At 37.8% G+C, this 143371-nt stretch overlaps 10 protein-coding genes and 1 long non-coding RNA gene across 22 annotated transcripts in view; 7 read left to right on the forward strand and 4 right to left on the reverse strand.

Annotated features, from left to right (window-relative positions):
• The first annotated feature begins 6294 nt into the window (after positions 1 to 6294).
• LOC120470419 (uncharacterized) lies at positions 6295 to 7519 on the forward strand. Its single transcript, XR_005620515.2, has 2 exons — positions 6295 to 6453; positions 6852 to 7519. It is a non-coding gene; the product is annotated as an uncharacterized LOC120470419 (long non-coding RNA).
• fdx1b (ferredoxin 1b) lies at positions 7154 to 18006 on the reverse strand. 3 transcript variants are annotated; one of them, XM_089130462.1, is made up of 6 exons: positions 17896 to 18006; positions 13967 to 14048; positions 12272 to 12516; positions 10953 to 11080; positions 10171 to 10300; positions 7154 to 9341 (listed from the first exon to the last, which is right to left on the reverse strand). In XM_089130462.1, the coding sequence occupies exons 3-6, from the start codon at positions 12403 to 12405 to the stop codon at positions 9227 to 9229; spliced, it is 507 nt and encodes a 168-aa protein (XP_088986588.1). In that variant the 5' UTR covers positions 12406 to 12516; positions 13967 to 14048; positions 17896 to 18006; the 3' UTR covers positions 7154 to 9226. The 3 variants fall into 3 exon arrangements, with proteins under 3 accessions (XP_088986588.1, XP_088986589.1, XP_088986590.1); XM_089130463.1 differs by having other exon boundaries at positions 17763 to 17897; XM_089130464.1 differs by lacking the exon at positions 17896 to 18006 and adding an exon at positions 17470 to 17525.
• Positions 18007 to 19540: 1534 nt separating this feature from the next.
• Positions 19541 to 46253, reverse strand: msna (moesin a). Its single transcript, XM_039658712.2, has 14 exons — positions 45871 to 46253; positions 34935 to 35018; positions 32180 to 32275; positions 30858 to 30980; positions 29287 to 29438; positions 28660 to 28743; positions 28401 to 28547; positions 26946 to 27042; positions 26422 to 26585; positions 25049 to 25179; positions 24808 to 24968; positions 22825 to 22917; positions 21185 to 21412; positions 19541 to 21019 (listed from the first exon to the last, which is right to left on the reverse strand). Exons 1-14 carry the CDS (start codon positions 45880 to 45882, stop codon positions 20855 to 20857), a joined length of 1737 nt encoding a protein of 578 aa, XP_039514646.2. The 5' UTR covers positions 45883 to 46253; the 3' UTR covers positions 19541 to 20854.
• A 1279-nt stretch (positions 46254 to 47532) lies between these two features.
• las1l (LAS1 like ribosome biogenesis factor) lies at positions 47533 to 57151 on the forward strand. Its single transcript, XM_039660029.2, has 13 exons — positions 47533 to 47858; positions 48825 to 48950; positions 49045 to 49114; positions 49194 to 49275; positions 49392 to 49559; positions 50755 to 50801; positions 51943 to 52052; positions 52141 to 52226; positions 52307 to 52510; positions 53280 to 53418; positions 53502 to 53815; positions 55403 to 55553; positions 56623 to 57151. The coding sequence occupies exons 1-13, from the start codon at positions 47713 to 47715 to the stop codon at positions 56717 to 56719; spliced, it is 1740 nt and encodes a 579-aa protein (XP_039515963.2). The 5' UTR covers positions 47533 to 47712; the 3' UTR covers positions 56720 to 57151.
• Positions 57152 to 58086: 935 nt separating this feature from the next.
• On the reverse strand, positions 58087 to 74303 carry zc3h12b (zinc finger CCCH-type containing 12B). Of its 5 annotated transcripts, none has more exons than XM_039660025.2 (6): positions 73385 to 74303; positions 66582 to 67471; positions 65441 to 65580; positions 64801 to 65035; positions 63688 to 63809; positions 58087 to 63493 (listed from the first exon to the last, which is right to left on the reverse strand). In XM_039660025.2, the coding sequence occupies exons 1-6, from the start codon at positions 73574 to 73576 to the stop codon at positions 62013 to 62015; spliced, it is 3060 nt and encodes a 1019-aa protein (XP_039515959.2). In that variant the 5' UTR covers positions 73577 to 74303; the 3' UTR covers positions 58087 to 62012. The 5 variants fall into 5 exon arrangements, with proteins under 5 accessions (XP_039515959.2, XP_039515960.2, XP_039515962.2 ...); XM_039660026.2 differs by having other exon boundaries at positions 63703 to 63809; positions 73385 to 74302; XM_039660028.2 differs by lacking the exon at positions 73385 to 74303 and adding an exon at positions 68447 to 68649.
• Positions 74304 to 75142: 839 nt separating this feature from the next.
• Positions 75143 to 79325, forward strand: zc4h2 (zinc finger, C4H2 domain containing). Its single transcript, XM_039659783.2, has 5 exons — positions 75143 to 75340; positions 75951 to 76122; positions 77029 to 77201; positions 77748 to 77910; positions 79038 to 79325. Exons 1-5 carry the CDS (start codon positions 75288 to 75290, stop codon positions 79149 to 79151), a joined length of 675 nt encoding a protein of 224 aa, XP_039515717.1. The 5' UTR covers positions 75143 to 75287; the 3' UTR covers positions 79152 to 79325.
• Positions 79326 to 82387: 3062 nt separating this feature from the next.
• On the reverse strand, positions 82388 to 84468 carry shisa2a (shisa family member 2a). The gene is made up of 2 exons (XM_039659856.2): positions 83933 to 84468; positions 82388 to 83230 (listed from the first exon to the last, which is right to left on the reverse strand). Exons 1-2 carry the CDS (start codon positions 84219 to 84221, stop codon positions 82707 to 82709), a joined length of 813 nt encoding a protein of 270 aa, XP_039515790.2. The 5' UTR covers positions 84222 to 84468; the 3' UTR covers positions 82388 to 82706.
• A 3747-nt stretch (positions 84469 to 88215) lies between these two features.
• On the forward strand, positions 88216 to 96671 carry mtmr8 (myotubularin related protein 8). The gene is made up of 14 exons (XM_039659343.2): positions 88216 to 88383; positions 89762 to 89884; positions 90358 to 90520; positions 90978 to 91138; positions 91789 to 91917; positions 93005 to 93139; positions 93557 to 93689; positions 93822 to 93931; positions 94029 to 94154; positions 94771 to 94820; positions 95063 to 95263; positions 95459 to 95587; positions 95811 to 95937; positions 96021 to 96671. The coding sequence occupies exons 1-14, from the start codon at positions 88360 to 88362 to the stop codon at positions 96312 to 96314; spliced, it is 1905 nt and encodes a 634-aa protein (XP_039515277.2). The 5' UTR covers positions 88216 to 88359; the 3' UTR covers positions 96315 to 96671.
• A 927-nt stretch (positions 96672 to 97598) lies between these two features.
• On the forward strand, positions 97599 to 101106 carry asb12a (ankyrin repeat and SOCS box containing 12a). Of its 5 annotated transcripts, none has more exons than XM_039659813.2 (4): positions 97599 to 97705; positions 98571 to 98769; positions 98855 to 99427; positions 100124 to 101106. In XM_039659813.2, the coding sequence occupies exons 2-4, from the start codon at positions 98580 to 98582 to the stop codon at positions 100276 to 100278; spliced, it is 918 nt and encodes a 305-aa protein (XP_039515747.2). In that variant the 5' UTR covers positions 97599 to 97705; positions 98571 to 98579; the 3' UTR covers positions 100279 to 101106. The 5 variants fall into 5 exon arrangements, with proteins under 5 accessions (XP_039515747.2, XP_088986594.1, XP_088986595.1 ...); XM_039659814.2 differs by lacking the exon at positions 97599 to 97705 and adding an exon at positions 97864 to 98059; XM_039659816.2 differs by lacking the exon at positions 97599 to 97705 and adding an exon at positions 98284 to 98471.
• Positions 101107 to 102853: 1747 nt separating this feature from the next.
• amer1 (APC membrane recruitment protein 1) lies at positions 102854 to 111708 on the forward strand. The gene is made up of 2 exons (XM_089130470.1): positions 102854 to 102993; positions 106679 to 111708. The coding sequence occupies exon 2, from the start codon at positions 106782 to 106784 to the stop codon at positions 109632 to 109634; it is 2853 nt and encodes a 950-aa protein (XP_088986596.1). The 5' UTR covers positions 102854 to 102993; positions 106679 to 106781; the 3' UTR covers positions 109635 to 111708.
• Positions 111709 to 117253: 5545 nt separating this feature from the next.
• arhgef9a (Cdc42 guanine nucleotide exchange factor 9a) overlaps positions 117254 to 143371 on the forward strand; it is a 30260-nt gene continuing 4142 nt past the window's right edge. Inside the window, exons 1-8 of one of the 2 annotated variants that reach the window (XM_039658545.2) lie at positions 117254 to 117451; positions 127830 to 128009; positions 128350 to 128433; positions 139047 to 139262; positions 140397 to 140576; positions 140669 to 140901; positions 141079 to 141208; positions 143030 to 143161. In XM_039658545.2, the coding sequence (XP_039514479.1) occupies positions 117443 to 117451; positions 127830 to 128009; positions 128350 to 128433; positions 139047 to 139262; positions 140397 to 140576; positions 140669 to 140901; positions 141079 to 141208; positions 143030 to 143161 (1164 nt within the window). In that variant the 5' untranslated portion in view covers positions 117254 to 117442. The remainder of the gene's footprint in view (positions 117452 to 127829; positions 128010 to 128349; positions 128434 to 139046; positions 139263 to 140396; positions 140577 to 140668; positions 140902 to 141078; positions 141209 to 143029; positions 143162 to 143371) is intronic. The other variant, XM_039658546.2, reaches the window with a different exon arrangement.

Below are 143371 nucleotides of genomic sequence, written 5' to 3' on the forward strand. Positions count from 1 at the left end.
TGCTGCTGTCAGCCGCAGTGTGGAGGGTGTAGGCTGTTGAGCGGCCATCTTTGTGAGTCAGAGATCACTGAACAGAACACAGGCTTCATGAGGAACAGAAAAATGTTCCAATCCATATTTTGATCCATCTTCTGCATATAAAATTTCACGCTGATATAGCTGCACACATTTGCATGGTAGTTTCTCCTGCTGCTTTTCTTAGCGGTTGTTTTTTTTTTGTGCTCACAATATGAACGTACTGCACATTAACATGATTGTCTTCATCCTTCTAGCACACACTTTTGATTTACACGCATGCCCTCAATAACACACTTCTTCCCAGGTCTCCATTATCATAATTACAATCCTTTGTTTAGTCTCATCAATTGCAAATGACCCTGAGCAACTAGATTGCAAGATATTCATATCCACTGGCACATATATTCATGTAAATGTAAAAGAATAATTGGTGGATCCTTATAGGACCACCTCATCAATACGAGACAGTGGCTTCAGCAACTAGAAAGTAGATCTAAAAATAATTTGCTCAACATTCCTAAATGAAACCATTTTAAACATAAGCACGCATTATAATCACAATAATGTTGTTTAACACCATCACTCCAGCACTTCATAATCTGACAGTCTTTACAGTCTTGTACTTTACAGCCACAAAATGAGGAAAATCTCATCGTGTTTGCACGTCTTTATCTTTATATGGTAAGTCGCACAACAAATATAATTGTAATTGTGCTAATGTAAAGCAAAAACACTTTGTTCACAATAAAACCTCATTTGGAGTGTTGTTTTCTCCAACAAGGCAGAACCTCAAGCTGTCGGACCACAGATGCTGAATGCTGTGCCGTGAGTCATCTACATATTGAAAACATTTCAAAATACTAAACAACGACGTCACATAATGCCCAAAGAGTGGGCTGTCAACTCATCACTGAGGTAGTACTTTCAAAAGTATGATTTTTGTGTCTTATCTAAAGGGTGCATATCAGTACATTAAAGCATTTATATCCACCCATAAAGTACTAGTATGCATGCTTAATGTACTCATTTGCATATATACATATATTACTCAACCTCCAGTTAAGTTCCTTTCTCAAGGACACAACCATGGTTATAAATCAGCTTCTTCACTCACTTGCCAATTTGACTACTACATTTTTAATTTACACATCATTCAGAACTTTTTCTAGCCAAAACCAAAATACAAGATATAAAACAGATTCAGATATATTATAAAATTTGATTATGATTAACTGAATTTCTTTCAATTATTTTTTAATTTTTACGGAAATAAATAAATGAGCCATAAAGTGAATATTACTTGTTGCAAAATTCTGTGGCTTCTCTTTTAAAACAGAATTTATTCTGTTGTAAACTCCAAAAACATAACTTACTACAAAATAAATGCTTAATGATAAGCACTCTGTGGATGAGTGTACCGGCTCACAATTCATAAAATAATCAGCCGTTTTTCTTTTCTGAGTACTGATCTCAGCTTACTGAAGAATAATTGACATCCATTTGAAAAAAAGTCATCCAGTTCTAACATAGCCATGTAAAAATAGCCATGACATACAAAGTGACAGAACATAATAACCCGACAAATAGGCTAGTAAGTTGATAGTATTACCCACCCTAGTCGATAGTTGATTTTCATCCACATTTGTCAGGCTGACAGGTGTTAATTTCAGTCCCAGGACACAACACTGATAAGATATTTATCTATGTCTGTACCAGTCCCCCTATGTTTTATTAACCTTGAGCACAAGAGACAGTATAAAGCATTCGGGTTAGCCAAACACTCAAGTTTGATTATATTGAACAAGCACACAGTCGGCAGGCTAATTGACCTTTCTGCATTATTCAGAATCTTCCCAATCTTCCTCAATCTCTCTAATTATTCAATCATTCTTAATAAGGCAAAAGATTCATCATCAGCCATAAAATGATCTGCTTTCTCTCCTTGCATATAGCCAGAAATCAGATCATCAGTATTAAAAAGTTAGTTACTCACCCTCATGTTGTTGCAACCCCGTAAGACTTTCATTCATCTTCGGAACATTTTTGATGAAATCTGACAGCTGTCTTACTCCTCCATTAGGCTTCTATTATAATTGAAACTTGCCGACCCAGAAAGTTAGTACAAACATTGTTAAAGGGTTAGTTCACCCAAAAATGAAAATTAAGTCATTAATTACTCACCCCCATGCTGTACCAACCCCGTAAGACCTTCGTTCATCTTCGGAACACAAATAAAGATATTTTTGATTAAATTTGAGAGCTGTATAACTACCACATTGGCTCCTAAGGGACTGCCTCTTGACGGCCCAGAAAGTCAATGAAGAAAATGTTTAAATATCCCAAGTGACTACCGTGGCTCAACTATATGTTTATCAAGCGACGCGAATACTTTTTGTGCGAAAAAACAAACAAAAATAACGAGTTTATTCGACTATTTCTTTTCTTCCTTGTAGGCCAGAAACGAGATTTGCTTAGATTTCCACGACGCATGCGCGAGAATTGCGATCTGAAGTAGTGTAAGCAGATAGCAATTCTCGCGCATACGTCGTGGAAATCTAAGCAAATCTCGTTTCTGGCCTACAAGGAAGAAAAGAAATAGTCGAATAAACTCGTTATTTTTGTTTGTTTTTTCGCACAAAAAGTATTCGCGTCGCTTGATAAACATATAGTTGAGCCACGGTAGTCACTTGGGATATTTAAACATTTTCTTCATTGACTTTCTGGGCCGTCAAGAGGCAGTCCCTTAGGAGCCAATGTGGTAGTTATACAGCTCTCAAATTTAATCAAAAATATCTTCATTTGTGTTCCGAAGACGAACGAAGGTCTTACGGGGTTGGTACAGCATGGGGGTGAGTAATTAATGACTTAATTTTCATTTTTGGGTGAACTAACCCTTTAATATAGTCTACAAATACACTGTAATAGTCTTAAGTGCGACTATGGCTCAACCACTATCAAGTGACCAGAATACTTTTTGTGTGCAACAAAACACTCATACAGAAGAAAATTAAGTTGAATAAAAGTCATTATTTTTGTTGTGTTTTTGTTATTTATGTATTGTGTTCCGAATATGAACGAAAGTCTTACGGGTTGGGACCACATGAGGGTGAGTAATTACTGACAGAATTTTTGGGTGAACTAACCCTTTTAACAACATGAATGTCTTTTCAGTATTTTTAGTACATTTATATTATTTCTGGTGAAATTTTAAAAATATATATATTTAATAGGCTACCAATTAATTTAGTTGTGTGAATTGATCAGGGCTGCATTTCCCAAAAGCATCATAAGCCTATAGTAGATCACAGAGACGTGGGTGCCAGTTGGCTTAAATTTATATTACTTAAATTACATAATTCAAATCCTGATTCCTGGATTTTATGGATTATAAGATTTCAAGATGTTTCAGTATCACTGGATCGTCATGCCTGACTAGGTCGTCTGCCTGATGAGAAGGTCTAAGGTTGGAACTGAGCTCCGTCACACATTAGTAATCATCAGCAGTCAGGAGAAAGAGCGTAAAAACCCAGTAGACCAGAGGATCCAACATCCCCCACCAGATATTCACACATTACCACATGACAGCTGAGCACAAACCACCAATCAACCACAAGAAGAGTCTGTGAAGAGCTCGACCGTTGCAAGTGGACTCTAAAAAACACTCATTTGCTGCATGGCAGCACTACGGAAATGAACTTTTAAACGTTAACTTTTCCACCGTATGCTCAAATGGTTTAAAAGGCTGCAGACAGCCAAAGCTTTTTTAATCAAACAAGCAAGGACTTCACACCACAACTCAAATGTAGCTTTTTCTCCTTTTTTTGTCCACATATTGATTACAATTTTTCTATTAGTGAGGGAAACATTTCCATGAAAAAGGAGAGGGGGAAGCATGTTTAGGTGTTGTGTTTGTGCTATTAAGGGCTTTAAAGTCTAACTGAATACAGTACAAAGACTTGAAAAGAGTGCAGTGTTAATGCCATTAGAAGCTTTCAGACCAGGCTCTCTACACTCCACAGGAGCATTAGACATCACATCATTGTGTATACAGATTTTAATGGCATCTGTGTTTATTCATTCACATTCTTGGAGTGAGCTAAAACATGCATTAGTTACTATTCACCTGACCAGAATTCCTGGAGAGAGCTAAAACATGCCTTACCACTTTCCTCACCCAAAGAATGAGTCCTGAATGAGTCATGGATGCGTATACAATGCTCACGTTAATGTTAATGAAAGATGTCACTGTACACACACTCTGAATGTATCTCAATCATAGACACTTTGCCTTGGAGTCCAAATAGAGGCCTATTTCAATTCTGTTAGGCACATCTGAAGATTGTACACACTGTATGACAAGTCTTTAAAAATACAACCCAATATACAGTGTCAATAGGTTAATTAAAAAAAAGCACTTTGAATACCATTGTGTATGAAATGTGCCATATAAATAAACTTGCCTTGCTTTGCCTTGCCTAACAAGTACTTAAATATGTTACTATGAAACAAGCCTGCTATACACATGGTCATTTTGTACCTTCTAAAATAGTGTATCAAGATTGTACTTAAGTGTGCTTCATGTGTAAAAGGTATATAGATACACATGAAGTACACAATGTTGATACACTTCGTTTAACGTAGCTTATCCCTGTGTAATATAGAGGGTTTTCATCGACGTCACATTCTGAGCGGTACCCGGATGAGCGGCCATTATGGGGGCACTCGGATGTAAACAACAGCATGGACTGCACTGTTTATGTAGTACATAACATTGTTACACTAAAAAAACAGTGGTAGGTGCAAAAATTATATAGAGAAGGACTTATCAAGCAGGAGAGCGCAATATTTTGACAAACTTAAGTTAATATGTGGTAAAGGTCCAAACGAGCTAGCTAGCTCGTACTGCAATTCTTCCTTCTATTTCTTATTTCGACTTAGGCTACGTTCAGATTGTCAGCCCAAAAAAGCACATGAAATCCGTTTCAAGCTACATCCATAGGTGGGTTGAAATCCTATGCAAATACCAGGACATATGCCTCAGTCTGAACGATCGGATTTAGGGTGGTATGCGATTCTCACGCCACATAAAATGTAAACGTCAGTGGTTGTTAGAGGAGATGGAAGGAGAGGATGCGACCGATTAGTACGGACCAAAACTCGACCATTTTTCAGCAGAAATAATCAGCCAAATTTGCGAGTCCTTACAGATCAGTGGCATTGTTTATGTTCTGTGCCTCCAAAATGGCCGACTTCCAGATTGATGGCGAGTTGTGAAAACCCTCTATTAGGTAATTGCAATGTAATTAGGAAGCAACCGCATGTATTTATGCTGTGAACGAGGGAGTTAGGCCTAATTCGAACATAAGTATATATGGATAAGTTTTGTAGATACACATTTAGTACACTTAAGTACAATATAGATACACTTTACCTCAAGTAAAGTATTCCTGTGTAATATTATGTAATTGCAATGTAATTAGTAAGCTACCGCACGCAGTTATGCTGTGAACGAGGGAGTTAGGCCTAATTCAAACAAAAGTACATATGTATAAGGTTTGTAGATACACATGAATTACACTTAAGTACTATCTTGATTCACTTTATTTCACGTAGCTTATACCTGTGTAATATTTTGTAAATTGAATGTAATTAGGAAGCTACTGCATGTATTTAAGCTGCAGGGTTAATTCAGATAGATAGGGTACGTAGATACACATGAAGTGCACTTAAGTACAACCTTGATCCACTTTATTGAAGGTACAAAATGGCCATGTGTAACTGCAGGCTTTTTACCTTAGTAACATATTTAAGAACTTTTTACATTGTACCAAGTTGGTAACATGTAACCGACTTGGCCGGTTACATTGTATAACAGTAGCTGCCTATTACACGAGTCTAATTACAAACTGTGAGTACAGGCTGTTCCATAACTTAGTTACATTTTGTTAAATGTTATTACAATGTCTACTATTAACTAATTACATTGTATCATGGACACCGTAAAATAAAGTGTTACCGAATTTTCTGTATTGTTGTACATTGCACTGTGTTGTGTTTTTGAAAATAAACGAAATGTAAAAGGTACTGATAATACAACACAATGCAACACATTCAGGACTACAGTTTGTGGAGTAATTTGGCGGGAGACTTTGTGGCTGGTATTGCAAACCCAGAACTTTTTTTTAACATTTCACAACTACTTTAACACACAGTTTTGTCTCTTAACCTCCAGATATTTCCTGCTCTAAAGCCTGCGTGTTATCTTCCCCCTTTTACTTCCTCCTCACGCTGGTGGCTTATTAGAGATCACACACATGCTGTCCGCTTCACTCAAACACTCATCGGCGCATGACACATACGTGCCACGGAGAGCACACGTCCCCATGGAAGCGGCACCAGGCCAACGCAGATCCAACCACTGCAGGATCGAGAAAGGTTTGAACATCTTCTCATCCAGACTAGAAAGATAAATCGAGAAAGTAGAATTAAAAATGGAAGAGAAGAGAAACATTTAAACTATTAAATAATCCAAAATGTGAAATTTTCTTAAGGTCTTTCATAGGATTTGGTTATTGTTTTCTATCCTATTTTATCATTTCATTGATAATTATACCTGATATTTTGAGCCGGATGCTGTTCTCCACTCAAGGACTCTCTTTTGATTGTTGATTCTGAAAAAGCTTTCTAAGAAATCAAGAATCATTGATCATTTACTTTGTTTGAGTACATCTGACAAACGGGTGGAGGAAAGAGAGAGGAGTGAGAGAAACAAAGGACAGATCTTCCTGTTTTAAACATGCTTTAAAATTGATTTTTTTCCCTCATCTCTCCAGGTCTATCCACTCATCTACCGTTCTCTCTCTGATCTAGACTCTTCTCTTAGAGTATTTGACAGACTGTGGTTGACACTCGATTTAAGGGGGTGTCAGTTTGTCAAATACCCCAAGAGAGGGGGCACGAGTCTACAGAGCTCAGCGACTCCATGTTTGACCTAAGCGATCCTGTTACACTCTCATGTTCAACCGTGTTTGCAGTACATGTGTAAGTTTTAACTACTTCTGGTTAAGCAAAATGTCTAAGGAAAACAAAAAAAATCAAATATGCAGGACCACAGGAAGAGTTTTCCACATAATAATTTATTCATTTATAATGTGCATTTTTGTTCATTATCACTGCAATCTTTCTGGGTGGGCGAGTGGGTATTAAATGCAAAGATTGAAAAACAAAGATGAGAACGTTCCATTAATGTAGTGTTGTCTGTATCAGGGATCATCATGTTATAAGTCTTCTTACACTCTCAACATAATTCAGATACCCAGCGTTCAGTGTTCTGAGGACACTGACAGCTGCTGATGACAGTTGGAGTGAAGTTGTGAAATGTGTTTGAGTCATTGTTATGTGTTGTAATGCGTGTTGGAGTGTTCTGTATTTCTGTTAATTGAATTGAATGTTTTGTTTATCTTTAGTAACTCAATTCTGTGTACAGTGGTTGTTTGGGAAACGCATGAAATAATAATTTCTCCTTTTAGACAGGACATTTAATCAGCATACGAAAAATACATTTGCTTTTCCTGACAGGAACACTGTTGCTTGCGAGGCTGCATAGGAATGGTTTGTTGAATTCTTGTTTTCTGTGGATCATAAATTGAACAGAGAATCCCAACTTTCAATTCTAATGCTGAATTTTAATTTATTTTGAATTAAGGTAGCAAATATGTTTTTGTTGAAGTGTAAAGGAAAGTTTGCATGTAATACAAATATATATTTGCCATGGTGAATTAACTGAACTACTGTGTTGAATTTCAGTAAATTCAGCAAATTTCACTTCCTGTCATTCCAATTCAGCTTCCTGTTGGGTGTGGCTTATTCAATACAAATTCAAATTCTAAGTCATGAATTGAAAGAAACCCAATTCTTCTCTTCTGAACTTTGAACTCAGATAATGACACTCTGGCCATACATTTTAAAACAAAAAGTATAAAGTTATACAAAACATATAAAATACAAAATATAGTACACCTAAGATGGAAATTATTAATAAAACACTACAAATGGAGTCTGTATGGCAAATAGTTTGAGCTAAATTAACTGCAGAAGTTTGTAGTGGTGGGGGGAAAGTATGCAAGAAAAAAAAAATGTCAAGAATACACTGATGCCCCTTGCATCCACTGCATTAAAAAGCATCCTTCTTCAAGCAAATCAGCTGTAAAGTCTGTTGTTTTATTACAATCCGAGGCATGTAGTGCCCCTATAGAGAAGCCTATGCTTAAGCATGGGTCTTAATGTCACCACCTGTCTATTGTTTTCTGCAATAAAGAGAAATGAGGAAACAGTGTGCAGTTTGTTTCTAGTGTGACTCTCACATACACACTGATCTAGGTGTAGTTTTAAACTACTTCCCTACATGCAGGTAAGATCAAGCCATTGAATGTCTGCTCTGCTCGACATGCATCTGTTCCTGTGTCATAGGCTTTGCCCTTCTTTAAAACCTCTGCTTAAACAAAACCACATTGGCTGCAGTAAGATAACTGATATAATTTCACTCAGAATCTTCACCATACTAGCCATAAAAAAAATCATGATTACATTAAGTATTATCCAAAGGCAAGCAATGTTGCCTTTGGATAATAGGGTGGTGATGGCACAGAGGATAAGGCACATGCCTTTGGTGTGAGAGACCCGGGTTTGAATCCACTGTGAGACACCAATGTGTCCCTGAGCAAGACACTTAACCCCTAGACCTCTGACATATAGCAATTGTAAGTTGCTTTGAATATGAATAAATGAATATATGAAATATGAAACGAATGTTCAGGCACAGGGCTCTGACACAGCTCATATGCAAGACAAACACTGTCAGTTCAGTGAGAAAGTTCTCTGTTATAGATGTAGAGTACATCTAACGATGAACATGCGAATATTGTAATACATTTTAAAAAGTTACTTCCAGCAGGCTTCAAAATCATGACATCACTTAAGGCTTAAGAAATATTTATCCTATTCGTTCTTGTGTTAAGATTAATTTTGTGATATACAGGGGCATAATGGTTGGTCACACTCATTTAATTATTTTGTGGAAGTGTAAAGTACAATGTTCAGATGCCATTAAAACAGAACAATTCAAAATCAGTTTTAGAAAGTAAAACCAGATCTGACCGTCTATTAAGTGTTAAATTAACATGGTAATGTACGTGTGAGTGCTTGTGTATCATTTGCTGCTCACTGCCTCTTGTTTTCCTCGTTGATCATTGATCTCATGCGGAACGTGAACAGTCATTCCATCCATCCAGGGCTCCACAATCACCTGACAGCCCAAACGAGATCTGAGCCAATGACAGAACAGCGACAAAAAAATATTGGCATAGTGAACATACAAAGTTTTTTTGTTTTTTTTTTACAGTATAGGTTTTGTTTAAGTAAATGTTAGCCGTATCACTCTGATTAGTGAACAAATTATGAATAATGTTACTGGATAGTAACATTTTAGAAATTAATAATACATTTTAGTAATTGATAATGTGTAAAGGGTCTCAAACTGTACCACTTGTCTAAAAACATATGAATTATTATATTATTGTTATTAGTATACACACACACACATATTCATCATTAATCATCATCAAAAAAGCAACATGTGAAAACTGTCCTTGTGAAACCTGAAATAATATAATTTAGACGGTTACTGTTTATTTGTAGGCCTATTTCAGAAACCATTTAGGAGAGTGCATAACATTGTTACATCAGAAGTGCATGCATTCAGAATAGCACATCGCTTTGTTCAAGCATTTTCTTCACTGTCTGTGCAAAAATAAGCTGTCATTTTATGTTTATGTTGTGAATATTGTTGATTAAACTATAGAATGCATTTGAATTTAATAACCAGCTAGCAACATGTTTCAGTGTTCTTGAGCAGGTCAATACTCAACATAATAAATTTGGATTATTTGAATCAACCATATTCTTTCTATATTTTACAAAACATTGTAGTGCATTGTTAGTATTATACAGTGCACTTTTTCTTATCCTAAGTAAAACCTTTTGATATATTATATAAGATATATTGATGTGATTAGCACTGGCCAAATCCTCATCATTCTAATTTACTGACTCAATCAGACACTCTGAGTCTTTAGAGCGAACGAAGTGTCTTACGTCTTGGTGAGCCCGTATGCCAAATCCAGCATGTCAGTCTCTTCATCCACTATTGGCTCCAGTTTGTCATACACACTCTCCTCAAATATCAGGTGACAGGTGGAACAGGCCAGAGTGCCCTCGCATGCTCCTAACACACACACACACACACACACACACACACAGTTTTATATATATATAAAATATTACCTAAAAACAAAGTATAAATAAAGATACATTTTTAATGTAAAAAATGGACAAAAATGTATTTTAAAGTCACCATGAAATCAAATCAAAATGGACTACTTTATTGTTTATGTAAAACTGCACTATTTATTATAGAAATAAAGATAAATAGCTTATCTATCGTGTTAAATGTGGATATTGTTCTTACACAAACACATCGCTTCGCTAACAGACGGCCTTTATTAACCCCCCGGAGCCATGTGGAGGACTTTTATGATGGATAGATGCACTTTTATGGACTTCAAAACGGAAACAGCACTTCACTACCATTATCAAACTTGGAAGAGCCAGTATTTTTTTAAAACATATATATATATATATATATATATATATATAACTCCGATTGTATTCGTCTGAAAGAAGAACGTCATATACATAGAATGACTTGAGGGTGAGTAAATCATGGGCTAATTTTAATTTTTAGGTGAACTATCCCTTTAAAGAAGTAGCATGAACATTGTTACAGATCAAAAGTTCCATAACACACACACACACACACACACACACACACACACACACACACTCACACCAATTAAAACTGATGGGAATGTCATTACCAAAGCCACTGATGTCGAGATTCTTCTTGATGACAACATCTAGAAGACTCTCTCCCTCTGTGACAAATACGCTGCTCTTCACCCCCGACTGATTTACAAAGTGCACCAGCACTTTAGAGTCAGAGGAACTGAGAACAAGCACACAGATACACACAAACTCATTTCATTAAATTGATCCTCTTGGGAAAGAGCCTTCTTAGTAAGAAGTAAGCAACGGGTTGAGTTGATAAATAAAGAGTGTCAAGCTGTTTTTAGTGATTGAAATATTGCAGAAGCTGCTATATAAGATGCCCAAAACACGCCTTTTGTTCAAATTTTATGTTTTTCTTGTTTTGAGTTGAAATGTAATGCAGTTATATGGATATTTTGCCCTCGAGATCTCTGTGCCAGTCACGTGACTGCAAACTATGAACACAGCCTATTGAATGAAGGTACTTCTGCCCCTCATACTTTATTTTTATATACCAATCTGTTGTTTGTATCCTGATAGAAGCCCTAAGGGATCGAAATGTTTAGATCACTTGATCATCCGGATACTAATTACTTTGTTAGTGGACAAGTTCATGGAATACATTAATTGTGGTATTTGCATTTTTGTGTGATGCTGCATGCACACCACTAGGTGAAAGAGAGACTGCTATAGTCCAAATGATATCCAGCACAATGTTACTGAGTGTCACTTTAGAAATCCTTTTAGAGCTCAAAAGAGGTTTTTGCAGGAAGGAAGAAGTCAGTCTTACTGAACTTGAGCTGAAAGAGTTGAATAGTCATCCAGTCTGCTATTTCAAGGAGATCTTTTCTTGGATTACAGATACAGAGGCATATGGGGGGATGTGTTTGTGTCATGAGCACTGACACAATAAGAAACTCCATTTGAATGGAGGCCATTCCAAGCAATCTGGTGTAGGAGGAGAAGAAAAGCACTTCTGATCTCTGTGGTACTCTGGTGGGTTAACAAGAGTGAGCCTTTTCATCTTATTTAGGATCTTAATGAAAACAAAATACTGAAGTGTTTATGGCATTCACTACAGAATGCAGAAGAAAGCGAGCAAAAAGCTCAGAATACAACTATCAAAGGATCCTTTAAATGTAAGAAGCCAAACAAACAGAGTGCAATGAATGATCCTTCAAAGAAATGCTACGGGCAAAATATTCCCAAAGCCAATAATATAATGAGATGATTTAAAAATGCATTACTATTGTATTGTACTAATTGTACACATGTTTGAGTGCACTTAATTATGTGGTCTTATATAATTAGAATGCACATAACACAAAGCATTATGTGAAACAACAAGCAAAATAAATTAAATCCTTACCTGTTTTGTTGGGATTGACTGCACAGTTTTGGAGCTGTGTGAAGAAATCTCAGGTGAGGTCTTGTGGCTCTTGGGTGGCACACTAGAGCCAAGCTGGAACGGCCCAAGACCTGCACACACATACGAGAGGCCATGCTGTTCTAGCGTGTGTCCAAGTTGGTCTATGAATGAGGAGGCTCTGCAGATAGTTTTGGGATGTTCTTTATTTCAAGGACAAACTGCAAGCTCCAAGGAGAAGGCCAACCCTGAGGTGGGCAAGGTTGAACACACAGAGAAAAGGAGAGAGAGAAGCCTTGGCATTAAAGGTCATGAAAAATAAACCCGCTTAGGGACAAACACAATACAAACACATATTTTCTAGGGTTTTTTTTTGTATTTTACTTTAACATGTAGTTTTTGACCTGCCATTGAATGTGTTTCTCTTCCTGTGTGACTTGCTGACAGAACAAGACTGTCTCCTGCTGGGTCAGGGTGAAGAATCAGATGTGTATCGAGAGATCAGGTTATCATGATCAGAGCTCAGACTTAAGGCCATGATATACCCTTTCTTGAGTCTTTTGTTTACTGTTTGTATACCAATGTTTGTTTGTATACCAATGTTTGTTTCAATACAACCCACGCTGGGTTCTCATATCTGACTTTGATAGTGAACAGAATAATTAGAAAATATTTCCACATCAAAGAAAATCCATCATCGTCAAGGATCAATGAATGAATGAATGAATTTGTTCTTCAATTTTACCTAAAATAAACTGGGGCCTTAAGAACAGAGATTTGAGATTTGGATCGAAATGTGGCCTTAAGTTTCTAATATACATCAGCCACCTATCACACACTATCAGAACTGGCTATTTAAAGGAACATTTCACCCATTTTAACATTAATCTTTATTGAAAGTGGATCATATATATAGTCGAAACGTAAACTAATTTTTGAATTTGGTGCCCTCTTGACCGAGAAAATAACCGAAGGGTGCATTTGTATGAAAGACTACAACACCCACAATGCACCACATTGCACAGCTCTGCAAGCCACACCCACTACTCCCAAATTGTGCGCACATCAGAGAAATCATTATTTTGTCAACAAGGCTAACGTTAGCTGCCACCAGAGTTTGACAAAATACAACAGAGACGCACAACATTCAACCCGAAAATAGTCATATAGAGCTGCTTTAACCCAACTTTATCTATCTATAGAAGATCATTATGTCATTATGTTTAGTGAGTTGCCTCATGGGATTCATGTTTCATGCTTCAGAACTTCCGTTATGGATCCTTGTTTTCTTTCCTTGCGTCTCAGCTCCACCCCACTTAGGATGCGAGGAAAGCCTGCAAGAAAATGAGGATGGAGGACTCGAAGCAAAGCTTATTTGTATTATTGGAATGTGTATTAATGTGACCGATGAAGACTTCAAAAAAAAAACTGCAACACCTGAAAATTTTTAGCCATATTGACCTCTCTGCAATCCAAACGACAGAAATCCATCATAGCAACAGATAACTCTCAGTTCTACCAGAAAGACTCAGAGGGCAGGTGAACATTTGCATGGTATTTATTCCATAAAGTATTGGAACAGATGGTAGTGAGATACAATAATTCATGTTTAATTAGTTTAGTATAGAAAAAAGTTATTTGGTGTAGTCTAAATGGCTTAGTCTAAATCCTGGGGGATACAGATTTGGCTAATCCTACCTGAAGACACAAGGCAGGGGCAGAGCCAAACTGCCAACCTGGTGGTGGTGAGCAGGATGGAGGGGAACGTCAGCATCATCAACTGCGAACATGAAACAGAGAGTTCAGTACTTATATACTCCAGAGCCCGTATTCATAAAGAATCTTAATGCAAAGAGTAGCTAGTGCCAAAACTCTAAGAAAATTCTTAGAAATGAAGGCGTTTACTCTTAAAATGAAAGAAAAAAAGTAAAGAAAAAAGAAATTCAGAGAGTATCCTAACCCTTAAAAGAGGTCTTAAGGTCAAAATTGTTAGGAGTATGAACGAGGACTTTTAAAAGGCTTAAGAGTTTCTTTAGCAAAGGGGAAAATGGCAGAAAGCTGAAGAGGCAGAAGAAATGTGTTGCAGACAATGGATGACAGTGAGTTAATAAGACGTTGTAGATTGACACCCGGCCCAAATTTTTTTTTTTTTTAAGGATGGCCTTCTGTTCATCCCCTAACTGGACTAATAGTAAACACTGTTCGTCTGTCCAGTCAGGCTTTCTAGTCCTTCTTGGTTTTGATTCCATGTTTGTTACATTAAAACCAACATTCAAACCACCACTTAAACAGACATGCCAGCAATTAGTGTAACTGGAAAGAGTGGAATCATTTTTATCATTCTTAGCCAATCGAATACCTTATAGGAAATTAACAGCATGGTAAATAAAATAAAAAGATTTATATACACATATATAATGTGTGTGTGTGTGTGTGTGTGTGTGTGTGAGAGAGAGAGAGAGAGAGAGAGAGAATGGTAAAATGGGAAAATGATGCATGTAATTTCAAAGTGAAGGCTTAAAATAGACCCTATAGTTAAAATCACTCTTTTTTCCCTTCTGGGACAACCAACCAATCACAGTCTTCAAAAGATTGAGTCATACATAGCAACAGGGTCAACCCCACCTCCTCACTAAGATAATTTTTTTTGTCTTTTCCTTACTCAGAGTTGCTCTCAGATCGGTCCAGAATCGTTCTTAAGCTAAGACTCCTACGTAAAAGTTTTTAAGCTTAATTAAGAGTTTTCTGAGAGGATTCTTAGAATCTTTATGAATACGGGCCCTGGTGTCAAGCAATGATTGGCGAGACCTAATGAATGATGTTTTCTGTTTGTTTCAATGCAACCCACGATGGGTTCTCATATCTGACCTTGATAGACTAAGTGAAGAGAATAACGAGAAAATATTTTCCAGCTCAAAGAAAATACATCATGGATCGGTGGCATTATGTCTTCCTGATAACATTTCCAAGCCTTGGTCTTATAAACCAACAATCTTTTTGGCTAGTTGATATGACAAGCCATATTGCTCAGGATACACAAGTTGAGCCTCAGGTCGGCTCATCAGCCTCCATTTCACCCTCAAGAAGTGACATCTTCTTGAGAAATCAATTAAAATATTATACATAGATACTTTTATTAAGTTTTTTTTTTTAATTATGATATTTAATGCTTTTCAAAGCAAAAAACTTGACTCTAAGAGAAAGAGAGATGAGTGGACTAGAAACTAACTACCACAGGATTTCCAAAAAAACCCTTATCTTTGATTCTATTGCAAGGCAGCTAAAACTTTTTAATGAGAATACGGAAGATAAAAGTGGATTATTATCAGACTTTTTGGGAGACATACTAACAAAAACATGTCAAGTTCTTAGCTCCAGAGGCTTTCTGAAGGCCAATGGGAAAGTTTTTAACCTTCAGCTGACAACAGTGTCCATTACCGTGTCCTTGATGGGCTAGAGAACCCTGAGAGCTGCAGCTGTTTACACAAACATGTGAAACTCACTGGACACAAATAAAACACAAGTCTCGTCATCCACACTTGTGAGAAGTGAAGCATTGAATAAGTTGATTGATCGGACAACAAAAATGTTGTCAGAAAAACATTAATTCAGAAAAACAGAGCAAAAATAATTTTTCTCATGAAAAATTAACTCATTAATTCAGAAAAACAGAGCAAAAACTTTTTTCTCATGAAAAATAAACTCATTCATCCAGAAAAACAGAGCAAAAAAAATTTTCTCATGAAAAATTAACTCGTCAATTTAAAAAAACGGAGTAGATTTTTTTTTTTCAAGTGAATGCAATACGCCTCCGTACAATACGCCTCCATACATTCTGAATAATAAATAGGATTAATATGTAATAACAGGTAGTTATCAAATAAAAGTATGTCTAACCGGAGCTAAATTATGCTAATAACACTTTAACTAAACTAATAATTAATATGAAATCAGAACACTCATGTCCCATACACCGCACGACCCAGAGTGTTTCCACAGGAAGAACATTGGTTGATTAAACCTAAAGGAAACAGTAACCCTAATATTTCCTCTATTAATTCAAATCCTAGAAACATTACTCAGGCAAGGGCCTATTTCCTTACACACCTCTCTCCATGACGGTGAGAGACACATTTTTACATTAGGCAGTAAATGAACCAAGAACATCTGATCTAACTTGAACATTAACACACATAACTTTACTATCACAAAAACTTAAAGATCTTACTGAAATAACACATAAATCAACTCTCAATAAACAATTACCCATAATGCACCCAGCAGCTACTGCCAGGTCATTTATCCACTAACCTTATGTTAGTCTTATGTCTTCTCAGTATTTTTGTCTTTGCCTACTTATATTCTATACTTGAGTTTACATTTTTTTAAATGAATTTGACTAATAAAAAGTGTGCATTGGTGCTTTATTCCTGTCTTTTTAAAACAGTTGAATGAATGAATAAATGAATGATCGCGAGGTGCGATCGTAGATCAGAACGCCCGCAGCATAGAGGAGAATGAGTCAACTTCTCTGAAAATTAATTAAGCATTTTGGTCATGAACATGTTAGTAAAACGATTGACCTTGAAAAATTACACTGAATGATTACAATATTTAATCCAAATAAATGTTCTTGTTTCGTACTGATGTTATTCATCTGTTCTCACCAACGTAGACGAACACTGACACCCTGTGGTGAAATAATGGCGTTTTTTTTACTGCCGCAGCTTTCTCGGATTGGCTTGGTTTGGATTTAAACTTCATGTTCCGATGAGTTTTGAAAATGCTGCACACAAAGTAAACATCAGAATATCCCTTCTTCTGTCAATAAATTTTCCAAGATATAAAACTTTATTACAGACACTCGTTTTAGGTGGTGTTTGTTCAACTCATTGACGATTGACCACTGTTGGAGTACATTGAAAGTAAACATAACCGGAAGTGAGTGATATGTTTCCAAACGGAAGTGCGTCGCGAAGCTCAGTGCAAGTAGTCCATTACATCATTACATGCTATCTTGGGGAGTTCCATTTTCAATAGAATATACTTGCAAATGTAGTACGAATTCGCACTGTAAGGCCCTATTCAATAATTTAAAAAAATCATCTCAGAAGTTTTCATATTTTCCTGGAGAAGTCTTTCTTACCCCGAGAGTGCTCTCTTCATTTCATGCAATGTAAACTATGTCTATTTTACAGTACCTCTTTTGCCCTCTTTTCAATTTCACTGCAGTCTCTTGATAAAGCCTGAAAAAATATCTGATAGGCTAATCATTGTTTCTCTCCCCCGAAACCAGGTGCAGCACTTTAAGGCAATAGAATAACAGTTAGTCAAACACAATTCCAAAAATATTCGTACAGTAAATATTTACAGCTCTTTTCTTCTAGTCTGGGTATTTTAGGAAAACTTGCAAAACTTTAGTCATTAGCATTCTGTAACCAGAAAACCCATCCAGTGCTGTGTGTCTCGATTCCTGCACTCAGAACTCACTCACCGCTGTGTGTCTCTCCACTGTCAGGTGTGTATTTCTACATTAGATTAAATTAGAAAGGAGCACATCATGTGTGAAATTTGTAGAAGCGCAAGTAACAGACATAGACTGTAAAAAAAACATAAACGCTGAATACCTTCACCCGCGTGATTGGATTCCCGCCATCGGTCTTTGTCAAACACCAACACGTGGGTTTGTTGTGTGTGACGTCACAGCGGCGCCATTTTTGAGGGATCGCTGTACTGACTGAGCACTGAAGAGATTACGAGAGTAGAGATAACAAGTAAATAACTCGCAAAACTGCAGAAGCACAAGAAAACTGAGAAAATGCCGTACTGAAATAAACTCGATAATATGGCAGGTACCGTTATTTGGAGAAATTGTCTTGTCATCCATTCATTCAAACATAGAACCATGAGCTCAGCTGACTGCAGGAAAGGAAGTTGGAGTGCTGATCCCGCATTGCTTTCTCATCCTCACACTTGGACATTGTCAACTATCTTGTTTATGGCATAAGCGCATATAACGTTACCAGTGAACAATTTAAAATCTATGCACCTCTTAAAGCCATTTCACCAAGTTACTGTATCCTTCGGTAGGAATAAATCCTGAAAAGTTAGTAACAGCAAAGATAAGTTTGCTGTATTGATGATGATAATAGTGTCATGTTAAGAATGGTTTATTTTGGAAAAAAAGAATATAAAAAAAAAAAATCATCAACAGAATGCCTCAGCATCGATACCTTACAAATGGCGGCTACGCCCATAATGCACTTCGTGAATCGCGAGTGTGACGTCACCTGACAAGTGTTCCTTACAGCGCTTTAGATTAAATTCACAGTTTCCACCTTTTAGCGGTAACCAAGTGTAATTACCACCAAAAGCACATCTTAATCGCTGGAGGACAAGTTTGCTGTCTTAAAGGAGTAGTTCACTTTTTAAAAAAAACCTGATTTTTTTTTTTTTAAATTGCTGATAATTTACTCACCCCTTGTGATCCAAGATGTCCTTGCCATTCTTTCTTCAGTCGAAAAGAAATTAAGGTTTTTGATGAAAACATTCCAGGATTTTCTCGATATAATTGACTTCATTGGGAACCAAACGGTTCAAGGCCCAAATGAGAGTTTAATTGCTGCTTCAACAGGCTTTAAGAGTATTCCTTTCACCAGACGATGAATAAGGGTCTTATCAAGCGAAACGATAGGTCATTTCAAAAATAAATAAAAAACCTATTCTGTGATTGTCTGTGATGAGCGTTCGTGACTCTCCTGTTCAAACTCGTTCATCGTTTTTCCGAGTCATGATTCAAAAGGTCCTAGATAAGACCCTTATTCGTCATCTGGTGTTGTTTAAAGACCTTTGAGGCTGCACTGAAACTCATTTGGACCTTGAACCGCTTGGTTCCCAATGAAGTCCATCCATTATATGGAGAAAATTCGGGAATGTTTTCCTCAAAAACCTTTATTTCTTTTCAACTGAAGAAAGAAAGACGTGGACATCTTGGATGCCGTGGGGGTGAGTAAATTATCAGCAAAATTTTTTTTAAAAAGTGAACTAATCCTTTAAATCTGTATCATTGATCCTTTCTAAGTATCCTGTTTCAGTCACTGCAAACACAGAGGATTAAGTTTGGCGATTAAGCTCACGTGTATTTTCTGAATATATTATCATTGTTTAAAAATGATATTCCTCTCCGACTGCGTCTATAACAATGTGCGCAGGCCATCACAAAACAAGTATACCAAATGAGGCAGAAGAATGCTGCAAGAACAGTCCATTGGCTATGTTTTTAATATTTTATTGACAGTTGCAATGGAAACATTTTAAGCAGCAAACTTTTCTGTGATTGGTTGACAAAAAAACAAACAAACAAACAAACAAAACACCTGCACCCTAAGGGTGAAAAAATCACCCAGGTAACAAGAGAGATGTATATGATAAGAACAAACTTTTATTGTATATCAAAACAATTTAGATGATCTAAGTGTAAGATCAGAATGAAGAATTCTTCCAAAGCATCTGGGGACATGTCATATTGCTTCAGTGCAGCATATTGCCACACGAATAAAACTAAAACTAATATAGACCTCAAAAACAACTAAGGCTCTGCCTACAAGTGCAGGGCTACTTAAAACGGTGTACACTCTGGGTAAATACTGTTCAGAAATAAAGGGGGAAAATAATCCCAGAAGATGCTTTAAGTGTCATTCTATTTAAGGATTCTTCAAAATAATACTGCCAAAAAATTCATATGCCTCAAACAACAAAACAGTCTCTTTTATTAAAAAAAAAAAAAAAAAAGAAGCTTAAAATAAGAATAGGATTAAAACCTAAACTAGAAATACAGTTTGATATTTTCTCTTTATTTTCTCTTCAGTGAAAAGGCACAAACAGGGAGCGGCCACAAACCTGCAGCAGTGAGAAACTATAACTAAAAGAATTATCAACAGGGATCTCTCTCACACTCTCGCTCTCACATACAAACATACACACACACACACACACACATTTTGCTCTTGTGGGCTGCCGGTATTGGCAGAGTGGTTGATGGGGTGCAGGTAGCCATGATCTTAGGCATGTGTTTTAATCTATACTGTAGTTGTTTTATTAGAAAGGCACATAGATACAATGTTATAGCAATAGCTGGGCTATTGCACCATCACAATGGCACTGTGCAGTTTGATATCAACTCTACTCATCTGTATTACAGTCTTGGCACACTGACATGTCTCTCTGGAGTGCTTCTGGAGTTTATCACATAAGACTAGAAAAAAACAATTCCTACTGAAATCCCGGTTTTACGGAATAAAAACCCTTTAGTTCGTTTATTCAGCAAACTGTAACTGTTTTCCAATATAAAAAAAGCTACATCTAGGTCAAAACACAAAGCAAAAAAAAAAAAAAAAATTCTCCCTTATCATAATGCAGTAACCCAAACAACACTCCTGAATTAAAGGGATTTTTGAATTGTGCAGCATTATTCTATATTTGGCATTATTTTCTCTTGGAGTGGTGAATTGTTGGTACTGTAGTTCCTCTGCAGGCATGATGCAAAAGGCAGGCTGTAGCTCCCCCTGTTGGCTGACTGTGGTACATTTACATGCACTCGAACTCGTCGATTCGCTGTTTGGTGTTTCCAGAGCGGATCTGACGAAGCGTCTTGTATTTGTCGCGTCCTGCTCGTACGTTCTCTGCATGGATCATGTCGTTCTGGGTCTTCTTGGTTTCATCACGAGCGTTAGCAAGCTCAGAAGAAAGAGCCTGTGGAAAAATTTCGTTTGAACATAAATTTACTCTGCTAAAGCCTTTATTGTATGCACTTCTTTTATGCTCCTCGCAAACACAAACCAGTTTGGAATGACATGCGGGTGAGTAGCTGATAAAAGAACTGTTATTTAAATGGTGTTTGTGAATTAGTTCTCTCACCAGCAGATGTTTCTGCACTCGTTCGTTCTTCTCAGCCTCCGTCATGCGCTCTTCCTCACTCCTGTCTTTGTAAGCTGCTGCGGAGGTGAGTTCGGCGGAGGCCTCTGCACTGCTGTCATCCTCATCGTTGTCGTTTTCGCTGTGCACTGGCTCTTGGACATGGGTTGATATGACTTTGTTCTTCAGCTCCTCTTTAGTCTTCTCAAGGTCCTCCTGCACCTGAGTGGCCTGGATAAGACACAACACTACATTCACTCGCAAAATTCAAACCATGATGTTATTTTGAAAATGATCAATTATATACAGAAAGTAGTGCTGTAGCGGCGCGTCGATGACGTCGATGTCAAAATTGCGTCGACGTCATATTTTTTGCGTCGACCCTTCTTTATTTATTCATTTTTTGCATGTTTTCGGCGGTACAGCTTGCCACACACACGTGGGAGACCGAAACATTGCAGAATAGAGGACGAAGACAACTAGAAGTGAATGTGCTATCCATTAAATGAATCACACACAGTAAACAAACCCTTAAGAAAAAAAATTTGCAATTTAGACGCGCAAACTGGGTGCCGGTGTGGTGAGACGTACAAGCTCGGGCAGATTTGGCTTGAAGTCGTTCCCGGACGCGGCGCTGGGCGCGTTGTTACAAAAAAAGGCATACACACAGCCAGCCACAGTCTTCCTGGTCTTGCGCACCCAACGGGTCATTTTTGCCATGCGCACATTCGCGCTCGTGCGGACGTGTCAAGTATAAACCAGGCTTTAACTCCGTGTCAGCACGCGCTCTGATCAGTAGGTGAACTCCGACTCCGTTTCCCTCCTCAGCTGATATTAATATTTAAACATTCTCTATGATAAAAAATGTTTGTAAAAAATATTTTCATAACACGGTTTTGGCTGTTGTAGAGTTATGATGGTGTTCAAATACATAATATTAGACTAACGTTAGCCAGCTTATAGTATCTTGATTCAGTATGCTAGTATTTATTTGAGATATTGTTTTTATATTAATTGAGCAGCAGAAAAAATATTCTTTATATTAGTCGTCCAATTAGTCATTAGATTAGTCGACTAATCGATAAAATAATCGCCCAACTAATCGTTTAGTTAATAATCGTTTACCCCAGCCCTAACAGAAAGCGATTACAATCGCTGAAGCTGTAAATCACAGAGCGCGAGTTTATCTGGACACTTGCCAAATCTTCCATTATGTAATCAATTATGCTTTTACACTGCACTACGAAGCTCCATCGTGTTTGCATTATTTCTGGTGAAAGCACTCGTCGATGCAACCTTTCATGTGATGGGAATAGACCTAAATATAAAGCTATAATCAACACTTTCCACGATTCGGTAATCTCGAACAGCTGTAATAGTAAAAACTTAAAGTATTCGAGAGGGTTCCACATGTAATACTTATTTCATATGCAAAAATGTCAGCCAATCACAGAAGTAGACGTTTACAATGAAGTCTCAAAGCAGACGCTCCCCTTCAAACAGAGTGTTTTAAAACAGAGGGCTAATCATGACCCCTTTAATTTTTGTCCTAACATCAATGACTGTTAGTCATTTTTCTGGATGGATGGATGGACAGTAAGCGCACCGCTGTAAGGCGCCTGCTGACAATTAAACATGTTTACCTTCATTTGCCACTCTGATGCTTCATCCTCTTTCTTCTTTTTGGCATCTTCAAGCAAGGAGATCTTAGAAGTCAACTCTGCCAGTTCAGTGGCCTGTACACACACACACACACATATATATATATATAAATGATCAGGCCCCGTTTACACTAGTGCATTTTCAATGATAACGATCCTTGTCTATACTGGCGTTTCCACTACATTTCAGACAAGGTCTCAGACCACACTATACAACTGAAAACTCATGTCACATGACCATTCATGTGCACTGGGCATGCGTGTGTACAAGTGTTGTCGATTGCTCTAATAATAGCTTGCCTCGTGCAAGTAGGCAGCTGCAGTATTATAAAATGCACAATCTAAAAAAGGACAACAGTCAGCAAAGCTGGTAGTTCCGTCTCCATGTTATTGTTTACATGGTCGTTGAGGCATGTCTGTTAGTCATCTTCCGCTAACGCAATGGTCATGATATGGGCTTGATGAATCAGGGAAGGATATGCAATGATCCAGAAGACCCAGTCAGTGAGCAAATGTGGGCAGCCACATCTTCGTTTTCAAAAGTCTCTGTTTTGGTCTGTCTACACAGAGTTTTTAAACTAAAACGAAGCATTTTCATAAGTCTCTGCTTTTAAGGGGACGAAAAATCCTGAGTAGTGTGGACGCCAGGCGTAACCTTAGCAAAAGTTATGCGTTTTAAGGCGAGACATGGCAGGCAAAAAGATTTTTCATGCAGAGATTAGTTTTGAGATTTTGGGCTATTTTGCTCCAATATGTGTTCTTTCAAGCTGCTATAAAGAAAATGTTGAAAATATACTTTAAAATGTTTATTTTTATTACATTTTGTTTACTTGCAGCAGTATGTTTCTCCCAAATTTACCAAGAAGTTAGCATTCCAACGCGTCATACAAGTCTGTCATGACCCGTATCGTTTTAAAGCTCTAATCTTCTGCACAATGCTATGTAACCCAAATATGGGCGTTTCCTTTCTATCAGTAACCACTCGTGAATGTCCAAAGGGTGATAAATCTCATTGGCTACTGCTGGTTTCTTCTAACGTGATTCGCTCAGACGCATCACGTGGTGTACTCTGCCAATGTTAACTCATTGAGTTACTGCAGTTGTAGAAGGCCTTATATGCCCGTCATGTTTTTAAATAATCAGTTTTCATGAGCTTGAAATATTACATATTATTATTATGAAGGGCCTGAGCATTTATTCTGTATTTGAGCTATTTTTTCCAATAGAAATGTATTAAATTCCCCACATAAATTTTTAAATGCCTTTTTCTTAAAATTAGTTTTTTTTGTCATTCCCCACAAATACCTCAGCCTATGTAGCACCTATGTACACCAAACTTTCCAGTTATACACTTAGCAGTATTCTGAAGATATTTTCAGAGGGATTTGTTAATAAATCATCCTGGCCTGATTTATGACATTTTAATCAAACAAATATGGCGAAAATCGATTTTTTTTAAGGTTATGGACAGTATATTTTGATTTCCTAGGTAAGGAAAGCATAATGTTCAGATCTATCTACCAAAAATATATGCAAAATTGCACGTATTTAATGAGATAATGCCTAATTTGCATAATTAAACAAACAATTCAAAAACCTGTAATACATTTTTTATATACTTGTGTAAGTAATCAACTGAGGAAGTTTCATGGTGATTTCTATTATTTAAAAATGTTACCCTATTCAACTGTAGTGTCTCGCCTTAAAATGAAAAAGCAGTAGTGACTAGAGTAAACAGGTCCTCAGAGTTGCATGAGAACAGATATAACTGTGGGTGTCCGGCACTCTGTGGTTGGATGAAGTTTGGTTCTCATGGAAACTTCAGAATTGTAGTTTGGTTACCGTGGTTACAACTGTAACCGACTGCATGGGTTGTGTAGGTGATATTGTGAGGTTGTCAAGGTAACTAGAATTGTGCTGCCATGGTGGCTGGCAGTGTGTAGCTTGGTTGACACGGTAACTGACCAGATGCTCCTGGTTCTTCATCTGACTCTCAGATTGCTGCAGCAGAGTGGTTTTGGCCTCCTCTGCCAGACGGCGCTCTCGTTCCAGGCGTTCGGCCTCCTCCTGAGCGCGTTTACGCTCCTGATCCAACTCCAGCGCCCTGCGGGTCTGCTCCTCTAGCTCTGCAAACACACAATAATGAGGGATTATTGATCAATGAATAAATTAAAGATTATAAACAGCAAATTTCACCCCATCTCACCTTGCTGAGCTTTTCTCGTCTGTTCCTCGATCACTTTGAGTCTCTCCATCAGCTCTTCTTTTTCTTTTTCAATCTTTTCTTTCTCCTTTTCAGCCTGCTCTCTCTTCTTACGTTCATCTTCCAACAAGGCCCTGCAACATTAGTGTGTGTGAGAGAGAGCGAGAGGGTGAAACACACAAACAGACATGCATTAGAAGACGAATGTGTCCTTCCTGTCATTGTGAACAATGAATTAATCTATACATACAACCAATTTATCAAATTAACACACATGCACATACACACACAAATATAAGCATGAACACTATAAATTATCTCAAGGTGTAGGCTAGCTCCTTGTCTGAAATAAATATTTCATACAATCATTATTAGTGGTGTTTCGATTGTGAAATTATGATTCAGTGTTTTGACTCTGAACAAGGACTAAACTGAACCTGCGTGAACAAACTAAAAAAAAAAAAAGTGTAATTTTTCAACAGAAGCCGGAACTATTTGAAACATGTTTGCTTTAAAGGCTATAGCTTTAATATATCTTAATGTAACGATGAACAATGTTGTGTATTCAAATGTAAGTGTACCCTATAAGTGTATTTAAATGTAAGTGTACCCGGTGCTTTTTTTAAAGCGATAGTTAACACAAAAATAAAAATTCTGTCATAACTGATACACCCTCATGTTGTTCCAAACCTGTACGAGTTTGTTTCTTCTGCTGAACACAAAAGAAGATATTTAGAAGAATGCTGGTAACCAAAGAGGTGACGGTTGGCATTGACTTTTATAGTAGGAAAAAAACATACTAATGGAAGTCAATGGCTACTAACATTCTTCTAAATTTCTCCTTTTGTAAGAAACTCATACAGGTTTGGATCAACATGGCATTTTAACTTTTCTGTGAACTATGCCTTTAAAAGACTGTCAGGGATTTATGTTTTTTTTTTCTCATTTATGTTTTATTTATTAATTAATTGATTTACTTTTTTATTACTATTCAAAACAAATGTTAACACCCTTTGATTTATAACAAAAAACTAAAAACTAAACTAAATAAATAGTTGGTGAACAAGTAAGTTGTGTTAATTTAGTTAAAATGAAGTCAATATTTTTGTGAATCAATCAGTTGAATCAATGATCTAGTTACTTATAGGAAAAAGCACATTAACTGGTTGCCACCTATTGGTGTAATAATGTAAATACAGAAAGAGTCACCGAAAGAATCAGTGGACACATCTGAAATTCTTTTGTTGAGCAGAATAAAAATATTTGAGTGACTGGAAAGAATCCGAATCATCCAAATCACACTAAAAATGATCACAATCCAGATCAACATTAGAGCCTCAGTGTGGTGTTACTCTGTCTCTCCTTTTTCCTCTCACCTTTCCATCTTCTTGTGGTTTTTCTCCTCCTTGGCCTGTGCCTTCATCTGCTGGACCTCGATGGTGTCAGGTTTACGGCGTCTCATATAAAGCTCATGGTTCCCCATGCACAGAGCAAGAATCCTCTTATTAATGCGTAAACGCTGGGCATAGAACACAAAGTCCTGTGGGGAAAAAGAGAAAACATTATATATACCTACTTCCTGTCTTAAGATGCTGCATACATAAAAAGCTCCCCAAGTTTAGGAACAGAGCCAAAGAAAGCCAGGGGGAGGGATCAGGAGCTACAGGAAATACTGAAGAATGATGTCCACATCTAATCTCTTTGGGTCTGTGATTGTGAAACAAAGAGAAACGTGCAGCTTCAATGGAAAGTCTTTGGTGTATACTGTGATTTCACCATCCTCAAATCTCTCATGAAACATTTCAACACTTCACTGCTTTGGAGCAGCAGCGTTGCTATTGTCTAAACCCTGTTTGCAGAAAAATTGAACAGAAACTGTGATAAATCAAGTTTGACATACCGGGGCTTTTTTATCAATGGGTTTGATGACAAATTTCTTATCGTTGAAAGAAATGTTCCTAATCTCACTCCAGGGGAAACCAATTTTTGGTGTCATCCTGAAAAGAGAGGAGGTGAGTCAGTTTTTTTTTTGGCAACAGTAATACATATCACTTTCCGTAAATAGGGAACAAGATGCCAGAAACATTAGTTTGTTTGTTCGTTCTTTTTTTTTTAAACAAATGGTCAGTGAAAGCAAGTGCTAAACTAAAACAATGAATGGATGTCAAGCTCATGAGGACAAAGTATACATTATGCGGCTCATTTTATTTGTTTTTGATCGTACTTTTTGCTGAACATGCCCATGTAAATAAAATTTGGAAAATATCTAATACAATGCAGTTTAAAACTGTAACTTGTGTGATTTTGTAATAAAAAAAATTATTCAAATTACATATAAAACTTTTTTTAAATTATTGGTGGTTTAGGAGATCCCCCTTTATACGTAAAGTGCTTTAGGTACCCAGAAAAGCGCTATATAAAATGTTACAAATTATTAAATCATTGATACTCTTGTTAAAGTTTTGCGGTATGTTAGATTTGTTGGTAACTTTACAATAAGGTCTCATTTGTTAACGTTAGTTAATGTATTAACTAACATGAACCATCAATGAGCAATCCATTTATTACAGTATACAATTTACTGTATTATTAATCTTTGTTATTGTTAGTTAATAAAAATGAACCCATCCATTGTTTTTTTATGTTAGTTCATAGTGCATTCATGTTGAATACAACTTTTTATTTAATAATGTATTAATAAATGTAAAATTAACAGCAACTAAGATTAATAAATGCTGTGGAGATATTGTTCATGTTAGCTAAAGTAGTTAACTAATGCTAAATAATAAAACCTTATTGTAAAGTGTTAACAATCTTTGAATATCTGCACAATTAAAAATATAATTATTGTGAAATATTTTTACAATTTAAAATAACTGTTCTATTTGAATATATTTTAAAACAACTTATTCCTGTAATCCAAGCTGAATTTTCAGCATCATTACTTCAGTTTTCAGTGACACATGATCCTTCAGAAATCATTATAATAAGCTTATTTGTTGCTCAAGAAACATTTATTATAATCTATGCATAAAATGGTTTTTCTGCTAAAAAATAGACAAATTAAATAAACTCAAATAACTCTTACTTTTGATCAATTTAATGCATTCTATTTTGAATAAAATTATTAATTTCTTTAGAAAAACTACACCAAAACTTTAACATACATATTTTCTGCAGTATTTATTTTAATATAATTTGTTACAATATGTCATTACTGTCACTTTAGTTCAAAATCGAATGCACCTTTGCTGAAAGAATTAATTTCTTTAAAAAAAAAAAAATTCTTACTAAACTTTTATATTGCAGTGCATTTTTTTTACCAAAAGTTCATGAATGTTAAATGTATCAGTACTTGTCGGTCTGCTCGTAGATGTTGAGTCCCAGGGCATCCACACCCAGCCACAGCTCTGATCCTTTCTTATTCTTAATACTGAAGTAATTCACGCCATACATCTCCAGATCCTGAGCTATCTTCAGATACTCCATCATCGAGTCCTCTCTGAAACACACACACACACATTATCACTCTGTCTGGTGTGTGTGATTGACAGGGTCACTGCAGTCAGCGATAAAACAGAAAAGAAAGCAAGAGTGCATTCCATTGGCTGTACCTCAACATGCCCTTGTGCTCCTCGTGCCAGACCTGAATTCTTTCCTCCCATTGCTCCTTATTCAGCTTGTGCTGTTCCAGAACTCTGTAGAGAAAAGATTATGCAAACATTTAGAAGCTCAAACATGTTCTTAACATGTTCTTTGGCTGATACTTTCTAAACAAAACATTAAGTACCGAGTACTGATATAGCTTATCAGGTTATATGCCATATTTAATTTAACACAAATGAAAACAAAGCTGTGAGGGATAGACGTACAGTCTTTACAATGGCAAACGCTGTATAAAGGTCCTAGATTTTCACAACTCTTAAAACTGTTTTGTGGAGTTTGTCAGCTGCTTTTCTCCAGAGCTGCTCATAAATGATAAACAGTTATTAAACAATGATGTCTACTGCCATTTGTAAATATTGTAGAGTTCACCATACTGTCAATAAAATACAGTTTAAAGCTTTACTGATTACTTTCCTTAAATAATTTCATGCTAAGTGATGCTTTGGAGAAACACTGATACACCACCTCATAAGAAAACAGATCAGAATAAGCCTTCTGTCAATCATCTGCATGTGCTTCGCCACTCAGGTCAAGCACCAGTCGCCATAGGTACTAAAATATCTGTGAATACACACCTCTGTGGGAGCAGTTTCTCACTGGACAGGTATCCAGGAGTGTGAAGATCTCTGTTGTAGTCAGCATATTTGGCCTGCACTGCATAAGACGCCAGCAACACTGCAGTCTCCGGGGGGCAATAGATATCATCGTTCAGGATCCCCTCTTTCACCTTAAACAAACCAACAACAGGAATGAATGCTTTAATGTTGGTAGATAAGATCAACCGGTACAATTCCTTCACTGACAGCCAGATCAGAGTAATATCACATTATCACTTTACAAGACCCAGCATTAATTTCCATCCACTCTAATTGACATGCATAAGCATTCATGTTTAACCTAGGGTGACCACCTGCTAATAAGCCCAAGGGGGGACAAGGGATAAGTTTCTGAGGGACAATGTGGGACACTGCTTGGCGCGGCGGTGCCCCCACCCCACGGGCAGACTCCGATAGTGGTTTACCCATATCTAGAATTGTTACTATTGCCTTACTGTTTGTACATGAATAATTATTAAAAAAAAATTAAAAAAGCACATGCCTTAGCACATACATTAATGATGCCATATTCCCTAAACATGTGTAATTGCTGATATATGCTCATGATAGGCCAACCAATGTGTATTTTTTTTCTAAATAAAGATGAATATTTTGAACATTCAATGAATTGACAGTTGCACTTCCATTTACGATTTACTTTAGCTATTTAATTTTATTTATTTTTCATTACAATTAATTCACTTTAAATAAATAAAAATGTAAAATTATAGGATTAACAGGAATTATAGTTGCTTAACACCACAGGAACAGTTTTAAAAAAAGTCGAAAAAAAGTCTAAACTCACAACTAGGTTCACGGAACGAGAAGGTGAGCTGTCATGACAACAATGAAAAAGTTGACATCAACCTAGTCAGCAGGTCACGTGGGAGTGGCAACCAGTTTTGGGGAAGTTCACTTTCTACATGAACTAGTTCAAAGTTCAGTTCACACATTTTAAAATGAACTAGTTCAGTTCAAAGTTTGCACAGAAATGTAAGATTTTTCCCATCTTCACCGTCCTCGTTATAAAATCCGTTTAAATTATCATACTACGCCTTTGTCGACGGCGGCTGCGGTGCGACACTGGTGCCTTGTGTTGCCAGATTGGGTGTTTTTTCGCTACATATTAAGCCCTGTTTAGGGTGAGTTTTAGCCGGGTTTTCGCCTGGAAGGCTCTATAGAAATCTGGCACCCCATTGAACGAAGTTAAACTGTGAGAGCGTGCGTTTACAGACACCAGAATGAACGAGTTCACACGTTCATCAGGACAGGCAGTAAAACAATACGTTCAGTTCACCCAAAATATGAACGAGTTCATGAACGTGAATGTGTTCAGGCACAACGTTTGGCTGCCTGGGTCTCGAGGATGTAAAGTGACCGACTTTTTTTTTTTTTTTTTTTTTGAGCAAGCATTGATTATGCGTGACACGGTCTCAATTTGCGGGACGCATGAATTGGGCTTCAAACGCTGTGTGGTCACCCTAGTTTAACCTTTCCATACACAGTACAGACATGTATAGAGAAACGCGTGTGCACACACACACACACACCTGAAGGAAGAAGAGTCTTTGAGTCGCCTCTTGAATCAGCTCCTCAGAAACGTCTTCAGGGTAAAACTTTCCTCTGAATTTAAACAGCAAAGGACTCTCCTTGCGGACGTCTTGAGCTGTAACCTAGACAACAAGGAATAAACCAGAATAACTTTTGGTTTAACAGCCATTTAATAAAAAATTACATTTAACAGGCAGGTGCGATGACGACAGTTTCTTTAATACACACAGGGTAAAATGATTCAGATTTCATTACTAAAAAACAGGATTTCTGAAAGGCTGACAACTGCAGGTTTCACTCGAAAGTAATAAGCAAAAATTACTAACATTACTGATGAAAGTGTTAGTTGACTTTTTTGTCAATGATAATGAAGATGAGAATTAAACTTTTTTTTAATTAAAATGTAATTACATTTTTAAGTATGCATTTGTGAATAACAATGGTCAACACGTAAGCCGTATATAAAACACTGAAGATTTCCAAAGGATGATGAATTCCCAACACATTAACATCTGTCAGTATGCCTATTATATACTAGCATGACTACGTCAGACTTCGTACTTCCGCTCAATTTCAGCTCACTTCTGTACTAAGTCTGAGATAGCGACCGTTCTCTCAGTTTTCCTCTGGCCTGAAAACAGCCGGCCAATCAATGAACAGAGGGCGGGCTGAGAGCCGTGACGTAGACGCTAAGAGCCCAGTTTAAGATTGTATTTTAAGTTAGGGAAATCGAAAACGACCGCGGATATGGAGATACGGGATGCAATTCGCTCTGTTGTGGAGAATTTTCCTGGCATTTGGAAACTGAAGCCCAAACAAGAAGAGTGTTTGTTAAACATTTTGAATGGAGGTGATGTCTAAGTTGGAGAGAGAGGTGATTGCGTTATGTGATTGGCTTACGGTAACCATATTATATTTCATACAAGCGCCCCCCGTGAGAAAGAAAACACTTTAATTCTGCCATTCCAGACTCCGTCTACGAAGCAAAGCGAAGTAGCAGAGTTTGGTATTAACAGGCTAATTTTATACTGCATTTTATGAGCTAATGTAGCAAGGATACATTTGTTAATGTTGATAAATGTTGAAGATGGTCAAAACATGTTTTTGAGAAAGTTTGGCCTGTTACACTGACACAGTTTCAAAAGGTATGCACATTATGATCAACAAATATTATTTTTGTTGACTAAACGTATAATCAAATCAGAGTAGAATGAACGAATGAAAATGAAATTGTGACATTTTCATGAGAAAAAAAAATACATAGATGTATAAAATGCACCCTGGTGCTAATGGGACACTAAAAAAGCAGTTAAACGCATACCTTCTTGTTGAGTTTAAGCCAGGTGGAAAAACCTTTGGTGTCCTGGTATTGGAGTCCAAAAAACCACACCTCCCTTAATCCGATGGTTTTCACAACCTATAAAACAGACAAATAGATAAAATGGCATTTTTGCACAACCATAGTATGTGCATCCACTCAAAGATTTTATCATAGGATGTGGAAAAGAGAAGACCGGTTTATCTTGCTTTCTGTAATAGAAAGACCTGTAAAAGGCTACATTGACACTGTCAGTTTTTGGGATTGACAACCGCATTTACTTACAGCTGCGAGTCTCGAAATGTCCCATTCAAACAGCAACTTGCAGTAGCATTTCAAATACTATCTGTATGAACGTGTAACGGGAATAAAGCCCACATTCTCTTGCCATTAACCATAGCGACAATGACCTCAGTAATAATAAAGATATAGTAACGTCCTTAAACTGAAAAGTCTTATCACTTTTGCAATTTCATACATCAAATCTTCATTGTCTGAAATATATCTGGCTAGAGAGTGGAACACAAAACTGGCAGGAGCACAACAGTGACTGGATCTAAAACTTTCAGATGTCACACAGCTCATTTCTCCATCTCTATAAGTTACCAAAAGCAAAACCACATAAGAAAACCAGCAACACACAGTACACACACGTTTGTGCAGCGCACGGCGTAGGTTTAACGAGAATGTGATTGTGAGTCCCGAAAACTTATGGATATGAGTTCAATTATAAAAAGCAGTTGTCAACCATGCAAATGAACTGAACCATTTATATACAGGACTCAAATACAGGACTGTCAACTGTATTCTGCTGATGAGTGAATCTGATGAGCAAATTCCCCTTCATGGACATGAAAAAAAAGGGGAAATACAGTTGAACTATTTGCAGAAAAACTATTTGCGGTGTGTGCACTTTTAATTAACCAGGTTTTATAAAATAAAAAATAATATTAAAACTATCAGTGGACCACTTTCACAATCCATATGTGACCTTATGTCAAGACATTAGTCTTGTGGTGAACAGTCTGCTTCCGCTGAGAGATGTAGAGGAGGCGCGCTACAATAAAACCCTGCCGTCTCTTCAATATTCCGTTTCACTTGTAAAGTAAAGTTGGGTGTGACTTCCAGTTCACATGGAGTTAAACTTCAATAACGTATCAGATTTCACCTTCAGTAAGAACCAGCAGCACCTCCAGGAGGCAAAATGTTCAGGAAGCCATATAATCACTGCCACGTGTATTAAGCTTTAAAGCAAGTCCTCAAGAGATGCTATGAATGTGATGACATGTGCAGAGAAGACACGGTTATTTCCGGTCAAGAGGGTGTGTGAGAGAGCAATGGAAAATGTGAGGTGCTGGCTCACTACTGGAAAAATGCTGGCTCACTACTGGACCAAACAAACCGTATTGTGTCTGAAAATGATGAAGTTAAACAGAGACAGAGAAAGAAAGAGAATGAGAGATGACTCGTGAGAGTAATGAGTAAATGTGGAGAAAGAGAAAATAATGGAGGAGGCAGCTGTGTTTATTTATGGTTCGTAAACAAAATGATGCTTCTTTCTGTCTCTTTTGATTATAACGTCATGCTGTCTGCACTGCTGGATGGTTGGTGGCAGAAAGTTGGATACACATTCATTTGTATTAAAAACAACACAAAGTACCACATAGATTAAAAAAATACCAGTAATTCGGCAAGTATTCTGCATTAAAAGTTTAATCTCAATTTCTTATCGCTGTTCTGACTGACCCGATACGTTGTTGATTTAAACACATTTACTTTTTGGATGAAATGGCGATTTTGGCAACATGATAATGTAAATAGACAATAACAGTATTAATTCCTTTAAATGAAAAACCTTACTGACCCCAAACTTTTGAATGGCAGCATACAGTCAGCCTTAAGAGAATGTAAACAGATGGGACAAATTGTTAGATGGTGTATTGAATTTGTGCACTAGGCAGTGTTCATGCAGCCTAATAGACTTTTATTGCTGACTGTTAATGATCCTGTCTTGATTAAATACTCGGTAGACCACTAAAATGTAATAAAATAATTGTAATACACTTGAAGGCCATTGCTGTAATTTTTATTTATCTTTATTTATTTCTCAACATTTGAATTAAATGCAATTTTTGTTGTTGTTGTTTTTGTGCTGTGGCGTGAAAGATAATTTTCAGTGGTACTGCTATTGATTTCTAAAGATCTGTTATCATTAACCTGAATCCTTCTTATGCCAAACCCTCTGCTTAAACTGAAGACTAAATCCTGCTAAAAAACCTACACAACTGCCTGAAGAATGAATGCTGTGTGAGTGTGTGTGAAAATACAGAGAGAGAGAGAGAGAGAGAGAAATTAAAGGTTGCTCAGGAACAAAGCTGCCCATTATCAAGTTTAAGAAAGAGTGACTTGTGAATGTGATGAATGTGATGCACAGAGTGACTAAGAGTGAGGAAAAAAGGATTGTACAGAATTACAGCCTGAGGAAGAAGCAGAGTCAGAAAGAGGAAGGGTGGAGGAAGGAAGAATTTGCTCACAAGATTTTTAGTTCACACACACAGCTGTCTTAACCTAGTTTCCACTGCCAGTAGATTTGTCTGTTCGCAACTGAAAGTGAAATATTCAAAAAGGCATTCAAATGGACAGTTATGATGAGCAGGCTTTTGAAACAATGAGATCTCAATGTGGACAGGGCTACCAAGAAGAAAGAAATTCTAAAAAGAAAAAGTACCAACAAGTTTACACACACACACACACACACCTGGTCAAATAACTGTTTCCCTGTAGTGCTGGGTTGGATGGCAAACTCCAGCTCGGCATCCATCGTAGTCACACGAACACTGATCTGAAAAAATATATATACATATTAATCAATTAATGAACGCAGACAGCAAGACGGATTGAAATGCCAACAGAAAGGCAGAGAATTGAGCATACCAACACATACTCCTCTTTATACTTTTAAATTTTAGCAAGGATGCATTACATTAATGTTACATGTCTATTGATCAATTATGTTACAACAGATTTTTATTTCAAATAAATGCTGTTCTTTTGAACTTTCTATTCATCAAAGAATCCTGAAAAGATATTAAACAGCACTCCATCTTTCAACTGTAATTCAGAAATGTTACATAGAATGATTTCTGAAGGATCACATGACACTGAAGACTGGAGTATGTGCCATCACAAAAAGAAACTGTAATTCAAAATATTAAAATAGAAAACAGTCATTCTAAATTGTAATATTCATTTACAATATTAATGTTTGCACTGTATTTTTATTGTGCATAAGAGAAGAGACTACTATTAAATGATGTTTCTAGATAAGACGTGTATAATACAATAAAAGTACATTCAATATGTTGAAACAAAAATATAAGTTTATCACGACAAAATTACAATCGTTAATTTGACTACTATTTAATGTGAAAGCATGAGCAATACAAATAATTACATCCCTCTTTTTGAAAGACAGCTCAAACATCTTTAATAGAAAAGAATTGAGCGCTTATCACGGAGATCTCTGAAAGAGGCATTATGCGTGTCCTTAAATATATGCGAGCGTGCATGTTTGTGTGTGTGTATAATGAGATGACTCGAGAGGACTCCAAATCCTGTGAGGACTTCAGATGATGCAAACTCTGAATCAACATGCACCAATTCTAAATGTTTCTGTACATCATGTATTCTTTACTTCAATGTTGTTTATTCTGTCTTGAATACCCTGTTTAAATGAATATATTGTTAGCTAACTATGTGATTTCTGTACTTTTCTGAAATAAATAACTTGGACATAGTCACCTCTGATAGCAGATAAAGCTGCTTTGAAACGATATCTATTGTGAAAAGAACTTTACAAATAAATGTGAATAATATAATGTGTGTGGGGGGGGGGGTGGGTGAGTGTTTTAAAGTGTGGCTTGCTATTTTAAAAAATGATTGACTGAGCTCTGGAAGTCTGGATAAGATAAAAACAATAGAAGGAAACAGCAAGAGGGACACATGGAAAAAGATATCCCTCCCTTTCTTCTCTCTCTCTCTCCCCCTTTCTTCGTCTCGCTCACCCCATCTCCACCTCACAGGATGCAGATGACCACACCTCCGGTAACCATGGACACGCATTAAGCAATGCACTCACTTCTCACTATACAATAACAACCAATCAGAGCACACCTCCTGTTAATAACATCAGTCAGAGGAATCATCCTCAGTACAATGCAGCTTCTGTCTAATTCACAATTATCCTAATATTTTTTATTACACTCTTGACTACTTTTCTGTGAAAATGTCTATGAAATATGGACACAAATAGGTCAATATACCTATATTTTTCAGTCTGATTGATGTGGTTCATATAAAGGTCCTCTACTGGACTAAAGACTTTTAACCGGCTTTGACTGTGTGTGCAAGGGATAAATAGCTTAATTTAGGCACAGCTCAGCCGTAATATCCTGCTTTATCTAGCAGCTGTCGGTGAGCCAGACCTCTGTTCATGTGCTGAGATTCTGAGCACAACATAAATTTGCACATCAATGAAGCCAAACGGCATTGATTCTTGTGCGTCCTGTATACGACCATGACAAAGAAAAGCTTAAATGAGATTTGATAGCTATGGCAGAGACCGGTATTTACAGTGAAAAGTGGCATAAATTAAAGGTCTGTTCTATATAACATCAAAAAGAATATTTCGGCGCATATGTCTTATCACAATCTTCACAGATAAAACTGAAGCATAATGCCAAATTCAATTTTGGCCTCTGCAAATTATAAAGACTGTCTTTCTTTATTTGATTCACAGAACTAATCAATTTGACATTCTCAATCACCGCTGAGGCTGACCAACCAAAATGTTACGTTTTCTAACTTTTTGTAATCCTAACAACATTTTGTGCAATGCATAATGAGGTGCAGCAGAGCAGCAATTTGGCCATATCTACAATTATATGGTCGCTCTCAATATCAATAGTGTTTATGGCCTGCTTTACACTAACATATTCCTTTACTAGCTTCCCAAATATCCAGAAAATCCCTAATTAATTTATATCCACACTATTCCTCATATCCTTAGCACACTAATCTTTGGAGTTGTATTTCTACACGTGACTTTATATTCACATTTCCTTATTTTGTCATCTTATCCACACACTAAGCTGTTATCGCTATTAAATGTCAGATGTTTTGGTGCTTCTGAATAATACTATAACTGACCATTAGACATTCAGAAAAGACTTGTGAAACAAGAGCAAGTTGTGAAACTACATGTTTGAAGCCCAGGTGTGTTAAGTTGTGCCCTGTCTTGAGTTTGCATTATCAGAATGGTAACTATGAAGAACTCTAGGAATTACTTTAGTCTGAGGTGACTCATTTGTGTGTGAGAATCCTAGTTCTGCTGTTTCACAGGCTTACATCAGCCAGTTGGAACAAAAAGAGAACAAGCAGAACTTTCCCAACGACTTTTCTGCTCTTTCCTTTTCTAGTCCTCTCTGGGTCTGGGAGAGTTCTGCTTATTTTTAATGAGGAGTTCATTTCATTAACACAAGCCTCTCTACATAACACATATCTTTCTCCCTCTATGTCGATCTCACTCTCTTGCTCTGTCATTAATGGTAGGTTTGTTTGTGTGTGTGACTGAGTTTGAAACAGTATATTGGTTAGTTAATCGACTCTCTTAATCATGAGTTGGATTCACAGGATAAAAATAGTTCATGGCTTCATTAAACGGGAACTAAAATACGTAGTTCTGCCTGGCCAGGGTGTGTGTGTGAGTGTGTGTGTGATGGGTGTGGTCTTCACAGTGGACCCGCCAGGGGTTCTATTCTTATCACACTGCCTTTACTCAGACGCCCTCATATTCAGAACAATAATACTCACACTAAAGAATAGGCTAAATATAGTATTTGCACTTGTAAAATAAAGTAAACATAACTCTGTTCCAAAAAAAGAAAAAAAGAAAAAAAAATTCAAGATGGTTAGCGATATGAGAGAAATGTAGATTAAAAAAACACTTCATTCATAAATACATTCATTGCTGAAAAATATAGAAGTTATTGCTAGAATTATTTTACCCAATATTTGTGTTGCGATGCATATTATTTATGCTTATTAGGGTATGACGTTATAAGGTTTAACAACCAGCTAAGTTAACTTTAAACAGTGTAGAGTGCAATAGTCAGGTTCCAAAAATAAAATCCCATTTATTTTCTCTAAAAGGGACTTAATTTTCAATGATAACAGTACATTTTTTTTAATCAGACCATTTATGCTTTAGTTAAAGCCATCAGCCTGCATTATTGCAAGTTATTTTTCAAATATTGTGTTTAACAGCGGAATTCCTAGTGAAAAACTACATTACCCATGATTCAGTGAAAAATGCTCTGCAATGACCATTCACTCCCATGAAGCAAACTGAATGATGTACAGTTAGGTTCCCATATTCTCCTTAACTAAATATTTGTATGCATATTTTGCAATAAACAGTCAACATATTAAATCAATAGTTTTATATTTATCCATTTATCTCTATTGTCAGTTGCAGTGTTTCCCGGGATTGTAGTTTTCGCTCTCATTAACAGCCTGAATTACATGTCAGATTTTTTTTGTTAGCGTACTTTAAATCAAAGTTTGTAATGCTTATAGTTGGTTAGTTCAGTTCATGGCTTATAGCTTTTTGCTGAAGACTTTTTAAAAATCCCTGAGGGAAAAATTAAATGGGTAAAATACTTCCAGAATCAAGACTGATGAAAACGTAGACAGGTCACAGGCACCGTTGCATTATTTTGAGCAGCGCATTTTCTGTGACATGCAGAGTTTTAACTAACAAATTAGAGTGTTTTAAAATGTGAGGATTCAACTCAGTTAGGATGCTGCTGTCTTAAGGTAGCACCCTATGCAGTCATCAGGATCAGCTAATGTGCATATTACTTTGGCAAGTAGGATAGCAAAAATGCATGCTAATCGTGAGCTATGTCTATGACGGAGCCAAGAATTGGCAAACAATGGCTCTTATTTCTCAAACAAACACCAATATCAATTAGCAAGCCCACACCCTGACTGAATCCAACAAAAACACTTGAAATCAGAACAAGCCAGGAAATCTAATTACTCCAATATATTTGAATATTTGAACTAACAAATTCATTGACACATCCAATATACAACAATCTGCAGTGTTTACAGAGTTTTTATCCCATTTTACAGTCTGTAGGCCTAAATATGCACTCATACAGGGACAAAATGGCTGCCGTTTCCATCAGGGAGATAAAAAGCTAAAAAAAAACTCGGTTGTGTGTTTATTCTACCATTACCGTTAACTAACACACCACTAACTAAAATGGTGGTGAAAGTCAAACTCTGTTTCTCTCCCTCCCTCCTTTGGTTATGCGATTTAAGATAATGACTCTACAATACTTCCCCCTCAAATAGCTGAGACCGCAGAATCTGAGTGCATCTTTGGTTAATCCTCATCTGACCTTGTAGTACATTTAATGCACATCTGCCCACACATTGGTCCGTGGTTAAAATGGAAAAGTGATCAATGAAGACATCAATAACAGACTGTCGATAATTAGCTTAACTGTCTTGTGTTCTCAAGACCTTTCTATGCTAAAGTCAGTCACAAACTATAAAATAGCACAGCATAAAAAACATTTATGCAAATAGAAAAAATTATAGAACAAAATAAAAAAGGAACTATTCAGAACTTCCATATTGCAGAGAACAGATATATTTACGTGAACTACCAGCATCTTGTTACTGCAGTGCAGGGTCAAATTTCCCTCTTGAAATCTGATTTACAGACACACTCCTATGCATTTACACAAACATATTATCAGGAACTTCCAATGCAGATGTTCCAATGTGGAAACAAAATAGAAACACACACACAGCCTTAGGTGCACTCTAAAAAAATGCTAGGTTGTTTCAACCCACATTTTGGTTATATAAGGGCGCAAACCCAACCATTTACATTTTTTAATTAATTCCAAATTCATTGAAGCCCAACAGTTGGGTTTGTCCATATTTTACCAAAACATCAAATAACCCAGCATTTTTTAGAATGTGGATGAATTTGAAATCAAAATGAGTCTCAATTTTAACAATGGGCTATCTCACAAAAACACATTTAAATAGAAGACACTCCAGCTGATGAAATAATCGAGGTCCTTAACTCTACACCAAAGGCTTCTGTCGGTAAATGAATACAGCTCATTTACTGTGAAGTGGACGTTCTTCAAAAATAAAATGCAGAGAAAAAAAACTGACTCCAGTTGCTTTTACATAATAGTCCTATACAAAACATTTTGCTCAAAGCTTTTCATGTGACAGTTCAAAACCACTTGCAAATGTACTTAACTATTAATTAAACAATCTATTTGTATTGATTTACATTAAACACATACAGTTTGACTCACATTAGGATTGAAGTGAGATGTCGTTCAATGCTGCAGTTTTCCTCCATCGAGATGTGAACTGTTCAACAAATTCTAGAACTTTCCCCTCAAACCCCCTGGAGCTTTACCTTATTAAAGATCATTAATCTGAGTGAGTGAGTGTGTGTGAGTGTGAGTGTGTGTGTGTGTGTGTGTGTGTGTGTGTAATTAATCCATCCATTTTGCACATACCAGAGACCTCCAACCCGCCTTCTGACTTTATGACTTGGTCATTTAAAACCACAAATAATTTTTAAGCAGTATATTTCAGAAAATAATGCTCAAGTCAATAGGTTACATTTTAGATATTATTGACTGTAAAACTAATTTCAGAAGGGTCTGGATCATCTCTATGGTTCTAAATCAGATAGAGGACTTATGGTCTGGACATTAGACTCCTTTTTAGTGTATACCAAAGCATATGTGTGTACTTTTGTCTATAGAATTAAAGCTTCAATAGGATGGCAAAGAGGATATAAACAAGTCAACATGACATCATGACTTTTGCGTAAACATATATGGCACTTTCGAGTCAGGTGGCGTGTTATCTCTACGTATTTTGAGCTATCCGTGTGTATCCGCGTGTATGCGTATATGTCTACGCCATTAACGTCCGCGTCATTCCGCGTGTCTGTACACACCCTAAGACACGAATCGAGCGGTTTGTGTGAGAAAACGAACAGTATTTATATTGTTTTTACCTCTTGTAATCACAGTCACGTCCTGAGGGTGAGGGCGCTCTCTCTGCGCAAGTGCCGGAAAGTCCCGGAAGTGATCTCTCGCGAGTGTACGTCACTCATTGTTTACACAGAGATCTCAGAGGTGTTGCCCTTCAATGTGAAGATCTAAACACATTTAGATATACGGGAAATTGCAATGGAAGACGATTTCGATATATCAACAGACAACGCTGATTTTTTTTTTCGCAACCGCGCAAGAGATCTCTTCCGGCGTTTGCGCAGACTGAATCGCGAATCTTAGGCCATCAGTGTGTACTTACATTTACGAGTCATTAAATCATGTTTAATTTGGACTTCTCTGTGCATGCTCTTTGACGTGGTGACCATATACCTCCATTATAGGACTGACAGACAAGAACGGTTTGACCTAAAATATCAAAATTGAAAATACTGTGGAAACAAAGACATCTACATCTTGGATGCCCTTGAGGTAAGCTAAAACATATCAAAAATTAATTTCAAAGTGAACTATCCCTTTAAAATGTTAGAAAATAATTATTTTTTCAAATAAATGCTGTTCTTTTGAACTTTCTTCTATGCATCAAAGAATACTTTTAAAAAATTCTAACAGTTTCCATTAAAATATTGAACAAAACAACTGTTTTCAAAATTGATAATTAGCCTATAACATGTTTTAAACACCAAAACGCATATAAGGATTTAATGTGACAGACTTTATTATGTCAAATGAATATATTACAATAGAAAACCGTTATTTTAAATTTAAGAACATTTCACATTCTTACTGTTTTACTGTATTTTTGATCAAATAAATGCAGCCTTGAGGAACAAGACTTTTTTTTTTTTTAAATCATACCAACCCCAACTTTTTAAAATGGAAGGGAAATGTGAACTTCTGATTCAAATAACAGATCTGGCTATACATTTTTAGATATAAAATTGCACATGGATTAGTGTCAAGTTGACCTAAAAGTCCCTCACTTCTCGCCTGCACACTCCTTGTGACCTGAACCTACAGAGGTCACAAAACTCCCACTCATTGCACTGAGAGGAACTGATGACTGGAGATAAATGCACATGTGTGACTGTGAACGTATGTGAGAGAAGGGAATGAGAGAGAGGAGTGTGTTTATTAAAAAAAAAAAAGAGGCCATTTTAGTACATTAGCTGTGATACACAGCTGCATTCTGGGCAACAGAATCTGTAGCGGAAAAGGGGCCCAAGCTCACTACACAAAGCTGTGTGTGTGAGGGTGTATGTGCACGCCGTAGTTCTGTGAAACTCCAAATAAGGTACTGTGCGGCAGCGTCAAGCCTAGCTGGCCCCGAACAGGAAACGTTCAGACAGGAAGTGATGTAAGCACAGTCTAAGCACAGAAACCTTGAGTCATTATCGGAACGAGACACTTGGACTTGGCAGGAGTCTAAAACAACGGCCCAAAAAAAGTTCTGACTCATTTTGTGGTCCAATATGATTCTATACACAGATCCAAAAACCTCTAAAAATGTATCCGATGTCCCCAATGACAAGAGAAACACATTTACCAATACTAGACCGATTTCCGTTCTCATATAAATCTATCTGTTCCGGAAAATTGTATTTAGTGTGCAATAACATGCCACATAACTTCAACAACACTATTCATTATAGTGTCATGTCCCTAATCTGTTCTTTCAGACTGAAGCTGAACCCTTCTGATATTACATCCGGTTAACGTCTATATTCACACCCAACGGAGTTTCCCTTCACTCCGAACGCAACAGATAAAAAAGGAAACTAACTACAAGCTTAGACTACATGTAAGCTATTTTAAGGATGTGATTGAGCTATTAAAATTGAATTGAGCTTAACTACAATATAAGCAATCAAATGACTAATAACTTCCATTAAAATAACAAACATTATTTCTTACAGTATATAATGTATATATAATGCTTCACACACTCATTAACGTCTCATGAATCTTTAATTCATATCATACGTTCTCATAAACTACTTATCTGTTGAGCAATATATTCCCCCAGTTTCACAGACAAGGCTTAGGCCTAGTCCAGAGTAAAATGCATGTTTGAGCAGTTAACCGAATGCAACTTACACTGACATATCTTAAAATATGTCAGTGCCACTATATTGCCTCAAGATGCACACCAGTAATGTCTCTTTTTTTTCTAAGGAACATTTATAAAAGCTACTTAAATGTCCTAATTGAACTAAGGCTAATCCTGGCTTAATCTAAGCCCTGTCTGTGAAAACAGGCCATAACACTTCATAATAACCTTCAACAACTATCTAATGATTTAATGATTGAAACTCTCAGATTTTTCTGAGGATGCACAAAAAGGGCCAAGAATATAATTCTGTTTCAATTCATTAGTCTGATTAAAAAGATTAGTGTTGCCATTTGGGCAGTTATGTGGTACTTTTCAAAGAATAGTATGGCACAAGCCCAAAAACATAGCACATGTTCATGGTACTTTTTTTGACAGTGGTTATTTTGAATATTTGTAATATACGATTCATGTAAAACTTGTCTATAACTAACTACTGAGACTCCAACACTAAAATATATTTCACAGAGGGGAAAATTCTAAATGCTAAAAACTTGATGTGTTTCTATCCTACTGTTGGTCTGTAGTCTTAAATAAAATCTTTATCTAAACAATGATTCATTAATTGTGAGGTGTAACCCCAAAAAAAAAAACTCTAGCCAAAAAAGGCAGTTTTCTTCTCTTATTTGAGTGAGCACCACGCCTTGGCATGGAAAATTGTCTAAGATTGCGCCATGAGCTCGTGTGGTCCTCCCCTGACAGATGAGCTCCAAAAATGTCGGACCAGCCAATTCTGACATGCCTCATATTTCTAGTCCCAAATCACTTTTCACTTATCAAGCAGGTCAAGAATGTGCCATTACATGGCAGAACAAAGGCTTTAATATCACCACGAACAGATTTTCTGAATTCACCAAGAATTTAGATTTTTTTGTGTGGAATATTTCAGTGTATTATAAATGTTTTATCCATTTACATCATTTTTGAATTCATGTGCCCTCATATTTGCACTCTCTCATGCAGCGACATCTCTTCTCTTCTTAGGTTACGTTGTTAATTTATGCGAGGCAACTTGTCAATCACATGAGATCGGTTGATTCTGTTTAATGTCAAACTACAAATGAACAATCCAATTTTTTATGCCGTATGTATGACCGTTTTTATGTCGACTTTAAAATGACATCCTGTCCTTGTCATCAGAGAAGAGATGAAGTGGCAAGAGGAAGGGTAAATTAAATATATATATATATATATATATATATATATATTAATTATATGTATTATATAGAATTATGTGCACGGATAAATAATGTATTTATAATAAGTAGGCTACTGCAAAATTGTCCATTTTGATTTCATGATTTAATTTAATATGAAGTGAACATGTGAATCGGTTTAAATGGAATCGTTTAAGTGAACGAATTGTTCTCATTCACTTCGGTTCATTCAGTTCGGTTTTCTTTCATGCTTGACTGGTTCTAGAAAACAGACCAATATAGGCCTACAAATACTTGGATTAACCACGTGATAACGGTTAAAGAAGGCTGACCACAAATCATAAATGACCACAGAAGTTGATTAAACCTTTTTGTTGTTGTTGTTCATCATTTAAGCCTGTCCCTTCGTTGGACTAAACCTTCCCTGAACGAGTCGTAATAAAGTTTGTTGTCATTTGTAGACGAAATACTTAATGGAAATTGAATCTCTTAGTAGATGTGTAGACATTCAAACTTTAATAAAACATAATACGACTTTTAATGAATCGATTAAACTGTGTACTAACACAAAATACGTTCTTGTTGCCATCTACTGGCGTAATGACACATCTTAAATAGTCAGTGAACGAATTTGAAAAATATTTCTGTATGCATTCAAAAGATTCGATTAACTGGAATGAATCAAAATCCTCATCACCGCTGGACGCGGTCTATTCAAAGCAACTTTGATGGAAAGCCAATCGGATTTGGGGAGAGAGGAGGGAGGGAGAGAGGGGGTTACAGGTTGTCACCGAGTAACGGTTCAGCCCCTATACAACACAAAACGCCACTGCTAGAGAGAAGTCTGTTAGAATAAAATGGTTTAGAAAAATAAAAATATGCTAACTTCACCGGTCTTAACGATTTCTTATAAAATACTACGAGCAGCTAAAGTATTAGAGAAATCGCCTTTTTAATTTAACGTTACAACATAATATAGTATTTTTCAGTGCGCTCGGATCGGATGAACGACCGTCATTGTCCAAAAAATAAATTCCTGCCATAAATAGTGCACTGCACTGCGTATGGCCTAACGTTACCGTTCGGCCGCGGGAACCGGCTGACAATAAAGCCAGCAAGAGAAAGACCATCCTCGCCCCTTTCGAGCGCCTACGCGTCGTTACTGTCTCCTGTTTCACCGAAAATGCGCAGCTTTTAAAAAATAAATAAATAAAAAACACTATGAAATCTCTTATTCTCAGCTTTGTTTGATACAGTACGAATTCAAAACAATGGCTTCCATTTCTCATGAGTACTCACCGTTTTCGGCATTTTGTCTGTTTTTTTGTTTGTCTCTTCTCTCGCGGATGTGTCACAAACTGAACTGATCAAATGAAGTCAGCAAAAAGCCAAACTTTTTCCCATCGGCTGATGTCCACGCGCAAGAGTGAACAACCGTCACCGCCCGTGTGGAAAAGCTTCCCTTGAAATCCGTTCCAGATCCCGAAGACAAAGTTACACTTTTCACTGCGTCTTTGTCGCTCAGAGAAGTACTGTGGTGGTGGTCCTAGAGTCGATTTCCTGCTAACGGAACTGAGTTTTGAAAACCACACCCAGCCCAGCCGCTGAAGGCACAGCAAAGCGCGTTTGACTAAACTCCGCCCGGATTCGCACAGGCCCCGTTATACGAGATACACGCTCACGCAGCGCTGCTGCTTTGTGTGGCAGAGAGGGAGAGAGAGAGGGAGAGAGAGAGAGGGAGAGAGAGAGAGAGAGAGAGAGAGAGAGAGAGAGAGAGAGAGAGAGAGAGAGAGAGAGAGAGAGAGAGAGACGCCAGAGCTCGAACGCGCGCGCTCTGGGAATGCGAGGTGGGGGTATCCCACACAATTCCAACAGTGACGTAATTTTCCCCAGAAATTCCAAGCTCGTCTTAGGTCTTGGCTTCCTCTGTTGAATGGCAGAGTTTGGGACGGGAAATGCGTTTCACTTTTAGGAACAGATAGACTTTATATGGAGAAATCGTGCCAACCTTCTCAAAGCTGAGAAAAAAAAAAAAAACTACATTTTTGAGAAATCACTAGAGAAATCACTACTTTTCACACTAGAGAAGTGAGACTCTTCGTGAACAATAATCACTTTCTTATATATGTATATTGTACTGGAAAAAAAAATGTTTAGCGGACTTGAACTTTAGAATGAATAGAATTATACTAGGAAAAAAACGTTGGCTTTCTTAATTATGACTTGGTTATTTTAAAATACATTTCTTTGACTTTTAAAGCCTCGTGGTTTTAGACATTTTTTTAATGCAATTTTTTTTAATGCAATTTTTTAAATTACCTTCTCAAACACATGCCCAAAAACACCCCCAATTTTATCTAGATGATGTCATTTTCAGTGTCATATTCAATATTTAAATGAACCATGATTCATAATTATGATAAATTGCAAAACATTATCTCTCTACTCATTGGAGTCTCATACAACCTACTTGTGTCCCGTACAAAATGTATTGTAATGATATTATTTAATACTGTGGTACTTTGATACAATGGTGCTAAATGGTTACTCGTGTACCATGGTAGCGGGTCCAAAAATAGAAGCATGTTACTTTTTGTTCGTACAGAATTTTGATTCAGTGTTTTATGAAAAATAGTTCTAACTAATCATAGAATCTCGCCGTTTCAATGTGTGATATTAAAATATGACTGGGTTTTATCAGAAGAGCTGAAAGTTTAATGTGACTGCTTTGACTGAAACTTATCTAGCCTATCTGAAAATGGCTGATCGTGATCATCAGCATTGTAATAATACTGAATAACTTTGGCTGACCAAGAGTTTGAGTAAACTGTTCTTCATTGCCATAGACTACATCTATAGCAATCATTTTTAATGCAATTAACATTTCGCTTCCCAGCTCTCTTTTGAACCCTCTGTTTTTGTAGATTTGTAGATAGAGCACGGAACCTGTGTTTAGCATTTTGTTTAAGGGGAACATTCAACCTGCTGCACCGCTGGCGGGGCGTAGGACCGTAGTGTGTGTCCAGGATACATTAGATTTACATGCATCGTATTTAATTTTTTCCCGACTCTAGCTGCACATTCTTATTTATCCGCGGTGGGTCCACATACTACATCATTTGAAAGCATACAAATCTGACGATGAGGAAGAAAACGGCGGCGAAGACGCGTCACGTTGTGGCCTGGATGAACAAAGCAGAATACGAGCATGTGATGGAGTATTTGTACTCTAAAGAGCCCGCGCTGCAGAAACACGCGCTGCATAGGATCTCCGCGTGGAAGGGCAGGTAACGTCACGGTGGTCAGGGACGGATCTGATGTTTTGAGTACAGTGTTGGAGATCACACGGGTCACGTGACATCTGATGTATTGTTTTAGTATTATGATTTTCTTGCTCTGCGGATGTGCTAAAATTTGGTTAAATTCTCCTTAAATAGTGTCAAAATAAAATAAATTCTGAGGGTTTTAAAATAGATCATATTGGCTTAATCCAAATTCTGATGGATTTAAACTGCTTAGACTAGTCTTACAAATTAGACATCTTCTATTTTACTTTTCTTAAAGACTGTTCTTAGCTTCTTCTTTTCTAAATAAGTTACATAATTAGGCTAAACGTACTCATCTTCGGAACATAAATGAAGATCTTATTGATGAAAAACGCAACTATCACTTTGACGCTTCAAAAAGTTCATAAAGTGATCGTACCACTTATCCATGTGGTTTAGTCAACATTTTCTTGAGAGATACGATCGTCTAATATTATTTTATTATTATTATTATTAATCTTTATTTCAGACCCATGGGTCCATATATTAAATATATATATATATATATATATATATATATATATATATATATATATATATATATATATATATATATATATATATATATATATGTGTGTGTGTGTGTGTGTGTGTGTGTGGCTGTCAAACGATTAATCCCATCCAAAATAAAAAGTTTGTGTTTACATAATATATGTGGGTGGACTGTGTATAATTATTTTGTATAACTGTCATTGGTGGAGAGAAAGCTCTCAGATTTCATCAAAAAGATCTTCATGTTACTAATCAGTCACTGATTGACTGCTCCTTATTGGTTACACGTTTGTTGTTGTGTTGGTCTGACCAACTTACCCCACCTTTGATGACAGAATTTTTATTTTGGGGTAAACTATTCATTTTTTTTTTTTTTTTCACTGAAACAGTTTTTCAGTGTGAGTGTTGTCTCTGACTTTCTGTCTGTTCCCACAGGTTCGGGCAAAGCACTCCGGTGGCCGTGGAGAGCACCGCGGACCTGGTCCGATGTCAGGTGCTGGACAGCACGGGTCAGCTGGAGGCCAGTGATCTTGTCCTTCTCTATGGCATGGCGCTGGTTCGGTATGTTTATCATCCAAGTGCACTTAAAGCATAGAAATCAGTGCATTTGTCTTTACTTAAGTGAAAATGACTAAAAGAGTATGATGTGTTTCAGGTTTGTTAATCTCATCACAGAACGGCAACAGAAAAGTGTCGCCAGACCCTTGCGTAGGTTAGCCAGAAATGTAAGTCACGCATCAGCCCGGATGAACGTCTCATAATCTGCTATAATCGCAGTCTGACTACAGTTTGTCTTTCTGGCAGATAAATATTCCTGAGTGGGTGGTAGACCTCAGGCATGATCTGACACACCGCAGACTTCCATCACTAAAGTGGTGCCGAAAAGGTGAGAGATGGTATTTCCCTTACACGCATGCACTTTCAAAATTAGATAAGCTCATGCTTTCACTACTGTTTGCTGCATATGTCATTGTAGTGTTTATGTTTGTTTGTGTTTTTCAGGTTGTGGATTTGTGCTAGACTGGTTGCATCAGGAGTACTGGTCCCGCCAGATGGGCAGTCAGCTGGCAGAGGGCTGGAACTCTTCATCAGAGGAGGAGGATGAGGAGGAGGTTGTTAAAAGACAGGAGAGAGATCAACTCAGCAGACAGAAAGAGATTGAGGCACACAGTGAGTAGACTTTTACACTCAAAAATCCTTTGGTTGGGCAAAGATGCGAAACTACAGGGAGGGAAAATGAAAGGCTGATCAGATTTTTTATGTTATTCTTACAGCTCAGATACTGCAACAAGACTGAAAAAAAAACCATGACACTTTTAATAAAATGTAACATAAAATGTATAAAAAATTCTAGCCTATAATGGGTATTTCTAATCACTTAAAGGAAGAGTTCACTTTAAAATAAAAAATCTGTCATTTACTCACCCTTAAGTTGTTTCAAACCTGTATGAATTTCTCTCTTCTGCTGAACACAAAAGACAATATTTTGAAGAATGTCAGTAACCAAATCGTTGATGTACCCCATTGACTTTCTTCCAAAGTATTTTTTTTTTCCTACTTTGGAAGTCGATGAAGTTATATCAACTGTTCTGTCTTGTTCAGCAGAGGAAAGAAATTCATACAGGTTTGAAACAGTAAATGATGACAGAGCTTTCATTTTGAAGTGAACTATTCCTTTCAAAGGCAAAGCGTTATAGCTCTGTTCAGAATCAGCAAAGTTGTAAAATGCTTTTGTTCAGCAAGGATGCGTTAAATTGATCAAAATTGACCGTAAAGGCATTTATAATGTTACAAAAGATTTCTGATTCTAATAAATGCTGTGCTTTTGAACATGCTATTCATCAAAGAATCCTGAAAAAAATGCCTCATGGTTAAAAAAAAAGTTAATGAATAATGAAACTGCATCAAATCAGCAGATTATAATATCTGATGGATCATGAAGACTGGAGAATGTCTGCCAAAAATTCAGTAAATTCAATAAATTATATTTTATCATAAACAGAAAACAGTTATTTTAAATGAACAAGCGTGCCACTATTTGTTGTGTAGTAGTGACGTGCTCAAGTAAGCCAGATAAGCGCAGATTCTGTGCAATACGCTGTATTTAATATATCATGACGACTCACAAGTTGAGTATTTGCGCTAAATATGGGCAGATTTGGCAACACAAACTTTCCCAGTAATGTGAGTTAACCCTACATGCCAAATTGGCTATTGATTTGACTGCGTTACCCGCCACAGCTGATTTTTATCCGCACTTGGTAATTTCAAACCCAAGTTGTACAATATAATATTGTATATTTTATTGTAATCAAAAGTAGCAAATGGTTAAATATTAGTTATCTGCTTATTCTCTACCTTTCAGAAAAAATCAGAGAACTGCTCAACTCTTATGAACAGGAACAGTTTCAGGTAAGTCTGGGATAAATGTTACATTGTGTATAATATCGCAGTTTACACCAGCAGAGGGCACTATGGGCTTTCTGACAGAGTCGAGTGTTGGAACTCTTCCGAAAATGCCTACATTCCTACTGAATAAAATGAATGCAAAAAGTATGTCAAATGAGTAAAAAGTATGAATACATTGAATTCTTAAAGGGTTAGTTCACCCAAAAATGAAAATTCTGTCAGTATTTACTCACCCTCATGTTGTTCCAACCCCGTAAGACCTTCGTTCATCTTCGGAACACAAATTAAGATATTTAAGATATTAAGATCGCTCCTGCATACTAGTCCATAGGCTTCTTGAGGGAATGACACTTGCTGGCATGGAAAAGTCATTAAAAGACATCGTTAAAATAGTCCAAGTGACTACAGTGGCTCAATTTTAACTTTATCAAACGACGAGAATACTTTTTGTGCGCAAAAACAAACAAAAATAACGACTTTATTTCAACTAATTACTTCCTTCTCTATGGGCCTTTAGTCAGTTAATGTAGTGTGATTGCGTAGAGCTACGTCACACGTAGGCTCACTATTGGCCGACGCTGGTCATGTGTGTGATGCGTGTGACGTACAATAACAGAAGCTTACGCTATTAAGCTAGTAACCTGACTCGAGGCAGAGGGAGAAATAAACGAATAGTTGAAATAAAGTCGTTATTTTTGTTGTTTTTGCGTCATTTAATAAACTTAAGATTGAGCCCCTGTAGTCACTTGGACTATTTTAACGATGTCTTTTAATGACTTTTCGAGGCCAGCAAGTCATTCCCTCAAGAAGCCTATGGACTAGTATGCAGGAGTGATCTTAATATCTTAAATATCTTAATTTGTGTTCCGAAGATGAACGAAGGTCTTATGGGGTTGGAACAACATGAGGGTGAGTAAATACTGACAGAATTTTCATTTTTGGGTGAACTAACCCTTTAAAACAGCAGGCAAAATGTATAATTACGTTGTCGGGTCTGTGGGATCGACATGAGCTAAATTGAGCCTTTAAAAGGTTGTAATTGGTGTTGTTTGGTAAGATTGTTTCTTTTACTAATGTAGTAGTTTCAAGTTGAGATGTTAATAATGTGAGCTGTGCTTGCCTATTGTTTTGATGTGTTTGGCAGACATATGGAGACCTGACAAAGCAGGGAAGGCAGCTTGACATGTGGCCGGATGCCAGCGCTGATCTCAGCTGGATCCTGACGCAGATCAAGCACTTTGCCACAGAGGCCAGGTCTGTGCATGTGTTCAGTTTAGCAAGTCTTTATTTCTAATATGTTAACGAGTATGTGTCTCATTGCCAGCTGTTCTGTCTGTTGCAGAAACATCTTCACTGATGTTTTAATGGAGGATGGATTCCTTATTCCCACGGCAGAACAACTGGAGTCTTTGGATATTGACCCCTCTGGTATAAATGCATTACATCTTGTTTATAAAGCAGTAATTTGCTGACACAAATTAAATTTGCCTCTCTATCTCTCTCTGTAGGGAACTCTGACGACGTGTTCGCCCCTTGTCTCCCTCGAGTGTTTTTGCACTTCTGGTTGCCGTTATTGAAGGTTGTGAATTCATCCATCTTTATAAATCAAATCCTTGACAAACTTTTCGCTGAGCTCTCGAACGAGCCGTCCAGTCACAGAACTTACTACATTGCCTCCTGGATCTCCGAAATTTTGCTCTGCAACAGCAAAGGTATGAATCTGAGATGTCCTCCTGGTGCCTTTGGTTGTATATACAGTGTTTTTGGACACTTAAACCACACTAAGAGTAGGAAGATGCATTAAAACTAAGAATGCAGTGTTCATTTTAAAACTCTTTTTTTCATGTAATATTCATTCATTTCAGTCAGTTTTATTCTGTTTAAAATAACATCTAATTTTTGTTGTGCTAAGTGCTAAAATTAAAAAAAGTGCTAAATTAAGCCAAATTCTCAAACATTTGATATATTAATTGAAACATAATAGCTTAACAAAACAAAAAAAAACGTTACTTGTTGTGAAAACCCGATCTCTTGAAATAAGTGTCCAAAAACCTTTTGCCTTATTATGAACAGTTTGTTTTATCATTTCAAAATCTAACTAATTGGGTCTCATTTGTTAATGATTTCATGGATTCTTTTGTATTTATATGCACAGAATGTTCCATGGCATATGATGAAGTATATTGAACGTAATAACAAATATCAAATATATTTAAAACATATCTGTGTGTAAAGTTTCATTTCAACATGATTATTAGTCCACCCTATGAGATTTTTGTATCTGTTTATAAAGCCTATGAGCCTTTATATATGTATATATTCATATGTGAGGTTTCAGTTGCATTCTATTATACATTTTAAAACGAAAGGGGTGTATGGTGAATCATTTGTTTGAGAAATTGTATGCTGATTTGTGCATGTGCACCCTTAGCGAATGAGACCCATTGTCGAGAGTGTAAACTTGTCTGTGTATGTCTGCAGCAGGTGAATTGAAGGCTCACAAGCGACTAAAAATATTAAAGGAAAGGATCTTTCTGAACAGATTACAGTTTCCATGGCGGAATCTGATTTCTGCATGTGTGAACGCACCGTGCACAGCTACACCGTTCCTTCTGCGACAGTGAGTGTGCACATGCGCACACATATTCGCGCACACAGCGTGGGTGAAGGTAACTAATCAAATCTTATTTCTTGCCTTTTCAGGATTTTCAGTGACATGGATAAGCCTCTCCCACATGACGCTCGGCAGAACCTGCTTCAGCTCTGCAGCATTTATACACAGGGTTACCATGGAAACTCTTCCCCTGGACCCTCAGACCCTTCTCAGCCTGTGTACACCCTACAAAACCTCCAGGAGAGACTCAAGAGGAACACCTCACCGAACAGAGACACACCTAACCACACCCCTGGATCATTACAGGCTCCGCCCACAGAGGAGCTCCAGGAAAAGCTAAGCACAGAAACCGTACAGGACAGAAACTCTGCATTACGAGGATCAGCATGGAGCGTGTGCACAGGTAACACTTACAGTCCCCTACCAGCTTTTTTTTTTTTTTGTAAAAGATTTCATTTTTTAATAACAATATTTATTAAAGGAATAGTTCACTTCAAGATTAAAATTCTGTCATCATTTCCTCACCCTGAAGTTGTTTTGTTGTATAAGTTTTGTAATAATTTCACATTTAATATCCAAATTAATGTATAAACAACAAAGACAGCCTATATTTAAAATTAGTTTAATGGCTTTTTTAATGAAAGAAGGCTTTACCGATGCCAATATGAAATTGATATTTTTTCTTAATTTTAGTGATTAATTATAGCCATTCAGCATTACAGTATAATGTAAAGCTTTAATGTAAAAATAAATGCCGCATTTAGCTGTGCCCTTCAATAAATAGTGGCTAAATGTTTTCTATTGGCCCAGTCAGACCAGTTCAGATTTTTACTTGCCCTTTCAATATGCACCCAAAGTGATTGTTTTTGATCCATGCTGACTTGTAAACAGTGCTTTAAGATTTTCAGTTATGTCTTAACAGGTTAGGATATGCAGAAATCAATAATGAATCACTTCACACTTCACTGCATAAATTATAAATTAAATATCAATTAATCCTTATTAAAGCTACAAACGTTTAGTAAAGAACAGTGTTTTTTTCTTTTCTTTGAATATCCTGAATGATAGACAACTGTCACTTTAAGACCAGATGCATTTTCTCACAACCCTTATGTTCCTTTAAGACTTCATTTAACTCATTTAAGACTGTGCTTGCGAGGTGACTCAACAAAACAGGCATTATGGCATAATTTTTACATTTTTTTGTCCATTCAAGCGCTGTCTGAAATGGTTTTCTGCGTGCGTGAGTTGTGAGTCACACAGACATGAGATTCACAGACGTGCGCCAGTACTGAACTGCGTTCTCTTTAATGTCTTATCACACTTGAATGGTTAAAAGGCATTTGCTTGAATAAGAGCATGGTCAAATAATGTAACACTTTTCAAAGGATCATGGGGAAGAAAAAAATGTGGTGTTAATTGCCAGCAACCAAATCACCCTGTAGCCCAAGACTTGTTTCCTACTGAAGCTAAGCAGGGCTGAGCCTGGACGGGAGACCTCCTGTTTCAACCAGTGTAACAAAAATGTGTATATGAAAACACTGATAAAATGTAAAATAAAATTAAAAAAAAGAAATGTCAATATTAATTCAACTATAATGTTAGATAAATAAGTAGTATTAAAATAACAATGCAGTTAGTTTATGGATTGCCTTCTGTTTATGAAATGTGATGTTTGTGCTGTCTACAGTTTATTATGAATAAATAAAATGCTTTGACACCTGTTACTTGAATAATACATTAATTTATAAATTCAGACCATTCTTCACACTTCTACAGTCATTGCACATGGTTTCCACAACTCCAAATACTAGAAATACGATGAACTAGCACAAGTTTTGTCAGCGGACAGTTCAAAACATCTGGTTAATCACTGAGGGCACCTTGTTTTTCTCCTTAACTATTTGTAGTTGGTAAATTAGACATAAATCCTGAGATGTTCTTGAATGATGTGGTTTGAGTTAAATATGACGGTTTTGTGTCTTATCAGATAAAGTCCCCTGGAAACAGTACCCGCTAGGAAAGGTTCCAGGACAACCAGAAGACCCCTCCTGTTTGATGGCGGAGTCTTATTCTACATTTACTGTGTTCGACCAGCAGGTGGAGCTAGATCGACTCCCTCAGCACCATGGCAACAGGAGGTGAGGAAGTGTATGCCTTGCACAGAAAGGACTTTGAAAGCATTTAGGCTTAAATGCAACAGGTTTTCTAAATTTCTACCAGTCTTAATTCACTCTTACACAAACGAAGGCCTAAAAAGTCTTAAATCAGAACAAAAACTTTAAGTCTTAAATTCATAAAGTCAAGGCATTAAGTTTGGTCTGGTTTGGTATGGCTGTATGCAAAAATGAAAATCTTCCTCAGTATTTTGGTCTTGTTTTACATACATAATAATATCTAAACATTGTTGAATCAAGATACATTTACTTGAGATTTACAGAAAACTGAACAAAATGAAGTATTTATGTGTAGAACATGAAATATTGTCAATTTTTAAAAAAAACTTCCCTTTGATTTCAGTTGATTTTTTTCAAGCCCATTGGCAGATATTTGTTCTCATTGTAATCATGAACTCACTTCATTTTAATCAACTGTAGGGTACGAGACTTCATATTGTCATTGTTTATCTCTAATAAATTCATCTAGATTTTTTTTTTTTTTTTTTTTTTACAATGTAGTAAAACAAAGAGCTGCACGATTCTGGGTAAATTGAGAATCCCAATTATTATTTTTCCAAACAGAGATCACAATTTTTGTTAATTGCTGCAGTCTTTTTAAAATGCTTAATCTAAATTAATTATTTATTTATTTTTAAATAAGTTTGAATGAACGATTCAGTGACTCAGTCATAAATACTTGTATAATTATTGGAAGAATCAGCATTTCTGAAATGCAGATCTGAATGTTATGTTGGGATTTTGTCAAAAGTTTTTTGACAAACAGAGTGATCATTGTTATTTAGGAATGAGATTGGTATTACGTTTAAGAGAACATATTGACTTTGTTTTCCATTCAATTTATTCCTTAAATGTTCATTACTTGGTCTTAAAAAAATATTACATTTACCTTCATAATACCTGCTGTAACCCTGACAATTAAAAGGTAAAAACTTTAACTAGAAGGTTGGAACAAGTTAAGTCAGCATTTATTTGAAATTGAACCCTATTATGTTGTAATATGATTTTCATAAAAGTGCATTTTTATCCACAGCGTTTCCCTTCAGAGCAGAGGTGCCAGTGGATCAGATGGGCCACTTTGGACTCACAATGATTTGAGCAAACTCAAATCTGGACTCAAACTATTCTAACACACACTCAGATCTTCAATGGCCTGAAGATAGTGAACAGCCAACCCTTAACTTTGAACCCTATCATATTAAAAACAAACACTTGAGGGCTAAGCTGGACTGAGGCTCTTCTAAACACACACATCCAATATCTGACACGATGCTGTTGTGTGCTGCATAGTTGGAAACACCAAGTTGTTTTTGTTTTATAATTCATGGTTATTGAGGAAGTGTTTTGCCTTACTCTAATATCATTACAGTTAGTCCAAACTGCAGTTTAATCGACTCCACTCAGTCCTACAGCTCTTGGCGCCCGTTCAAACCATCCGGAAGTGAAACTCCCATGAGCAATGTCTCACGAGGTTCTAATGAAGAAGTTGGTGCTGTTTGAAAAATGTTGTAAATTACATTATTTTTGAACACAAAGTTGCCAAATAAACATGTTTTTCTGTACTTAACTGTTACATGTTTATTCTGTTTTTCAAGATCCACTAACTAGCCCAGGTTTCTTGCACTAAAATAGGTGTAAATACTGAATTAAACATGCTTTTTTTGCTACTTAAACCTCCATGGTATTGGCTTCCATTTTGACTGACTACACATCCTAAACATCAGTTTATTTGCACAGACTTGCATTAAACTGTGGTAGTCAGTATGCTGTATGCAGCACAATTGGGTTATCTTATTTTTCCCCCAAAACGTATTTGGACAAGTGAGCCACTTAAAAATGCACACTACTGTTCAAAAGATTGCGCTTATTATAACTTCAGAAAATATGAAGAAATTAAATACTTTTTATTCAGCAAGGATGCAGTTAATTGATCAAAAGTGACAGAAAGTTTACAGGCCATTTCCAAAAAGTATTAAGCAGCACAATGGAGTAATGCTTTTGCGTTAGATCACATTACTTTTGATGTATTTTCCATTAAATAAAGGTAGCCTCTGTGAGGATATGTTCAAAAAATGTAATTGAAAGTTGTTTGTTGGAGAACTGGGGCATTTTCTGTTTTTATTGTCAATATAATGAACTAAAAGGTGGTTATTTTGCCAAGACTCCAATGTAAACTTGAGAGGAACTGACTTCAAAAATCGATGAAAGGTCAAACGGATTAAAAAAATAACCTAAAAAGTGGCTCAGAAAAGGTTTTTCTGAGAAAAGCTAGCATCATTTGTTTGACACTTGGTTTGATATTTTGTATCTGCAATACACTTCTAAAATTGGAATGTGGATCTAGGTGTGGATTGATTTTTTTTTTCTTATGTCTGTTTTTCTAACTCAATAATAGTGTCTAACTGTGGTGTTTTGCAATATCACTGTCTACCGTTGTCAGTATTTCTTCATTCTAAAGTCAAACACACAACCAATAGGAAGACAGGCATGATAACAATTAACCAAATAGAGTCTGACTTTATTGAGAGGAACAAACACCTTTTGTCATTGAGACTTACATTTTGTTTGAGTACACAGACCCAAAGCGTTATAAAGTTTTCCCACACTACTTCGCTTTCATCTTGTTTTTCATTCTCTTTTTTGGTTCTTGTTTGTTTTTATTGAAAACAAGTTTAAAGCAACATGTTTCAGTCAGTAGAGAGTAAAACATACTATTGTATGTCATCACAGCACGAGACTCAAAAGTGTCAAACCACTCGGTCAACCTGCAAAGGCGCGTAAAACCTACAATACAAGGGGGGAATAAACAGCGAAACTCAAATTTAAGAACACGTTTTCAAGATCATCCACACTACTTCACAAATCGCCGCAATTTTATAAGACCAAACATCAAGTATAATGTCTTTCATAAAGGAGCAGAAATAATAATAATAAATCGGTTAGTTCCTGAGAATCAATCTGTTGGTGAGAGTGTGTGTGAGCGAGTTATAGCTGGTGTAATTCAATATTGAAAACATACATGTAAATGTACAGAATTCAGATCTCCAAACCATCTGTTCTGACAGTTGGAAATGCCCTTTTTTTTTTTTTTTTTCCTTGGGATATATCCATTTGTCCTGTCGGTTCTTCTTGGACATTCTCATCAAACCTAATCATAAAAACTTTAAGTTCGTGCAGTAATATCAGGTTGTCCATTAGAGATTAAGAGCTGAAGGCAAGAAAAAAAAAACTCATCTTCTCATTAGCGCTTCCGCTTATGAGAATAAAAAGACAAGCAAGAAGCGTAATGCTCGGTGCGGTACAGTCAGTGTGTGCTCGACTCTCACAAACCAAAATAGTTCAACTGTAAGGCAGATTACGAGGTGCGCGTGTTCATGTGTTAGTGTGGACATCTTTCAGTAGGAGACTCGGATAAAGCTCATTTCGCTCGTGTGTGTGTGCATGTGGCATCAACTTCAGTTCAAACTCACAAACTCAAACTCACCTATTTGCTAAATTAAAAAATGAAAATAAAAACATTATTGTGCAAATTCCACCCAATTAAAGTTTCATCTTTAACCTGGAATGGCACCTCCATGTCTTCATTGTAGAAGGTAAGCTATGTTACAAGTGAAACTGGTGAATTTACCATAAATTCACACTAGTGCGCACACAATAGTCAACATTTTACATTAGTTATATCAGTACTAATGATAGCATGTGATCAGCTGACTATGGTTGTCAAGGCAACCTATGAGTCTAAGTGTGTATGAGAGACAGATCCTGCTCGAATAAGCTGGTAGAGTGTCTATGTAAATGAAATGCACTAATACTGTGCAAATACAAGAGGTTTGACAATAATTTTCAATATTTACAAAGAGGAAAAATATATTAGGAGCACACTGATTGTGTCAGAATGTCTCTCTCCTAAATCTATAACTTTAACAAAGAGAGAGAAAGAGAGAGTGTAAATGATGATATATAAAGCCACACCCTAAAACTCCTTCAGTCAAACAGAAATGAAGTTCAGCTCCACTGAAGTAAACTATCATTTTCAAAAATAATTCATTGGCATGGAAAAGTGAGGGAGGTAAAAGAGGACAGAGAAAGAAATGAAAAGCAGAGAGATAGAGAGAGAGATCCCTGTCTGTAGTGGTCTGCCCGGCAGGAAATAAGCCTTCTCTATGGGCTACTCGAGTGACACACGGTATCACTGACATTATGGCATTATATTTCTTTATCCTTTTTTTTTTAAACAAAACTAAGCTTTTTTTTCTTTTTTTTTAAATATATATATAGATATATATACTCATATAAGTGATACTGTACAGCTCAGAAATATATATTTTTTTACAATCAAGAAATAGATACAATTTGTATCAACAAGCAAAAGGTCGTTTCTGAACATTTGATGTGTGGTAGCTTGCTGCTCAACTGCATTGGGGTCTGAATCTTGGAGCATAAGCAGCAGACAGCAATGTCTTACGTCTTCATTTAAAAGTTTGCTCTAGAAACACTATTCTTCAGGATTTTTTGCTCCAAGGTTCAGAGAAGGGGAAGAGGAGACCCAACCATAAAAAAATATTATGTCCTATATATATACACACACACACAATTAGGCCTGAAACATACCCGATGTAAATACATCAATGATGCTAATGACGTGGTGACATTAGCGGAATTTTGTGGGCAAAAAAGGTCCATTGAACAACTTGAACCCAATGCGAAAACTGTGCCCTCACAGGAAATCCCTGGATTACTATCGAAATTACTGTATAAATAAATATGTTTCTGGCCAAAAATAATTACATTTAAAAATATTAATTTAGAAAAGCCGCTTAAATAATGGCCTTCTGAAAGAACCTTGGTGAAAAACAAAAACTAAGAGGAAGGTAAACTGTGTGTTCGTATTAGAGAGCGGGTTTTGGGTACAAATCAAAGCAGGGTTGGGTGCGGTCGAGAGGCAGCAACAAACTGTCAGCCAAATGTCAGAAACAACCCAACAACAGCCTGGTGTTCCTTGTGTGTGTCGCACAGGAAGAGACAGGTAGGCAGTGTGTCACACCTTCCCACGAGCAGTAACGGGGCCCCACGGGGCTACACCTGTGCTCATGGAAAAACAAAAAAACAAAAACAAACAAAAAACGAAGGAGCAATTTAAGTCTTTTTGAAAACACCCAGAGCATCTCTGGACTGGTAACATTCGCGCTCTCCTGAAGATATGTTAATTTACAGGGCGGAGCAGAGGGAAAGGGGTGGTCTCTCAGCATCAATCAGGAAATAGATGCTGCACAAGAGCATTTTGCCGAAGAGACTCATTCTCCTCCCCAGTTTGTGAATACTTGAACATAGTTATTGTCTATCAAGTCAAACGTGAACGGCGCTCTCTGTCCAGCATAGTGCTAACATGCTTTCTGGGAGAGATTTACTGAAGCCCATGCTTACCAAATACTCAAACATCTCTCATTAAATCTACAGTACAACGACAACATTAAGGAAATACATGTGGATAACTTCTCCAACTAAATACCTAGTGCTTTCCGATCAGAAAATCTTTTTGGCTCAGTCTTTTAAAATGGCTTAATACACATCTGTGCATGGGCACGAATCGACGTTGCAGGGCACATTTGCAGCCAATTAAAATTAAAACTGCAGCATGGCAGGATCTAAACCTCTTTGTCCCGGTGCTTGCCTTTATAAAACAAATGTGACCTCCACAGCTATTAAGCGCTATTCACATTAACGTGTGTTGAGGTCACTCCGATGTAAGGCCATAAAAGTTCAAAGATTCATGCTTTGAGGGTACGCAAGCGCTCATTCCTCGTTCCGAAATCACACATCAAGTCATCACGCACACCAAATAAAACACCACAGCGTCACGTCATATTTACACGCAAATGCAAGTGAATACACATATACATACACAATACTATTCATATTGTGCAGGATCATTTCTGATCGGTTTTACTAAAGAGATTTCTCTCATGTAATTCCTTTTCATAGGATAAATGTTATCATAACCCACAAAATAACACATTCTCAAGATCTGCCATCGAACTGGCAGGCAGAGTTACTCCTTCAATGTGGATACACTTTCGAGTCACCTCAAGAACATTTTGGCCCATCTCAGGAGCCGAATGGTGGAGAAATCAGGACTTTGCAGAAGACTTTTGTTTTGCTGAGGGATCTCACTTTTCTATGCTAAACTTATCAGGTACAAGATCCAGGCTCCCATATGGCTTAACAGATGACATAACAACCGATGCAGCATCAATGCTATCATGCTAGCCAACCTCCGAACGGATCCGAACCAATCAAAATTACGTATGGGGGGATGGCTGTTTCTTAAGAGCTAAACAACACTTGAGGTGTTCAATTTCTCATCCACTAGGATATCAATATGTCATGTGGTGCTGTTGTTGTCAGCAGCCTCTTGTGATGTGCTTAGTGGCAAGAGCGCAGTTTAGTGACGATGACGGCAGCCAGCTGCTGGGGATCGGTCATGTGAGGGTTCTTCTCCATGACTGAATGGACCACATACGCCGGGAAGATGTTACAGAGGTTTCGGTAGGTTTGAAACTGGTGTTCTGGAATAGGGTGCCGCTCTTGGAGTTCCCCCACTAGCCCACGAGAGGTGGGCTGTGGAGGCGGCACGCTATCCCACGGTGACCTCCAGATCTGCTCCATCTTCTCGGGCATGCTGCGGACCATCACCCTCTCACAACAAGGCATGAGTCCCCCCGTTAAACCATAGCCTCCGTAGCTGTAGGGTTCGTTACTGCAAGGCAAAGGGTCCCAGCTGGCATGCTGCTCTCGACAAAGAGGTGGTCGGCGTTGGCGCAGTGGGTTGCTCTCGTAGAGCCGCGAGTCAGAGATGCTGTCCATGCGAGTCATACCTAAGGATCGACCCTGCTGTGAAGGGTTGGCGGAAGGCAACACATTCTGGGTGAGAGGAGGGTAGTCTCCAGGGCAGCTGGAACGAGCACTAACAACCTGGTGTTGGGAGTGGGGCGCAAGGTGGGCGGAGGATTGCTTACGAGGACACGGTTTGGGTTCATCCGTTCCGTAGCTCTGCACACGCGTCAACGCCTCATGGTGGAAACCGTGAGAAAAGGCTTGAAGGCGTGTTTGTGCCGAAGATTGGTTCGGAGTCTGCGAAGGTGGCCCTTTCATGCTGTCGTCCAGGCTGCCCTCCATTGAGTTCAGGTACATCTCTCCACTGTAGGACGAGAAGGAGTCCGACGAATGGCTTCGGCTGGGTTCTGGGCACATCCCTGGAGCTCTGCCAGGATATCCTCCACCCACCCCTACAGGATCTGACTGCTCAAGACTGCAGAAACTGTCTTGGAGGCTCATGGTGGAAAAGTCACTGAGCATGGAATAGTAGCCGTGGTCGCTTACCACCGAGTCGTACTTCGGAAACGGCTCACCGTAAGCCACAGATGCGCCCTGGCTATTGGTGACTAGGATGGGGGGATATTGGATGCTGCCCGCATGCTCAAGTGAGCTGTGGGTAAAGTGCAGAGACCCTGGAACAGGGCTGCTCGCGGAACGAGTGTTCAGAGCGCCCGCTGCATGACTTTTTGTCAATGGCATAGTTGGAACGCTAAGCGCTGACACTAAGGATGGTACTGAACTGGCCTCGGCCTTCCGCGTTGGACAAAGTCTCTCTTCCTGCTCACACGCAACCGACCGGATACTGGGGTCAGACTGGCGTTTGGGTGCCACTCGCTTTGCCTCTGAGCTATTGTCTCCCTTGGCAGAAGAACCAGAGGTCCCACATTTTGCAAGTGCCCCCTCGCTCATTGTTTTTACAGCGGAGAGTTTGGCGAAGGCTCTGAGCTCGTCTGCAACAGCCCGTAGTGGTTGGTTGGCTCTTTCTGGGTGGTAGTACTTGCACTTATGGCCGTACGTGCACTTCTTACCTGTGATAAAATCAATAGTGGCGGTTGAGCCAAAATTGTTACTTCTGTTTTTTTTAAAACACAGATAGATATAGATATATATCGTTTATTCCATAGCATGACAATAACCTGCATGAAAAATGTATCTAATATATTTATTTATGTTTTTAATATGCTGTAATGTTTTGAAATAAAGACATAAATTAATTCCCTACTTTTGCTGTACTGACCATAAGGACACGGCTGCTTCTTGTGCTCTGGAACCACTGGTCGTTTGCGGAGAAAATTTTCCAGACTGGGTCCATGTCTGCCTAAAGGATCATCAGGAGGCATAAACCTACAAAACAAGCAAACAGACAAAAATAAGCACAACTATGATTTGAATGATTAAAGTCAAATTATTTAATGAAACAATATTGCTAATATTATAAATATGAGGTGGCAACAACATTACTTGACAATATCAGTTCATATATCAATATCGTAACGAATAGAAATAACCTTAAATAATGTATGGTTATCTGCATCTTTCCGTCTCTTATGTATCAGTTACTTTTTAAACTTCTCAGCATGACACCCAAGCGGTTGCCGTGGTAATGAACAACCTGGTTGTTAAAGCGAATGTAAAGTTATAATTCTGTATTTGAGGCAAAATGACTAAATATGCAGCACGAGTTATATATTTCTAACTCCATACAATTAGCCACTGAAACAGCCTATAAAATCTTTTTCAAGGCTGTGCTGGTTGCATTTGAGGTAACGTTATAGGTCATGGAGTTTCTCAGATTTCGCTTGAGACCGGTAAACATTCACTTCGATAGTAGTCATGTCTCCTTCATTGCGTATTTTTGTATTTTGAATATATCCCTCCACTGCATACTGTAATTCCTTGTGCCTCGATCTGGAGGATATCACAGAGGTATTGCTCCGAAAAAGGTTAGCGGGTATACCGTTTTCTGTCATGGGAATCTGTCGTGCTGATCATGTTTGACCATTTGTTTGACGGGCGTAGTACCAATAACTAGGGGGCATGGCTTTTGCAGACGGTCATTTGGGAACAAGCAAATACATAATCTCAACAGGTCTTATCATGGGATCTCACTCCTAATCACTGAAAATCAAACTTAAGCAAATAAATCAGGAAACGAATTCAAGCTTATTTATAAAATAGAACAAGAGATTTGAGAGTTGAAACAAGTGACAGAGCAATAAAAATGAAAGAAGAACAGAGAGAGAGGAACGCCATACGGGTGCGAGGGTGGAAAGCAAAAGACGCAAATGTGAGAGAGAGAAAACCCCGTCACCAAGGTAACTGTGGGCGAGCATACTTGTCATTGACGAAGCTGTACATAAGGAGTCGGTCCTCAATAAATTTCTTCCACTCCGGTTTCTCATTCTGCAGGTCTCTGTAGTTATCATTGGACACGATGATCCCGTCCGAGTCACAGGCCAGCTTGACAATAAAACGGTCATCGTAGCAAACCACTCGCCGGCCTTGAACTCTGCGAGACGGCGTGAAGACGAGGATCTTTTCCTTCTCTAATTTCCGTAGGATCTCCTGATCTGAGGATGAGGGTGACATCACACATCATCACTTCCTGTGACCTCATGCACAGACATACGCAAACTTGAATAAACATCACAGCACAGATGGACGATCTCACTCGACACATGGCATCTCCTCAGAGACATTCATACAGGCAAATAAAAATGTCTCTTGATGGTAACACACACTGAAAAGTTTCACTGTATCTAACAACACACAGTAGGAGTGTTGAATTAAACGTATATTATCTCAATTAATATAAATATATTACATATATTAAACTAGAAAACAAGAAATTAAAGAAATTAAACTAGTGAGCTCAGACTTTTAAACTGTATATCCACACAGACTCGCACTTCTGGGAAGTGTTAACTCGTCATAGGAATATTATTTTCTGCAGGTTCCTTTCACTTCTGTGGTACCTTTAATTGGTGCATCAGGTCTTGACTGTTCTTTCCTCCATGCTGGGACAAAAACTGTGATGTCTTTGTGGCCTTTCTCCAGGAACCAATCAACAGCCAGTTGAATGCCCAGGCATGAGAACACCTCTTTGTTTCCATGGCTACAAAATAATATTACCAACATCAAATTACACGCATGCAGACATACACTGAATTCACTCACTGATTGAACATTCCTTAAAACTGAAAGCATTTCAAAACAGGAACTTCAAGATAATTTCTCCAAAAGACATCCTGCAAAAACATACATTTCAGAAGTAAACAACAATAGTGAGAATCTGGTGACTCTCTAGTTCAGTTTCCCAGGTTGTGAGTGACTAATTCTCTCTTCAAAATGTTAACAGTCCAGTGCCTTAAAGGGATAGTTCACACAAAAATTAAAATTCTGTCATAATTTACTCACCCTCATCTCGTTCCAAACCTGTATGAATTTCTTTCATCTGCAGAACAGAAAAGATGATATTTTGAAGAATGTTGGTAAACTAACCGTTTTGGTTCCAATTGACCTCCATAGTATTTTTTTTTCCAAACAATGGAAGTCAAAGTGGAACCAAAACTGTCTGGTTACTATCATTCTTCAAAATATATATATTTTTTTCATTCCACAGAAGAAAGAAATGCATAAAAGATTGAAATGACATGAGAGTAAGTAAATTATGACAAAATTTACATTTTTGGGTAACTATGCCTTCAAAGTCAACATGAAATCAAAATTGACATCGGATGCCCGATATATCAGTAAAAAATTGGTTATCATGCAATATTAAAGATTTTGTAATTCAATGGTATCGGTCTCAAAATTATATCCATATTTCATATTGTGCATTATAATGTTGTGATGTTTAAATTCACTTATAGCATTTAAAACTGATTTCAGATGCTCTTTTTGTTTTTAATCATTTATTATTTTAATACCAGGCATTAGATAACATCTATTGGTTAGTAGACCAAAAATAATTCGTTATCAGCCAGATTTTTAAAATCGGTACATTCCTAAAATTGACCCATTTACTTTCAAAATTAACGTAAAAGCATACATATGCAGGTGTTGTCAGCAATTAAAGAAATTGTTTGTTTTAGTTTGTTTCTCATTAGAATTTACCTCATGGCAACATTGGATCCATCAATCACAATTGGTCTGAGGTTCTCATACATGTCAGACGAGTCATCTTCCAGTGATGCCTCAGGGCTTACGGCTTCTTTGGCTCCCACCACCCGTGGTGCTAAACTGGCAGTGCCCGCTGCTGCCTGGCTCTCTGGATCTCCTTTATTCCCAAGCCGCACCAGCTCGGCCAATAAATCATTGATTAGCGCGCTGGCTCCCAGTTTACCCAGCACAGACTCCACCTGCTCTCCGGAGTAGCCCAGTTTTAGAGCGAAGTCCATTTTGGATTGGTAATCTCGGTCACTGGTTTGACGTAAGGGCATTTGGGCTGAGACGGTCGGAGCAAGGGCTCTCTGGGAGGGGTCAGTGCGGGTGTCATCCGAGCGTAGCTCCTGCAAGGTGCTGCTCTGGCTGAAGCTGGGGCGGTCCAAACAAGATGAGCGGCACAGCTGCCGGTGAGGTTTGGTCGCTACGAGCGGGTCCCGCCTCCTACCCGTCGGTCCATCTCCTGAGCCCGCGGTGCCGACTCCTCCTCCAGAACTCCCGCTCCGCGACCGCCCCTCTCCTTCGCTCTCCGAACTGGTCCCCTCTTCCCCAGCTTCATCCTCCTCCTCCTCTTCTTCTGGAGAGTCGTGGCCAGCAGCTGCCGGCGAGGGCTGGGGGTTGTGGCAGCCGCGGTGCTCCATCTTCAGGCGCTGCAGCATAGCGCACGCAGCTGTTACCTGCACATGACCTCCCTGAAGCTCCAGTGCATGGTCCCTCACCTGCACCACGGCGCAGCTCTCGTACTCAATAGCTGTGCGTAGGGCATGCAGTCGCCGCTGCAGCCAAAGAGTCAAACGCTCACGGTGTTTATGAACAGGACTTATCAGCGACACAATGTACTCCTGACAAAAAGAGAAAATATTATGTACAGATCATTTGCCATAATTATTCAATATTATTAGAATCTACATTCAAAAATACTTTATGTGGGCCAACTTAATGCCCATTTTAAAAAATGTAGCTACACATCCAAACCATGCTGAGAACTCTTCTTTTTTATACATAAAACATTCATTTATATCTAATTATAATAAAAGACTACAGAGATAGCCTATCATCAGTTATAATCTTAATTATTCACATCATGTTTGCTCTCATTTCTTTCACTGAAAAAAAAAAAATCAAGGGTTCAATCAAACAATACACTGACTATGATTCAAAGGATGCAGTAACACCTTACTTCTCTCACACGTCTCAGCTCACCAAACACTAAATGTTCATTGTTTTATATATAATTACTAAAGCTTGAAATTACAGTGAAATCTAAATTACAGCAGTAACTTTATAGATGGACACGACGTTACAGAAACAATGAACCGTTCCTACATGGCAGACATAGTTTTTTTTGCTTTTTTTTTTTTTTGCCAGTGATTATAAATGTTTAACATATACAGTACAGTTCAATATTTTAATAATAGCCTTTTAATAATAGGTTATATATAATTTTAATAAACCGCTAACTTACTTGTAATCACAATCAGCAAGGGTGCGTTAAGTTATTTATAATGGTTCCAATTGAAAAAAACGCTGCTCTTCAAACTTCCCGTTCATTTAAGAAAAAGAAAACTGATTCTGAACAAAACATTAGAAAGATTTCTTACGGATCATGAGCCCAAATTGTACGTCGGTTGTTTCTTTCTTCTCTCAATCAGAAGCAGCTTTTCTAAATAACGTTTCACTATGCGTTCACAATACTCGACACATGCGCATTAGAAAGAGGCATCCTTTTTTAGTGTCCGCGATATTCCTCTGCAAATCTTATGAGCGATAAAATGTCTTTGTGCTCGTTTAAACTAGAATTTGGGGGTATCACTTACACCGGCTCTCGTCAACGCGGGAGTCTATTGTTGTTGCCGTCCTCAGTCGTTTCTGTTGTTCTTATTCTGTCTCCCCCGTTTCATTCCCGACTATGAAACAACGGACCGGGCCAGTGTTGCCACCTTGTGGGCAAATTCGGCGTTCAAGCCATGCCGTAATTACCGTAATTACTAGAGGAAAGGTGACGAACGACAACCCGTGACATTCTACTGGGACCTACCCTGTCCTGTTGTTCACGTTCTCGGAATTAAACGGTTCTATCACACTATCCAAAAATTAATATACAGCGGCCACGTGGTACAAGTCGGAGCCCCCAGATAATGCCGAATTTACTAGAGTAAAGTGAACACTTTTTATAGATCGGTATCTGGTAATTACGGTTATTCGGATATGGACCTATGATATGGACGCATTCAAACTAATTTGTGTAACAAAAAAAAATCAAGGCGCATGTGCGAGCTGCATACACTGCATGCGCGAAGAAAGGCTGATACATCGCGTGCAGTGTACGCATACACCCTAGAAGGGCTTTACAATCATTTAAATGCTATGGACCATCAATCCTGTGAGGGACCACATCCTAAAATGTAAAAAAATTCCAATTTATACACGGAAAAAAATGAATAATATAAATCTAAAATTAACTTATATATTTAGAATAGTGTTAAATCGCAATTGGGGGGGAAAGGTCAGAATTATGAGATATAAATGCAATTGTGAGTTATAAAGTTAGAATTACAAGATATAAACTCACAACTGCAAATTATAAAGTCCGAATTGTGTGATATAAAATCACAATACTGAGAAAAGGTCTCATTAAGAATTATGGGATTAAAAAAAATCGCAATTATCTTTTAAATCGTTTTATCCCGTGGCAGAAACAAGCTTCCATACAAATAAGCTTTACATAAAGCCTTTTTAATGATTCTTCTTGTAAAATCTAACACAAATAGTTGGCTCTGAGCTTCTTCTGTTTGTATAAAGCTAACTCATTATTTTATCTTTATTTAAGTCAGCCAAATTGTAAAGGTGAGCATATTCATAGAAGACAATCGCAATGACGCACGTGCCCTTGTGTCACAAGCTGCTCCAAATTATGTGCTGTGAGTCATGGAATATATATATGGATATAGATATGTTAGGCTGATGGGGGGTTGCTTAAATGCTTGGACTTTTAGGTATTGCGTGTAAACAATTTCAATAAGACAAAAAGAAAAGTTCCTTTGGGTGTGGTGGTGTGTGGCTATGGCTGAACTTCCTTGAGGGGAAATGACACTTTAACTAAGTTTCAGAAAACCATTCCCTTTTCTTTCAGCAGATTCCTGCACGTTCGCCTTAATTATCTGCCGTTTCCAAAAACTTATTTAACTACAGTACATTTTTGACCAGCAAATGTTGCTAATTCTATCCAGTTCTATCACGGTTGATACGCATCATCTAATATGTGTGTGAGTTAAAGTGAGTGAGAATATGTGAATCTGCGTATGCATGTGTGTGCATCCCTGTTTGTTTTTGTGTGGGGTGAGAGGGATGTGTGTATGTGTAGGTTGAGAGTGTGTGCGTGTGCATGTGCGTGTAGAGAGAAAACCGATAGCACCATCCAGCTACGAGAGGCTCCTCTGCGCTCATGACACCGGTTGCTTAGCAACGCAGCCCTGTCATCAGCTAACTGCTTTTTAGCAGTCACGACTAACACAACGCAGTGTTCTCTGGGAAAGCCTGGAACACACACACACCAACACGCAGTGCACATATTACATTTACACCGCTCGAAGAAACCATACACTCCTTCACGGGCAAAGCCGAAATGCACGCATAAAGCACACACATGCATGCTTCACTAATAAACACCTACGCGCAGAACTGGAGCTCTCCAAGCACATGCGACAGAGAGAGGGAGTGAGAATGAGAGCGTTTGTTTGCATTTGAGATGAATAATATCACTTTAAACTGACAGCGTATACAATCTTCCCCCTCTCTCTCTCTCTGCAGATGTGCCGTACTGAAGAATTTCCTCCCCAGCGTGACATAGCTGCTGTTCTGAGTCGTGACGCTGACTCCAGCAGCATGTTCCCCTGGGCACTGAACCGCATCATCTGCGCTCGCAAGCCACGGGCCCAGTTCTGAGATCAGCTCCACCACAGCAGACTGAGAAGCTGTTCTGAGATCAGTCAAATAGCCTGCAGTAAACCGGAAAGATTTTTAATAATCACTATAGCTTGAACAGAGAGTTGCATGTTATGGTATTATAACTGGACAGGACAGTAGAGAACTCACCCTTACACAGTAGATACACATTTTTGTTAACATCTTCATACTTTCCACTGTTCTGAATCTTAAAACAAATATTCTGAGATGTTTAGTGGTCAATATGATTTTATAATAATATTAAACATATCAATACTTATTATCAAAAATGTTACGAATGTATACATTCATATAATAAAAATTAAATATAAAAATATATTTCTAATATATTTAAATATGAATAATCACTATTGGTATTATTACTAGTACTAATATTAATTATTATTGTTAGAATTATTCATCATCAAGATGTTCAGATGCATTCATATAATAAAAAAATAATATTAAATATAAATAATTATTATTAATATTATTACTACTACTAATAATAATAATAGATTATAAATAATTATTTTTAACATCTGATAATGATAATAATATTATTAATTAATAAATAATAATAATAATACTGTTATTAATTATGCTGTTAATAATATTCATTATAAAGATGTTATAATGCATTTATAGAAGAAGAAATAAAACATTAAAATGTATAACAAATACATTTCAATCTATTCAAACAAAAATATCAACTAAATCATAAACAACAAAATTTACATTATTATATGAATCTGTACTGTTAAAACATCATATGTTTTGTATGTATCAAATTCTGCAGATCATCTGCATCATGCAGTCAGTGTTTGCACAGTCAACCACAGCAGACTGAGAAACTGTTCTGAGATCAGTGAAATAACCCAAAGAAAACCTGATTAATTCTGGTATAGAGGTAAGTGGCTAAAACCATACATATTAACACAAAGTTTTAAATAAAAAAGGGAAAAAAAAATATCAGCTGCTCATTCACCATGCCATGTTCATTATGATGTGTCTGACGTAATTAAACTTCCGCTTTCTCTGTAAATTACCTGGCCAGCTTAAAGAACTGATTGGGAAACTGCTGCTGAGTGGGAGGGAGAGGACTGTGCATGATGCACATGAAAACGCAAGGAAGAAAGGAGGAGAAAGCTGAAATTTTCCTCCTTAGATGAAAAGGTACAGTAGAAGCCTGCAACTCAGTAAGAAAGGGACAGAGACCCGAGATTGGAAACAATTAGCCTTTTGCAAAGGTAAGACTTCATTTAAAACATAAAAGAGCCGGTGAACAAATACAGGAATTCTCCGTACTCTTTCACGCCAAACACTTGACTGACTGCAGAGGGAAACTGCAGCATAGTGAGCCAGAATGGCCATCTCATGAACAAACAAGTGGCCCATCATGTGGGGGCAGCGTTTAGTGAGCCGCACGAGTGGACCACCGAATTTCATTTTTTGTAAACATACAGCTCATAACTCATGTCCTAAAAATCACACAATACTCTATGACTCAAACAGTCGGCAGCAAAACAACACAAGTGTATTCAGCAGACGCACCACAAACAAGCCGGACAACAGAATGCATCCTCCTCTTAAAAGTCTCCTTCCTTCTCCTTTTCTTCCCTCGCTCTTCCCCTTTCATTTCTGCCTTGTTTTGCTTCTCTTTTTCCCTTCTCTTCTCCTCACCTCCTCCACAACACAGGCGTACAATCAGCAAGGCCACCATGCACTCGAGTGCAGACACACAGTTTTATGCTGGTTTGTCTCATAGCAACAAGTGGAGTCTCTATGCTGGAGCTCATGGCTAGATGAAGCTCATGTAAGGCCCACGGTGCAGCTCTGAGCTCAGGCACTCAGTCTAAAGACAGTAGGTGGCAGCATCTTATGGTGCAATTTTGACAAAATAGTCAGCAGGAGGTGAAAGCATGCACTCACTCACACAGAGATGCACAGACAGGAGGCTTCCTCTTACCTGAAGCGGCATTCTTTACTTTTTAATGCTTTAGGTGTATGCAAAAATGCAAATGCAGCAGCAATAGACCAATGCTGTGACATTGACATGTATGCACAATGCCAAATAAGTGTGTGTGTGTGGACTCACTGCCTTGACTCTGTTTGGCCCAAGCAAGGACACCTAATTTCGCATGAGCAGCATCCTTCAAGTGTAATGCCTCATGCTTATAAAGAGCAGAAAAAAGTTTATTATTGAATACCTGCCTGTAAATGGATAAATACACCTTTTTAGGGATCCCTAAGAGTACACGTTTGGCTATTCTTGCAAAGGCCAAATGTTTAGCCTATAAAATGTCAAGTGTCAAAGATCTACTCGTGGATTTTTGAAGTGCACACACTATTTGAGCAGCTCATAGGCCTACGTTATGTTTTGCTTCGGCTCTAGTAATGTCAACAGGTTTGTGTGAGAATCAGGCTTAAAGACAAAAGTAATAAATATGATTATATTAATATGTTTTTTTAAAAGTATTCTGTCTATGATAGGTCCTCATCTGTAGGCTATAGCTTGAAAAGTCAACGAGTGCATGTTTGCGCGCCGCCTGTCAAAGTGAACTCAGTAAATCTCTGTAAAACGTGAGTCGTGAGCATCAGGTCTGGTCGTGATTTAAAGATCATTTCGCCCCCACCTGAAACATTTACAATTAGTGAAATTTACTTATTCATGTAAGCAACCAACAAAGTTCATCATTTGCCCATGAAAGTAAAAACAGACCCGAAAATGTTATGAGCTTGAATGGCGATGTCGGTCGTGCTCGCGCGGCTCTCCTGCGACACACAGGCACTCTCACACACATACTTACTTTAGCTTTAGTGCAGTCTTCTTCCTTGCCGTCCTCTATGTTTACGATGATACTGGAGCCGGCGTTGGGGGTGTTGCAGCTGGACTCCGCGGTGCTGCAGCTCACTCTGACCCGGAAAACCCGCTGGATGTGCGGGATGCAGCGCTGGAGCGCAGGGCCTGCACTGGCGGGCGCGGCGAGCTCCAAAACCATTTATCAGACGGATAAATAAGCGATCACGACGCGCTCCGGAAAACTGACAGTGGCACGCATTCGCCCTGCGTCCTGCTTCATGGGTGGAGCAGCAGGGGAAAGAAAGAAAGTCACGGGAGGATGCAAGTTTGTCTACGGCCGAGCATAACGGCAAACGTACGGGACGCGCTACATAAGCATCTATCATCCATCTCCATCCCTCCTTCTCCTCTCGCCCTCCCTTCCTCACTTCCCTCCCTCCCTACAGCGGCCCCGACTGCACCCACCGCCTGCGCTTCGGCAACACGTCGGACGCCCCCTGTCGCTGCGCTCGGACGGGCAAAGCCGCAGAAGTGTGTGTTATTGCTGCTGCCTCCGTTGAAGCACGTGGGTGGACGGGACTCCGGTAATGCAGCAACCGAGGGTTAAAAATATATCCTACACGTTGAGCGCCGAAGGCGCTGTCCGATATGACCGTCAGACACCCAAGTTTATTGTTCAGGTTGATACAATATTCAGCTGTTGTTGTTGTTGTTGTTGTTGTTTTTAAATCCGTTATAATTAAGTATCAGTAGAATGCTGGACAGAAGAGCGGCACGAATGCTTTTAAACTGTTTAACTACAATTCTCAGTAGCTATATGAGATAACGTCGATTTTTTTTAAATGTCGCTATTCAGTTGTAAATGTTTGTTTAGCGATGAATTTCCCTTATAATAATTTACCTTTCAAGCCCGCCTGTCTTACATTTTTCGGTTGTCTGTTTTGAATCAGAATTGCGATGCCAGATTCGCGAAAAGAATCATTCTGAGTCGATTCTTTTTGATGATTTACCTTTGTGAATTGCTCAATCGCGGTTCCCGATTCTTGTTCGAGGGTTCAGTCGCGAACTGAATCATTTGGTTCCTCGAAAACAGTTGGATTAAATAACCAAGTAAGTTGATTTGCCTACAAGCAATCGAAACCAAACTGTAAATCCATCCTATCGTTTGCCAATTATAATAAGGTTTATGAGTTCAAACTTGAAGCGCGCAGCATGTGTAAAGAATTGACCATCAAAGCACATTAAAGTATCAAAAAATAACCCCTGCGTTGCCACTCTTTTTGGACATGTATCATTCTATCAAATACATCGGAATACCACAACGGAACATGAATGGAAAAATAATATATACACATATAGTGAATTGTCACGTGAATGTACACTCAGACACATTTGGCAATATAAATGTTTTTCTGTATTAGTTGATGTGTTTTTGTGTGTTTGTTTGTTTGTTTGTTTGTTTGTTTTCTAATAAACATCTACTAAATCACATTACAGTAAACTTTCATGTTTAAGGCTTTTAAGAATATGAACTTGAAGTGGCTTAAAATGTAACAGGTTACATTTGTCCCTACCTGCTGTCTCTAAATGTAGTTGGTATCTTGGTTACATTTTAGGCTACATTTTTTAATAGCTTGCCCAACATTTCAAATAAGATTAAGAACATATCTGAAATTGAATTATATCATAAACGTCTAATAAACGCTTGTGTTTTATTCAGACTGGTTTTATTTAACAACACACTCTCCCTTTAAACCCCGCCCAGGATTGTGGGAAATGTAGTCAGCGCCGTGTTGATGTTGTCCACAGCTGGTTAGCATTTCTATTGTCTTTCTTATGAGAGGGATATCCGCTACAATCGTTGCTTCTTTTCGTATTCACACGAAATTCTTACAATTTCATAGTCCACCATGGCGGATGAGCAAGAGATAATGTGCAAGCTAGAAAACATCAAAGAAATAAGGTAAGAAAAGCTGAAATTGATCCTAAAGCAGATTCGCTAGCCTGTGTTCAACATCTGGCCAATTCCGTCAGGATCACGAAAAACAGCGTATTTTCCCTGAATCGTTGCATTTAATAAGCAATCCATGAATCTTCATATAACGTTATTATATCTAAAACTATTTAATAAAATTCCCCTTTGACATCTTCTTTGTGTCGGTCATGATGCTAAAGCAAAGCAAACCGCGTAAACCATAAAAACACGCAGCTTTGCACTAAATCTGAAAACATCTCGCACTAATTCTGCATCAACTAAGTCTCTGATCACGCCGTTGTTTTAGCGTGGATGAGAGTTTGAAAAGCATCCTGTTGTGGTTAGACACGAAACTGCAGAGCAAACGGTTCATTTCCTGCAAAACGACTCCTAATCATTAATAAAAGTCAAACACACTTGATTGTCTGTTCACACACGAAGTCTAACACATTTTGTGATCGGGTCACTGAAACCACATAGGCTAGTAGATGTCTTATTCGTTTAAAACCACATGCACCAGATCAGACGTCTTTGCATTGCATTGCCATATTCTGTCAAGCACTGGCTACATGTTTAGTGTGTTTGTGTGGTTTTGCAGGAACAAGACCATTCAGATGGAGAAGATCAAGTCTAGACTGAGGAGTGAGTTTGATGCTCTTGAGTCAGAGGAGAAGCACCTGAGAGAGTACAAACAGGAAATGGATCTTCTGCTGCAGGAGAAAATGGCTCATGTAGAGGAACTGCGTCTCATACATGCTGATATCAATGTGGTAAACAATGAAAAATTATTGTTTTTTTTATTGCACTATTTATCATGTTTGTAGTGCACTCGATAAAGTAAATATATATCTAGTGCCTCTACACTTACTATGACATAGGGATAGTTGACCCGAAATTTACCATTATCATTTACTCACCCTCAAATCATTGCAAACCTTTATAAATTTCTCTCTTATCCTGAACACACAAGAAGATATTTGAAGAATATGGGTAACTAAATAGTTGATGGGCCCTAATGAGTTCTATAGTTTGGGGAAAATACTGACATACATTTTGAGGGTAAGTAAATGATGAAAGAATTTTCATTTTTGGGTGAACTATCTCTTTAATGTGCTTATAGAAAGGCATGCAAAAGAATAATATATTACAATTTACACTAGTGTTCAAAGGTTTGGGTCTGTACATTTTAAATTCTTAAAAGAACTTAAACATGGATGCATTCAATTAATCAATAGTGACAGAAACATTTATAATATTACATAAGATTTCTATTTTAAATAAATGCAAGTATGTTTGAACTTTCTTATATATTTAAAGAATCCTGAAATGCACATATTAAGTAAGCAGCACAAATGTTTTCAACTTCGATAACATTACTCAAGTACCAAATCAGAGTATTGATGATTCATGTGTTATAATGATTTTCATGTGTTATAATGAAGCCTGGAGTAATGGCTGTTGAAAATTCCGCTTTGCCTTCACAGGAACTAATCAAATTTGAAAATAAATTAAAATAGAAAAGTTATTTTTACTGTTTACTGTATTTTACTCCACAAGCTAAATATTTCTGCAGTATCCAGGATCTGACCCAGTAGCCTCGGTGTGACCAGATCAGATTCCTAACCATTAGTTTCCCAATATTCTGATTGATGGAGTGGCTATATTTCTTTTTCCAGATGGAAAACACTATCAAACAGTCTGAAAGTGACTTGAACAAACTGCTGGAGTCAACCAGACGTCTCCATGATGAATATAAGCCCCTGAAAGAACATGTGGACGCCCTGAGGATGACCCTCGGCCTACAGAGACTCCCTGACCTGAGTCAAGAAGAGGAAAAGCTCTCACTGGAGTTAGTAACACTGTTCCTTTGTGTGTGTGTGTGTGTGTGTGTGTGTGTGTGTGTGTGTGTGTGACTGAGGGAACTCCTAAAAATGAGTCATTGCTGTGTAGGAGTGTGTATTTGCAAACAGAGTAATTCTTAGACAGAGAGTGTGTGGTGTGTTAAAGGAACACGCCGACTTTTTTGGACTTTAGCTTTTTCCATACATAGTTCATACATACCTTTTTCATCTCCGTGCGTGCTGTTACTCTATCTGACGCACCCGCCGCTAGCCTAGCTTAGCACAAAGACTGGATATAAATGGCTCCAGCTAGCATACTAATTCCAATAAGTGACAAAATAACGCAAAAAAAATCCTATAAACAGTGTAATAACAGACCAGGTAATAACATGATGTTTCATAGAATTCCAACTAAAAACAAATCCTGATTAATAATTATCTCAGAACACGAATAAAGACTTATTAATTTAGGAGATGAAAAAAGTCGGCATGTTCCTTTAAGGAAGACTAAAATTCTTACTGTTTGTTTACGTCCTCTCTTCCTCTCCTTTCAGTTACTTTGAAAAGCAAAAGGCTGAGTGGCAGACTGAACCTCAGGAACCTCCTATCCCAGAATCCCTAGCAGCGGCGGCGGCTGCAGCCCAGCAGCTTCAAGCTGCGCGGAAACAAGACGCCAGGCAGACAGCGACGTTCCGCCAGCAGCCGCCACCTATGAAGGTACTTTTTGACATTAGTGCATCACTACCTGTGTACACACACTCAAATATCAGCAATCACATGTGGAAAAATATGTTTAGCTGATTTGACAGTGTCTACACATTACTTGCAAAAGAGATGATATATTAGCTTTAGTTGTGTGCTTGCATTCTAAATTGAATGTTTTGAGGTAGATGGTCCAAGTATGAGCCGGTTCTTTTTAGTTTGTCTGTCAAATAGATTCCTAAAATGCTAAGGTCCAGTTGTTCAAAAGATTGGATTTCAGCTTTTGGGTTGGATCAAATCTTGAAAATGGGTTGTAGATTGGATAAGATCACAAAATCTAATCTTGGTTTTGATCTGGATCAAATTGTTAGTTTGTGTTTTTCAAAACTTTTTGGTAAGATCAGGAAACCTTTAATCCAAAAAATCAGGATTACCCTGATCCCAGCAGAAGGGTGGATTTCAGGAACGAAAATTTAATAAAACGTTGAAACTGGTCAAAAAATTAACTTTTATATAATGTAATTGAATGAAACTCTAAAGGGGCATGGAGATGGGAGGAGAAATTAATGCTTTAGCATTCTCTCGCAAATGTTTTGTGTTCCCTCGTGGAACTTTGCATTCACGTTCAAAGCTTGAGTTCTTGAATCCCAAGATTTGCAAGAGAATGCTAAAGCATTAAAATATGTAATTTTCCTTTAGTGCCTAAGGGTTTTATTGTTTAGAGGAAATTGAAAACGGAAGGGGATGTTTGTTTATGTTGTTTTCTGTGTTGTGGTCTTCATGGGTCACATGATCCTTCAAAAATTGTGCTCAAGAAACATTTATTATTATTATCAATATTAAAAGCAGTTGTGCTGCTTAATATTTTTGTGGAAGCCGTGATGTATTTTATGTCAGGATTATTTGATGAAAAGAAAGTTTATTTGAAATAGAAATCCTTAAGAAATGTTTTTACTGTCACTTTTGATTAAGTGAATGTATCCTTGCTGGTTAAAAAATGTAATCTTACTGACCCCAAACTTTTGAAATGTTAGTGTTTCTTCTTCTTATTGTGGAAACCCATTATAAACTGCTAAATCGAACACATACAGTATGTATGGAGTCCAAGAGATGATATTGATTTCATTTTTGTCTGTTTCCAGGCTTGTCTATCCTGCCACCAACAAATCCATCGGAATGCACCAATCTGTCCTCTCTGCAAAGCCAAAAGTCGCTCACGCAACCCTAAAAAACCTAAGAGAAAACCAGATGAGTGACACACATGGCTCCAAACAACCCCTAAGAAAACCTGATTTACACATAAACGCACTCACTTACGCTCTCATGCATGCACGACATACACACTGACAGTTACTATGAAGCCACACACACACACACACACCATTGTCCTGAAGGAACAGACCATCTGCAGTCTGATAACTTGACCCCTCATAGTGATCCTGTATTTCATCTGTCTTTCTGCTTCAGTGTATGTGAGATCTCAGTTTTTCCATTTCATTTTATATTAGTGAAACCTTGATATTGTATTTGTACTGTGTCTGTATTTAGTTTGTAGTGGAAATGGATGCTGGTTTAGAAATGTACTATTCCGTGTGGGGTTTAAGTCTAATCCGTAGTTCAAACTAATGGTGGCTTTAGTCAATAGAGCCATTTGTACAGTATTCATTTAATGCTTAAACTGATCTTTTTAATCATTTTAATTCATTATTAATGGTATGATTTCACATGTTTTTCAATGTTTTTTCTTGGTAAGTGCAAATTGTTTTTCTTGTATTATGTAACCATGGACTGTCTCAGACCATGTCAGTGTTCTAGAATGTCTTATGGACCGTTCACACATGACGTAGATGGAGAGCATTGGAATGGAACAGAGCGAGTTTTTAACTTTAAAGGTGCAGTGATCGATTTTTGAGAAACGCTGTTAAAAAATTTAAATCACCAATACTAACATGCCCCCACCAAAAGGATCACACCCCTATCTTGATAGCTCCGCCCCCCTCCGGTCCGATCCACTTTCAACAGCGTATCTCAGAAAAATCGCTTACTGCACCTTTAAGTATCTTTAAAAAGTGGTGCTAATGGCATTAAATGCTAAAATAACTAGACGATGGTACAACAGGCATTAAAACAAAGACTTAAAAAGGTTAAAAAGTTACTGACAAAAAAATAATATTAACGCAGAATGAACCCAAGAACATGTCCTGTGTGAACGGCCCCTTAGAAGTAGAATAATAATGGAACACAAATTGAATGGGAGTTCTAAAGCCCAAGTTCTTGTAAAACCATCATTCAATTTGAGCAAATGAGCTGTGTTACTTTGTGTTCTGGAATTTGTCCGAAAGGGGCATTAAGAATTCGTTAGATCGTTTAGCATTGAATCATTGCGTTTTTTTAATAATTAAAACGTGTGAAACTAATAAACTGTGGACGTCTTGTCATGATGTTAAATTAATATAATACAATTCATTTCAGTTGATTATGTCATCTGATTGATTTATTATTTCATTATTATCATTATTTTTCTCCCTTTGTGTCACTCTGTGGTTGGCTTGATGTTTCTGGAATTTGACCTTTCACCCATGACCCCTAACAATGCCAGAATCATTCTTTTTTTGGCTAATGTCTTTACCAGTAGAGTTCTGCATTCTTTTTGCACTCCACTCTTGATCCTGAGTGGGGCGATATTTACATTTAAGGAAGGATTTGTGGCGTGCTGCTGATTTCCACAGAAATTTCAACAATATTTAAGTTTAAATGCGCGCACACACACAAACATAAAGGACTTCGTATCATTGTACTAACGAGGACTACAGTGGTTCTCAACCAAGTGGCATCAGCCAACTTAAACCTAAGTTTAAAAAAAAAGTTTAAATCAAGTTAAAACAGAAATTAAAGTCATAAATGGGAATCCAAATTTCCTTTTCTCCTCAATTATCATATAAAAAAAATTGTATCCTATGGATTCACAAAATGAATTGTGTTTAATTACTTTTACATATTTTATAGTTTCTGTAAATAAAAAAAAGTTGAAAACAAGCAGAGTTGTCATAAATACAACAGTTATGCCAGAGGAAATATCTTAAAATATTATCTTGGACAATGGGTTCTCAAAAACGAAAATTATTGGAAAAATTGGAAATTATGATACAAAGAAAATCAAAACCTTTTGATTTGCAAAAAAGTGTCATTTGTATTTAACCATTAATATTTTGGTGTGGAATAAGTCCAGACTCTTACCTATATTATGTGGAATAAGTCCAGACAGCTATATTACATATACTTTATTATTAATATTTTTATTTACATTAATACGTTTTTGACCAAGCAAGATCGAACTAAAACAGTAAATATCAGCAGCTTTGTGTGTTTAACTGTTCTCCTTAGCATCAAAGTAAAAAAAAAAACTGTGTTTTGAGTGAGCAAAAGCAGATTGGTTGTAACTTGTATTTACATTTGTGTGTACCTGAGCAGATTTATTTGGCTGCATGGCTGTATTTATTCATGTGTCTTTATCTTCTGGTGTTTCACAGGACATGTTTTACATCATAACAGGATTTGGCCTGAAACTCAGTAGGTTCATCTGCAGCTCGTTAGTGAACTCATACGCATCTGCTTAAACTCCAGCTGGGCCATCCAGAGCCTAATCTCACTCACACACCCCTCTTTACCTGTGCTAATCCCACTCTCAGGGGCGTGAGGAGATCTGCATCTTTTGTCCTCTCCCCTCCTGCCGTTTCCACACACAAACGCATAAAAACCATTCGCATTCGCACAAAACCTGCTCAGCCACACACACAAGCAGCTGGAACGGCTGGAGAGCTTTACATTCACAAAGTACTGTAAAGAAAAACCCAAAGATCTTTGCAGAACAAAGAGCCACTTACTTTTCAGATAGCTAGAAGATTTTTAGAACTTGAGTTTAAGGAAAAGATTGTACTTCACTTCAGTAAATTAAACCAATTCTGATGGAGTCTTCCATGAGTTTTATGAGAATTAAATCATTTCACATTACTTAATATCCTACATTCTTGAAAATAAAGGTTGTAAAACAGGGTTTTGCAGTGATGCCATAGAAGAAGCATTTTTCAGTGAAAGAACCTTATCATGAAGAACGTTTTCCTTTTCCCACTATTTCTAACCTTTTGTGGAATATAAGTTTCCATAAAAGTTAATATTCTTCATTGAACCATATATGCTAATAAAGAACTTTTATTTTTAAGGTGTAGTTTCACGCACATCTTGAAATGAAGAGTTCAGATGCAAAAGCCTCTAAATGCCATTTGAAATGTTCTTCTTTAATGATGATTTTTATCAAACTTGTATATTTAAGTTCAGTAATTTCACTTAAATAACAATTTATAGGTAATTATCATTGCCATTTAAGTGAAATTACTGAACTTAAATATACAAGTTTTATAAAAATCATCATTAAAGAAGAACATTTCAAATGGCATTTACAGGCTTTTGCATCTGAACTCTTCAAATATTCATCTCAGTAAAAATGAGGAGTCAAACAAATTGCCTATGAAAATAAATGTATTCTCTAATCTGTTATAAATAACAACACAATCAGTGATTGCTGAGCAAACAATCAAGTGTTCATGCAAATATACACTCCTATGAGAAGCATTAATACATCATACCAACCATGACCAACATGATGTCAGTCATGATTGTGTATGTGGGTACAGAAAATGTCTGTGGAAGCCATCCAATACAGCGAAAACAACATATTCCCGAGACATTCTTAGTCTTTTTTGTAGCGTAGCCCCACTGAGATTTACAGTCCAATTGTAGCTTTATAAACATCATCAGATAGTGACAGTTGGATAGATGGGCTCTGTGTGCATGGGGGCCTGAGGAAAAGGCTGCCCGGGGGCCTGAGGAAAAGGCTGCCCGTGCACCTGCCCAAATGCTGAACGGCCATCTAGGAAAGCTGGGGCCATCAGCATGGTGCGCTCTGGGGGAAGAGCATAATTCATGTAGGGTTGATAGAACTGTGGCGCCCCCTGGGGGACTGGAGGAACATACTGCTGCGACTGCGAATTTGGAAATGTGTTTCCCATCGGCCCGTAGAGGTTAACGCTGAGTTCAGATGGTGGTGGAGGGCGAGTGTTTGTCATGGAGGAGCCTGAGGTGGACGTGCGGGATGGGGTGGAGCTGTCCACTGAGGGTCCAGACTCCAGCAGGCTGGTCTGAGCAGCGGATGGCCCTGTTGGTCGATCACTCGCTTTGGGTTTCACACACTTGCAGCAACAGATTGACACAACCGCACCGACCAGAACGAACGACAGGAACGCACTCACCACAATCACAAAGGGGAGATATGTTGGAACTAGAGAGGAAGCGAGAAAAGGGAATTAAACATGAGGATCATAAAAAGAAGCATGTCAGGGATAATACAATTAAATAAATAATACAATTTAAATAAAATTCTACAACATTTCTGAAGAAGGTCTTGGTATTTTAATACGCTTAGAAAAAGATAACAAGTTAAAAATGTCCCCAGATAACAACTCCAGGGGGTAAATATTCCCCTAAATAAAAAGATAATTTATGAATATCTATTCATATACAACAGCATTCAAGGGATTGTATAATTTTAGATTATTTTGCTGCAGAGCAAAAGGGAATAGCCAATAATAAATGTATTCCGTAAAATGATTCAAAGCAAACGTTTACTTCCTTAAATAACTTGAATGAACGCTTGTATGAATAGAAATTCATAATTTAGATTTTTATTAAGGACAACATTTTACCCCCTGGAGTTGATGTCTGACTGGGGTTTTTTTGTGTGTGTCCCCTGGAGTTGACATCTGGGGAATAATTTGCTTTAAATGAATAATACTTAAATGTAAAAAAAAACGTAGGCTACTTTCACTAAAGGATTTACCTAAACTAGGCCTACTACAGGGGTTAGGTTAGTTATTGCCCAGTTATTGTAGCCTAATTCCTGTAATACAGTAAGCTACATGGGTAGGACTTTGTTTTAAAGTGTTAACAACATGTTGAATTAAACAAGTATATAAATACTCACCGCTTTCTGCCATCTTTCTCATGTCACCCGTGTTCTCCGATTCGGAGCCAGTATCGCAGGTGCTCTGGTCGAGGCGCGCCTCCGCGTATGTGCAGCAGTACCTGAGCACGCATGTCCCGCAGCAGTAGCGCGCGTCCTCGCCGTCGAAGCGCTCCGGACACTGGAATCCCCGGTGCCAAGAGTTGAAGGAATCCGTCCAGCCGTGACAGTATTCCCCCGATAACCCGTAAGACAACGGAAGAGCGATTGATATGAACAGAAAGAGCGCGCAGGGTACGAATGAAGTCATGATAGCGTTTGTTTAGTTCCAGAAGTCGGTTTAAATGTGAAGTTGCTACGAAGATCCCGCAAGCCAGTATAATCGAGAGACTGTCTGCAGGCGTCATTTATGTGTTTGCTGGACCCCCATCCCCCTGCAAACACACACACACACACACACACATTAGCAGCCCCTCCTGCTCCCATCAGCTCCTCGTTATCGGTCATCTGCATTTAAATTTAGGCAGGGTTTAGTGATTGGCAGGGTTTATTTGCATGTTTGCGCTGCTAATTACTCTGAGATATGACAAGTGGTGATGAACTCACTCTAAATTACACCATCATCTCCCTGGGTCACAAATCAAAACTTTAATCGGATCAAAATCCGTTTTAAAGTGAGAGTAGGCTAACTGAGGACTGGGCTTTACGACATAACACCCACAAAATGTAATCAGTCTAAAATTTACACTTTAAAATAGAGATTTTTCACACAAACCTAAATATGAACAGTAGGCTTATGTTAGATAGCTATATAACTTAAATAACATGCATGTCTGGAGACGATGGAGCCTTGTATGTTGGGGGTAAAGGTTACAGACTGTGCTTGTCTGTCTCTGTTTACTTTATCTGAGACAGGGAGGTCAATTCACTATCAATGCACATCTAAACACACACACACACACACACACACACGCATGAAACTATGAAACTCTTTAGTGCTCAAGTCTCAAGAAACAAGTAGGCCTACCGGTGTTTATTGTACAAAATATATCAAACTACCTGAATAAAAAGTGGTGTTTTATTATTTTATTACTGAGCTGCAACATTCTATTATTAACATGAGGCAGATTATAGGAAAATGTGAGTTTTTTAATAAAAAAAACTTTTTTAAAGTGCCATTTTTTGTGGCTTTGGCCAATATTTCACTACATAAAACAAAATCATTAGACAGCAATCTGCAAGTCAGCAAAATGCAATCTGGGTCATATTTAACAATTGTGCTTACTACATTTTTTTTTTTATTGCTGTCCACACCATATATTGTGGGTCACCCCTCTTAAAAAACCCTAAACCTCTAAAAAGACAGTTCTTTCACTCTATAAATTATTGCTTTGACTGTTTTATTCTACCAACATATATTCTCAGAATATCTGTGCACATCTATGTCTTCATTGTTTATTTCCTATGTTAAAACCGATTTTACCTTAATTCATTTACATCTTTGACTGTATACAAAAAACAACAACATCGTCATTCACATAAAATCTCTGTTGCAGCTGGGCAGACCTGATTGTGTCAAGCTATTAACAGAGATTAGTCCTCACACAAAAGACAGTAAATTGCCATTGTCTAAGAACTAACAAATTAGCATCAGGTCAACAAAGCCTGCATGTCTCCTGAGGGTGTGACAGATAAGACTGGGCTTTCTGAATAACAATCTTTAAAGTCAATATAAATTCATAAACTTTAACTATAGCTTCTTAAATGGATAGTTCAGCCAAAAAGTAACATTTTGTCATCACATACTTATCCTTAAGTTGTTCCAAAGCTGTTCGAGTTTCTTTCTTCTGCTGAACATAAAAGAAGCCACATTAGCCATTGATGGACATTCACTGTTGGCCATTGACTTCCACAGGGAAAAAATACTGGAAGTCGTTGGCTACCGTCAACTGTCTGGTGACCGACATTCTTCAAAATAATTATCTTTTTTTATGTTGAACAGAAGAAAGAAACAGATTTGAAACAACTTGAGGATGAGTGATGCCAAAATAAGAAAAATTGGGTGAATTTTTCCTGTCAGAATTACATATCTCAGAACTGGGATCAAGAGGAATATTTTGTGTATGTGTGTGTCCACATGTGTGAGATCCAGATGGTAAATGTATTTTCTGAAAAACAAAATAATTAACTTGACACCATTTGGCAGATTTGCTGGTTGGATTACGGAAGGGAGACTAGAGAGAGAGAGAGACATAGTGAAAGTGAGAGGAAAAAGACCCCGAAAGAGAGAAAGTGCGAGGAGCTGAAAGAGAGACTGAGAGTGGAATAGACAGGAAATTGAAACTAATTTCATGTTGTTCTAAGTATCTTCATTTACACCTTAATTTCTAAAAAGCAAAAAGTTCAGTTTTCTTCAATGCATCTAACTATTATTGTATGTTTAAAGGTTTTTAGGTGACTAAAACGTAACATGAAACCCTTATCATACCTCAGTACAGGTAAATTAACACAAACATCTCTGTCCTTTCTGTAGATTAACCCTTTTGACATTCTCAAACCTGGTCACATGCTTAGAGTGCAGGAATGACATGAAATGATATAGTCAGATGGAGCTGAGTTAAGTGTCAGACAGCATTCAAATCTGTCTGCAGATTACATCATTATCCTGAAGTGCCCGAGCACAGATGGTGTATGAGGACCCTGGAATTGCTCTGTGTTTTTTATCTGATTCTCTGCTCGGTTGAGAGTCCTAAAAACACATTAGCACCTGAAGGCATATCCATCAGAAAAATAATCTCATGGGCTGCGTCCAAAATCACATACTTCTTTGAGTATTTTGAATTTGAGTACTTCACAATCATTAAAAAAGTATGTTACAGCATGAATGTATGATCGTAATACATCCGTAATTCTGTCAATTTCATGGGATCTAGCATCGTTTGTATCACTTCACTATTTACAACTTCTCTCCCTTGAACTCATGGAATACTAAAGAGTCCATTGGATGGACACTTCAGAATCTCCCTTGTTCATTTGCTTATACTGTTTTTTTTTAAATAATTTGAATCAGACATAATCTTTTCACATAGCGAGGAATTGTGCATTTTCAGAGACAGTAACACATTTTTTTAGCTGTATTTCTTGAATAAACAGCCTTGATTTTAATAAAACCCTTGCAGTCAACAATTCCTATTGTTCTGTCAGATTCTATGCATGTGTATTTTGTGCTTTTGTGTGTGCAGGGCATTGGCAGGTATTTGAGAGGGAGTTTGGCTTAAGCTGGGTGAGCTCTATGTTAATGTTCTTCATTAGCGCGCCTGTTATCAAGATAACTGAGCCTAAGAGTCGGGAGGTCGTTAAGGTGACAATGGGTCAAGCGATGGGGGTCCGCCCCAGCAATTAGACAAATCTGGTTGGGCCACCCTGCAGGAGCAACCCCCCTGCACTGCTTGTGTCTGGGTGTAGGTAAGGGTTAATGACGTTTCCAGATATGTCATGACTTGCCTTGGGGGTTTCGATCTTTTAAATGCCACAGAACCCCAGACATTATTATCCTCATGAGGGACCCCCACACTGTATTTTTTTTTAAATTATCAATATGTTATGACAACATATGTTTTCAACTTTTATGCAAGATTCTACACATTTTTTAATTCAGTTTAATGTAATTTAAGTTGAAATGACTTAAACTTCCAAGTTGAGTGTACTTAAAAATGTAAGGCATTGAGACAGTGCATATAAAAGGCTATTATGTGCTATTATATTTTCATGTATAAAGACCTATATGCAATTAGTATAGGTCTACTTTTGGGGGGAGGGATCATATTATTAACATGAGTACTGTTCTATTATTGTATTGTTTAAATTATTTTTATTTATTTATTTATTTATGTATTTATATTTTAATCAAATGTATTTGTACATTTTTACACTGTTCTTTAACTTTTCAACAAGCCCCAAGCACTCTGAAAACTTCAGCTTCATGTCAGAGTCAGAGTCATGTCAAAATGAAAAGCCAACTTTTATTTGTTTAGACCCTTTCACATATAGACTATTTATTACTATTTATAGCTTTTTATATTACAGCTGCTGTAGCTATAGGACTTATTTTTACTTTTTTTATTACATTGTGTCACTAAAATAATTTTCATCATTTATTTTTAATCAATTTGTTTTTATTCGCATACGTATTGTAGTGTTAAATTATTACCATTACATGATGCTTCCGCTTCAGGAATGAACTGGCCACTGAAATCACGTTGCTCTTTGACTTATCGCGATATCTGCTCCCGTCAGCTGACATGATTGTTGTAGTCCTCCTCATGGTGAAGAGGAACCGGAGGAACGCCAGCTACGTAGAACTATTTTCCGAAACAAATATGTTAACCACTAAACACACAAACAGCGAAAGTTTAACGTGGACAGTTGGATGATAACCCAATGAAAATATGGAGCACATTATAACGCCAAAGGTAGGTCTGAATCTTATCAACAGATGTAACTTAACTTACTCGTGTAAAGTTGGCAGTTCTCATAATGTCAGACTCAGTAACACTCTTGGTGTAAAAACATGCAGAAGGAATCGTTTAAATGGGTTGTTAAACACGATTTCGAGCTTTAGTATGCTGTTAAATTCATCTAATGCATTTTAAAGTTGGTTGCTGGATCTTAATGAATGTGAAAGGACTTTGAATGTGTTTTCATTTGGCACTTCAAAATTCCGCTTGTAACTTTTCTCAAGTGAACCTGTAGGCAAAGGGAGAGTATTATGCTTTGCCTATAGCAGGGGTTTTCAACCTTTATGATCATACTCGTGTGAGGGACCCTGCTCTAAAATGTATAAGGCTTCTATGTAATTTATTGTATAAAGACCCAATTTATACTGTGAAATAATAATATTATAAACATGCATACAATATTAATAAGAAAATACTTAGTTTCTATTAAGTTACATTATATTTTTCTCCTATACATTATAGTACTTAAGTTACTGAGTGATTCTCAGTCCTGGTCATTAAGTATCCCATCTACATTTAAAACAAACTTGATGCTCATCATCTTATTTGAAATTTGCATATTCAAGGTGTGCAGTCTGGGTTGCAGACCAGGATTGAGAAGTAATGCTGTAGAAAATATGTTTCTACAGATATGATCGTTTTTAAAAGTATTAAAAGATGATTGCTGCACGCTTTTTGTATTTTGTGTGTGTTTGAGGGATCAGCTCAAAGGATGTCACATGTTGAATCAGCAGTACCGCAGGAACTGTGGTCTACATTAGCAGCTAACAACTCTGGTTAGATCTGCTCTTCCCGCTCACAGAAAATTATTAGTTTGAATCTTGATCAATATAATCTTAATTTGACCTAACATGGCTTAGCTTGATTAGCAGAAATACAGGCTCTAACCTGTTCATTTTATGGAGACATCAGAGATCTCAGACCTGATCAGCTTCATTTTCCTATCCTAAAGATCAGTCACTAAAAAGATTAGTTTTTCATCAAGTATAAACAAGCAGAATACATTAGACTTTGACTCATAATAAATTGTTCCTTTGTGCTGAAGTGGCATCTTGTGTTACAATTGTTTCATCGCTTGTTACTCAGTAACCAAAGTGACAAAAGTGCAGAGATGGAGCAACAGGATGTGCTGACACTAGACTTAAGAGGTTCTGTAGGATTTCCTCTCCATTGTGTTAAACATAGTCTGGATGATGGGTTCTGCTCCCTGAGGGCCACATCCAAACCCAGCAGACGTGAGTCTGTGTGCTTAACCCCTTCAGTCATCGGCTAATGCTTTTAGTAGTACATAATTCTGCGCTAATGCTTTTCTTACTGATTTTTTTTTTTGCAGGTGGAGTATGTGAAACTACTGAACAGATACACTGAAAAGTCATCAGCTCTGGGCACTCTTTACTTGACTGCCACTCACCTTATCTACGTGGAACAAACCAACAGTACACGCAAAGAAACATGGGTAATGTAGGCCAGTCGGAACAGAATGTCATGGGCTGCATCCGAAATCACATACTCTGTTGAGTAGGTACATATTTTGAATAAGTAATCACTTCACACAACTGCTGTGAAAAAGAAAGTATGTTGTATATTTTGTGAATGCACAACATTCACCATGGTGTCATTATCATTTGACCAACCAAAGTCAGTTGTGTTGCTTCACTGCAATTCACAAAATCATCTTCCGTGGCCTCATGGGATAATAAAGTGCACAATCATATGCACACTTCAGAATGTCACCAGTCAGTCATCCTTGTACTTTTTGCCTACTCTTTTATGAGTCCTGTGTATTCGGACATAAAACTTTTGTTTCTCGCCTGATTTCGGATGCATTCATCTCTCCCACCATAGGGCATATGTTGTTGAGTCTTTTAGGAACACACATCTAGAAATGTCTGATAACACTGGTTATATTTCAATCCCGTGTGTTTGAAGGTGCTGCATCATCACATTGCGTCAGTAGAGAAACTGCCTTTAACTGTGTCTGGTTGTCCGCTCCTGATCCGCTGCAAAACCTTCCAGATGCTTCATCTGCTGTTCCAAAGAGAGAAAGATTGTCAGGATGTCTATCAGTCAGTTTTGCGCCTTTCTCAACCAGGTACACACACACACCACACACATACTGGTGGTCTGTGCAAAGAAGCCATTTATGAGATTTTATTTTTTATTTTTGAACTGATAACCCACAGAAAATCAAATGTTTAAGTATCAGGACATGAAAACACATGAACTTTCCAGTGTTATTTCAGTATTATTTATGTACCACGTATTATAGTATTTATTCATATTTTATTTATTCATACATTTATATTAGGTTTATAAAATATTTATTCTTTTTTCAGGACTTCATCTAATATATATATATATATATACAGTAATATATATATATATATATATATATATATATATATATATATATATATATATATATATATATATATAAGCTTTATTTCAGTTAGTGAAAACTATTCTTAATTTTGGTTAACAACACATGCTAAATGAATCTAGTGACAGTGCAGGACTGGCCCAATAATCACATACTTATGCAATTTCAGTCAAAGAAGATGAGCTTTATGCCTTTCTCTATAATCCACATCAAAATGAAGAGGACGGGAGGCGACGGGGTTGGGAATTCATCAGTTTGGCGAATGACTTCAGCAGGATGGGTCTCTCCAATGAATATTGGGAAATCAGCCACCTCAACAAGAACTATAAGGTAGCATAGTAAACATAGTCAAGTGAAGTGAACATGCATCCTGTTTAGGACCATTTAACAATAATCAGCCAAACTTTTTTTTCATCCACTGACCACCATGATAAATATCCCAGCAACAGTTTCAATCAAATACACTGTCGTTCAAAGTTTGGGGTCAGTAAGATACATTTTTTTCATTTTATTCTGAAAGGAACCTTAATATTAATAAAAAACTCATTGTAAGACTACATTGTTATTTATCTATTTCAGTTAAAAGCCACACAACTGTTTTTAACATTGGTAATAATAAGACCAAGTCAGCATATTAGAATGATTTCTGAAGGATCATGTGACACTTAAGACTGAAGTAATGATGCTTAAAATTCAGCTTCGCCATCACAGGAATAAATTAAATTTTAAAACAAGTTTATGAACTTGTAATAATATTTCACAATATTAATCTTTTGTAATGATCAAATGATGATCAACAAATCTTGCGGACCCCAAAACTTTCAACAGTAGTGTATGCACCCAAAATTTGATCAGAATTTTTTGTTTAAAATTTGATCAATATTTGTAATTAAATAATTTATGAATTGTGTAATATTTTAATTATTTTTAATGTTTTTTCTCTCTCATAGATCTCTAAAAAATGTCTCTCTTTCACATAGATCTGTAGCACTTATCCATCTATCCTTGGACTCCCTAAAGGTGCCAGTGTTGCTACGATAACAGGCAGTGCCAAGTTTAGGAGCCGAGGGCGATTGCCTGCTCTGTCTTACTTTCACAAAGATACAAAGGTGTACAAGCGCATGGCATGCACTTCATAAATGCACACAATGGCTCTGTTCCACAATCTATTGGGCTCCTCACCTAGACAGCATTTTAAGGGATCATAGGCACACTCCTGACGCGAAAGCTATTTCATACAGTAGACATCGTAATTATGCTGCTGTTTTTCAGACAAACAGACAAAGTTTTTACATGGTTTTTACTCTTTACACAGGAACGCGACGGTGGAGCGTTTTTAAGATTTCCACTCTGGAGGGTGGTTTCACTTTTTTGCGTTTTTAAGCCCCCAAAATGCCGTCGCTGTGTAAACGAAAGGCACATCCGATAAAATATTTTTACTTTTTCACCCCCAAGCGTTCTCATGTAAACAGGGCCTTAGGAACATCAAAATGAGTGTTGTGTTCGTTATTAGTGAACACCACAATCGCTTAGATGCCATTCTGATCCGGTGTATCAGAAATGACGGAATATAATGACAGCTCGCTCAGGGCGGGTCTGTGTTGAAACGCTGCTGTCAATCAACAATTGTGGGAGGGGCGTCTGACCATGTGACGTCACACGGTCGAATGGCTCGATTTGAGGCGGGGAAAAACATTTAAGGAGATTAAAAATAAAACCCTGGATAGATTTTTATCATTATATGACGGTTGTCTACAGACTCTTCCAACAGGCATTTCAGTACAATCAACTTGAAAAAGTGCATGTACCATTATTTGACCGCTTTAAAAAATTAAAAGCTACACACTCCATAAATTACAATTAGAAGAACTTTTGGCAAACATATAACATGCTAGAAACAAAATAATCACTGCAATAATCCTTTTTTTGGCTGGGCAGTCTATTTTATACAGTACTGCAAAGTTATTGAGTAGTTCAATATATTTAATTCATTTAAAAGAATATAGGTAGATTGAACCTAGATAGTAGGCAGCAAAATGCCTTACTAGGCTTTTTAACAGCTAATTTCACACCGTCATTTTTACACCATGTCGAGGACATATAAATTCATCATCAGGTTTATACTGGAAAGGTGAGAAGTTGTGCAGCTAACAACATCCTTGTCTGTTCTTTGTATTTTGTGTGACTTTCTTGCAGGCTGCGATCTGTCGCTGCAGTCAGCCCTTGTCAGGTTTGAGCTCTCGCTGTGTAGAAGACGAGCAGATGCTTCAGGTCATCAGCCAAGCAAACCCCAACTGCCCTTTCATATATGTAGTGGACACACGGCCTAAGGTGTGACCTTTGACCTTAACCTTTCTATATACATTAGAGGACAACTCATGATGGGACTTGTAAATGTTTATCTTTAAACATTCAACCCCAACTGCTCTGGCATATATGTAGGAGTCACATAGGTGTCATGTGTAATCTTTCACCCTCTGACCTTTGACCCCTGACCCCAACTACTCCTCTATTTATGTAATGAACATTTTATAGAATCTTATTAGTTAACCAATCAATTTTGGCCATAGAGTTTAGTTATGCAATTGTATGTATTGCAACTATTTTATATACAGTTCTATTTATTGTTGCCCATCTCATGTTTCACCAATATAACTAGAAAAACAACATATGATTCCTTGTAAACTATTACCTGATCATCTGGAGAAACATGTGCATGTATTTATACGTGTTTTTTGTCTTTGTCAGTTGAATGCAATGGCGAACCGCGCAGCTGGTAAAGGCTATGAGAATGAGGACAACTACTCCAATATCAGGTTCCACTTCCAAGGAATTGAAAACATCCACGTCATGAGAAACAGCCTGCAAAAACTGCTGGAGGGTGAGAGGACAAGCATTAATTCTATTTAAGCTAATTACACTTGTGTTTGCAACTTTATGCTCACTTGTTGTACCTTTTAAGCGAGTAGTAGATAAAGTGATGGTTGGTTGTTGTACCTTTTGTTCTTTGCAGTGTGCTCTATGAAATCCCCTTCCATGAGTGACTTTCTGATAGGTTTGGAGAATTCCGGCTGGCTGAGGCACATCAAATCTGTGATGGATGCAGGCGTGTTCCTCGCCAGGGTACTGACCTCAAATCTATAATTGCGTGGAGAGAGACACCAACACAAATGATCATCAAGTATTTCTGATATACTCCGTCATTTTCTTTGTGTTATAGGCTGTCTGTGAAGAGAAGGCGAGTGTGTTGGTACATTGTTCTGATGGATGGGACAGAACGGCTCAGGTGTGCTCTTTGGCTTGCATACTGCTGGACCCTTACTACAGAACCATTAAAGGCCTCATGGTAATGAGCTAGTAACCTATAACCTCTACACTCAACACAGGACTCCTATGAATTTTAAGTGCACGCTTACATTTGTCACTGTTAGGCAGGTCATGGCTTCGCTAAATAAGTCATCAACTATTCCTGTCTTACTAACTAAATATATACTGCTGTTCCAAATTTTAGGGTTGGTAAGATTCAAAAATACATTAAGACCATATATAACCATTTAAAATGAACTGTTTTCTATTGTAATAAGTATTGTGAAATGTGATGGCTAAGCTGAATTTCCCGCATCATTACTTCAGTCTTCATTCTAAAATGTTGAATTGATGCTCAAGAAATGTCTTATTATTATTATCAATGTTGAAAACATTGTTCGTTTCAATGTTGAAACCATGATTCTTTGATGAATAGAAAGCATTTATTTTACAGTGTCTTCACTGTCACTTTTGTTCAATTTAACGTGTCGTTGCTGAATAAAAGTATTAATTTCTTTTACAAAATCTTACTGACCCCAAACTTTTGAACAGTAATTTATATTAAAAGGTAAAACACCTAGACTTATGGAAAAATGTTTGTTCTTGACTGTTTTGAAAATGTTGCATTCATTATTTGACTTTGTTATTTTTTACAGGTTTTAATAGAAAAGGAGTGGATCTCTTTTGGTCATAAATTCAGTCACAGGTAATTGGTAAATAATATTTTAAAAAGTATCACACCGTTTAATAAATGATAACAGCAAATAATAAATATGATATAGCAGTATTATTAATATGTCAAATAATATTAAAAGTGTTATATGTAATAATTACCTTTTGTGTACTATATAAAGGCTGACTTTATTAATGGGGATCTCTGTAGCCATTATTGCCAATAACTGGTCAGTTTTTTTTTTGTGACACTTGTATTATACGTTTGTGCTCAAGGTGTGGCCATCTGGACACCGACCCAAAGGAAGTGTCTCCGGTCTTCACCCAGTTCCTGGAGTGTGTGTGGCAGCTATCAGAACAATTTCCCTGTGTGTTTGAGTTTAATGAACGCTACCTCATAGAAATACACAATCAAGTCTATGCCTGCCAGTACGGCAACTTCATCGGCAACTGCCAGAAAGAGCGACTGGAAATGAAGTGAGGATAGAATTCACATACACACACACATTGATTTAAAAAAAAAAAATCAGTCATCATTTATTGTTTGTTCTTCAAAATGAAAAGGAAATATTTGGACAGAAGTGAAATCAACCATAGCCTGCTTGTTTGTTTGTTTCTAAGTCTTGAGTGATTTTAAATGCTTTGTTTCAACATTCTGTGTGGGATTTTTAGGTTGCATGAAAAAACGTTTTCATTGTGGACACATCTTCTGGAGAACCAGCATCAGTATCGAAACCCCTTATACCGACGTACAGTAGAGAGCACACTTCTCAGACCAAGCACTTTACCCCTGCACTTCAAGTAGGAATACACTCTCAAACACATGAACAAACCACCTTTCCACTTGTAACCAACAAACACAGATGGGTTTGTCACTCTCCACTGTGCTTACTGGAAACAAAAAAGAAAATTGTGGTGTAATACTGTTTGTGAAACCAAAATTAATTTGATATCTGTAATTTCTCATGTTTACTGAATAGTTTTGCACCAAAAACATGGAAAAAAACATGTTTGTGTTCCCCAGGTTCTGGTGTGGGATGTATAACCACTATGACAGAGGCATGCACCCAAAACAGTCTGTTCTAGACCAGCTGCTGTCCCTCACTCAGAAGCAGGTTGAAGGAGAAAGAACCATGACTGAATTACAGCGAGTAAGTGGGGTTGTGGGAGTTGCAGTTCGCAGTAGAGAGGTATTTGTTTGACATGTCACTGTCTCCCTCTCCTCCATTTACAGCAGCTGGCTGTTGCAGATGGGGTTCTCCCTGATTCATCTGGACCAATCAACGCACCTGCAGAACAGAACAGTCCAAATGAGAACACTCCCAATGCTCCTGTTGTCCAATCAAACGGAAGCGGTGCTCCTTTGAGTAATGGTGACGGAGAGGAGGCGGGTCCAGGAGCTGAGAAGTGTACTGAGAAAGAAGGGGCAGAGCCTTCAGCCACCGAACACGATCTGACCTCCTCTAAGGACAAACCTGTTTCTGTGGAAACAGAACATTCCAAAGAGGAGGTACAAGAATCCCATTGAGTCTCCATAGTAACAGATTGGACATTTTTTGACTGAAACCCCAAGGAACAAATGTCCAGAGTATTGAAAAGATTCATGGAGTATGCTCTTTTCAAAATTGAGGCTGCCATAATAGAAAAAAAAGTCCACACACCAGTTTGTGATTGTGTATCATTGTACATAAGATTTTTCTAGCACTCTGTGTATTCTTTTACCCTATTATATCTGTTCTGGACATTCCTGAAATGTTCTATACATTTTTGTGAACTTGAGTGTGTTTGTTGGCCTTCAGACCATGAGGATTGAAGCTGCATGCTTTGATCATAGGCAGTCAGAATCCTTTATGTTTTGTTTAAATGCCATTCTGATCAAATTTGACCTTGTTTCATTGGAGTTATTTTGAACAGTAGTTTTTTAAATGTCTTTCTTTTAATATAATATACATAATATGTGTAGAACATTTGAAAACCAGACCCTGATACTGATTTATTCAGACACATAAGCAGCTGTTGTAAGATTCAGGTAGATAAAGGGAACACAACACTATTAGAAAACGGGTCAAATTGATAAACTTTTTTGTTGTTGCTCAAGGGTTAGTATTATTTGTTTTATTTCTATATTGCAAACACTATTTATTTTGCATGCAAAGAAATACAGCTGCAAAAATGCTGATGATCGAATGCAATAGGGTGCCGGATTGTTAAAGGTTTGCTCTAATGCCAAACAAATAATTTGATGCTGATAAAACAGTTGATAGTGGGCCTTCTAGAATATTACTTGTGTCCTTTTGTCCAAGCCATTTGAATACATTGCATATATAGTTTTGCAAAGCAATATTGTTTTTTATTTGTTCAACTGGATGTGTAAAATTAGTTTATTGCTTTTGTATGTGGAAATTATTATTCAACTTCTTGAACTCTGCTATGGAGCTCCAGACATGTTTTTCTTATTATGCGAGTTGAAAAATCAACGTTTAATTCCTTTATTAAGAAGCATTTGTTTACAATACTATTTTTTTTTAAATTAAATTAGAGATTTATTTTTGATTATATGTTCAGCAAAAGGGAATTTTGAAATAAGCAATGAGTGATGTCACTGAAAATGCCAGCCTGTTGGTTACATTACATATATTTTTAAAGTTTTGCATAATTTTATACACGCTTGTTTTGATCATTGCACTGTTTTGTACTTCTTTTGTACACCATTCAATTTAAATAGATTTTTTCTTTAAATAAATATACATTTTTAGTAAAAATGTGCATTGTATTTTATCATTTTAGTTTGTGGGTAACATTTAACACACTCATTACACATCCCAATAGTGGTGTTTCCGCGCACAGCGCCCCCTCTGGCCGCCCACAGAACATCTTCTTCCGCTATTCGTCGTCAGTGTTTGGCTTATTATTAGCTCGGTGAGTGTCCTTGAGACGAAAACACTCTTAAAATATCTGTTATATGGTCATGGTGTACAAACGTAGTCGTTTGTTCCGTTAAAATGTCGTTTGCTCCGACCTGCTTTGTTTGACAGCAGGTCGGAAAGAGCGAGTCAAACTCTGTGTTATTTACAGTTAATGTAACGTTACTCGAGTTAAATCTAACCTTACCGAGCTCAAAGCTTGAAAATTAATTTTCTTCCGTGTATGCTCAGTTTTACTCTCAGTTGAGTTTAGAAACACAATGCCTATCAGTTTTGCTTGTGTTATGGGTTTTATCTCATTTTTGCTAGTCGGCTAACCTGTGTTGTGTTTGCTTGCTAGTAACGTTAGGTAAGTTAACGTTAGTGCGTTAAGCTAATTCAGATAAGTTCATCTTTACAAAGCGTTTTAATGTTTTGAACGCTGCCACACATAATAGTTTTAAGTAATCATAATTTACTCAATAATATTAGACAAGATAAAACATTATAAGGTTTTGTTGTTATGCACACCTGAACTTAAAAGTGCTTCACATATTGGAAGATAATGCAATTAATCTTGAATATTCTGGCTGAAAATCTAGCCACCAGTATTTTTTTTGTTAACTAATAAAAAATCTACATTTTTTCAGCTGAAATAAATCTGAAACAAAGCAAAATACCTTCAGCAAATAAAAATGATAAAAGTTCATGCTATTCAAATAAAAGTGAAACTGATCTGCTGGAGTGCAGCCAACCTGGACAGCATTTTTGGCATTGTCTATGTAGGCAGGTTTTTATTTTATTTATATATTTTCAACACACACACACAAAAACCCTACAAAGATACTAATCTGTGCATAAACTTTCTTTTTTCTCCACAGTTCTCCTCTATGCTCCAGCTACGACCTGTGGAAGAGGATGAATCTGCTGCTGAGAGTCTGGAGCTGAACCGAGCTGTGGCTGATGATGACCATTTCCTGTTGGCTGAGCTACTGTCACAAGAACACTACAGGAAGTGCATTAATCAACAGAGCGGTTGGGGTATCCCAGGTACCCCTTTACGCATGGCTGCGTCCAAAGGTACATGCGTCACCCTTGCACGCACTCTCTGATGTCACATCTGAGTTTGTTGGACACCAAGACGCAGATATTTTGTTCCCCGCAGGTCACCTGAGGTGCCTGCAGTTGCTCCTCGCCCATGGGGCAGAGGTAGACCCCCTTGATGTGAAAGCCCAGACTCCTCTTTTCACTGCTGTTTGCGGGCGTTACTTGAGCTGCGTGCTCGCCTTGCTCCGTGCCGGGGCTAATCCGAACGGAAGTCACCTGAACAACAGCTCGCCGGTGCTGACCGCCGCCCGAGAGGGCGACCCGGAGATCCTCCGCCTGCTGCTTCAGCACGGGGCAGAGGTCAACGCCAGGTCAAAGGTGACGCTGTGGGCATCGGGGGTTGCTGTGTGCAGTGGGCCGCTTTACCTGTCAGCCATTTATGGACACCTGGATTGCTTTAAAATGTTGCTGTTATATGGGGCGGACCCAAACTATAACAGCCCGGAAGAGAAGGTGATCGGCAGGGCCACGCAGCAGAAGACGGTCCTGGAATTGTGCTTGCGACACGGCTGTGGAGTCGAATACATTCAACTGCTCATTGATTTTGGGGCAAACGTCTACCTGCCGACCCTCATTATAGAGAAGAGCACCAAACAGAATGAAGCTGTTGAGCTGTTGCTGAAAGAGCGAGGTGAGAAATTAGTTTTTAGCAGGATAACGTATCTTTTAAAAAATATATATATTTTCCATCAGTGTTGTTTTTGGTAACCAAAACTAATAAAGGGATAGTTCAATTTGAAATTAATTTTTGGTATGTTTTAGCTTGCCTCAAGACACCAAGATGTAGGTGTCTTTGTTTCCACAGTAGTTTTAATTTTGATATTTTTAGGGCAAACCGTTCTTGTCTGTCAGTCATATAATGCAGGTCTATGGTCACCACCTCAAAGAACATGCACAGAGAAGTCCAAATTAAACCTGTTTTAATGACTCGTGAATGTAAGTACACATTGATGGCCTAAGACACGAAACGAGCGGTTTGTGTGAGAAAACGAACAGTATTATTCATTATAATATATTTATTATAATATATAATATAAATATTAGATGAATAAGTTTCTCTTTAAAAACTTAAACTAAACTTAATGTTTAAGTTGAAGCATTACAATTACTAAAAGTAAAACTGAAATAAAAATAAAGCTCAGTAGAAATATTTTTTTTAAAAATGACAAAGCACACAATTATTCTAACTAAAATAAAGTGAAAATATTAAAATAAAAGCTAATACAAAATATTAATGAACACTATAATAGTATATGTAATGTATTATACTACAATAGAACTTATTGTCATGTCATTGTTAATAACGGTTTCTCTTTTTTTTAAACAGGGTTTCCGAAGACTCTGGCATCTCAGTGTAGATTGGTCATTCGTAGACACCTGATACAGGTGAACAAGATTCACTCTTTGGACTCACTGGAGATTCCACCCAGGCTCATCAATTATCTCAAACACAAGTCTATGAGCAGTGCATTGATTTACTGAATTTCAAACCAGAGCATATTCAACTGTGCCTTACTAAAGGACAGACTCAAGCAGACACTGGACTGGTAGACCAAACACTGGACTGGTAGACCATACAGTCAGAGGGTTTTGACCTAATGACATGGACTCGTATGCAATCTCACTGACGGACCGATACACTGCTAACAAACTCTGTTTACATGTATGGTGTGTTAAACTTGAACATCCTCATGCATTAATTTGCGATAGTCATTCAAATTTGTAATATCTAATATTACTGTATGTAATATGACCAGAAGTGTTGTCTAAAAGAGTCAATGCTGTAGAATTATGCGTTGTCATATAGCCTTGTTTCTCTCTTTTCAAGATCATCCCGAGGTTTTTATTTTTTCAGTAAATTAAGATGTTGTAAAACAGATTTTTGCTGATTAATTACTTGTTTTGTTGATTAGTAACAGCTTGATGATATATGCAAGATTGTCGATAACTGTCTTATCAATCATAAAATGATATATAAAATCCATTGTAATGTACTTGTGTCTATGAATTTCTTGTTTAGGGGGATGCATTTGTCCAACAGATGCTGTATAACCTCTATTGTGCAGGTAGAGTGTAATGGAGATCATTCTGTTCATGTGAGGTTAAAGACTTCAAAATGAAGATCAGTTCCAGAGTCTTCATAATAAGGATTTATCACCCGTATTGAAGTTTGTAGCTTGAGGATTTCATGTGTAGCGGTCTGTGCTAATGGGATATACAAATGTGCTTCTGCAAGTGTATTTTGACAACATTATTCTGCTATGGATGACAGCTGGCTTGTTAGTTTGTTCATAAAATTTAAGTACTGAACATTTGAATGTTTATCTGTGTTATTTCTTTATATTTACATTTATGCAGTCATTTGAGCTGCTGGTTTCCACAGAGAATGTTATTTTGTGTCATAAAATAGTATTATTGCACTGATGTGGCAAACTTAAAATACTAAATACAGGGTTCTCAAGTTTGAGCAAAAGCTTGGAGTGAGATCACACGCGGTTAGGGGAGGAGCCATAATGAAGCCCCGCCCATCCCCGCCCCCAATGTTACCCATTGTTAATAATTAACCAGAACAAATTAAAATTATAACAATTAGTAAATCTGATAAATGACAGAGCAATTCATCACATCAAATACTCTTTAATGCAGTATTACAAATATAGCTAACCAAAAATATAACAAATTGCTCCAAACAGTTTCAAACAAATCTTTAAAAATTGCATTTTGATTTTTGAATGCGTCTTCTATCTAGACGAATGATTTATTGTGGTGGGACATTGAGAACAAATGGACAGATTAGAGTGCACCACCTCTTCCACTGTCTCCTCCTCTAATCTGGCAACCTTTTTAGGGGGCTTACCCTTTGGTGCCCAAAATCTTTCTGCTTTTTCCTGACATCTTTGAAAAATACAAATGCAACATTATGACAATGATTAAATATTACCCAGAGCAATCTGCTGTAATACATCCTTAATGTAACTAGAAAGACTATTAATATTACAGTATAATATAATTTAAAATAAAATCAGTAAATCTTTATTCCTTTCCATACCCACTAACATTTCTCTTAGTTTCAGATAACGTAAGATAGCCAAACTGAGCCTGGTTGCAAAGTAGTTGTAGAGTTTTTGACTGCATCAATAATAATGTACGATGGGCTACATATTAAATGTTCTAGCCCAAAAATGTTAGACGAGCTTCTTCCAACTTACCTTCTTCTCCATCACGACACATGTGTTCGCGCGATGTTGTTGGTTACCTAGGATACCGACCGAGGATGTTCCGTCCATTTCCGTGTGTTCGCGCTACTGAATGACATGTCATGTATAGATCAGTGGTGCACGCAGCGCGCATATATGTTGCCTAGTAACGAACGCAATCTGGCGGAGATACGCGCTGGCGGCAGGAAACTTCATTTTGTTTGCCTGCGCCTCGTATACAACGTTAGAAAGCTTTCAGCCAGGACAACTTGGTTGGCATTGCCTTTTCAGCGTGAGAAATACACAGTGTGGCGTGTGAGCGTGTGAACCGGTCGAAATGAGTGTGTCTCACGGCCAATGCGTGAGACTTGAGAACCCTGTAAATAAGGCAGTAAAATTAAATATTAAGCTTTTATATTGTCATTGTAATAAAAACAAAATCTACCCACTATTAAAATTAGGCAAAAACCAGGAGAGAGACATTTTAATTCTATTCAAAGTTAAAATTTGGAAACTTCTGTCTGTCAACACACACATTTAGTATTTTTTTTTCTGTAGACCCCGAGGCAGCGTTTTGTACAGTAGGTCCCAGTCATGTTGCGGCAAAACTCAAATTTGAATTACACAAATACCACTGCTTTAATTACCATATTCAAGAGTTGTAGTACATGTGCAAAAGAGTAGGCGTTAATTTATCTTCATCAATGTCTTGTCAAAAATGTATTGTATATTGTTATTATTTTTTTAGTAATATTAATTTTGGCTCCTTGTCGTATTTTTTCCCTGTGTCTGTTGTGTATATGCCCGTACAGTTAAAGAAATAGATAAACCATAGTACTACACTTCCCAAAATGCACGTAGCACGGAAACGCTGCCAGCCGCTCCAGCGCGCCGCTCACAACAAAGTGAATCCCTACCATCCCAACAGCGAGCTCCTCCCGCGCTGCGCGAGGAGAGAGCACAACACTGCACGCTCGGGCGGAAAAGGTTAAAAAATAAGGCGAGTATCGCTCATGTTTCCATCTCTCTGCGTTATTGGCTCTTTCACTGTGTGAGTGGGCTTGCAGAAGCAGCTGTTTGTGTATACAAGTTATGTGAATATCAGTGAAGCGGTCGGGAGCTGGTTAGCGTCTGGGCTAGCGCGCGCCAGTTGCGCGTTCATATCGTAGTGATGGTGTCCAGCTGGGGACACGGTGTGCAATCTGTTGATAGAAGTTTTTTTTGTTACTAATAATATTCTTAGTGCAGTAGTCGGTGTAATTGGTCCATAGGATGTAGTTCTTCTGAGTGCACGCTATCTGTATGTGATTTTCCTTTGTTTATGATGAACATACAGTGAGTGTTCAGGCCCGTTGGTTTCATTCAGCTTTTGTTTTGAGGGCTTTAATCCAGCGGAACTTCACTCACGTTATGTGTTGCATTGTAAACGTTTTTACTGTTTATTCTTTATTTAATTAACTTGTCTGACTCAGTGGTTAACAAATGCATCCAAATTATTTCCACCTATAGATGTGCAAATGTAATTGACTCATTTCATAGCTGAACTACACTGCATAATAATATGTTGATTATAGATAAACAGTGGGGAAACTACAGTATAATGCTCAGTAAGACCCAATACACAATTGTTAACAAAAAGTATCAGTTGTAGTATTGTTTTAGTTTCAGTAAAGCCATGTTTACTTGAAGAGTATTTACTTGAGAATGATCAATATGAGCCCAAGAAATCATATTGATATATTTGTAATCGACATGTTGTATATTTTTCTTTACCGAATATAGTCGTTAATTGAAATTCTGAATAATTTCAGGTTTACTTCTCTTTATGGAGCTTTTGACAGACAAATAAAATGAGTCATTTAGCCATGAAACAACCTGAAACAACCTCTGATTGGTTGTTTTAATGTAGTGTTCACAGTTAGCCAATTGATTTCACATATCAATTACCACATCCGTTTACAACCATGGCACATCCAAATGAATACTCTAACTCTCCAAGCTATGCAAATTCTTCTTCTAGTCATCCACCTCCCCAGCATCACCTGCCTAGATCTGCTATTGGAGTCTTCCTCTCTCTAGCAGCAGCAGCAACAGCAGCATACAGTGAGGAAAATAAGTAGGCTATTTGAACACCCTGCTATTTTGCCAGTTCTCCCACTTAGAAATCATGGAGGGGTCTGAAATTGTCATTGTATGTGTATGTCCACTGTGAGAAACATAATCTAAAAAAAAAAGTCCAGAAATCACAATATATAATTTTTGAACTATTTATTTGTATGATACAGCTGCAAATAAGGATTAACACCTGTCTACCAGCTGACCCTCAAAGACCTCTTAGTCTTCCTTTAAAATGTCCGCCTCTACTCCATTTATTATCCTCAATTATTATCCCTGTTTGAGGTTGTTAGCTGCCTAACCTGACAACCTGTCTACTGCATAACCAGACACCTGTCTACCCCATACAATCAGTAAGAATCCAACTACTAACATGGCCAAGACCAAAGAGCTGTCCAAAGGCACTAGAGACAAAATTGTGCACCTTCACAAGGCTGGAAAAGGCTACTTGGAAATTTTCTAGCAGCTTGGTGAAAAAAGGTCCACTTGTCAATCTCCCTTGGACTGGGGCTCCATGCAAGATCTCACCTCGTGGGATCTCAATGATCCTAAGGAAGGTGAGAAATCAGCCCAGAACTACACGGGAGGAGCTGGTCAATGACCTGAAAAGAGCTGGGACCACCGTTTCCAAGGTTACCGTTGGTAATACATAAGACGTCATGGTTTGAAATCATGCATGGCACGGAAGGTCCCCCTGCTTAAACCAGCACATGTCAACATGGCCCATCTTAAATTAGCCAATGACCATTTGGATGATCGAGAGGAGTCATGGGAGAAAGGCATGTAGTCAGACTTTTTGGTCATAATTCCACTAACTGTATTTGGAGGAAGAAGAATGATGAGTACCATCCCAAGAACACCATAACTCCTGTGAGGCATTGGGGTGGTAGCATCATGCTTTGGGGGTGTTTTTCTGCACATGGGACAGGGCGACTGCACTTTATTAAGGAGAGGATAACCAGTGCCATGTATTGCTGATTTTGGGGAACAACCGTCTTCCCTCAGTTAGAGCATTGATGATGGGTCATTAAAAAAAATTCTCATTTAAATGACTGCATTGCTCTAATTGATTGTAGGTCTATCCAATAGATTTTTTTTCCCGGTTCGGTTAAGACATGCTTCATAATCAAAGCCCTATGGAACAATATCAGACTCAAACTGACTATGAGTATGACAAAGTCAGGCTACTGTTAGACCATAAAAAACATAAAGTGCGGTTTATTTTTGATTTGTATGTTTATTCTATTGTTTATTTGTACAACTGCTTTTAATTAGTTTATTTGTTCTTATTTAATTACTGACTCTTTACTTGTCTTTAAAAATATATAAATTCAGTTAAAAGTTTGAAATCAAGCTTTCTTGTGCTGTGTAAGCTATTGCAACAAAATTATCCCATTTTAATGTTAACTCCCCCCTTTTTCTGAGATGAAATTCAGGCCCTGCCTGATAAACTCTATAGTCACTTTAACAGTTTTCTTCATAATGTTTTTTATGCAGGAAAACACTTGATGTGAAATTGTGCAGTGTGTTGTTCACATTGTTTTTAGGTTCTGGCCTCTTCTTGCTTGTTATTATGCATTGTCTATAATATGTATGAATTTATTGTATGAGTGAGTTGGTGGTAGGATATATTCATATATTCATATTCATATATTTGTTTGTTGGGATTAAAACTCAGTGTTCAGAATAATTTATCAAAAAGTCCCAAAATTTTTTTTAATTTTTTTTTTTAACCTTTATTTATCCAGGTAAAATGTTTGAGAACCACTTCTCATTTACAAACATGACCTGGCCAAGAGGCTACAGGAAAAAATAAGAACATAATGTACAGCTGTACATAGTCAAACACATAACACTTAGAACAAGCAGCTAAATAAAAATAAAAAAGACAACAAAGAGGAAAAAGAAAACGAATAGAGTGCTTAAATATGTGTATAAATATGGTTCTATATATATATAAAATATCATAACCTGTTAGAGCGACTGGTGACACTTTGTTTACTTTTACTATGTAGACTACTACCCATACATCTCGTCTAAAAGGTAATTTTGTCATTAATCATTAATCATTGAGCTGTGAAAACAGTCATCTCAACACAGATATGCAGTACAGATGTCATCAGATTTCAGTGTTTGAATAAATGTATTGTAAATTTTGTGACAAGCTTTGCCCCTCAAGTTTGAATGTTGTCTAGAATGTTAGTAGGATCCTCCATGTACAGTATACACAATATTATTACATCTGTCTTATTTTTCAAGGGCCCTGCTGTGTACACAATGTTACCACAATTATAATGTTTTTACATCACATTATTTTTGAGGCAGGCGTAGTACATTCAGAGGTGTTTAAAATGCTGGATAAAAAAACTATTTAGCAGGCAAAGAAACGTGTGACATTACACAAAATCAATGTTTTTTTTAATAACATAGGAAGTTAATTTGTTGATTTAGAACATTTTCTTTAATTGATCCCCAAATAACATCCATTCTTCGTTCTGTTTTATTTATTTATTTATTTTTAGTTTTGACTGTTTCTAATGATTTGTCTTTAACTTCTGTTTCTTTCACAGGTATAACATGCCTGATAAACACAGTCCCTGTTCCTTCCAGCCTGCCTCTCAGGAAGGAGAGTTTACCACAGTCATGCTCCATTAGCCACATTGCTCTGTCACTATGGAGACCGACACAGGAACTAAGGTTGTTGGTGTTATAGGGGATCCACAGCAAGACTCCATTTCCCATGACACCCCTCAACCTCAGTCACCCCCTTCTGTGAAAATACGGAAGTCGACTTTCAAGTTTTTTGGAGGTCGGAAGAGCATCTGTGTTCTGCCCAACTTTTTCAGTGGTCGTGGCAGAAGTCAAAGAAAGGGGTCATCAAAAACAGGTGTAACAAAGAGCCAAACATATGATGGGGTGTGTAGAGGATGCTGGGAAGATTTGGGCAAAAGTAGCGGTGAAGTGGCCTCCAGAGACTTTGAGTTCTGCACCTCCAGTGAACCTCAGAAATCATCACAGGACCATGGGAAATCTCAGTCTCTACCGCGGCAGCGCAGAGGTCTTCGGAGTCTTTTCAGCAGCATTCGGAGACACAGGAAAAACAAAAATGTTGAGTTAGACAAGCATGAGGCACTTGAAATGTCTTCAAGCTTCCATGCCGAAACAGTGCCTGGTGCCACGGCGAGCGTCATTGACCGTAGCGATAACCATGGCGTCAGTCAGGGTGAAGAGTTGGTGCCAGATGTGCCTAATCAAACCGCAGGCAGTGGGTGTATACTGCCATCGGCTGCCACTGAATGTACGAAAGATGTAACGCTAGTGCCTGAGAAACGGAAGAGCAGAGTAGAGCTGGATAAGAGGAAGAGAGCAGGAGAAGAGGAGAAGGGGGAGGAGAAGCAAAATGGGAGACAGGAAGGACTGACAACATATCAAAAACCCTTAGGTGCCGAGTCAGAACTGGACCGATTGGCTGAGCAGAATGTGAAAGTTCCCGATGGGGAGCCTCCTGCTGCATCCTGTTCTTCTGAAAACTTAATCTTTGACGATGTTTCATCATTGAAGAGCTTTGATTCACTGACAGGTTGTGGAGACATCATCGCAGACCAGGATGACGTCAGCGTCGCTGAGAGCTCAGTGTCTGCCGAGAGAGGCAGCCGAAACGCAGGGAAGCGGAGCTCGTGTTTTGTCACATATCAAGGTGGAGGGGAAGAGATGGCAACTCCCGATGAGACCGATGCAGATTACTTGCAGAGCTTATGGGAATCTGAAACTAGTAATGAAGTCTGCTACATCCCCGCAGACAGGAGCTTGGATAGCCCTTCACTCACCCCTGATCAGCAAATGAGCTCCATCCGTGCCACCTCCAGCAGCAGCCCACTGGGATGCACAGAAACGGCCCTCACTTCTGCTGACCTCTTGAGCCCACAGAGTGATCGGCAGGAGTCGGTACCCAACAGCGATGAGGGATACTATGACTCCGCCACGCCAGGGATTGAGGAGGAGAGTAGAGAACGTCCACACCAGGAAAGGCTTCCACGGGACAGCTACAGTGGTGATGCCCTGTATGAACTTTTTGAGCCTGATGATCGCCTGATCAGCCCTGCTCTTCCTCCGAAGGATGCCCACTTGCAGGGCGACAAGAATACAACAAACCCTCTGTATGCCCGGGCGTCAACTGGTCTTGAGACCGGAACCATGGAGACGGAGGAGGAGCGTCTGAGCAAGATCCAGCATGCTCTTCTGTGCTGCAAGTTTCAGAATCTCAGAAGCCCATCCAAAGATCAGCTTCTGTTCCATGACGACTGCTTCTACGATGATTCAAGCCTGCCTACAGTTGACACCGGTCAGACAGCTTTGGGAGAAGTTACCAATCAGCACTATCCCCAATCACCACAGAGATCCCAGACTGTAATGGAGCCAGTCCCTCTCAACAGGGGTCAGATTCAGGAGAGTCCATTGTTTGCACCCTGTGCCGATTCGGGGTTTAGTTCACATGTCACCGACACAACCAGACCGCAGCCTCAGTCTGAGGATCAAAGCCCGTTACTACCCACCAGAGGCTGCCGCCAGTCCCAAGAAGAACTGATGGTCTGTTTCTCCCAAGCGCTGGTAGATTTCACAAAGAACACACGGCATTACCGCAACTCAACTGAGAGTCTTGATGGCTCAGAGTCAAGTTCTCCTTATGGCCCGAGTCTGAATGCCCTGCCTGCCATTGTCACATTCGATGTGGTGGACATGGAAAATGAGGGTGAGTGTGAGCAGCAGACCGAGCTTGTTGAGGAAGAGGAAGAGTTGGCTTCTCCTTACGAACCCTTCGAGGATGATGGCTGTTACCTTCAGCAAGATGCCTTTGCCGAGTGTGACCAGCGTACTTTCGATGCCTACGAACAAAGTCTGTTTCTCAGTAACACTTGGGGCATCGCAAGCCTTCCTCGCCACCTCAGTTTGGGTCGACCTTGTCCGCCAGTCCCTGCTCCATTAGCACTAAATCGACGCAGTCGCTCTCTTGACACGGACTGTCTGGAGTTTAAGACAAGTGAGCTTTACACGAGCGTAACCAACTATGACTCAAAGGGGGTTGTGTTTTCACAGCGTAGGACTACTGATTGCAGTGAAATGCCGTTACCACGACAACCCTGCAGGGTTACTGTTGACAGTTGGAGGCGGGGCTATGGCCGGGGTTTTGACTCCAACTCCTCTCAGCAAGAAACGAAGTTGCCACATGTGAGCCAATCCACTGTAAGACCTTCACATCTCCCCCTGAAGAACAACTGCCATAATCCTAACCTCCCTGGTGCCACTAGAGCGGATGGTGAGAGAGAGATATTGTTTGGTGGAGGGGATGCACTTTATCCCTGCAGTTATCCCCCAACAGGCACGCAGTGGAAGAATCGACCTGTCGGAGTCACTCAAGGTGTGCCTCATCTTCGCTCTGAGCAATCTGCAGACCGTCGAGAAATTACCATGAAGAACAGGAGGGGAGAACTTGAGGGTGGCTTCACCCCTGCAACACCCAAATTATAAACTATCTCTCTCAATCAAAATAAAACAATAATAGTAATAGACAAGTCTCGTCACCAAAGACGATGCTGGATGTTTACTGACGTTCTCACACACACACACACAGTAGTTGCTGTTACTGCCGGATAAGCTATAGATTTATTTTGTCTTGTACTGTGTAGTTTTTGAGCTATTTCTAGTTTGAGTATTTGTACCTTGTGTTTTACAGCATTATTCAGCAGGTGCTATCAATATATAGATGCCATATTGCTTTGCATTTATGTAGCCAGGTATTGCCATTGAAATTTATCCATTTTGTTTGGATATGCTATAATTATATTTGCAAAAAAAGACAACAATGCTACAAAATGACTTATTTTAGCATAAGAATGAAAACCTTCATTAGCACATTGAAACCAATATCATCTTAGAATCCTGTTTGAATTGATGAACAAATAGTTTTAATACAACACTTTTTTTTAAATTAAAAAATTATATATGTTTCAAGGTTTTAATCTTTACGTCTTGGAACATTTTCAATATCTTAGTTAGTTTGCCTCACATTTGTTTTCTAATTGTATATGGTCATGTTTGTTTTTGGCATAGCACAGACCACATTCATTAGACTGTTAAATCACATCTGCCGTATTCAGTGGCATTTTAGCCAACACCCCGTTACACTTATGTACACTCTATTTACTGAAGACTCAAGGATATCAAGAATCTGGTTTATTTCCTTTTTGCTGCTAAACAAACAGTATGTGATTAGTTGGGAGAACATAATGTACTGTATTCACTGTATGGATATTTGCATATTTGAGGATTCTCTGGATTCACGAGAATCAGATCTGGCCCAAAGTCTTCAGTAAATGTGATCTATGTAGGCTAGTTGTTAATCAAAGGGTACTATCTTCAGTCATTTGAGACAGAATGTCAGTAAAGCCTTTAATGACGTTATGTGATTGTTGTCTGCTGTTGTGCTGCAGTCACAAATAATCATCTACCCTCATCAGAATGCCAAAGTCACCTTAATGGATTTTCCATTTTTAGCCAGAGCTTATATTCAGCTTTAAAGAATGAACCGACCTTTGTACAACCTTTGAAATCTAGTGCTGTTCTATAATGCTTTGTTCTTTTTTTTTTTTTTTTTTTTGCAAAGAACCCCCACCCCCCTTACTCGCATTAGTGAAATTAGAAAACCAAAAGCATTTTATGTGTGCGTTTTGTTTAATACACAAGGATGTACATAAGACAAAGAATGTTAGAACACCTCAGTAAAACTTAACTGTCATTAGCCTCAATGTTGTCATTGTCAAATAGGTTTAAAAACATATCAACCCCATCGTACCCCTGACACAATCTCTTTCCACACAGGAATCAACATTGACTGGAAATAAACCCTTGAGACTTCAGTATTGCAAGTTTGTGGAATGTTTTTTAGTACAGTCCGAAGTGCTGGAGTTTGCTACTGCAGTCGTTTTGTGAGCGTAGTGCAGTTTTACACATTTGGCCGTTTTGAATATAGTGTCGGTAGAGAATAAATGATTTATGCGTAAAAGAATAAAAAGTTAGTTTGGAAATGCTTTGCATTGCAGATTTTCAAGAGCATTAAAAAATAATATTGTATATAATATAGGATAATATGGTTATATGACAGCATAAAAGTGTACTGTTTGACCTATCAAGACTGCAATGTCTGTTTTAATGACAAAAATGAGGAATGTATAGTCATGACCTTTACCAAACCAAACTGAAGGTGGTGTACATGACCAATCATAGGCTTTTCTCATGCACTGACTTGTGCACTGTAATTTTCTTTGCTTGAAACCAATTGCTTGCATAGAGAAACACTAACTGGGACAATGCATCACAGATGTGGTACTTAGGTGAAAACAGCATTGGTCGATGCCTTATTATTTTGTGAGCTAAGGCATTTGCCTGATTAGCAGTGCTGATGCTTTGTTTGATTGACAGGTGGTCTCCGTTCTAAAATCAAGGAGGCTCCAGTTGTCATGGAAACTGGTTGAAGCTGTCATGCTCGTTTTACAGTAATGAGGTGGGGAGGAAATAATAAATAGGCAATTCATGATGGACAGCATATGATGTGTCATATTGTCTTTCGTTCCCTCCCCGCTCGCTTTTCCCTTGTGTGTGGATTATAAATATAAGAGAAGGAATTCGCAGGAATCACTTGAGTATCACATCAGGTTTTGGCTCCCTCTAATGGTGAAATTGTGTCTGAACAATATGTATTGAACCTAGACTGCACAATGAAGAAACATGTTGTGCAGATGTCGTATACACAATTAAACTGAAGGAGCACTTCATTTAAGTAAATTATTATGTTTGTCATTTGTAGGCCTTAGTAATGTTACATGTGTTGACAATTCAGTATACATTTTGTGTCATGTGATTGTTATTGTTACCCCATCACTCATTAAAATAATCCAGTTCCATAAATTAGCCGGATTTACGCATTTAGCTTAATTTATTTAGCATTTGTCACACTAGTAAAAAAAAAAAAAAAAAAAACTTAAGTTTAATCAACTTGGATGTTTGTAATTTCAACGTAAATTACATTAAACTGATTTAAATTATTGAATTGTACATCCCCAAATCAGAAAAAGTTGGGACATTTTGTAAAATGCAATAAAATCAAGAATCTGTTATTTGTTCATTCTTTTTAACCTTTTTTTAACTGACAAAAAATGCAAAGAAAAGTTTTGTAATGTTTTCGCTGACCAACATAATTGTATTTTGTAAATATGAACAAGTTTGGATTTTGATGGCTGCAACACACACCCAAAAAGTTGGGACAGAGACATGTTTACCACTGTGTCAAATCGACTTTCCTTTTCATGACACTTTTTAATCAGTAAGGATACTAATTTTTGGAGTTTTGCTATGGAATATTTGCCCACAACAGCCTAGTCTCAACAGTCTGTGGTCGCCATTGCCTGATTCTCCTTTTCATGAGTGTCTAAAAACAATTTCGTTGTAACACGTGCGGAATGAGGTCTTGCCTCCCAGGAAAGATGTCATCTTGATGGCAGTTTACTGTATGTCTCTGTACAATCCAAATATATGCATTCATGTAAATGGTACCGTCCCAATAATGCAAGTTACCGTTTGCAATGATGCACCTCAATACTAGGACAGATGTTTGCTTTTGCACCTGTCGCTAGTGAAAGTCTGGTTGGTCCCTTTCGTCTTTGGGACTGAGAACTCGATCTTTGCTTAAAAAGACTGAGAAACTCTTTTACACCCAAACTTGACACCCTCAACTATTACCAATTCACCTGCGCTTTGTGTACTGTTTCAAAATAGTTGGATAGTCGTTTAACTTTTATTTGGTCTCTGTCCCAACATTTTTGGGGTGTATTGCAGCCATCAAAATCAAAATTTGTTCATATTTACAAAAATATGTTGGTCAGTGAAAACATTGGAAAACGTTTACTTTTGTCAGCTAATAAAAGCTTAAATAGAATAAACAAATCACAGACTCTTAATTTTATTGCATTTTACAAAATGTCCCAAGTTTTTCTGATTTGGGGTTGTATAAAAATAAGTTGAACATTGCTTGATAATTATTTTGATGAGTTAAAGCAAACGTCATAATTTATTGATCATATTTTTTACAGCGACTTACAAATGACATGCGTATAATGAAATAGTCTTTTTAAAGATTTTGATATTTATATATATATATATATATATATATAAAATAATATTGTAATGCAAAACACTGTCTTGAGATAAAAAAAAAATTAAACCAACGTTCGTTTTGCTCAAGATTTTTCCTACGAGAATAGTCCACCGCTCCATTAGAGGGCACTCTCGCCTAAATATAGCCTACGGCTGAAACAGCAGCAGTGCTTTGATTGTGTGTAGTTCTGGTGCCTAACTACAAACGTACAACAGCTTAGTCATCCAGGTGAGTCACAGCATGCACAACTGATCTAAATTTGTGGAAATAAAATTTCAAAGTTCACACAGCATTGGAAGCACACTGACTGATAGGCTTGCTTGTTTACTTCCTCTGTCCTGACCTTATCCAATCAGCATGCAGAATATCATTGCATTACTGCAGGATGCACTCACAGGGGCAACTGCAATATTTTATTACAAAGGTAAAACCACATTATTCAGAGTTTATTTATTGCCCGCTCAGCACTTTGGAAATGTTTTTCTCTGTGGGGAGAACATTATCAACATGTTTGTCTGAATTCAAACAGATGGCTGGTTCACTGGTGCACACTGCAGGTCATTTAGCTAAAGAAAGTCGTATTCCACAAAATCTATGCTAGTTTTGGCCTACCACGAGATTTGTGCTGCATGTGGCCAGATTATAATATGACCTATTTCCACATGGTTTGCGTGTGCATGTTGATGATTCCTCCATTGGCACGGAGCTGTGTGTGATGAGTCTCCTTCTCAGGAGAGTAAATTACATAAGCCTTCAGTCTCTTTCTCTCGCTCCCTTAACAGTCCTGGCATTCATCCCAGATGTCATGCACACACATGGGTATTGGAGAGTTTGTAGACAAGCTTGTACTTTTGCTATTATTGCGATTGTCTCTGATTTCTTAATCTAGAAAGGGAAAGAAACTTCAGGACATGGAAACATATTCTTGGACAATACCATTATGCTGATACCATGGTGTTCTTTGAAGTACCTTGATTAAACAGTGTGCATATGAAGATCATTTAGCAATCAAATTGTACTGCTTAACACTATTTTAAAAGTAATTTAATAGTATTTTTTAGATTTTAGGCTTAAAGATACTCCGCTATTTTGGGAAATAGGCTCATTTTACAGCTCCCTCATGGTTAAACATGTGAGTTTTACAGTTTTCTAATCCATTCAGCCGATTTTCTGATATTTAGTCTCGCTGACTTCCATTTTTTTTCCTATATGGAAGTCAATGAGACCAGAAACTGTCTGGTTACTGATATTCTCATATATCAAAAAATCGGCTGAATATATTCAAAAACGGTAAAACCCAACTGTTTAACTCTGGGGAAGTTGTAAAATCAGCCTATTCCCCAAGAAAGTGGAGTATCCCTTTAAGCTAAAATTTGAATAGTATTTATTAGAAAACTTGGAGGCCATTTTGAACCCTTCAAAGTGCCATTGTACTGCCAAAATCCCTTTTGTGTACTGCTTTGTACTCAATTTTATAAGTATTTTTAGCCCAGTTTCACAGACAATTGGCTGTCTGAACTGAAAGCAAATTGCATTTACATATCTTAAAATATGTCAGTGCCATTGTTTTTTCCTCAAGATGCACACTATGCTTTTTCTAAGGCACATTTCAAAAGGTTACTTAAATGTCCTATTATTGAACTAAGGGCTAATCCTGGCTTAATCTAAGCCCTGTCTGTGAAACCAGGCCATTTATTTTTATCAGCAATATAACGTTATTTTCGGGATTTTAGGTTTAATAGTAGTAAAAATCACTTTCTTAAAATCATCCATAGATCTGGAAATGACATTAGCCTGGTGCTCAAGACTTCAAAACCTCCTTTTATGTATAGATAGAGCAAGACTTCCACAATATAAAAGCAAATAGCTTCATGTTTAATTTATGAAAGTGTGTGCTCTCTTCGCAGCTGATTTATTTATGACTCAAAACACATATGCCACAAAATACACTATTCTAAATAGTGCTCTGGGAATGAAGTAAAGCTTATGATGACTATTTGTGTCTTTTCAAGATGCCTAAAGGTTAAAACTGCATGGAGAGAACATATTGTCTCCAAAAGCTTTTATACACAAACATACCCACTCCCTCTCTGTTATAGGTCCATTAGTGACATCCCAACTCCCTTCCCTGTCCTGCCTTGGTTTTGCTATGAATAAACTCTTACATCTGAAAGAGCTGGATCACAGGAAACCTCAGGACAAAGAGAGGGAAGCTGTGGTCCCCCCCAAATGCTTGTTACGTCATCTCTCCTGCTTCATTGCATAATGTTACAAAAATATATACATAAATGTGAAAGTCAGCTATTATAGAACAGTACATCTGGACTCACATTCTGGGTCTCTTTCTGTCGTTCTATTTTTCGGTACAGATTTGTGAGATTAGGTTTATTTGATTCCCAATCAATTTATAAATGATGGACATGTTTTGGCTTAGCTTTCAGATTTATTTATTTGGTATTTATGCAGCTGTCATGACCTTATGTTATAACCTCATATTGAGAGATATTTTAGTCAGCAAGGATGCATTAAATTGATTGAAAAAAAAAAAAATACAAAAAATGCCGTTCTTATTCTAGAACATTCTATTCATTGAAGAATCTTTCCAGATCTTTCCAGAACCATTTTAAGCATACCTGTTTTCAAAATTGATGATAATAACTCTAATAGTAATTATATGTGACAATAAAAGACTGGCTATTTAAAATCCAGCTTTGCCATTATAGGGATAAATAGAAACAATTATTCTAAATTGTAATAATAATTCGCAATATTACTCTATTTTTAAATAAACGACGCTTGTTGAGCATAAGAGACTTTAAAAAACATTTAAAAAAAAAAATAATGACCCCCAAGGTTTTAAACGATAGTGTATACGCAGAAGCTCACTTTTTACAGCCATTAAGATCTTAGTAATGAAGCTGTGATTCAAACATTATCGGCTCTTGTTTGTCTGTTGTCTGTGTGATTTCAAAACACTGTATATAATTATGCCTGATGGCAGAGGGTAATCTGGTACAGCACATCTCTTCTCACCCATGAGATCAATGTTTTCAGTATCATATTACATTAAGCCTGAGTATGATGTTTAAATAATAATAAACTATTAAAAAATGAATGGTGTCCCTTAAAAAAATATCAAATGATGGAAATCAGAGAAAGCTGTAGAGAACTGTCTGCATGGTACATAATTAAACACATCTGAGGTACTCGGATTCATATTCAAAGAAACACCTGCATGTTGAATTTATTCTGATTTTGCACAAAATAAATATAGCTATATTTGGTTATATTCCATTGCAGTGTTTGTGAAAAACAAATTAGTTTATTTTTTTACTTTGCCTTTGCAAAGCATGAAAAAAAATCTAATAAACTACAATAGTGTATGCAACTTGATTAAAACTAGCAAGTTTAGCTAAAATTAAGCTGATTTTGCCAGAGAGCTATTAGTTTTTACTATAGTGTGTATTGTTTTGCATTGGAAGATTATATTGGGACCCTTTTTATTGGTCTCTCTGTCTTAAGCATGTCTCTGGACACATTGCAGGGTTGTATATTTTGTCAGGCTGTGATGTTCTTGAATAGAGATTCTGTGTGCTGCCTCTTTGTCTCAGAATGATATAAAAGCACGCAGTTATGATTTTCAATTCTTTTTGTTTGTTGGACATTTTCTTTCCTGCATTTAGATGATGATGCGAGTTCCCAAATCCAAAAGATAGGCTAACCAATATCATATATATAGAGATATGTTTTTTAATTATGTAATGTTTGTAGTCTCCTCAATATCAAAGTGAAGCACCCCTTATTTTGACTGATGGTTGGCTCCTCAGTAAGTGTATGTGTATGTGTTCAGTGTGCACAAGCGCCGCCCAGCTAGAGAGAGAGAGAGAGAGAGAGAGAGAGAGAGAGAGAGAGAGAGAGAGAGAGAGAGAGAGAGAGAGAGAGAGAGAGAGAGAGAGACGAAGACTCCCACCTCGCCGTGAGAAAGGAACAGTGTCTAACCGGACGTGCGTTTCTCTTCAATACACCGCGCGTTGCTCACGGGGGCGCGGATACAGGGTTGCAGCTGGCGTCGGGGGCTCGAACCTGCGGAAAGGACACTGATCCAGGACCGGGACTGACCCTGAGGATGATGAAGGTGAGGCTGACTGTGATGCTCCCGTGAGCGCCATTCTTCTGGCTTACCGACGGTCTCTGTTAACGGCTAGAAAAATAGAAGGTGGTTTGGTGGTGGAGGGAGGCAGGGAGGAGGGGGATATTTTTGGCGATGGTGGATATACATGAGCTGAGTAGAGGTCGCGAAAGCGCGAGAATGACATTTCGGCACCGTGCAGTATTTTTTCCTTTTCATTTTATTCACCAGGGAGGCTGCGAGCTAATGGACGCTCCCCCTCGCGCCGCTGTCCGTCCGTCCGCCCGCCCGCGCGGAGAGACTCTCACCGTTCCAGTGCTATGGAAACGGGAGAGATGGAGCGAGCTCGCGACAGAGGGGGATACCCAGCTCCTCAGCGCAGCCTCGGGCATGTCAATGACGTTGGTGTATTTTGTGCTCTCCTAAATGTGTCACGGTGTCCGTTAGGAGCTGCTCACCTTTAATTTAAGCGCGACGCGTGTGCGTGCGCCAAATCCGTTTGGTTTTCTTCATCGTGCGTGATTCTGATGCGAGTTTTCTCGTTTATTGATTATGAGCGACCGGCGTTCTGTGTAGTCAAGTGCCGGGGCGCGCGCACGCACAAACGCGTGCGTCCGCTTCATTTATTTTTACAGATACGATCGGCGGTGCGCAGTTTATCCGTGTCAAACGACGAGACTTGTGCGCTAGGCCGGAGATGACGCGAATCTGGTCTCTGTCAAGCGTTCGAGAGGATAAAAAAAACGTAAAAGCCGCGAAGGGTTGCGGCGGAGGCCGACGTTTCGTTTGAGGCTGTAGGTGTTGTGGAGCTCTGGCAAAATTCCTTGTGGGGAAATACTGAGGTGTGCCCGTGCGCCGATCGCACTGATCACACAGGTGCCTGACGACCATGTCCAGAGTGCTCATTCTGCCTCTCACATCTTTCATTTCTTGTGCAACATACTATTGTCTTTGGTTTCTCTATAACGTTAGTTAAGTAGTTTTATTGAGAACCCAATAAAGATATATTGATCTATAATCAAGCTGGCTACATGTATTAGCAATAGAGAAAGCGGGAAGAGTAGGCTAGTTATGTGTTTGGACTTATTATGAGATAAGACATGCATCCATACAATTCCACCCATCTATGAGGCCAAGTCTCACTGCACGCCCCATTCATCCAGGGTTTAGGCTATAAAGTTGTATTTAAACGTTTGACATTCCTTTGCATGGTTTGTTCAATCAGATTTATCACACTTTTTATGCAGGGAAATTAATATGGTTAACTATAGTAGGGGAGTGTTATGATGAATCCTGTAACTCAGTGTTTTTAGTACAATTTGTCCCACTACGTAAAATACACTTACATTTTAGCTTTTTTTGGTGATAATCAAATGTGCTTGTTCAAAATAATTATTGTGCCATGTATTTTAATTCTAAATGGAATCATAAAAACATTTTAGTTTTAAACAAATATACACAAATCACAGGCTTAAAAACTGTGCATATAATTGTCACAAATCTGGCTTGTATACTGTCCCAAGTTGTGTGATCTTTGTTGGTCCATTAAAAGTTGGAAAGTGCTACATCCCTCCTCTTCTGATCAGACATGATACTAGACAAAACTCTAGTTTGGATCTTAGGCTATATATAAAATGAATCAAGAGAGCTAATTCAGGTCAAATTATAAATATAAATGCAATAGCTACATTTTTGGGGTTTCTTGATCTAACCGTTTCCTCTTTCACCTCAGAATGCGATGGTCATGCATGATAGGGATTTCACCATTTCTAGTTGGTTAAACCGATGGTGTTCCAACATGCTTATCCTTAACCTGGCCCCTTCTAGAGGACAGACAGGCATATTCTCATTAAAGATGATTACGGAATCACTGCCATCAGCTAAAAGATGAATCAGCTGAATCATTCCCTTGAACTCATGTTGCTCAAACTGTCAGTCTTAGTGTTTCGTGTGTTCACGCTGCAAGCACATTTTTGCAGACCTGGGGTTTAGTTGTGCGTTGGAGCATATTGGTTCGGATGCATCCCACTGAAGTGCTGAAACCGTTGACTCACTGTCTCTACGGAGAAACAATATTGCTCCTGATAACTTCACTCACGGCATGCTGCATCAAACTCCTTTGTTGGACGCTGAAAGCCACAGTACATACCTCTAAACATCTTTAGTTTTTTTAAAAAAAAGCCTTTAATGAAGGAAAAGAAGGTTTTGCACCAATGTCTCTGTCTGCTCTGTTTTCCTTTAAGCAAAGTACAAGCTATTAACACACCAAACATATTATAAGTCATATTCCTTGTAAATAAAAATAGAAACACCAGACGTGGAAACATATTGTCACATGTAAAGAGGTTGTTCAAAAAAAAGGCGAATTATGCATTGAGACATCAATCAGTCAGCACTGGTGTGGGAAGTCATTCTGTATTGCCAGGCTATAGCAGGATATTTCCCTTTTGCATTAGCATGCACAGTCCTTCTCTCCCAACAGATCTGATGTACCTGTTAGTAGTGAAAGGGAATCTGGGAAGAGTACTGCCAGTGCAAGCAAGTGACTTCGTCTTAATGTTGCAATTGACGTATTATAGTTTGCTTTATATGCCCTGGAGACTGATGCAGTCTTTTAGTGGAAAATCTTGCGCATGTTGGCGTATTCGTTAAAACAGAACGAATACATCCTACTCTCTAGATGCCAGCAGCCTCTAATCCTGTCCTCTGTAGCCATCTTAAAATGCACTGGATTCAGCTCCGAAACGCTTACGTAAATGGTGATTGCAGAACGAGTATGGAGGTTCTTTAGCTAGTTTGGAGGTTCTGATCTCATGGTGCACAGTATAAGGGTGCGTTCTGACCTTTCAAATCAGCGACTTGGAAGTTTCACTGAGCCGGTGCACGACATTCACATGGAGAGGCATGTGCATCCAAAAATATGACTACGTAAGTGCGCGAAAGAGTGGGAAAACCAAGAGAATGGCCAGATTTAGAAACATCTGCACTGGGAGCGTGGGCTGGGAATCCACCCACCCACCTACACACACACTCGCACACACAACGGCTTCATGTGAGCTGTATCACACACGTATCTTTTGCATCTTTCATGGCTGAAAGGCTTTTGTGCATTTTCTCCGCTTGTGTTTGTTTTAGGAACCGTGTGGGCAGGCAGTGCTGCATGGGTTTAAAGCATTTATAATCTATATTTAGACCTCAAGAAAAGTGCAAAATGTTTTATGAGGATGATTCATATCAGAACGTGGAGGGAATAACAGGCTTAAGCAGCATCACACGGCTAAGCAGCTCAAGAGTCGAATGATTCCTTAAAACATTCGGTTCGTAATGTTACTTCGTTCGCCCTCTGCACGTTTAGTTTCTCTGCGAGATATTTTAAAAAAACTAAAGGACGTATGTGTGTGTATCCGTAGCGTAGCAGTCTATTTTAATGCAATCTCTCTCTCTTCCGCTCTTTTCCCCTCTCTCTCCACGTGCTTTCTCCAGTTCTCCCTCCTAGACTCCTAGCCCACTGTACTCCGATTACATAATTGTCCTCCCAAGTCAGGTGTGTGTGTGCGTGTGTGTCTATGTTGAGGCAGCCATGCTAGAAGGATGCCATGCTATATTCCTTTGAGTTATAGGTCTGTTCTGTCTGTAGTGCAGCAATGATGATGCTGAGGCACTTCCTGTTCTGTTTAGACACCCAAAGCTCTTTATTTCATTGAAGGGAACCTGGATGCTGGACCTGGATACAGCAGCTGTTTCCTTCGGCAGCTGGAATGCCAGATGTTGAGATATACACCCCCCTGATTGTTTTTAGGCCTCTGTTATGCTGTTTGTCCAAAAGAAACGCAGCTTTCTTAGAGCACAGAGCGTGCTGACATCTGTGCAGAGCTCTACTTCCTAGTGAATCATTAAAAATGAAAGCTGTAACAAAAGTGATTTGAGACCTGGATCTGTCTAGATTCAAATGAGGCTGATGAATAGCCAGAACTGACGAAATGGCTGCACCTCACAGAAAGTTTAATTAATATTTGACTTCGAATGACAGGACGAGGATTTTTTTTTTTTAATTGCAACTTCCTCAAAGATATTCAACACAGGTATTCTGGGAATGGAGTTATCTTCCAGTTCAAATTCAAGAACATGGATTGTAATTCAAAAGGCAATCTCAATTTACTTTTGATCCCAGACCAGAACACACCATTTCATGCTGTGAAGACCGAACTCATCTCTTGCGAGTTGTCAGTTGTAGGGAAAGCTCAGTGTTTTCGGTCAAAAGTTTAATAGATTCAATTAACCCGTGACCCACAATCTATTTAATGGGTGTGAGGTCTGGCTGTTTTGCTGAAGATGCATTGTTGTAGATGTGTGCACCAAGGCATTTATTTACACAGAGACTGAGCAAGACAGCGAGAGAGAAAGAGGAAGAATGTTCCTGAGTACAGTTCATTCATGCAGGAATAAAGGCAGGAAGAATGAAGAGTGGACAGATAACACACACACACACACACAAAGTCAAGGCCCTATAATGCTAGTGTTACTGTACTGCTGTATTCTCACTGTTTATGAACAGATTGCCTCTGTTTGGCTCTTAGAGACACTGTTTAATCCCGCTAAATTCATCACCATCCAATCTGATAATCTCAGGGGCTGTTGCATCATTTTATCATGTGTGCGGTGTAATATTTCACTGTGTGGTGGTTGATAGCTTGCTTTACAGCTCTGATACACGCAGTGCCACATAATAATATCTTACGTGAGAATAAGCTGTGGATGAATTGGGATGTTTAAGGGTTGTGATCCTCATCAGCTGTTCTCTTTTTCTGTTCTAGTGTGATCTGATGCTGGCTGGGACAGGAACACAGCTTTTCCACTGCAGTTTTTCTGACTGATTTGCATAATCCTACTGCCTACTGTTCCCTTTAGAGAGAGAGAAAGAAGAAAGAAACATGTTGCAACATTATTGAGACTGCACTGAGAGATGTTTCTCAAATTAATATTTTGCTTTAACTCAATAGATCTAACTCATTCATTTTCCTGACATTAGTGATTAATCGGTAAAACATTCTGAACAACTCATTATAATGATCCAAGAACTGACGAGTGAGATTATAATAAAAGCATTGGAAGAAAAGGTTTATGACTTGAATTAGAGTTTAAACATTGTGATGGATCTGCCATGTGCTTTGGCAAATCACATCTCAAAAAAAATAGTCCATTGCCACAAACCAGGGAGCAAAGTAGTCTTCACTTGTGATGTTTATTAAATCTTGCTTACACAAGATAAAAAGTGATCAAGCCTCATTTGAGAGGAAAAAGGTGAAAAAATTTGTAACAGTTAAAAACAAGAAAGTCCAAAAATTATGTTCCATTCAGGTTACATCACACGAAAAAGCCAGTGTTCAAATTGGACATAGTTGGGCTTGAGCCTCTCAAACTGACAGAGGACAAAATTCAACACAACCTTTCCCAGAGTACATTAAGTAACAACCCCTCTAAACAAACATACACTGAATTTATAAGAGGTGGCCATCACCATGAAACCAAAGAAGGGGGAAACATTGCCATACAAAATTTCACAACAATAACAACCCAAACCCTGGAATCAAAACAATACATTTAACTAAATTTAGAGCCAAGGATAAATTATAGTTAATGCAAAAGAATCATATTAAACAAACATCACATTGATCAAGACATCACATTTTCCTATGTCCCCTCTAATACATCAGAGTTGGTACGGTTTAATTTCCTTTAGTATTCCCATAAAACAGATCAACTTCCTGTTTGAATCTCTTTGTCACCAGGCTGGGCCATGCCACAACACAACAGGTACTAAACATTTGAAGTCATCTTCATTACAAAATGAAACGTTTAAGCTATGTTTTTATAGATCACATTTTAGCCAAAAATGAATTTTAGCGGGTTTTGTTTTAATCTTAAGTCAAATAACTAAGCCCGTACACTGACTCAATACAATGACAAATAAAGATCTTAAACCAAACAATAGTAATGTCCTTTTATTTATCACCAAATTGTGTGGCTTAAATACTGGCCATCACAAACATATAAAACAGAGCATTTTTTTAGGTTAAAACATGTTAACCTGTTCAGTCAAGAGTTTTAAATGTATTTTTGTAAAATGGAATGTGGAAATTAATGTTTTAAATGCCTTTTAATCAAAAGTTTAATCAAGGAACAAATTATCAAACTGAAGTGTGACTTGAAATTATAAGAAGTATATTTTAGACTCAATTTAGCCAGTAGCTTTGTCTGTTTTTACTCAGCCAATGAAAATAGTTTTCAACTATTGAAAACTATTTTCAAAGGAAAGTAGCTAAGGCCTTCCCTAAATGTCTGTAATTGTCTCTAGTTGACGTCAATTAGCATATTAACGACGTCATTGCGCCGTACTTGCGTTCTGTCAGCCTAGTGCGTTTTCTCTCTAAATTAATGCTCAATTTAATATAATATAGCCGAATGTCAAATAAAGCTGGTTTCATGTTTTTTTTTTTTGGTCAGACAATAGAATGAGTAGCTATAATATTAATGATTACATTTTTTATAGGCCTATTATATGTGGAACATTATCTGAATTGAAAGAGTTAGGGAACCGGATGAACTAAGCTCTGTGATAATGAGTGTTACAAGTAATAAGCACAAGAAAAGAAATAAAATGAAAATGGTCAAACTAAATTCTTTAAAGAGTAACTAAACCCTAAACCATTTTTTTTACTTAATGATAAGTATGGATCTTTATTAATTCCAGTCATTGATTCAAGTAACTTTTTTAACATTTGTGTATAAAGTGTTTTATTTCGACAATATATGGTGTAAAAACGTCTTAGTGCTGCCTTCTTCAGGTTGAACAGTGGCAACTGCAGTTGAATTTTCCTATTGGATGTTAGCGGTTCTTTGTGACGTACGCACGTTTCAGGTCACCACGCTCTTGGCACGAGCTACGCCCTTGGCAGTATAAAAACAGCTTGTTTTCGTCTAAACCACTGCAGCGAGTCAGGAGTTGGAATTGCGAGTATTGAAAACGATCAGGATAGAGTGTTTTAGCCTCTATTTCATCCCCTCCATCTCCGCTGGGGTCTGGCCACTTTTTCAGCATTTTTCAAATATTGCCAGTGGGTGGAGTCAGGCTCTGACCAGGGGTTTAGTTACCCTTTAAAGAAAAGCAGATAAGTGATAAGTCCGCGGAGATACACTGCTCATTCGTGTCAGTCAGCAGCCGTGCACTCCTCTCAGCCATTCACTGAACTGGGAGACGCTGCTGGAGAGAGTGACGACAGGTCGAAAGCAAGACCTCGCGCTCATAGGACAATACTAGACATATTTGGAGGTTACTGAGGTTTGTCCAAAAAGTCTCTAAAATTGTCGCTTTTTTGAAAAAAATGTCGCTAATTGAATCTGAAAAGTCACTAAAAAATAACGACGAAGGCGCTAAGTTGGCAACACTGCAAATGACAGCGGAATTAACAACAGCAGAGCATCACCTAGCAACACAGTTGAATGAATCAGATTAGTAAATCTGTTGAGTGAATAATTCAATGATTCACTTCACTCACCTTGACAGTATCTGTTTCGTTCCTGAATGAAGCAGCGTTTTTGAACAAATTGGTTGAATGAATAATTGAGTGATTCATACGCGGTCACTTGTTGCCACATTTCTTGGCCTGTACACAAAGCTGTGGAGCATGCTATACAGATACAGTCACCAAAGCCAATAAGAAACATGTACAGGACACAAGTAATGCATTTAAACGCACACAGATACATATCACCTCTAGAAAAGATTCTGTACAGTAGATAAAAGGAATACTGATGGAGGGATAATTCAAACCCTTAAAGGCTGCGTGTATCTGTAGAGGTGTGTGTGTGTGTGTGTTTGGTAATTCAGTGCCCTGTACACATGAACAACAGATTTTCAGTTTAGATATCAGATCAGCAGAGAACTCTCGCATTTACCCACAGTGTGTTGTGACACTGAGAACAACTGCCGTGATGTGTATCAAATTCAGTTGCTATATACAAATCAAACAGATTTTACTATTTCTGCTGACAACATAACATTTGTTTCTTTTTAAATGCGCAAAAAAGAGAATTTTCTTTACAGCCTGGCTGCCTCTGAGAGAGAGAGAGAGGGAGAGAGAGAGAGAGGAAAACAGCCTGGAGTTGTGGGGGTGAAATCTTGGAGCTGATTATGTATGAGTGTTTCTGTGTAGAGAATTACCCTGCCATCATCTCAAGTCGCTGTCATGGGCCTGTATATGTGAAAGTCAGCAGGAAGCAATACTATAACGCATCTCGTCTTTACTCAAGCATGGAAGCCATGGTTACTCAGGCATAGCTTCTGTATAGCTCTGTGACCTTGTACATTGCAACTTCCTTCCTATATGAACACAAAAGAACCGTGAGAGCCAGTTACATTCGTACACAGTTTGGTTATGATACAGAAATACAGTACATGGGAGAAAAATGAATTCATACTTCTTAATTTGGGAGGTGTAGCCCTACCTTACAGTTAATACAGCCAATCGCATTTATGATAGAGGACTAGAAGCTGCACTTTCATAGCTTTTTATAGGCAATCCCAAGAACTGGCTTGTTGTCTTAAAAGAATTTCTTAATAAATGTACAGTCATAACTGAATGTTGAGTGAGTTTGATTGAGGTGTGCTATTTGAATGAAATAGTAGATAACTAGTTGTCTGACATGTTATGGATGTATGACATATGCTTTGTGTTTTTTTTACTCTTGTTCAAGAGAACTGACCTCAGAAATGCTTTTCGCCCCCCATCAAATAACAGGGTAGTTTATATTTTATTTATATATTATTTGTGTCATAATAATTATGAATAATGAGGATTTGCATAAATATGTTTGTTGCCTAGAAGCAGAATTGTGCGACAGTGGAAGGAAAATGGATGCACTTGTTTTGAGTCTTTTGTTACACACTATAGTTCAAAAGTTATTTTTAAAATATAATAATTGTATAATTTAAATAATATACATATACTTTTATTCTGCAATGATGCATTAAATCAAAAGTGACAGCAAAGACATTTCTAATGTTACAAAAATTTCTATTTTAAATAAATGCTTTTTTTTTTTAATACCCATTCATCAAAGAATCCTAAGAAAATTTATCATGGTTTGATTATAAATAATGTTTTCCGAGCACCAAATCGGCATATTAGATTAACAATATTTTCCAAATCACAATATTACTGTTTTGACTGTATATTTGATCAAACAAATGCATCCTCATTGATTTCAAAATCATTCAATTTTATTTTTTTATTTTTTATAGTTTTTCCTCAATCACTTCGGCACAATTCGGCACAAAAACAAGAAGTTCAGATCTCTGAACAATCAGTTTCTATTTCACATCAGATTTAAATTTCTTATTGATTTAAGCAAATTGCATGTGTTTTGGCACATGTGTGCAAAAGAATAAGTATAATTGTCTACAATTTGCAAAATGACTAGATGCACATGACTTGTTGATCAAAACTGATGAGTTGATTCTCAGTGCAATTGTCAAAGTCTTCATGATTTGATTTAATTGATAGAAGTTAATTTATTTATGACATTAGTTTTGAAAGTATCCTCACTTTACAGCATTTTACACAAGTGCCTAAAACCTTTCACAGTACTGCAGGTCAGTTTCTTCCAGCGTCTTGGAGCAGATGCCGCAGTTATTTTGGATTTAGTCCATCTAAGTTTTTTCGGTTTCTTCGTATAATCCCTGACAGACTCGATGATGACTCTTGTCACTCCTTGTCCATACAAAAATATCACTGGATTATTATAATTAATGGCAGAAGGAACATTTGGAAATGTAAATGAATATTTCCTACTGACACACTACAGCAAAAGATACAAATAACTGTCTTAAAACCATTTTTGGGGGTGTGAAAATACTAATGTGCCTAAAGATTTTTGCACAGTACTTTATTATTGACAGAATAAATAGGTTTTGAAGCATGAATGAAATGTTTTGAGTGAGTAACCATATTTTTCAGACACACAATGGTTCTGATGTTCCAGTTGTGACAATTGCACTTGCAGTTTCGTGTATGTTAAGACTTTTTCGAAAACTACTAATAAGGCCTTCAACTTCAACTGAAAATACCGAGAATAGGGGTGTTGTGTCTAATACAAGCAAGTTGCTTGTTTCAAAACGGAGCCAAAGCAGTTAGACAAACAGGGCAAACCCAAATGAGATGCGGTGTTATAGCTCAACACCCCTGTCATTTTTGTTTCCAGAGCGCTGACTGTGGAGTGGAAGCCAGCATGTGACTGTTTGATGTTAATCCAGAATGTTTCTGATGTTATGTAACTGTTGTCTTCCTGTGGCTTATCCTGCGCCTCTCTTTCTATTTTTCTGTAGTTGGTCAGCGGGGGCTCTGTAGTGAATGCCGAGGCAGTATGGGACCATGTGACCATGGCTGACCGGGAGCTGGCCTTCAAGGCAGGTGATGTCATCAAGGTGTTGGATGCCTCGAATAAGGACTGGTGGTGGGGTCAAATCGACGAGGAGGAGGGCTGGTTTCCTGCCAGCTTCGTCAGGGTGAGTTTTAACACTTTTTTTTTCAGATTTTTAACCCTTTCCTGTCTGACATATAGCTGTCTGATGCCCACCTGTCTAACAAATACCTGTCTAATACACACCTGCAGAACCACATCTGTTTAACCCAGCTGTTTTCATATCCAATATTGTTTCTAACTGAATAGCAGTCAGGTAAAGCTGTTTAAAAGAGATGCAACATTCAGGCCTGTTCGAGAAATGAGCAATAGAATAAACCTGCAGATATTTAGTTGACACATTTTCAGATAATCAGTCAGAAGAGGTCGCATTCTTCATCTTGAACCCAAACTCTTGTTTGTGTTGCTGTTGTTGTTTCTCTAAGGTGGAGTCCCACCCCCCTCAAACCAAACAGCTTTTTTATATCAACCCTGTCGCTGCATCACGCCTCACAAACGCCACGGCTAAGGTGCGTTTTTTCAAAACCACTGCTTACCGTTTGACCGTTGAATGCATCCCATCGCTTACTGCTCACATGCTGTCGCTGTGTTCCAACGTTTTGTTTCCGCCACAGTCGCTGCGCCTCGCTTCCATGGTAACTTATCTTCATGCCGGTGACAGTCTGGGTCTGTCAGAAAATACTGAAATAGGAAAAAGATTTTGTTAATGTAGTTCTCACTCAATTATAACATTTAACGATGACAACTATCAATATTTCCATCTTTTCTGACAGTATTTGGTGACATCTTGTTTCTTTCTATTTTACTGTGACTTGAACAGATGTTGGTCTTAAATTGAGCCTCTCTGATCCTGTTTACACCTCGTATTAAGATGCGTTTTGGCCAATCGGAGCACAAGAGGACGACGCTAAATACAGGTGTAAACGGGGTCTAAAACGTTTTGAGCTTGTCCACTTTCGACCACTTCCAGAGTCATGTGGTCGAATGCAATCGAACCGCCGAAAAGACCCCCTACTGACCTAATGCGTAAACATGGGAAGCGCTAGCCAGACGGGATTTAAACTTTGTCAGCTGAAGACCCAAGTTTGGTTTGAAGACGAAAAACATACCACTCACTGCGCTCGGCGTTGTCTTGCGGCTGTCAAGGCAGAAACAAAAGCTGCTGGTCTCCGTATGTTTTTCCACCGACTCCGGGAATGTTCATATGAAAATTACGTGAGTTTATTTCATCCATTAGATCGAATGATCTGAAAAAGCCCATACATTTACCCATAGACCACCCCCTCGAAGAAATCACGACAGAAGTGGTCAAAAGTGGACAAGAGACGATTAAAGCACTAAATGGGAATGTGTCTCCCTCGTCTACTTGTGGTCTGAATCCGATCGACCAAAATGCATCTTAATACCAGGTGTAAATAGGGCCTTTGACTGTTAAAGATCTGTTTAATCACATTTGTATACATAAAGAGAGCTAGAGAGAAGGAAAACTCAAAAATAGATTTTCAAACAGAAGTTTAAACAATAAACCCTCAATCACAACACCAATTATTTAAGCCCTTCGGCTATTCTTTCAGGTTCTCTTCTCCACCTCCAACCAGTGCTTTAAGTGTGTCAGGGGTTTTACAATGCACCGACAGGCTCTGACCAATGGCAGAAGACTGTTGCTGTTGGTCGGTGTTTGTTTCGCCGAATGTCTGAGAAGTGACGTAGTGTAATCTGGTGTTGTCCGCGTTTGTCTATCATTAGTGTCAATTGGCCTTTATTGGTGTCCCAGTTCAAACACCAACTTTTCTCTCTCCATAGTGAGCCAAGCTTATGCATGAACCCTTCCAACCTTTTGTAGAAAAGCCTGTTGTCACTGAAGACTCAAAAGAGCGTTAGTTTGCCAGTGATACTATAAAACCCAGATCTAATATCATGAGCAAAATGTATTGAAATGTTATGGATAAAACTAAAGAAGCCTTCAAATATGAACATGCTGCACAGTAAAAATGAAATATTAATGGTGTTCTAGCACAGACATGCTTGATAATATGCATATACATGCAGATTCGCTGCTAGCTTTCCGGGGGGTGATGTCCTTGCCCATAACTAAAGATTAACCCTCTATTGCGGGACATTCCCTCTTAGTAACAAATCCATTCTCTTCATATTGCAAGCACAGATGGCAATAAAATGGACATGAATGCAATTTCTTCCACTGCATTTTCATGAATTAACTTAAATTACCTTTTACATATGAGTACGTGTTATCTTTTAAATCTACATTTCATATTATAAATGATTACATATGAAGATTAAATACACTATCATTCAAAAGTCTGGGTTCATTAAGATTTTTTTTTTTTAATATTGATTATAATAAGAATTGCTCCTACAAGGATATTATGTTCATTTGTTAACATGCACATTATACTAAAGATTATTTACCTATTTATATTTGTATATATTTATAATTAAAATTATTACTTTTATTGTTATATTAATATGTTTATGTATGTTTAATTATTTCGGCAGAAAGGGCTATTGTGTGGAAATAGGCTATAACTTTGTAATTATATGAAGCTTTTTGTTAATGCTTTGGTAACGTTTACAAATAAATATCATTATTATTATTATTATTATTTTAACAATAAAAAAATGATTCTATAGAACCAAATCAGCATATTATATGATATTTCTGAAGGTTCATCTAAGCTTTGCATCACAGGAATGAATTACATTTTACAATATATTCAAATTTATAACATTATTTCACAATATTACTGTTTTTAATTGATCAAATAAATAAAGCCTTGGTGAGTATAAGAGACTTCTTTCAAAAACATTTAAAAAAGCCCCAAACTTTTGAACAGTACATGGAGAATCATGTATATTTATGTTAAATATATATTACATTTATTTGTAGTTATTAATTTAGATTTAATATATTTATACATTTTATATAACAACATTTAAATACATTTTTCTTGTGAATTTAGGAGCCAACTGTATTAGATTTTGTTTTTAGAATCGTGACATCAGCCAGTTTCTTTACAATGCGAAATTGCTGCCTCCAGGCAGCATACAACAAGGACCCTCAAAATAAAACTTAAAAAAAATTGTTTATGATTTTAACAGTAATAATTTTAATGCCATTTTATGCAAGTCAGGTTTTATTTTTTACATTCTTTCATAATGGATGCTATTGAGTGTTTAAAACCCCTATCATATTGTTGATGAAGCATCTGGATTGTGAGTCCACTGCAGTTGTGGCCATAAGCTCAAACTTTTTGCTTGTGTGTGATCTATTGGTTTGCTTTCTGAGAAAACCCAAGCTTAGTACTGAAATATGAAGATAAACCCTTTTAGTGAGGATCACAGGTGAAGGGATAAAAGGAGGTGTACAAGTGCTTACGAGAGAGGAGTGTGTTCGTAAAGGTGGAGGGTTCTTTAATGGGACTTTTATGTAACTTGGTCGTAACTTTGGCTACATACATAGAGCTTCCTAAGTGCATTTCTCAGTTCCCCCTTTTTCTTTTTCTCTTTCCTCTCTTTTCTAACAGTCATCTATCCCCCCTTCCTCCCCAAAAACACACTTATGCAGATGGCAAGTTGTGTAAGCCACTCTCGGGCATGACAGGTGTGAGAAAATCTCTTCGCTGTACAGAGAATATCACCTGTGTCTACACAGACAGATACATACACACACACACTATATCAATCTGTACAGCATGTCTTTATTCTGAACCTTTGGGTATCTCTTATGCAACACTGAGAAAGCACAAGGAGAAATAGACAGGAAGAGAATGAGTGTGAGAGAGATAGATGGGGTAGAGTCTGAAAGCATTATGTCACACCAGTTGGTGGCGCTGGCCTGCAGGTTTGGCGTCTATCTCCTGCTGAGACCTGAAGCTCTCGTGTCATCAGAAATCATTGCTCACTGTTTATTCACAGTCCGCACGCACAACACAAACTGTGCCTGCATACGAGAATCAGCAGCGTACAGTGGAGCTGAAAGTTACATATGTAAAAAGAAACACATCTCAAATCTGAGGAATGCATTTGTGGCATTCACAATTCTTTTTTTCTTTTCTTTTGAACAGTCCGACATGTAAGCTTAATGCTCAATCAATAACATGAATTGTTGGCAGGACTTACCCATTTGTTGCTAGTAGCACAAAACCTACACACTTCACCTTTAAAGGGAGTATATGTAAAAATGTTCATGTATTAATCGCTTTTGTATTATTGCCAATGTGTGAACAGCTTTAAAAAAAAAACTGACTTTGGGTGTTTTTTCTGGGAAAATCCAAAGGACGAGATATTTACGCGCTCCTGAAAACCTGAGAACCTGATGAAAAGGGATTAATTCAAACTATAGCCTTACATAACCAAATTAATATCATCTATCATAATAATAAAAATCAAACTATCATCACATTGTAATTTTAATTACCACATCTGTCGGCAAGATGCTGGTGAATCGCAGAGCTGGTGCAAATATCCAAATCACTATGATTGGATACTTTCTCAACCGCTGTCATTTTTGTTGTATGTTCTAAGCGACGAACGAAAAAGAACTTTACTGTGTTTATATCAGGGCCTTGAATCACGTCTCTTTTACTTTACGTTTAATGCATGCTGGCTGCAGTTCACTTAATGGCCACCGGTGTTGCTACTAACAAAAGTTTCTGAATTCTACATATAGACAATTTCAACGGCTATTCGTCAGTTTAAGGAAGTGAAGTCTTTGTTCCTTGGGCGCTTCCGGTTAGTTGTTGAGTGCATTCAAAACATCGACGGGAGGCGCGTGATGCAATCATTAATTTAATCAGTGGTGGAGGAAGTACTGAATCTCAGTACTTAAGTAAAAGTACAAATACCCAGATAAATATTTACTTTAGTAAAAGTAGAAGTAACACAATGACAACCATACTTAAGTAAAAAGTAAAAAGTACTTTATTTTAAATGTACTTTAAGTATTAAAAGTAAAAGTACTTGCATAACAATTTATTATCTTAATGTCTATTTTCTAATGATTAATAAAACATTTAATTCTAACTCATTCAACCTAATAGCCTACTCCTATAATGATGTTCAATAATGATGGAAAAAAATGTCACCATTTCTGAAACAAGCTTGCAATTAGGCAATATCATGCTTATCCTTACTATTGGCAGTAAACGCGATTCATTTATGGTGTAATTCTGAACCTCTTGGCTTGCCATAATCCTAACCAAACCAAACATATATTACACACGGTGTGTTTCCTATGCACGTAAAAACAAATTTTCGCGTATGAGTTGCATGATAAACACACTGCGTGTGAGACGCATTTAGTGTGACCGGGTTGATATACTGTATCTATGGCAACCAAACGTCACTGGTGAGACAAACGTGCAACGAACGGACGGTCAGATTACGTTTTGGCAGGGGAAAAACTGATCAGGAAATGTAACGAAAATGTAACAGAAGTTGTAGAAATGTAGTGGAGTAGAAAGTATAATAATTGCTGCAAAATGTAACGAAGTAAAAGTAAAAAGTAGGCACTATTTATTCTACTTAAGTAAAGTAAAGATACGTGAAAAATGTACTTAAGTAAAGTAACGAAGTATTTGTACTTCGTTACATTCCACCACTGAATTTAATCCGGCTATTACAAATATCAAAACTAAAATTAGGTCCATGTTGCTCGGTAGCTGGATGCTCCCTCTGGCCAGAAACGAACCTACTTTAGAAAAGATTTAGATTTATGAAAAACGATGTGATGCCTGGATTGCAGCAATGAAGCGAGAAGGCTGGATACCAACTAGCAACTGATATACAGCACACATTTTGATTCTGGTAAGTAAATGACTTAATTCCAACATGCAAGTTTTGTTTTGTGTATTAACAAGAGTAAATAATTTCATATATAATAATTGTTTTTCTACTTTTCTTTTGGAAATCAGATCACCATGCAATTCAAGACTACAAAACAGGATTAAATGATGTTTTCATGCTTGGTCAAGGAACTGCACGTGCACCTGTGGAACAACCCATACAGGAGGAGTCATTGGATGCAAAATTGTCTTTTGCTCATGTTTCCGCCCACGACCACTGACGGACTGTCCCGTATTAGCATGCCTTCCTGCCTCAGCCATTTGTATAGTGTCTGCCAAGGCAGCACTTAATAGCTGTGTCCCAATGTGAAGGCTGCATCCTCCAAAGGCCGTATTTGAAGGCCGATTGGCCGTATTTCAAGGCCGATTGCATCACCATGGCGCAATGAAGGCTGTCGCAATTCAATTCTGCGAAGGCCCTATTCGAAGGCCGCTTGCGTCAGCGCGGCGCGACGAAGGCTTCCCTGATTCAAAAGCGACACCAAATGCACTGTTCGTTTCCCCGTGAAAGAGAGGATACATAATGGATCCTAAGCGGCCTATCCTACCCCATAAGTCAACCCCCAAAAGGGGGCGGCTGAAAGTTCGGTGGTGGTCAGAAAATTCACATATATATCTAAGTATTATGTTTTAATTTACTCAAATAGCTAGAGAAACCAAAGTTAAAAGCCACAAGTTTTTCTTTCTTATTCATCTTAACTCATTCGTCACCATTGCCTGGCTTCATTTGTCATGTGGTTTGAGGCAAAACGTGTGCTAATATTAGTTAATTGTTTCAGGGAACAGGGAGCAGACAGCTCAACTTATTCAATTGTGGTCTGAAAATGACCAGCGTAAGACAACGACCTGTTTGTAATATGTGCACTAGTCTTTCTCACTTGTGTAGCCTATTATAATATATATATATGTATTATAATAAAATATATATATATTTAATATAAATAATAGACAAGTTATGTCTACAAAGGTTTAAACCAAATTTGAGTATCCAGAAATATGTTTTAGGAGAATTCTGGAGAAAATGCTGGGGAAGGTGACTCACATGCAAGACAAAATATACTGTATATAAAGGAAGATAGTTTGACAGATCTTTGTTTAAATGTATTGTGTCGTTGTTTTTAACAGGCATGCTTTATTTTCTCTGCCTTAGGACTGCAAGTGTCCTGGAACAGGTGAGGGTGTGAGTGGGAAACTCACTGCTGAAACTTGGCCCTGGTTTGTCCTCATGGATGAGGAGTTGGGACAGAGCCACTCCACCAACCGCTATCTCTGAGGATAGACCAGCACCGAGTTCAGCAGTGGGTGCCCAAGAAGAGAATGAGCCAGCAGCACCAGCATCACAAAGAAGGTGCGACAGAGAGGACGAGTCTTTGGACTTGATTAGAGAAGACATGGGACTGCAGAGGCGAGGAGAATAGGAAGAGGATGGACAGGTTGTTTGCTCTTCTTGAAAGAATGATTGAGAATTTATTTCAACTTTAAATGTGTAAATAAAACAGAATTCATGGCTCTGGACATTGTTTATTTTTGTAATGGTGTCTGAGTGTTTGCAAGGTTGATACATTTCAACTATATACTTTTGTGTAGTTTCATGTAAAACAATGCGTAGTGTTGCTGTCCTGTGAAGGAAAAGTAGGCTACTTCACATTTGTACATGAATACTTAACATAGTCTGTAGTTCCTTACATTCCACCACTGGTTATTTTGAAAATTAAAGTAATTAAATGTAGGTCTATTGTCACAATATTAACAAATTGTTGCTAACTACAGCTGCGTCCCATATCAAAGTGCGCATCTGAAGCACTCGAACCGGTCTAGTCTATGGAGGATTGTTCTTGTCGCCTAGCAACTGTGACTGACAGCTGCTGATGAGGAGTGGGAGTAACGTTTGCTTTAGACTTTTTTATATTCAACTGGGTTTTATATTCAAATAGGGTTGAAAACCTGTGCAAATATTTTCACCATGGTCCATTTCTGTACATAATAAAAAGAACACATGACTAGCCTACAAAATCGTATCAATAGCCTACAATATAAGTGAACATTTTGATATGTATACATTAGGGCTGTCAAACGATTAATCGTGATTAATCGCATCCAAAATAAAAGAGTTTACATTATGTGGGTGCACTGTGTATACTTATATATATATATATATATATATATATATATATATATATAAATACACACACATGCTAAGAAATATTTTCATATACTGTATATAGATTTTTATATAATTTATATTAAATATAAATATTTCATATAAATAATATTTTTTTCTTAAATATACATGCATATGTGTGTATATATATATATATATATATATATATATATATATATATATATATATATATATATATATAATAATTATCCACAGTGCACCCATATATATTATGTAAACACAAACTTTTATTTTGGATGCGATTAATCATTTGACATGTGCCTATGTATGTTTTCTTTTCATATTTCTTTACATTATTTATGCAAGTTTACACGCAATAGTTTACAGTTAACAACCGTAACAATAACAGTAAACAATAACAGTTTTAAAGTGTAATCCGGCCATTCCGGACGCAGCCTCTGATTGGTACGCAGTAAATCATCTCTGGCCATGGTCTTGGCTATGCCGAAAATACATGACTCGGCAGCGAAACATCCTCCAATGTCCTCCAGTCCAGTAAAATATTAAACAAAAAAAGGCAATAGCCAATTCTGTCTCCATAGCTGTTTACTCAATTATATCAAATGAATGATCATGATGGCAGTGTACTCTCGCACCGTTGCTTGGCGCCAGGAGCGGTAATGGGGAACACCTGGTTGTGCAATTAGGAAACCCCACAAAGGCTACATGCTCCGAATAGGCTGCATCCTTCGCAGTTCACGGCCTTCACATTGTATTTTTATGGGTTTGTATACATATCTATGGACAGCAAACCAAGTTTGTTTACTATTAACTATTAAGACTGGACGGGCAGGCAAACTTGTGAATAGTACATCTGAGATGCATTAGTGAATATAAGAATTGGAATACCCAAGTAAATGAGATTGGTGAATGTTGTATTATTATCACCTGCAAGGGTTTGTTTTTTGGTGTAAGATGCTGACACCTTTTACACAGTATCTTGTTTCTCTTCACTGTTCAGTGAGGTTGAGTCATGAAGCATAAAATGAGACGTCACTTTTCATTAGAGGACAGGAGAGAAGAACAGACAACCCCCTCCCCCCACCACCAAAAAAAGAAAAAACAGATTGCTCTGGGAGGAGAGGGTGAGAGAGGCTAAAATAGATTGGACGACGACACTGAGAGGAAGGAAAGAGAAGATGGAAGTTTGTATGTTTGCGTATTTGTGGGCAGGTGTGTGTGTGTGTGTGCAACATTTGCGTCGACAGTGGTCTTCTGATTCCTCTATTATTTTAAACACACAGCCGTAGCAACACACACACATACACGAGTTGTGTCCAAGGCAACAAGATCCCTAAACTAAGCCTTTCGCTTGATGAGAATGAGGACAGACAACTAGCAAGGCTAAGCACTGGAAAGTTGCGCTGAGGCAGAGATTTCTAGGTATAAGAGTATAGTTTGAGATTTTAATGAGATCTTAATCCGAGAAACATCCTTCAAGAGATTAGACATCATATCCGTGACTTTGTGTAGAAACAGAGTGTGTGTGAGAGAAAGAGGGAGTTATGCAGGACATGGTTTCAGGCTGAATAGAATCTGTGACAGGCTTGTGTATTTATGAAAATCTATTTTTAATTTTGTCTTTTTTTCCCCCAGTGTTTGGGACTCCAGATCAGGTCATCGGTGTGTGTGTGTGTGTGGATCAGATTTTGCTTTCTCTGTGCAATCCAAATGTTCCTACAAGAATAACAAAACCTGAAATCAATTACATTGTGGGGACCAACCAGTTTCCACAAGGAATATGGCTTAAAGGCACAGTTCACCTAAAATGAAAATTTGTTCCAAACCTGTATGTTGTATTTTTCTGCAAAAACACTGTAAAAACTTTCTTTAGAAATTTGGTTGGTGCTTTTGAGTTGAATCGGTTGATCTGGTTCACAAAACAGGTCTGTATGATTCACAGTTCAACTCACAATTTGGAAAATGTAAATATCAGTCTGTTTGTCACACAAGCTATTATTCAGTATGACTTCAGAACACTTGGATTAAAGTCATATGCTAATTTTATGATTTTGTGACGTGCTTTTTGAAGCTTGAACACTCCAGCCAGCTTTCATTACCAAATGCAAGGAAAAAAGAGAATAATACTTCCTTCAGAACTTCTCCTTTAGTGATCCACAAAAGAAAGAAAGGCATACAGGTTTGGAACTATTTCAGAGTCAGTAAATGATAACCAAATTTTTATTTTTGTGAGATCTATTTCTTTAATAAAGGGACTAAAATAATCTCTTAAAGGTACAGTAAGCAATTATTTTCGTTTGTGCTGATAAGTGTACATGATTTTACATATTGTTCAAAAGTTCAATGAGTAAATGATAACAGGATATTAATTTTCGAGTTGTCCTTATCCCTTTAAACACCTTATGTGCACCTTCAAAATCTAAAACGGTTTCCGTAGAACTTGTAAAACTAGAAACAGATATATTATTTGATCGGAATAAAAATGTGGGCATATTCATGGGTTTTCATTGTGTGTGTGAGAGAAGAGAGTTTGTGTGTATCCGTGCATTTGTGTCTACATCAGTTGGCTCACCTGGGAAAGCAAATGATAAGTTACATAATCAGGGCAAATAAAATTACATCAGATCCTCTCAAACACACACACTCTCTCTCTGTCTCTCTCTCTCTCTTAAACACACACCATGCTCCTAACTGTGCATCTGTATTGCCCTCCTTCTCTTTTCATCTCTTGGCTTGTGTGTGTGTTCCTTGGCAGCAGTGTAACAGGTCCACATGCAGATTAATTATGTCCTGGTGAAAACAAATTTTATAAAGTGTTTACTGCAATGCCTCTAATGTGGTAAAATATAGTTTGGACTGGTGCCACCAGAGGGCGCAATCTGACTCTTTGTTTCATGTCAATGTAACTTGAACCCCTGAAGCTTTTAAAGCAACATCTAGACACTTTAATGACCCTATGAAAGCAATCATGCCGACTGTTAACTCTGGATGCTCTGAGCTGAATGCTAATCGAATGTGAGCACAATTATCATGATTAGTTTAATTGATGATAACAGGACTTGAAGATCAAGTCATGTCTGTCTTACAGTAATGTGTGTGTGTGTGTGTGTTCTAGTTATGGGTAAATCAGGAGGAAAACACAGCGGTCGAGGCTGCCGAAAGCTCCAGCGAGGTGCAGAACGGCCACGCGGAGGCCAGTCCGAACCCCAGCACCGACTGCCTGTGTCTGGGCCAGCCCACCCAGAACCGGGACCAGATGAGGGCCAATGTCATCAATGAGATCATGAGCACAGAACGACATTACATCAAACACCTGAAGGACATCTGTGAGGTAACAGTCTTTGGCTGTCTCCTATATTTCCTGAGGAGAAATATACATAAACACAATTGAGGAAAAGTATACAACTATAAAGTTATCATGGATATCATGGCTCAGATAATTTGCCTTTGTGAGAATCTAATGAGACAAAATAAGAAATGTTTATTGAGCACCAAATAATCATATTAGAATGATTTCTGAAGGATCATGTGACATAGGCGACTGGAGCAAAGATGCTAAAAATTCAGCTTTGCCATCACAGAAATAAATTATTTTTAAATGTATTAAAGGAGTAGTTCACTTTTAAAAAAACTTTTGCTGATAATTTACTCACCCCCTTGTCATCCAAGATGTCCACGTCTTTTTTTCTTCATTTGAAAAGAAATTAAGGTTTTTGATGAAAACATTCCAGGATTTTCTCCTTATAATGGACTTCAGTGGGAACCAAACAGTTCAAGGTCCAAATGAAAGTTTCAGTGCAGCTTTAAAGGGCTTTGTCGTTTTCGGTCTTTGGTTTTTCCGTTTTAGTCTGGACAGGAGGTGCAAACGTAGCAAAAGGTCTCCGTTTTTAAACGAAAATGCAGTAGGGTCTTATCTAGCGAAACGATCGATCATTTAAAAAATAAATAAAAACGTTTAAGTTTTATAAGCACAAATGGTCACCTTGCTGTGTTCTGTGATGAGCGTTCGTGACTGTCCTGTTCAAACTCACTCATCAAAATGAACAAATCTTTTTTCGAGTCATGACTCAAAGGGTCCTACTGTAGATTAGACCCTTATTCATCGTCTGGTGTCATTTAAAAGCCCTTTGAAGATGCACTGAAACTCTCATTTGGACCTTGAACCGTTTGGTTCCCAATAAAGTCCATTATATGGAGAAAATCCTGGAATGTTTTCATCAAAAACCTTAATTTCTTTTCAACCGAAGAAAGAAATACGTGGACATCTTGGATGACATGGGGGTGAGTAAATTATCAGGAAAAGTTTTTTTTTTTTAAAGCGAACTACTCCTTTAAATAGAAAACAGTCATTTTGAATTGTAATGATATTTGACAATATTACTGTTTTACAGTATTTGTGATTAAATACCAAGAATAACAGACTTTTGAACAGTAGTGTTAGTGTAAATTTGTGTTTCTGTTTCAGGGGTATCTCCGTCAGTGTAAAAAGAGGAGAGACATGTTTAACGACGATCAGCTGAAAGTGATATTTGGAAATATCGAAGACATTTACAGATTCCAGTTAAGCTTTGTCAGAGACCTGGAGAAACAGTTTAACACGGAAGAACCTCATCTCAGTGAGATCGGACCCTGCTTTTTGGAACACGTCTGTATTCCAACATAGAAAATCACTGACATATACATAATGGGTCAAGGGGAAAACTGATTTATTTAACATTTTTATATTTTTATTTACAGCAAGATGGATTCTGGATCTACTCGGAATACTGTAACAACCACGTCGACGCCTGCATGGAGATCACACGTCTTATGCGAGATGCACGATACCAGCACTTCTTTGAAGCGTGCCGATTGGTCCAGCAGATGATCGACATCGCCATTGACGGCTACCTTCTCACACCAGTCCAGAAAATCTGCAAATACCCTCTACAGCTGGCAGAGTTGCTGAAATACACAGTTCAAGAACACAGGTACACACAGAAACACGGATATGCTAACTCAAGGTGCATCATGCAGATTATGGCGGTCGGTCGGGTCTACTAAATATATGACTCTGTAAATGACACATTTTTTTTCCACTTATCATTTTGACAGCCCTCATTTTTTCTCTCTTCTCCTTTGCTCATTCTTTTCCCTTTCTCTCCCAGTGATTATCGGTATGTGGCTGCTGCGCTAGCTGTAATGAGAAATGTCACTCAGCAAATCAACGAACGCAAACGAAGGCTCGAGAACATTGACAAAATCGCCCAATGGCAGGCCTCTGTACTGGACTGGGAGGTGTGTGGCTTTTCAGAACAAGTTAATTAGCAGTATATAAGATATAAAAGAGAGCAGTGGTAGAGTTAAATATGGAAATTTGGTTGTTTATTATTTATTTATTATATATGTATGCATCTTAATATTTTTCTGGAAACCATGATACAATTAGTTTTTCTTCACTTTTTGAAAGAGAAATATTTTGATCAATTAAAAAATCAATCAAGGGGTAGTTGTGGCCTAATGTTTAGAGAGTCGGACTTGGAACCTGAAGGTCACAGGTTCGAGTCTCAGTACCTTCAGGAAATGAAGGTGAAGTGAGTGAATTAACTCTCTCTTCTACTCTCATAGACCTTTCTCACAACTTCCGTATTTGTGACCGGAAATACGCAATTGTCGTGGTAATCTTCTTCCGCTCCATTCATAACAGATAGCGCCGAAGGCAACTAGTGAGAGTTGTTGCGTACCGATCTTTTTGGTTATTCCCAAAAGCAGCCATACCTGTCGTTTTCATTCCTTCCCTCGTCAGTTCCCTGTCGATGAAGTTCGAAGGAACTGGATTCAGGCAATCTGGCGGGATGTTATTGATCCTGTGATCTTCTGTACTTCTCATGTCACCATTCACTAATAAGCCGTCATTGTTTGTTTATTTTTTATGTTTTGTGTATTTTTGAAGTAACGTTAGTTCATGTTCAACTTTATTAAGATATTTGTATCCAGCGGAATAAGCACATAAAAATATACACCACAATATAAAACAAGATAAATAAGAACACACAACAGTGGGCTACATATAACTTTAAAATATTAATATATACCATTCTGAGTATTTAACAATCCGAGTGTACAAGGGATAAATTAATATTTGTATAATTTTTCTTCATCTTTGATCGTTCTATAGCAACAGCAGTGCAAAAAATTCAGGATAATTGTTGAATAAAACTAAAAGACTTCTTTCTGGTATTCACATCAAAATGCAGTTTATTGTAAATAATACTCCCTAAATATTAATAACTTTCCACACACTCCACCTTCTTACAACTGGACCATGACAAGTTTACATTTTTTCGAAGTTTTGAAGACTCTCTGATCAATTTTCTCCTCCCAGAGTAGGTTTTTCTAATGTGTCGACAGTTGACGGGAACTCCGTTTCCACAACGATTACGTATTTCCGGTTTTTGTGAAAAAGGTCTATTACCCACAACTGAGGTGAGCAAGGCACCTAACCTCCAATTGCTCCCCGGTTGCCACAGCAACAATGGCTGCTCCAGGTGTGTGTTCAATCCTCACTGCTGTGGACTTGGGTGAAATTTCACAGAGCACAAATTCTGAGTATGGGACAACATACTTAGCTAAGTGTATTACAGTTTCCCCAAAAATATTATAATAATAAGAAACATATAATATCAGCATATTAGAATGATTTCTGAAGGATCATGTGACACCGAAGACTGGAGTAATGGCTGCTGAAAAGTCAGCTTTGCCATCACAGAATAAATTATATTTTTAAAACATTAAAATTGACAATTCAAATTTAAATTATAATCATTTTTCAAAATATTGCTGTTCTTACTGTATTTGTGAAAAAATAAATGCAGCCTTTGTGAGCAGAGACATTCAAAAACATTTAATGTTAATTATTCCAAACATTGACAAGTAGTATATTTAACATTTGTTTTTCTACGCGGTTTCTAATGAAATCTGCCATCTATGGCACAGGTTTGATGTTTGTTATTGACGTGCAACCTGCACCACAGGGGTCATGTTTGATTGGAGACATGAATACATCAGAGTCTCAGTGGTGTCAGATGTAGTGATTCATTTGTTATTGTGTGTGTGCAGGGTGAGGATATTCTGGACAGGAGCTCAGAGCTTGTCTACACGGGGGAGATGTCCTGGATATATCAACCATACGGGCGCAGCCAAACCAGAATCTTCTTCCTGTTTGATCATCAGATGGTCCTCTGCAAGAAGGTGAGAGAAAGAGGGTATTAAGGCACAAATAACACTCTAAAGTTCAATTGATGATGATGAAGTAGGAGTCTGCTTTAACTGGGACACATGGGTCTGGAAATAACGTGTAGAGAAAGTGTCAGGCGTGACTCTTGCAGTCCTGTTTTTGGTTTGTGAGGAGTAGGAATCTTTGAGGGAAGGTAGCAGGCAGCTGACGATGTTTTCAGCACA

The sequence above is a fragment of the Pimephales promelas genome, chromosome 4 (genome assembly GCF_988280905.1).
Source record: "Pimephales promelas chromosome 4, fPimPro1.hap1.1, whole genome shotgun sequence".
Classification (NCBI taxonomy): domain Eukaryota; kingdom Metazoa; phylum Chordata; class Actinopteri; order Cypriniformes; family Leuciscidae; genus Pimephales; species Pimephales promelas.

What these genes read in the sequence shown, in the direction of transcription:
- fdx1b (XM_089130462.1), bottom strand. Translation starts at nt 12,405, where the DNA reads ATGGCCTCTCGTATGTGTGTGCAGGTCTTGGGCCGTTCCAGCTTGGCT. An exon ending in AGTCAATCCCAACAAAACAG is followed by an intron (nt 11,081 to 12,271) that starts GTAAGGATTTAA and finishes GCTTGTTCTCAG; the next exon opens with TTCCTCTGACTCTAAAGTGC. An exon ending in GCATACGGGCTCACCAAGAC is followed by an intron (nt 9,342 to 10,170) that starts GTAAGACACTTC and finishes TCATTGGCTCAG; the next exon opens with ATCTCGTTTGGGCTGTCAGG.
- msna (XM_039658712.2), bottom strand. An exon ending in GGAAACAGTTATTTGACCAG is followed by an intron (nt 32,276 to 34,934) that starts GTGTGTGTGTGT and finishes TCTGTTTTATAG; the next exon opens with GTTGTGAAAACCATCGGATT. An exon ending in CCATTGATAAAAAAGCCCCG is followed by an intron (nt 26,586 to 26,945) that starts GTATGTCAAACT and finishes TTTTCCCCACAG; the next exon opens with GACTTTGTGTTCTATGCCCA.
- las1l (XM_039660029.2), top strand. Translation starts at nt 47,713, where the DNA reads ATGAGGAAGAAAACGGCGGCGAAGACGCGTCACGTTGTGGCCTGGATG. An exon ending in TGCGTAGGTTAGCCAGAAAT is followed by an intron (nt 49,115 to 49,193) that starts GTAAGTCACGCA and finishes TCTTTCTGGCAG; the next exon opens with ATAAATATTCCTGAGTGGGT. An exon ending in CACTTTGCCACAGAGGCCAG is followed by an intron (nt 52,053 to 52,140) that starts GTCTGTGCATGT and finishes TGTCTGTTGCAG; the next exon opens with AAACATCTTCACTGATGTTT.
- zc3h12b (XM_039660025.2), bottom strand. Translation starts at nt 73,576, where the DNA reads ATGGTTTTGGAGCTCGCCGCGCCCGCCAGTGCAGGCCCTGCGCTCCAG. An exon ending in ACCTGATGCACCAATTAAAG is followed by an intron (nt 65,036 to 65,440) that starts GTACCACAGAAG and finishes CCTCATCCTCAG; the next exon opens with ATCAGGAGATCCTACGGAAA. An exon ending in TACAGCTTCGTCAATGACAA is followed by an intron (nt 63,810 to 64,800) that starts GTATGCTCGCCC and finishes CTTGTTTTGTAG; the next exon opens with GTTTATGCCTCCTGATGATC.
- zc4h2 (XM_039659783.2), top strand. Translation starts at nt 75,288, where the DNA reads ATGGCGGATGAGCAAGAGATAATGTGCAAGCTAGAAAACATCAAAGAA. An exon ending in TACATGCTGATATCAATGTG is followed by an intron (nt 76,123 to 77,028) that starts GTAAACAATGAA and finishes TTCTTTTTCCAG; the next exon opens with ATGGAAAACACTATCAAACA. An exon ending in GAGGAAAAGCTCTCACTGGA is followed by an intron (nt 77,202 to 77,747) that starts GTTAGTAACACT and finishes CTCTCCTTTCAG; the next exon opens with TTACTTTGAAAAGCAAAAGG.
- shisa2a (XM_039659856.2), bottom strand. Translation starts at nt 84,221, where the DNA reads ATGACTTCATTCGTACCCTGCGCGCTCTTTCTGTTCATATCAATCGCT. An exon ending in GAGAAAGATGGCAGAAAGCG is followed by an intron (nt 83,231 to 83,932) that starts GTGAGTATTTAT and finishes CTTCCTCTCTAG; the next exon opens with TTCCAACATATCTCCCCTTT.
- mtmr8 (XM_039659343.2), top strand. Translation starts at nt 88,360, where the DNA reads ATGGAGCACATTATAACGCCAAAG. An exon ending in TTTGCGCCTTTCTCAACCAG is followed by an intron (nt 90,521 to 90,977) that starts GTACACACACAC and finishes ATGCAATTTCAG; the next exon opens with TCAAAGAAGATGAGCTTTAT. An exon ending in GGTCATAAATTCAGTCACAG is followed by an intron (nt 94,821 to 95,062) that starts GTAATTGGTAAA and finishes TTTGTGCTCAAG; the next exon opens with GTGTGGCCATCTGGACACCG.
- asb12a (XM_039659816.2), top strand. Translation starts at nt 98,385, where the DNA reads ATGATAAAAGTTCATGCTATTCAAATAAAAGTGAAACTGATCTGCTGG. An exon ending in ACGCATGGCTGCGTCCAAAG is followed by an intron (nt 98,770 to 98,854) that starts GTACATGCGTCA and finishes TGTTCCCCGCAG; the next exon opens with GTCACCTGAGGTGCCTGCAG. An exon ending in GCTGTTGCTGAAAGAGCGAG is followed by an intron (nt 99,428 to 100,123) that starts GTGAGAAATTAG and finishes TTTTTTAAACAG; the next exon opens with GGTTTCCGAAGACTCTGGCA.
- amer1 (XM_089130470.1), top strand. Translation starts at nt 106,782, where the DNA reads ATGGAGACCGACACAGGAACTAAGGTTGTTGGTGTTATAGGGGATCCA.